Source organism: Enhydra lutris, unplaced genomic scaffold (genome assembly GCF_002288905.1).
Source record: "Enhydra lutris kenyoni isolate GAN:26980312 unplaced genomic scaffold, ASM228890v2 scaffoldscaffold19, whole genome shotgun sequence".
NCBI classification, from domain to species: Eukaryota; Metazoa; Chordata; class Mammalia; order Carnivora; family Mustelidae; genus Enhydra; species Enhydra lutris.
Genome location: NW_019154103.1, coordinates 25,472,485 through 25,616,663, shown reverse-complemented (window position 1 = coordinate 25,616,663; position 144,179 = coordinate 25,472,485). Strand labels below are relative to the sequence as shown.

The 144,179-nt window shown below is 35.4% G+C and overlaps 1 protein-coding gene across 1 annotated transcript; it reads left to right on the top strand.

Annotated features, from left to right (window-relative positions):
* The first annotated feature begins 24,657 nt into the window (after positions 1-24,657).
* Positions 24,658-134,367, top strand: LOC111148425 (solute carrier organic anion transporter family member 6A1). The gene is made up of 13 exons (XM_022504951.1): positions 24,658-24,973; positions 28,056-28,316; positions 28,585-28,773; positions 30,617-30,713; positions 39,544-39,665; positions 40,475-40,584; positions 51,213-51,357; positions 58,424-58,619; positions 75,465-75,618; positions 117,115-117,302; positions 128,960-129,024; positions 132,181-132,318; positions 134,231-134,367. Exons 1-13 carry the CDS (start codon positions 24,658-24,660, stop codon positions 134,365-134,367), a joined length of 2,118 nt encoding a protein of 705 aa, XP_022360659.1.
* The last annotated feature ends 9,812 nt before the right edge of the window (positions 134,368-144,179 follow it).

The window sequence follows — 144,179 nt, the reverse complement described above, 5'->3', positions numbered from 1 at the left end:
ACCACCCTCCCCCACAACAAGCAGACAAGCAACTTCTTATAGCTTTTGGTTAAAAGCCTATTTCTTTGTGGTGGTGCTAAAGGTTACGGGAACACATTTGAAACCATCCTATTCATCAAGATTATGTTTGATGCCCCCATCAGTTCTATATTTGCCCTTGTTCTTCTGCCAGAAACAGTTCATTTTGAGCTTGAAATTTTGTGAAATTTCTAATATATGAAACATCTACATTGATTAAGCATGTTGAGTAATCAGTATTTATTGATTTCTTTTTAATTTTTCTTATTTGGGTATAACTGACACACAATGCTACATTAGTTTCAGGTGTGCAACTTAGTGATTTGACAGTTTATATATTGTGCTGTGTTTACCACAAGTGTAGCTGCCATCTGTCCTGTTACATTGCTGTGATAGTATCATTGACTACTTTCCTTATGCTATGCCTTTATTCCCAGGACTTATTCATTCCAGAACTGGAAGCCTGTTTTCCCTTCATCCATTTCCCTTTCTTCAATTTTGCCAAACCTCCCACCACTCTCCTGTCTGGGAACCATCAGTTTGTTGTCTGTATTTATAGCTCTGTTTTTTTGTTTGTTCCTTCATTCTTTTTTTTTTTTTTTTTAGATTGCACTTATAAGTGAAATCAAATGGTATTTGTCTTTCTCAGTCTGACTTTTTTCACTTCATATAATACTGTCTAGGTTCATCTATGTTGACTCAAATGTCAAGAGCCCATCCTTTTTATGGCTGCATAATGTTCCATTGTGTGTATATGTATGTGTGTGTATGTATATATATATATCACATTTTCTTTATCCATTCATTTATAGACAGACAATTAGGTTTCCCACATCTTGGCTATTGCAAAGAATGCTACCATAAACACTGGGGTGCATGTATTTTTTCAAATTAGTGCTTTCTTTTTCTTTGGGTAAATACCCGATAGTGGAATTATTGAGTCATATGGTATTTCTATTTTTAATTTTTTTGAGGAACCTCGATTCTGTTTTTACAGTGGTTGTACCAGTTTACATTCCTACCAACAGTGCTTGTTCCTTTTTTTTCCACTTAATAATCAGTATTTATTAAATAACAGAACTTCTGGTTAATTTGACAGGATTTTCAGCTTATATTATTAGAATGCTCTTCTACTGGTTATCACAGAGTTACTTTAAATCAGATCTTGTGTTAAGTCTTTTTTTTTTTTAAGATTTTATTTATTTATTTGACACAGAGAGATCATAAGTAGACAGAGAGGCAGACAGGGGAAGAGGGGAGCAGGTCCCCCACCGAGCAGAGAGCCCGATGCGGGGCTTGATCCCAGGACCCTGGGATCATGACCTGAGCTGAAGGCAGAGGCTCAACCCATGAACCACCCAGGCGTCCCTCTGGTGTTAAGTCTTTAACCAACTAGTAATTTCGTGATATTTATAAGCATCCATTTGGTTAATAGCTTGGTTTTTTTGTGTTAGACCTTCTTGAATTCTGGCTAGATGTGTGTCCTTAGTAAATTAGGTACTTTTCTTGCCTCCTTTTCTCTATACCTGTAAAACTGGGATATGTGTGCCTAATTCATAGAGTATAGAATTAAATGGTAAAACACATGAAAAGTGCTTTGTGGAGTGCTTGACAAATAACAAGTAATAGCTATTGTTACTTAGTTTTAATAATACTATGCACATTGCTATAATCCAGAGTAACTAAAGGCTCTCCTTTCCCTATATCAAAGAGAGGACTGCATATTTATTACATATTTTCATTAACTAGAATATATCAAACCTTGGACCAAGAGGCTTGTATAGATTTCTCATTTAGTCTTCTTTGTGTGAAGTAGATCTTATCATCCCAGCTTTACAAATGGAACCCTGATGGCAAGGGAGATTAACAGTGCATCCTAATTTTATTCTACTGAGCACTTTTATTGATAATAGCAACCACCTTAATAATGAATCCCACAAACCCTTGCCGTCATAATAATTTAAACAATAGAAAATAGTCAGTACTGCATTGTGTGGACTATTTCTTATGGTTCTCTCTGTGATTATTGAACTTCGGATCCTAAGACAAAGAAAGTCCAGCAAATGTGGGATTATCTCCATGATCAACACTAAGGTGCTTTCTCCCTTCGGAAAACAGAGGAGAGAGTGATAAGGAGATGTTCAGAATTCTGAAAGAAAGACCTGAAGGAAGTAACACTGTGTTGGTCAGAATGACCTGATCAGAGAAACAGTTTGATTTCTAACTTTGGTCAACTTTTTTTCCTAAGGAAAACAATCCCAATGGGCCAATGGGATCTTAAATGAGCAAAGAGAAGCCCTAGTCCCTTTGCACCCTGGCTCCATTTCTCCCCACTGACTCTGCCTCTGAGGAGATGGATCCCAAGCAGGGGTATTTTAATTCCTAGGAGCTGGGAGACGGCGTATGTGCAGGGACAGCGTTAGGTGAGTCTAGATGTGGTGGAGCAGGTATAGAGAATATTTCGCTTGGATCTAATTATGCTTTGAGGGCCTGCTTGTATGCCAGGAGAGTATTCTCTGTACAAACAAGATAGATCATTAATATGGAAGCCCAGTAGAGACTGGGTTTTGCCTAGGAGGCTCATAAGCATAATATTCATCACTTTCCCATCCATCCATCCTAAGAATATCCAGATGGTGAAATGCATTCCCCTATGACCAGACCTGTGAGTACTGTCTGCCAATTCTTTCTATCTGCAGCACCTAAAATAATAAGGCTCTGTCTCTCTCTCTCTCTCTCTTTTTTTTTTTATTAGTGCCTGATATTAGTGTTCTTAATTTGGTTAGAACTTGATCTTCTATAATTCTTCAATTAATCCATATCTTAATCTGAGATCTTCTAAAAAGCATAGTGTAAAAAAAGGATCTGCGTGTCAGTGGTAGTTCGGGAAGCAGATAATAGCAGCGAGTGGGAGCTCAAACAGGGAGGCCCGGCAGCCGAGACAGAGCTAGGTTGCTGAGAAGGTCACTGCCATGGGTCGCAAGGGCTCCATCCTTCTGGGGAAGCGTAGAGTATCTCAGCACTGTCTACCCGAGGGCACCCAGGACAAAGCATTTGCCCTATGCTCTCCTACTGCACCTCTTGTGGGTTATCCGGTGTTTTTACTCCCCAGGGGCACGAGGGTGTGTGCTGAATGGAATCCTGCAGGACTCTCAGGGCACAGAATTGGAAGGCCCTGGGGCAGTTGCTTGAGGCAAGATGTTGTCAACACCAGTGAGTCAAAGCAAACCCTTACCTGATCCCCAGAGCCAAGGCTGCAGTTAGAGGTGAGGCCTGAGGATACTGAGAAAGGGCATCTGAGTTAGGCAAAAACCTTTTTATGGCAGTTCCAACTGGATTTGAATCTGAACCCCCTAACTTGCTCTCTGAGTCATTTTGGACCCATTGTTTATCATTACTATGTCTCAGTTTACTCACTGTAAAATGGAAATAGTTATGTGTTTCATAGCAAGGAGCTGCTTATTAGCACCACTATAGGGAGTGTTTGAAGAATATTGCCTGGAAAATTCTAAGTCATGTAGAAGAGGTGGTTTGCAATCACATCACATGTCTCTAAAAAGGCTGATCAAAATTATTTCTGTGGAACAATACAGGACTGGTTACTTTGAGTAGGGCAAGTGTTATATTTACTTTATAAGGACTTTGAAACAAAAAGAGGTTATATAATTTAACTAAAATCTCTTACCTAATAAAAGACAATGCTGATTTTTCTGCCCCGTCTTCTAAGTGTTTAGTTTTTTTTTTAAATTTTTAGTAAATATTAAAATTGCTGAGTTGATCTGCAGTGTGCAGATTATCATTTACTTGCAAATACAAGTTATGGATCAAGGCTTAATTGCAGTGGACTAATATCTGTTTACTTACTGAACTTGGTGAGTAGCTCCTTCCCTGTCATTGATTTTACTGTTGAGAATTGGGCAAGGCCTTGCCAAGTCATTTTTCCACGTCAGAGTTCACTATGGAAGGACCAGTGTAATTACCTCCACCGACTTCTGGCTCTTAATTAAATTAGTGGTTCCTATCGTCTGCCTTAGATTAAGTTCTTAGGAAGCAATTTAGTTGTCAAATGACTTAGATTAAGTATGCACATTTGGATGTTAATTTTTTGAATACCTCAGTAACTAAAAAGCATACACAAAACAGGTAATAATTGAAAGAGTCAGAAACAGAGTTACAGAAACTTCATTAATCCCAAATTCACCATTTAACAGAAATGTTAGTGAACACATTAATTTGATGAAGCTTATTCTTTCTATTCATATATTTAATGAAAAATGTATTGCAGTTCTATACCACAGCTTAAAAAGTAGCATCATCTTCTTTGTAAACATTATATGTTTACTATATGCCCAGCCCTGCTCTAAGACTCTTACGAATACTAACCTATTTAATCTTTATAATAGCCTTATGAGAAAGGAATGATTGTTTTTTATTTTTTTAGAGAGAGAAAGAGAAGGGGGAGAGGCAGAGGGAGAGGGAATCTCAATCAGACTCCCAACCGAGCATGGACCCACAGGGCTTGATCCCACAGCCCTGAGATCATGACCTGAGCTGAAATTGAGTTGGAGGCTTAACTGACTGAGCCACCCAGGTGCCCTGAGATAGGAAGAATTATACCCATTTATGAAAGGAAACTGAGGCACAAAGAGGTTAGGTGACTTGGTGAAGGTCACATAGCTAGGAAGTGGCAAAACTAAAGTTCCTATTGAGTTTACTAAGCACAGGTGATTCCAGTTAGGGATGGGGCTTTTTGTTTGTTGGATTCTCCCAAGACCCTCTTAAGTAAACATGTATAGTAGAACTTGTTATTGAAATGTTTAACAAGTTACATGATGTGGACTACTACAAATAAAATGCTGAGATGCCTGAGTTTCTTTTGTTTGTCTGTTTGGTTGTCCTGATCGAAATTTTCATATTCTAGATCATCTATGTCATCTTTGGGTTGCTAGGGTCAGAAGTTCCATTAAGTTGGTTTAACAAGAAAATGAAATTTATTGGCAACTTTAACTGATAATCCTGATGGTTAGTGCTGGTTTAGGACTTGATTCTGTGTAGGACATCTTTTTCTTTTCCTTTCTCCATCTCGTGGCTCTGTTCTTGTTTATTTTTCCCTCCAGTCAGGCTTTCTTTTTCTTCCTTCCTTCTTTTCTTTCTTTCTTTTTTTCTTTCTTTTTCTTTCTTTCTTTCTTTCTTTCTTTCTTTCTTTCTTTCTTTCTTTCTTTTAAAGATTTTATTTATTTATTTGAGAGAGAGACAGAAAGAGTGAGAGAGAGAGACTATACACTAGTAGGTGAGGGGTATAGGGAGAAGCAGACTCCCTGCTGACCAGGAAGGCTGATGCAGTGCTGGATCCTGGGACTCCAGGATCATGACCTGAGTTGAAGGCAAATGATTAACTGACTGAGCCACCCATATGCCCCAGGCAGGCTTTTTGTTTATATTTATTTTTAATTATTTTTTATTTTTTAAGATTTTATTTATTTATTTGACAGAGATCACAAGTAGGCAGAGAGGCAGGCAGAGAGAGGTGGGGAAGAAGGCTCCCTGCCAAGCAGAGAGCCCAATGTGGGGCTTTATCCCAGGACCCTAGGATAATGACCTGAGCTGAAGGCAGAGGCTTAACCCACTGAGCCACCCAGGTGCCCCCCAGGGCAGGCTTTTCATATGTTGTGTCAATGTTGATTCTGGAGACACCAAAGGTATATAATCAGAACAAGAGCTCCTACCATCCAGAGTTCATATTAATTTCCAGAAAAGCACTGATTGGCTCTGCTTGGGTTGAGTGTCTGCTCCTGCAATAATCATTACTTCCAGAGGCATGTGGCAATTACTTGACCAATCTGGGTTGGTTGGGATTGACACATTTTTGGAATCATATCAAATATGTGACATGCAATTCCCCAAAGAAACAGAGGATTTAGTTGCCAGAGGAGGAAAACTATCTGTGTAGCTCATAAGTCACAGCTGTTTGAGATTCCAAAATCTTCAGGTCCTTTCAAGATATTTAGTGACAATGATGACTGTAATGGACATTGTTGGACCCTGTTTTCTTATTTTCCCAGAAAGCAAGATAGTGAAGAGGAGCAATAGATACCCTGCTCATTATTTATCATCTTCATTAAACGGACAAAATAAAAACCTTTTTTAAAAAAATTATTTATGATGAGTCTTAATTTGCTTCAGGTGATCAATGAAAGTAAGCTACTTAAAGTTAAAATAGTATAAAGCTCTCGCTTTGTTTACTGGCATACGTTTATGTGCTGTTCTCTCACTGCAATGCCAGTCCTTATCTGCCAAACATACTCTTGATTCTCAGGAGATCTACCCAGGCCACAGCCTCTGGAGCCTTGCACTGACCTAACTCCTATTCTTAGCGCCCCCCCCCCAACTGCCCCAGCAATAGCTTTTTATTATTATTATTTTTTTTTTTTTTATTTTTTAAAGATTTTATTTATTTATTTGAGAGACAGAGATCACAAGTAGGCAGAGAAGCAGGCAGAGAGAGAGGAGGAAGCAGGCTCCTTGCTAAGCAGAGAGCCCAATGCGGGGCTCGATCCCAGGACCCTGAGATCATGACCTGAGCTGAAGGCAGAGGCTTAACCCACTGAGCCACCCAGGCGCCCCAGCAATAGCTTTTTAGACTAGGGAGAATGCGTGACTCTAATACAGCAACCTCTCTGTGAGGCAGAAGTGTTGTTATCCTTAATTTACATTTGAGGAAACCAAGGCCCTGAAACATTGCAGAGTTGGTTAATGATAGAGTCAAAATACAAATTCAGGGAGATTAGTGTCCAAACCCATATTTTTAATCACTATATTGCCTCTCATTCAGGATGCTTATTGAGTAAATGGATTAACGGTTATTGAAAACCAGCCCTAATACTATGCCATGAGTGACTAGAAAAATTAAGAGTCACAATTTTTTAAAAAGGGAAGAAAAACAAAACTGATATTAGGTTCACTTAAAAAGGAAACAGAGAATCCAATCCTCCTATATTTTGTGAATGCAGTGTTGATTGGTCAAAGCTTTTAGATTAATGTGAGGTATTTTTATAGAGTTCCTGGGAGAAAATTTTGATCTATAAGAACCAAAGCATTTGATTTAAAACACACACACACACACACACACACACACACACACACACAACGCCCTTCTAGTATGACCTATAAATTCAATATATACATTTAATATTTCATTTTTCCCTTGAGGGAAGAGTCAAGCTTATGGTAATGTACATATGTTTACTTTTTCTTTCACAAGATGTCAGTTAATGCTTGTCCTTTGACATTCTAGGAGCAAAGGCTTCTGACAGTGCTGCTGAATCAGGGACTGCTTTGGTTGGAAATTCTGTGTTCAGTGGGATGTGATACCTACCTAGATGCTGAAAACTGGCAGTGTGTGGTTACTTTTGGCTGGAGAGCAAAAGACAAATGATTTGAATGTATTGGAAAATAATAAGATAGGGAATAGAAGTAAAGAAGGGTTGATAGATTCGTGCAAAACCAAATTAAACCTATAAAACCAAACAATTATTAAAAGCAATCATATAGTCTCTGTAGGAGCAGAATACCTTTACAAAAAATTAATGAGTTTCAACCCCAAATAGCAGAATAGTCTCACCATATTCCATATCCAGGAGAACCTTTTTGGATACCCATTTAACAAGGATCTTTATAGAATTCCAAATTTAATCCCCTCATTTAAAAGATCATTATTCATCCTAATTTATTGGTCTCTCCCTAGATAATACTAAATGTTCCTATTTTTATCTGAACTCTGCCAACTACCTGATGAATCTTTGATTGTCACTTTAATTCTATTATTTACTGCCAAGAATTTCATTGCCTTTTCTTCATTCTTTAAGTAAATCACTTTTTTTGACTTTTCATAATATATATTTGGGGATCAATTGCAAATAAGTAGCCATGGAAAAATAATTTTACTTTATTTTAAAATTAGGTACTTTTTTAACCATCTACGTAAAATAGTTAGCATCAGGTCTTTAGAATCATGTTTCTAAATCCTTAACATGTTAAAACTCCTTAACCTTTAAACTCTCTTCCATTTGTTCACTTCATAGAAAATACAGAGTAATGAGAAAGACCCATGGAGAATTGTCTCCCAACCCTTGGGACTCTTTTCTCCAGGGAATCCCCTATTATTTTGACTAGTTCACTGCACTGAAAAAATAAACCAGTACGGGCAGTCTGCAGTATACTCACACACATATTCCTACTTTAGTGAACTTTCACTCCTTCTCTATAATGACATGGGTTTGTCTAGGAGACTATAGCAATAGGTGATAATTACAGGGATCCCATTAAGGGTTGAATTTTATGTCCTCAAAATTTATATGTTGAAGTCCTAATGCTTGGTGCCTTAGAATGTAACCTTAGAGGGAATAGAGTCATTGTGGCTGTAATTGGTTCTGATGAGGTCATATTGCCATAGTGTGGCCCCTAATTGAATATGATTGGAGCCATTATGAAAATGGGACATTTAGACACAGACATGCCTACAAGGACAATGCCGTGTTAAAATGAAGGTAGAGGTTGGGTGGAGGCTGCCGTACAAGGCAGAAAAAGCCAGAGATTGTCAGAAAACTACCAGAAGGTAAGGGAGAGTGGTAGGATAAATTCTTTCCTATAACCTTCAGAAGGAACCAAGTCCGCTGACAGACTTCTAGTCTTGGGTTTCTAGTCTCCAGCACTGTGAGACAATCATCTCTGTTGCTTAATCTATCCAGTTCGTGATACTTTGTTACAACAGCCCTAGAAAACTAGGTTTCTAGACTCACCCAGACTTGGAAGACCTGATCCTGATGAGCACTGACATTTGATCAGAATCTTCAAGTCTTTCTCCAACCTGAGCTCAGATCAACCCCCCCGAGTGACAGTATTACCATTTGGTAAATTCTCCAAACTCAGCAGAGCCTGTACTAGAAGCCAGTAGCCAGAAGGAATATCACTAATTTCAGATGGTATTTTTAATGCTAGGATTTTAGAGCCGAAGAAACCCTTTAGATCTGAAATGTTGATACTACTGATAAGCCTCTCCTGAACTCCCAACCAAGTTTCCTTTGCTTTTAGCTCTTGTAAAACTCAGTTACAATTCTTCCCTCTACCTCTATTCCTGGATTTTATTTACTGAAGTACTCCTAAACGTTGCCTTAATCGTACCATCATTCCGATCTTTATAGTCAGGGAGTTAGCCCCGGTTCTGAGGATCTGAGCATGCACAAGGAAGCATGTAGTGGAGAATTGGCAAGGTGGGAGAGTAGAACTACCTTTTTTCCCTTCACGAAAGAACAATGCTTACCTGCACATGGGCTTGTATGTGACATAGCTTATGAATAACTTGAACAAGAAGTACTCCGCCCCTGGGATAATAACACATTATGAATTCCAACTTTGTGTGTTATGGACTTCATGAGGTTCTTTGCCTGTAAATTCCAAGTTGACCTTAACAATGACCATCATTTTCATCATTGACCAAGCGTGTTTGCACCTACAGTGTGTTTGCACTGCAGTAGGTTTTAATACACTTAATTTTAGTTTATACCTAGGACATAATTAGGGATTATTCTCCACATTGTACAAATAAAGGAAGGGAGGTTCAGAGATGTTACATATTTAAGTTAGAAGGGCAGGAATTTTGACCGACAAGATTAATGCTGTAACAATCTAAGACAAAGTTATAAACATAAAAAGACCAAAAAAAAAAAAAAAAAAAGAAATGCAATAAATAGAAGTTTCTCTTTACATTATCTGCAGTCAGAGAGATTTATTGCTCTTTTGGACATGTTAGTGAGCAAAGGTACCTCAAATCTGAAAGTCACACAATAACGAGCCTAATTCTTCCTACATGTAACTCACTCAATTTTAACAACATTTCCCCACTTCCAGCTCAAAATGTTCTACTCTTTCCCACCTTCCTTCTTTCCCTCCCTTTATCCAAGCATGGACATGGCCTGAAATGTCATGAGAACAGGCAGAATGTACAGCAGTACCTCCTACTCTGTGGCTCATGCCATTACTGTACATTTTTTCCCCATCATTTCAGACAAGTGGGTCTTTACTGGAACTCCAAGTGAGAACTGATTTCTTACAAATTTTTGCAATAGCCTGTTGAATTACTATTGAAATGCAATAGACTGTGGCTAAATCAGCTGTCCTTGAGACTGTTGAAAATGGAGTTTTCTGAAGCTCAAGGTTAATATTACTTGCAGTAAGAAGATTTCCCCAGAGGATTTTTTTTTTTTTTTTTTTTTTTTTTGCTGTGGAATACTGTAGATTTATGGCATGGCTTCAGGCAAGGTTCTGGTTTCTTTCTATCAACACCCTCTTAAAAATTCATGAATCAAAACACAGATTCAGAAATTAATGGAAGCATGAACCTGAAGATCACAGTTCCAAAAGCCAGCTTGTCTTTTATTGTCATGCAGGAAAAAAAAAAAAACAAAACTCTCCCTGGGAACTTAGTTTAATTAACTACTGAAATATTCTATTCTAAGGATTATTGACACTTTAAATGGATTCTTTCTGAAGTAGCTAACAAAAACTTTTGTTGGGAGATTGTTAAGAAAAAGCAATAAATTAGAGCTGGTGAAATGTAAGTAAAATGGTTATTCCTTATTTGAGAGAAACAAATGGCAAGGAGCTGATCCATTCCTTTTCTTGTGAGCAGAAGAGAGAAAAAAAAAAAAATCTTCCAAGATCTGCAGTAACATTGATTCAGGGATTCATATCTCCCAAAGACACTAACTGCACCTTTTCTTTATTTCTGCTCTTGAGACAGTAGGACAAATAAGATTTTAGAACAAGAACTAGAATAGAGAAATGCTGATTTGTGTTTATGTTTTCCTTCCTGACTGCTTTTTCCTGGTGCCATGAAGATTTTAACAAGTGGATGAATTGTAAGATCTAAAAATTATTACCAAATGGTAACACTAGATAAACAGAGAAAATGAAACCAAATGATGTAATTCTTCCATTGGTTATAAATTTCTAGGAATTAAATAAATATTAAATACATAGTATTAAACATTTAGAACAAGTAATCTTTTTTAAAAATTAACATATAATGTATTATTAGCCCCAGGGGTACAGGTCTGTGAATAGTCAGGTTTACACACTTCACAGCACTCACCGTATCACATACCCTCCCCAGTGTCCATCACCCAACCACCCTCTCCCTACTCCCCTTCCCCCCCGCAACCCTCAGTTAGAACAAGTAATCTTTGAAGGTCATAAGTAATTTCCTTTATTCTCATTTAACATTTATTTTTACCTCCCTACTGTTTTTTTTCTAATACGGGACTTCAAAGCAAGATGGTGTATATATGTTTATATTTCAATTTACAGTATGTATAAGAGGTATACAAGATAGTGCCTATGAAAGTGGGCCTTAGAGATAACTTGAACATGAATTCTGATTGTGCTGGTTGGTAAGTCTAACCTTGGACAAGTGATACTACATCTCTTTGTCCAAATATTCTCCTGTATAAACAGGTTAATAGTAGCTACTTCATGGTGGTGTTCTAAGAATAAAATGAATTAATATGGTGGCCTAAGCCTGGTACATGAACACTTTAAAGGGTAGGGACAGTTTTAAGGGAATTCCTTTTTTGATCCCGAAGCCCACATGCATTCTGCCTGAGAACTTGTGGCTGGGAAAGGGTCATGTTGGAGAGGTCGTGCCTCTTTTCTTCTCTCTTTTCACAACTGTCCTTTCCCACACTTTAAAATAAGGTGCATCTCTCGCCCATCCAGAGTCTTACTCTGCTGCTTTCACTTAATGTAGAAATTCTTCAGTGCCAAGTAAAGGGACTATCTGAAATAGAGTTGTCAGTGTTGAGATGGTGAGTGACACTAATGAGTTGAATTATGTTTTTCTGCAAGTCTGGTGATTTTTAATTCTTTACTTTCAACAAAATTGAAGACAGACTTCATTGAATTTTCAGCTGATAGATCATTAGAAATATTAAGGATGATAAGAATAGAGGAGTCGGTCATTGCTATCTACCTCTGTATGTGAACAAGTTTTTTAGCTTGTTATGTATCCCTGGTCACAATGTATTTTTTTAATTTTTAAAGATTTTACTTATTTATTTGACAGAGAAAGACACAGCAAGAGAGGGAACACAAGCAAGGGGAGTGGGAGAAGGAGTAGCAGGCTTCAGGCAGAGTAGGGAACCCAATGAGGGGCTCCACCACAAGACCCATCCCAGGATCATGACCTGAGCTGAAGACAGATGCTTGGTGACTGAGCCACCCAGGCGCCCCCTCACTGGTCACAATTTAAAAATTGTTTTATATACATATACATATACATATATGTATATATTTACTGTTTGCTTTTTTTGTTGTTTTGGGGATGATAGGTATCAAATTATGACCTATACAAATTATGACTAGCTCATAATTTGTATAATACCAAGCATTATTCTGGTTGTATTTCAAAGCCCATTCATGTTCAAGGGAAAGACACAAAGATCCCACCTCTTGGTGGAGAGCTGCCAATGACATATTGTGAAAGAGTTTGTTGGGTGGGATGTATTATTGCAACAATCTTTGAAAAACAGAAAATACTACATATTATAAGAAGGGAAAACACTACAATTTCGAATTTGCAAGCAGTTTTTTGTTTCTATAAATGAGGAAGCTTGAATTTGCCTTCGAGATCAGCTGTTTCTTCTGTTTTTGGGAAGAAATCTAAACAGTTTATTAGGGCTTTTCCTGTGGTCAGTCAATATTATATTCTGAAATGAAGGGATATACAGTGAGGGATGAAATTACTCTGCATTGTAAAAAATTTTTTTCCTACTAAGAAATGGAGCCACATCTCTGAAATTTGTTCCCTTTCAAAACAAAAAACTCTCCACTTTCATTTCTAAGGGAGTCCTTGAGAGAGTTCTGGTCCTGAATTCTGAGCAGGACAGTCATGCTGAAGGACACTCATTTGTCTAGGAGCTAAATGTAACATGGCAGGATACTGGGAACTAAGGGTAGACATGTTCACAAGCAGGTATGTTGGAATGGTTTGGCCAGGGGGTTCTTGGAATGGCTGTGTGTAACGTCCAGTTTTGAGAGGTTTTTGTTTTTGTTTTGATAATTCTGTCTTCTAATATGCTGGAGACTTCAGTAGAATTTTGGTTTACATGACATTATACTGTCATTTTTTTTTTCTTTGTCAACTAAGGAATGGATTTTGTTAGGATAACCAACTTGTCCTGGTTTGCCCAGAATTTTCTGGTTCTACTACTAAAGGTCCTATATTCCAGGAAATCTCTCCAGGCTCAGGAGAACCTAGATGGTTGGTCACTATAGCTGAAATCAACACTGGAGGTGAACTTTTTGGGAGAAGGGGATGACAGCTTTGGGAAAGTTGGGTTCAGGTCAGTTAGTGGCAACCTTCAGAAGAGATGGGCCATCCTTGAATCAGGAATCAGTTCAGGTTTCAAAAAAATGTTAAGAAAAGGTATCCTAATCTTAGAAATAGGCACAAGAGATTACTGGGCATCATTTTAGGGTCATGCTGGGTACTGAAGTTCACAGAAATGTTATCTAATTCTCTAGTACCTTTGCTTGACTTACTGTTTTAGTAATGATTATGTATCTTATATCTCTGTAAATGTTGTTATTAACTTGTAGAAGCTGATGTGCATAATTATTTTTTGATAGCAGTGCAAATGAATTTTGTTCAAGAGATGAAATTATTTCTGTCCCATAAAAAGAAATGAACCCCTTGGGCGCCTGGGTGGCTTAGTGGGTTAAGCCTCTGCCTTCGGCTCAAGTCATGATCCCATGTTCCTGGGATCGAGCCCCGCATCGGGCTCTCTGCTCAGCAGGGAGCCTGCTTCCCCCTCTCTCTCTGCCTGCCTCTCTGCCTACTTGTGATTTCTGTCTGTCAAATAAATAAATAAAATCTTAAAAAAAAAAGAGAAAGAAATGAACCCCAGAGGTTATAGTTTTAGTGCCCTGAAGAATATTAACAGGTTTTATATTTTAATTAGTGTTCTTATTCTACTACCCTTTCTTTAAGCCACTATAAATACTTTGATTTTTGGAACATCTTGCTAGTTTCTCTCATTATTGAGGTAAATTTGATACTGCTAACTTTATTTGGGTGAGTGATATTTTCATCTTGTTGAAAATCATATTTTGACATTAGAGATTTATGGAATATACTAATATTCCTCAGAAACAGCCCAGAAATTCTTGGAGGGAGAGAACCTCCATGTAAAAAGTCAAAGTCTGGGTTCCCTACATCTTTTCTCTCTGACAGGGCTGGAGAGATGATGAACATGAGATTATAAATAAGAGATTAGGTCTTCCTAGAATGAGGAAGTGTTCTTGTTTCTCCTTCATTCTCAGTGTCAGTGCCCTCAGGACTTCATCTTTTTCTCTACCCGCAATTCCCTCCTCTTAGAGGATTCTATCAGTGATGCTATGGTGGGGTCTGGGGTGGGGCACGTTCTTCCCTGCACTCAAACCAAAGCAACTGTAAGTCAAAACTTTCTCTTATCAATATGGACCTCTTCGTAAAGCTTAATTGTACCACATAACATAATGATCCTAAAAGAGTCAGTGTTGCTTTCCTCAGTCTTGCCAAAAATGCTTTCCTTGGAACATATGGGAGATGGAATCAGAATAAAACTGTATGTACACATATAAGCATATGTGTGTGTTGTGTATCTTGTCAGGGTCCTAAGAGGAAAACAGGAACCAGAGACCACTCTACATATTTTTTAAAATGAAGTTAATACCAGGAATTGGTTAAACAGATAATGGAAAGACTGAAAAAACAATTAGGAAAGGGGAGGCACTCCAGAAATTAGCAAGAGCAGGAAACTGCTCCACCTCTCCTGCTGGTTGGACAGAGAAAGAGAAGGTAGTGTTCCTGGAGCTCACTGGCTCATGTCAAATGACAGGAATTGGATCCATAGGGAAGATGGAGCTATTGTTAGAGAAGCCTCCAGGGCAGGGAAAGGAGACAGATTTCTTCCTTCTTTCTACCTTCTCTGAAAGTTCCCACTGGATGGTCCAATAGGGAGCAGTTGATTACAAAGGTAGCCCCTTTGAGAGGAGAAAAGAATAGCAGAAGGGGAAAGAAGGAGAGTAAGAGGTACGCCAAGCACACATGCACTATTTAGGGGGACACAGAGTAGATCAATAAATGTTAAATTCCCATTTCTTCCAGTTTCTAATTTCATTGGCCATTTAGATTGTTTATCTGATTACTATGGATGTAAAAAAATCTTTTTTTCCAAAGATTTACTTATTTATTTAAGAAAGAGAGCGCATACTTGCCTGCATGCTGGATTGCAGGATTGCTTGTGTGCAGGGAGAGGCAGAGGGAGAGAATCTTTAGCAAACCGCCTGCTGAGCCCAAATCAACCAGGGCTTGACCTCACAACCCATGAGATCATGACCTGAGCTGAAGCCAAGACTAGGATGCTTAACCGACTGAGCCACCCAAGCGCCCCAAAAGTGCTTTCATAATATACCCCAGGACCTCGAATTAGGTAACAACTTCCTGAGAAGACGAAGGGCTGTCCTGCTTTGAATTTCTTGAAACTTACCCTGCTTTGAAGATAATCAACTTGGTCAGGCTAAATAAGCAGTCACTTTCTCAGTTCCTCTACTCACTTCAGTACTTTTTCAGGATCTCTCTCTTTTGCCTGGCCTCCTAAAAATCTTCTTTCCCTGTTTATGATGCATCCCTACATCCCACAAAACCCCCCAGATCTTTCACTGTTTATTTTTAATTCAATTGCTATCCTATTTCACACATGCACATGCAAAATACTGGGATTCGTGGTGAAACTAATTATACCCCCTTTTTGCTTTGAGTTCTGAAAACGTTTAAAAAGTAGATACAAAAGTGAGGTAAGGAGTAAAATGGTAGCTGTTCTGCTAGAAAAGCTAGATCAAAGAGCACAGCTGGCACTTGAAGGTGAATTACACATTTCCTCCCACTGAATCAAATTTACCACTTTGTCAGAGGTCAAGAGAACAGATAACTTGCAGGCCCCGGTCCTGCATGCTCAATCCTGACCTAATTTCACCAATTTGATAAATTAATACTTCTTCCTGGGGTCTTTTCAAATAACGAGGCAGACAGGGTGATGGGAAATAATCCCCATTGGGTAATATAGGGGAAGGCCTTTTTCCTTGAGGAATGAGAGAAGTAAATGTCTCCCTCCGTCAAACTACTACATACATCAAATGTCATTCAATCTGCTGAAACCTACCTATGGACCAGTTTAACCCCTTTCGTTACCAATTTGTGTATAATCAATCCTGGCCTCAAAAATTTGCAAATTAGACATTCCTGATTCCTAACTAAGAGAATTTAAAAATCTGATTAAATGTTTAAAATTTGAAAAGTTCTGTGTTGAAACTTGTTTTATAAATATATTATGCACTGTTATAAAAGTTAGTACAGCATGAAAAAATACACTATTGCACACCGAATATAGTCAGTAATTCCAACTCTTACAGAGTACTGGAAGCATGAATAATTCTGTAGTTTATAATAACTGAAAATATTTTCCTGCAAGAAAATGTAAGTAACAAATGTAACAGCATATGAATTCTACTTTAAAGTGTCTAAATCCATTTCTTTTAGATTTAATATAAAAATGAAAGTATATGCCCACTAGATGGCGGCAAACTAAATCTTTTAAAACTACCTCTGATGAAGCAGAGGCTGTCATTAAGTTGGTAGGCACTAGGAATTTAGACAGAAACCATGACTTGCAAAATACACTGGCAAATCGTAAAAGCTATCAACCAGGTTGTGGTTACAGACTATCTACATTGGCTTCCTAACGTCAAACTCTTTGAACATCAATTCCTTTGGACCCGTATGTTCGAAGATCACACCACAGATAAAACTGATTCAACAGTAACTCCTCACAGTCTGATGAGTTCTGAAAATATAATCATTCACTGTGACAGAGACTGACCTAATTTACAAATTCTGACCAGTCTTTGCCAAGCCCACCGTGTGACTCAGTCTAGAACCAAATCTTTTCAGTACCCATCCTTCCCTGACTCCCTCTTGTGGTGTTCACTCTGGCTTGCTAGAGGTGGTAGACTCATAGAGGTATTGGCCTTGTAGAAGTGTTCCTAGTTGTGTTGATTGGGAGCTTTAATACACCAATGAAACATGCTGTTTTCAAACTTATTAAGGGATTATCTTCAACATTCCCTATGATAATTAAAATAGATTTATTTTAGGGGCGCCTGAGTGGCTCTGTCAATTAAGTGTCCAATTCTTGAGGCTGAGGCTCAGGTCTTGATCTCAGGGTTTTGAGTTGGGCTATGTTGGGCTCCACACCTAGCATGGAGCCTACTTAGGAAAAAAAATAGATTTATTTTAGGTAGTGTAAGTTAAGTTCTATCAACAGTACAGAAGCAAAGCATCAAATATCCTGACAAAAACTTTCTCCTTGACCAAACTTTAGACAGACCTCCACCACCCTCTTTTCAACTAATCTAAAAAACAGTCTTGGCAAAGAATTCTGCTAAGACATCATCCCCCTACCCTCCATAATCGGATCACCCTTACTGTCTGATCAAATTCCTCGAACCCACCTTTGGTCTATAAGTCCTTGGCTTGCTTTTAGCAAGAGTCCTGTTAGCAAGAATCCCCTCATGCTTGATGTCTCCTCTTAGTAATTTTCTATCTACCGACCCCCTCGGTCTGCTCTTTAGCTGTAAATCCCCACTTGCTTTGCTGTATTTGGAGTTGAGCACAATTTCTCACCGTTATTGCAAAGTTTTTGTTTGTTTGTTTGTTTTAATTTTTAAGATTTCCTTACTTACTGGAGAGATACAGAGAGCATGAGTGGGAGGGGCAGAAGGAGAGGGCCAGAGAATCCCAAGCAGACTCTGTGGCAAGCATGGAGCCTGTTGCTGGACTCATTGTAACAACCTGAGCCAAAACCAAGAGAGGATGTCCAACCAGCTGTGTCATCCAGGTACTCACAAAGTTTTGAACAAAGTCATTTTAATAATTTCTGTTTTTTTAAATGTTTTACTTGTTTTCAAAACATTAACATGTAATCTAGCAATCATTCTGAATGGCTTTAAATTTGGAGTTATATATATATATGGCTATATATATATATATATATATATATATAGTTAAAGTGCATTATTTCTAACAGGAATTCTTTGCTAAAGGTCTTCTTCACCATCTATCTTTATATTCAGCAGCTTATAAGTTTATTGATTGACCTAAATAATCTTCTACTGTCTCCAACCTCAATCTACTCAACCATTTTGCACACTGAATTCCTAGACTTCACTAGCTAATGAGTAAAATTACTTTATGTTCATTTCAAAATTATACATTCTTTTTTTTTTAAGATAGTGGGGTTATGGCCCATTATTGTTTTCTTCTTCTTTTTAAAAAATGTTTTATTTATTTATTTGTCAGAGAGAGAGAGAGAAAGAGAAGGCACAAGCAGGGGGAAAGGGAGAGGAAGAAGCTGGCTCCCTAATGAGCAGGGAACCCGATGTGTGACTTGATTCCAGGACCCTGGGATCATGACCTGAGCTGAAAGCAGACACTTAATGAACTGAGCCACCCAGGAGTCCTCAACATCATACATTTTTCATTGTAGAACTCAGCTCTCCCAGATACTTCCATGTGCCCCCTATTTCCACAAAGATGTCAGTCAGGGGTCATTCCTGAGCATCTACATACATTTTTTTTTTTTCCCTAGCTCATTCCCTTCCAGAGTCATTTGTTAGTGGAAAGCTGCTTCAGGTAGCCTTAAAACTCTTTATTACAGTTTTTAACTTTATTTCTAAGTGTCTTCAGCTTTATCTCTAAAGTACCTCATGGTAGACATTGATTGTGGCTGTTATGTTTCTTATAAACCGTTACTTAATCAAGTTCATTAAGGATACTTTCAAGTGTTGTCCTCTCACTTTGGCCTTCTGTGAGAGCATATGCTGATATATTTCCTCCTCAGTTAAGTCAACTTCTACCCATTAATGGAGGCTCTAACTTATAGAGGGCTACTATGCATAGTAGGTACTTTTTAATATATAGGTTTATGATTATAATAATTTGATTAATAATTATCTTTGTTGAAGTACTATATATTGGGAACTGTGCTAGACACTTTTAGCATATTACTTCTAACCCACACAATAATCTTTCAAGTAAGTTACCATTATTTTAATTATACAGATGAAGAACTAAGGGTGAGAGTGTTTAAAAGAATTCTCCAAAATCATGTAATAACTAAGCAGAAGAGCTGGATCCAAAGTCTAGGTTGAATTCTCCATATACAGTGCTTCCTTCATGCCCCAATGTTTGTTTTTCTGTGGGTTTAAACATTATTTTGCATTTCAATTATCCAGCAGTTAGACTTTTCACCTCAATAAACTTGGGAGGTGAGGTATTAAAAACTGTCACTACATTAGATGAGCGAGGAATCAAACAGCATTTACCAGAGCAGCTAAGCAAACCAGGGCCATTTACTAAAGGCACAAATAGTTCTCTATCCCTCAATAAGGAAGTCATTCCTGTGTTAAACTACATTACGGTAATTTTTGCCATCATGTTGTTTTTCAGCTTTATTGATGCATTTGCCAAAAAGAGTTATATGAAATACACTCAGTAGGTTAATTTAGTGACTTGTTCTTCCTACATACATGTTTAGAGGTTTTAGCTAAAATAAATATTATATGGAGGATGTTTAATAGCACCTCATAAACATTCATTGTTTAATTCAAGCTTGTTTCTTGAAATGTCTTAAGCTCTTGAATTGCCTAATTTCTCAGGGATTGCCTTAGTTGGTAGCTATATTCACGGCCCACATTGAAATTTTACTTGTTTAAATTACAACAGTTACTTATTAACTTCTGGAAACCATGCAAAATTATTTTAATATCCATGTTTACAGATTCAAAGACAGTTTTTTCTATATTTAGTATTTCCAAAATTGGGTTCTGTTTTATAACTTTGTTTACATTTTATATGAAAAGTTGTTTTAAATCAGTGACTCATCTTTCAGAAGAATACTCTGCATATGAAGATGTCCATTTCAGTATTGTCAAAGCCAAAATCAGAAACAAGCCATACCATCAACACGGGATTGACTAAATTACAGCAAATTCATATATGGGATTTTATGCAAAGCTTGAGCCACCAAATAAGAATATCGAACATGGATTGTTCAGTGTGATGTTTACTAAGGTTAAACGTGCAGGGCAAACAAAGTTCTGTTATTTCTTCTTAAATACTTAGTCTACAGTCCTTGTGGTTGGATGGTAGTACCCTCTATTATATAATAAAAACCTCATGGTTAGACATTTCTCCACTCAAATAAATGCTATTATTTAAAAAAAAAGATACAATGAAATCATTTAGCTAGCTTTAAAAAATTTATTATAAAAATGGGAAAATATCAATTTAATATGAAATAGAGTAAAAGAATTGCTATTAATTCTGTGATTTGAACACATTTTGCACCCAAATAACTTACAACTTTTTCAAAATGAAAAGGAGCCTCTGTAATCACACTCTACATTATGGTAGCCACTGGACCCATATGGCTATCAAGCATTTGAAATGTAGCTAATCTGAACTGAGACGTCCTGTAAGTATAAAATACAAACTAAATACTAAAGACTTACTGGAAACAAATACAAAATAGTCCATTAATAATTGGTGATTTCAAAAATATTAATTACATGTTGAAATGCTAATGTTTAAGACATATTACTCAAATTAATTTACCTATTTCTTTTTAATTTTTTTGTGGTGGGGACTAAAAAATTTAAAATTATGTATTTGCTGACATTTTATTTCTATTGTACAGTACTGCTCTATAACTTGGGTTTCTTACAGACTCAGAAACTTCAAAGGTCTCGTTTTTGGCTAAAACTGAAAATAAATTAGTGAAGCACCACTTATTATTTCATTTTCACACTCCTTTGGACTTTAAAAAATTTTTTTCTGATCAAGACAACAACCATAAAAAAAGCCAAATTACATGGGCAGATCTTCCTCTAAGACCTCATCTTTCTATCAGTAGGCAATTATTTTAGTAAACAACACTACAGGTGTGGTTGCCCTGACCTTCTAGCTCATACTCTCTGTTACAGTAGAAAGGCCACATCTTTTTATGACTGTCACCTGCTGCTTCCAGTAGTGATTTTCAGACTTAACTTTCTTAAAGGGCTAAATCATCTTTTTCTCCATGGGTATTTTAAACATTGGCTACTGAAAATATGACTATACTTTCACACAGTTGTTTCTTGCATAAAGGATTACTCAAGTAACCCTGGAAGCAAGTCAAAGGTCAATAGGTATGATACCATTTATCAGTTTGGGGCACTTCCCTTGTATTCTTAATTTCTTGTGTGTTTTTATCATGAAAAGGTGATGAGTGTTTTCAAATGCTTTTTCTGCATCTACTAAAATGATCAGGTAAATTTTGCCTTTTGTTAATCTGGTATATTTCATTAAATGATCTTCAAATGTTAAACTAAATTTGTATTCTTAGAGTAAATTCCACTTGATCATGGACTATAGTTCTTTTCATATGTTGTTGGGTTTGACTTGCTAATATTTTGAGGTGATTTTTTTGTTTGTTTGCTTATTTTGTTTTATTTTTTACAGTCCTTGACATCTTTTTGAAAGATGTTTTGATGGATAAAGAATTTTTGGTTGGAGACTTTTCTTTTATATTTTAAAGATAGAGTCTGGACTGCATAGTTTTTGATGTTATAATTTACTATTATTTATTTAATTTTTAACAGTTTCATTACTTATATATTTATTTTAGCATAATTTACTTTTAAAATTTGTTTCTCTATAAACTATACTTCTCCTTTCTGTGACTTCCTTCAAACTGCTCTAATTAGGCTTGATTTTTAGCAACTTGACTGTGATATGTGTAAGTATATTTTTCTTTGTATTTATCTTGCTTGGGATTTTCTGAGATTAACGCTTACGTGGTTCTACATCTTTCACTAGTGTTATAAAATTTGTGACAATTGTATCCTCAAATAATTTTTCTACCTCATTTTCTGTCTCTGTCTCTCTCTTTCTCTCACTCGCTGGTACCTCAATTATACATGTGTTAGACCACTTACAACTTATTTTCAGACGCTGTATAAGAATGTGTATTTCAGACTAATGTATTTACACCTGGAAGTGATGATTCTTCTATCTGACTGTCAGTGTAGGTTTGTCAGTGTTGACAGGGGCGGAGACGGATTGGGCTTTTGTTTTTGCTCTATTTATCTTTAGCGTATCACAGGCTTCAAATTCTTCTGATGGGGATTGAAACTTCCTTACTTGGTCTGGAACCTGGAATGCTTGAGAGTGTTTTGTTAGTGTTACTAACACTAACCTACTCTCAGCCTTCAGTGGGTCTAATATGCCTGCACCACAGAGGGGGCCTCCCTCTGCTCCCTTACCCACCTATATTGGTATAGTGCCACTGATTTGTATTCATGCAAATCTCATAATGGAAGCAGGGGATAGGTTCCCCTGGACCAGCCACAATCTTAGTCCTGAGTGTCTGAGTCTCAAGGGTTGGACTTTGCTTGTTTTGGTGCCAGGTCTCGGGAAGGTATAATGTTCTTGCTCCTCCCTCTTTGTCAGATGATTTGTATTTCTACCCTTCCTTCTTGTGGTAGCCAACCTTTGGGTGAAACAGGATGTTTTCCTGCCTCTCTTTCAAGGACAAATGGCTTTTCCTCTGTTCCTCTTGCTTTGCAAGTGACTAGAGGACAGGAGAGTTTCCTGCCTCAATCCCAGAGACAGAACTGCTTTGGCTTTGCTTGATAAAAGGCTCAGGAACATGAAACTTCAGAGCAGGAAGGTAAGCAATGGCAGAGATCTGACATTTGGGTGTGGATTCCCCTTGTTTTTGAGGTTCCTGGGGTTTCTAAACCATTATGCTACCCCTCACTTGTTCTTTAAGAATTAAGATTTCAAATGTTTTCTTTTTATCTTCTTTTATGGTTGCTTACTTCCTCCTTCTGTGTTCTACCAAAGGTGAGTTCATGTATCTCATCCTTCTTCCTAGGAGTTTGCTTCCCTCTGGAAGCAATCCCCTGGTTGCTTTGCAAATGTAGCTCTCCAATGGGCTTAAAAGTGATAATTTTTTATGTTATCCAGGGTTTTTTTTTTTTTTCTTTTGGTTATTATTGTCGTTAGAGTCAGGTGACATTCTGTTTGGCTCTGTATTCTGAATAGAAGCAAAAAGTCTTAGAGTAATTTCTTTTGAACAGAGCCATCTTTTCCACTCTGCCCTCATGCAGTACCCAGTTGGGTACCAAAGCACAAGGATGAGTCCCCCTGCTTTCCACCTTCCTAGGCATCCTTTTTCCCTTATGCTTATTAATGTCGTGAAACAATGTGAGGGGATACTCTAGTTGAGAATGATGAATATGGAAAAACCAGGGCATTTTTTCTACTTATGTAGTGATTGTTTCTTTGACAAACTAGGTCTTGTACTAAAGGCAAAATAACATTTCCACCCACTGATCGACATATAGTAAGGCAAGCTGAGGATTCAGGTTGGAAGTAGTGTCTGTAGTACCCTTTTCCACAGCTTTTCTCAGTGATTTTTCTCCTAGCACTTGCCAGCTGCACAATATTTTGTTGAAGACCTGGATTGTTTTTAGTAACACGATGTCTAATCCATTGGAAGGAAGATCCTTTCATTTCTCCTGTTAAGTCAACCCACCTGTATATATGGCCTGAATAACTTACATATCTGTCTGAGAAAAGAAAGCTGATAAGAATGTGAATTTTTAACCATAAAAATATACAAGTTTCATATTCTACTACTGTTCTCCTATATTCTTTTTTTTTCAGTAAACTTTTTATACCTGAGACCTCCCTAAAGAGGGGTCCCATCCCCCTCTTTAGGGAGGAAAACAATGATGCTTTCTACTCTTGGTTAAGGATAGTTTCTAGGGCAAAAATGTCTATGTGTAAAACACTTAAGAGCATTCCTTGGGGGTATTTTATGATCTTTGCTGGTTTCTCTAAATGTGGTAGAAGTGTCTTTTTCATGTCTCTCATTTCTCCTGGTCCTTTAACAATTTTCAGGTTGTTCATAGTGAGATCATCCAGTTCAAAAAAAACATTACAATAATGTTATAACATTAGATAAGTCTGGAGAAATCGGAGGAGAGTTCCACTATTGCCTCACTGCACATTTCTCTTTCCTTGCTTTCTAAGAAAAAGTCTTAAATCTAGCATCTTTTGACTTCCATGAGAATTACTCTGGCACCCCCTGTTTGTGTTAGCAATGATCAGAATCTAGTAGTACTATCTTCCTTCCCTCCCCACCCCCACTCCTCTTCCCCACGTGGAAGCAGAGAAGGAAACAGCCTTGGAAGTTCTCTCTGGGCAACTGTCAGCCTTTCAGGGACGTTTGCTTTCTGCCCAAGGAGAAACGTTCCCCTCTGGAGGCTTGGGCTGCAGGCAGCTCTGGGGGCCACCAGTTTCCAGACGTCCAGGCCGGCTGGCCTTTCAGTAGAGCTGGTAGAGCAGGAAATCCCTGGAAGCAACAGGGCCCACCTCCTCTGGCCCAGTGCCGCCCTCTGTGAACCAAGGCCTCAGCCTCCGCAGGCCATCAAGCCGCCATGCCAGACGCCCTAGCGGAAGTGGAGCCGAAGGCTGCCCAGCCTCAGGTTGCTGAAAATCCTTTGGAGACGGAACAGGCAAAGCGCAAGAAAAAACCCAAGCTTATGAAGATTTTTCCCACTAGCTTGATCAAGTTCCACACTTTCCAAAACAAAGAAAAAGGTCAGGCTGGGGCCACATCCCCCATTACGAAGAAGCCAAAAGAAAATTTGGAGGGTCCCTGCGGCTTGGGCTGTATAGTTATTTCCAGATGTCAGCGTTTCAACAAGCTCCATTGCTTCCTGGTTTTCTACGGCCTCCTGATCACGTCTCAAGGTGAGCTTGAGTGGGTGTGGCGGGCATTCTGGGGAAGGCAGCCCCGGGGCGCCTTGGGACAGGCGTGAATGGGGGACCCCCTGTGGTGACCCAGCTTGAAGCAGCTGTAGTCTCTCAGGTTCTCAAGGTCAGTCTGGAATCACAGCAGGTTAATTGGGCCATTACCTTGGGTGTGTACGCCTGTCATAGCTTTACCTCGGAAGGTACGTGAGAGACAGTCCACTGTACACAGTGTAGGTGATAGGGGCCTGGCCTCCAAATAGGAAGGGGCTGTAGAGTCATTTAACGTTGTTTGGTCAGGGATCCTGGGAAGTACAGGGTTGAATTAACTGGGGAGATTAAAATAAAATTGAATATGGTGTTTGTGAGCACCAGTTTGTTTTCGGTTTCTCCTTACAATTTTGAGACTGGCTGGCCAAACTGCTTGCTGCCTGGATTTGGTATCCTCACATGTGAACTGAGGAGGTGAAGTGGGACCTCAAACAACCTATACCAGAGAACTCAGACTGGCAAGTGTTTTATCTTTGCCCACACAGTTAAACAAAGCATGTGAATTTGAATGCCTTTAGAGGGGGTATCTGTTCTTTATTTGGCCTCAGCCCTCACCACTCCCTTTATGCTCAAGATTCTTTACTATCCTGTTAACACTGATGGCATTGAAGTTTCCTGGACATGATCTCTCTTTTTGCCCTAAAATGTTATTTCTAAATAAGTACAATAAAAAGGCTGTGTGTGATAAGAACCACATGAAAGGGACACATAAATAGCGATAATTTTATCTTGATTTTATTAAAGAAGTTTCTTGGGGAAGAGGTGTTTGAATCATGCCCTGATAAATAGGGTACAGTTGTGATAATGGAATGTAGTTAAGGAGTATTGTATACGGAAATGAATGTATGAATGAATGAATGTTTGGATAAATAAAAACTCAGATACAGGAAAGCCTTGTTCCAGAATGGTGAGTGATGAGTTTAGCTTGGATGATGGTTTCGCTTAAGCATCCAAAGGCAATTATATTTGTTTTATTCATTGTGTCTCCTTAAGACCTAATTATAGTGACTAAGACAGAAAAGACACTCATTAAGTATGTATTAAATGCATAAATGAATTAAAAAAAAGGAAAAGACAATTTTATGAAGGTCTTTAAGTGACAGACTAGAGATTTTGAGAGGACACTGGAAGTTGTTCACTTCCTCCTAATGTGCTGGGTGACGAGTAAGGTGCTTTACAGGTATTCTCTCACTGATATAATCTCCTTCCTAGGTTGATAATGGGGAGCCATTGAAAGTCTTTGCAAAAGTAGTTCGCAGTGAAGTTTTTTAGCTCCACTACTTTTTAATTGACTTCATATAGATCATTAGCTCAGTTTGGGTATAACACTGGGTCTTCGATTTATAAAAATGATTTATCCATGTGTATTTACCAGTTGATCTATTTATTATTTGTTGTTACCTTTTAAACAATTTTGAAATAATTTCAAACATACGAAAAGGGTGCAAAGTTGATACAAAGGATTCCTGCGTCCCCTCACACACATTCTCTAGTTGTTTACATTTCATCACATTTGTTCCTTCACCTTTTCTTGAACATACAGACTTTTTCAGACATGGTGTCTATTATAGCTAAAGACTCCAGTGTGCATTCTCCCAAAATGAGGACACTCTTCTTCTTAACCACTATACACCTTTCTCAGTCAGGAATATCAGTGCCACACTACCATCAAATTTGGAATTGGTGGCCTCACTCAGATATTGCCAACTGCCTCAATACTGTCTCCTTTTCCTTTCTGGTCCCAAATTCTATCCAGGATCACACAGTGGATTTAGTTGTCATATTTTAGACTTCTTTAATCTGCAGCAGTTCCCTCACTTTGTCTCTGTTTCCTTTTTTTTTTTTTTTTTTTAAGATTTTATTTATTTATTTGCCAGAGAGAGAGCACAAACAGAGGAAATGACAGGCAGAGGGAGAGAAAGAAGCAGGCTCCCGTTGAGCAGAGAGCCCGATGTGTCCAACCTCTGTATGAATTTCTTGAAATTTCAAATATTTAGTACAATATATTTCAAATATTGAGGACAATGGTTTTTTTCCTAGTTGGATACTAGGGGATAGAAATGCACCTCTATGATAAAATTTACTTAATGTTTAGGAACATGACAAACAGTTCTCCACATTGTTCAAGGATGTACACATTCTGACTTTTAAAAGAGTCAGAAATTACAACCTTCAAATATAGGTTATGGGTTATGGAGAGAGAGAAGAATGCATTTTGTGGGGGGTACATGCTTGGCTTCAAATACTTTGATGTTTTATTTCCTATTTTGGATGATAGATAAGTATTCATTAGATTGTCATTTATTTATTTTTTAAAAAGATTTTATTTATGTATTTGAGAGCGAGAGAGAGCAAGAGCGAGAGAACATGAGCAGGGGGGAGATGCAGAGGAAGAGGGAGAAGCCGACTCCTCGATGAGCAAGGAGCCTGACACAGGGCTCGATACCAGGACCCTGGGACCATGACCTGAGCCAAAGGCAGATGCTTAACTGACTGAGCCACCCAGGTGCCCCTGTTATTTATTCATTTTTATAACTGAATCATAATACATTAAAATAAAGATCAGTACTAAGTAAGATGACTGAAAAAGATAAGTATTCTCCAGTAAATCAGTACAGAATAGGTAAAATTCAATTAGCAAATATTTCACAAAGGTTAAGGCCTGTTAGTATTTTTTTAAAAAGATTTTATTTATTTATTTGACAGAGATCACAAGTAGGCAGAGAGGCAGGCAGAGAGAGAGAGGAGGAAGCAGGATCCCTGCCGGGCAGAGAGCCCAATGTGGGGCTCGATCCCACAACCCTGGGATCATGATCTGAGCTGAAGGCAGAGGCTTTAACCCACTCTGCCACCCAGTGCCCCAGTATTTTAGAAAACGAATCATGTATTTATGGATCTTAAACAGTCAGAATAATGTAAAGTAAACTTAAATCAATGTAAATTGTTTTGGTTTGTAATGATTATAATGATGTTCTATTTTGTCTCTTAAAATGCATGTTACTGCTTTCTTTTTTTTCTTGTTACATTTTAGGTATTGTGTTTGGTCTCAAAGAACTGAGCATAGACACTTTTGAAGAAGGCAATCATCTGAAAGATGTGGAGGATTTATTGTTGCCTTTGCCTTATGATATTTCATCTTTTCTGGTAGCGGTGTTTATAGCATACTACGGAGGGAAAGGAAACATACCAAGATGGGTTACATTTGCCTCCTTTTTAGTGGGATTTGGATCACTTTTATTTGCTTACCCATACTTTACTGAAGGAGATTTTAAAGCAAATGTAGATATTGAAGGTAAGATTATAAAAGGTGTCAAATTATTATTTAAATATCCATCATTTCCAGTATTCCCACAAAATTCCTTTTATAATTGTGTTTTTTATGAGACTATAATGACTGATTTTAGAACTGCTACATTCAGTGTAAATGAAATGTTAACTTAAAAAAAAGGTGTATTGGTGGAAATAACTTTGTAAAAGGTGAAATATTTCATGAGAGATACTGCATATTTGTTGTATGTTTAATTTTTGACTCATTTAACAAAAATAATTGTCTTTTTCAGAAGATATTTGCCAAGAAATGAAGACTGTCCAGGCTTGCAGGAAAACTGTACCATCATTCCATGTGAAATATTTCGTTTCCTTCATCCTGGGGCAGACTGTGCAGGGAGTAGCAGCAATGATTCTTTATATCCTTGGAATAGTCTTTATTGACAACAGTGTTGCCATACACTCAGCTGGTATTTATATAGGCAAGTTTTTTTTTTTTTTTCCTCTCTAATATGGTTGACCCATTTTGAATTTTTATTGAGCTTTTACATCTTGGTGTACATATCTAAACTGATATGTAAGTGCTAATTATTGGCCCTTATAATAACATTGTAACAAATGATAAGTCGTGTGTTTGACTTCAAAATCACATTAGGTTGCCTAATTCTGAGGAATTGCTTGAGATTTTGAATTATAGACAAGTCATCTGAAAGTCATCAAAAAGATAAAGAGAAATAGGAAAAGGACATACTTTCTTAAGTAATAAAAACTGTACTCTTTCTATGTATTGTGTTTAATATATAATACATAGAACATTGATATATATATGTCATATCAAACTATATAGATTACATTTCATTTCTCTGGAAAAAGTCTCAAGTTATTAGATTGAATTGTCTGAATAATTGTATGTTTAAACTTTGGGGACATAGGTGAGAAGTTGCTGCCATCATGTTCATAAGGGGATAGAAATACTGTTTCATATTTCCTCAGTAGTTGATTCAATGTGGTGTTGAAATCATCATCATCATTTTACTAAGCTCTTTAATGCTTTAACTCAGTTCACCTTTTGGGGGGGCTCAGATATTTTGAAGTTAATGAAAATATAATCTTGTTCATTCTATCAAGGAGGGAAGTGATATGCTATTTAATTGACTACAATGTAGTACATTCTATTTCTAGTCTTTTGTGTCATGGTATCCTACAATAAGTAACCCAGGGGTATATCTCACAATAATCTGTATTTCTTCATGTTGCAGTAGCTCTGCTCTTGGTTGATCATCTATCTGTACAGTGTTATCATATTTTTAAAAAAATTTAAAAAAATTTAAAGTATTGGAAAGGTAACTTTAGAGAACATAGCATTTTGCACCAAAATAATTATGTTTTCCACGAGAAGTAAGGAAAGTTATGTCAATAAATTTAAATAGATGATATTCATATTTATGTTTGCTTTTAGAAAAAAATGCAGTGATTTATTAGTGTTGGCTGAGGATGGCAACAAATCTGTTTGTTTTACTTTTGGTTCTACTGATTAGTAATTAAAATGCACATCTACACACTGCAGACAGTTGCCACCTCTTGCCACCATGGCAGCTAAGGTGAAGTATACAAAGTTGCCACAAAGTGTAATCAGCTATATTGGATTTATATTTATATTAAATATAAATATATTTATATTATATTAAATATGTCGATTTTAAATAAGATACAGTGAATTATATAATTATCTAAGTTTCTTTAATATAGATACTAGAATATATGAAAATATGTATATATATATGATTAATTTTATATGTCAGTTTTGCTAGATTTGTTCGGTCAGACATCATTCTAGATGTTTCTGCTATATTTTTTAGATGTGAGTAACACAGTCAGTAGACTGAATAAAACAGATTACTCTCCATTATGTGGGTGAATCTTATCAGTTGAAGGCTTTCAGAGCAAAAATGTAGGTATCCCAAAAAAGAAGCAATTCTTTCTCTAGACTGCTAGATAAAAACTCTGCCTGAGTTTTTCTAGCTTTCTGACCTGCCCTGTGAGTTTTAAGCTTAAGTATGGACTCAATACTGTAATATTAACTCTTACCTGGATTACCAGCCTGCTGGCCTGCCCTACAAATTTGGACTTGACAGGCCTTGTAATTGTATAAGGCAATGCCTTAAAAAATCTCTCTCAATATCCTATGGGTTTTGTTTCTCAGGAGGACCCTGACTAATAAAGTAGGACGTGAGGATTTCAGAAGTAATCTATTTCAGTGATATAATTTTTATCATGACAAAGCTGGCTTATGTAGTTGTTTGATGTTCAGTATTCATTTTATAGGTATAATGGAAGCTTCCTTTGTATTTGGATATTCTCTGAGTTATGGGATAGCAGCACCCCTTTTGAAGGGCACTAAGAACAGAACTTCTGCAATTAGGTAAGCCATTTTATTTCCTTGTTTGTTGTTTACATTGTTTACAATATTTTGGGTAGATACTGTAACCTATAAACATATACGCTTAATTTGTAATAACCATATTTTTAGGAAAAACATATGTAAATGTGACTGATATGGATATATATGTATATATAAATCTAGAATATACACTTTTATCTTTAGTGTTTGATATGTAATTTTTAAAAACACTATTTATAATGACAACCTTATTACTATTCTACATAGTTTTTTGAAAAATTGTGGAGAAACCACATAACATAAAATTTACCATCTTAGCCATTTGTAAGTGTATGATACAGTTGTGTTAGCCATGTGTACTTTGTTGTGTAACAGACCACTAGAACTTTTTATCTTGCAAAGCTAAAACTCTATATCCATCACAAATAACTTCTATTTACCCACTTCTCCCCAGACCCTGAAAACCACCATTCTACTTTCTACAATTTTGACTACTTTTTATAACTCATGTAAGTGGGATCATGCAGTATTTGTCTTTTTAGTGACTGGCTTATTTCGCTTAGCATAATGTCCTCAAGGTTAATCCATGCTATAGCATATGCCAGTATTTTCTTCCTTTTTAAGGCTAAATAATATTCCATTGCATGTATATGCTATAGTTCTTTATTTTTTAAGCTTTCATTTCTTATTTATTTTTACTTATTTTATTTTTTCCCCACCCTATCCCTTCCCCCCACTCCCCTAGCAACCTCAGTTTTGTTTCCTGAGAGTAAGAGTCTCTTATGGTTTGTCTCCCTCCCCGGTCCCATTTTGTTTCATTTTTTTTCTTCCCTTCCCTCCACAACCCCCTGCTTTGCTTCTCAAATTCCTCATATCAGAGAGATCATATGAGAATTATCTTTCTCTGATTGGCTTATTTCACTTAGCGTAATACCCTCTAGTTCCATCCACGTTGTAGCAAATGGCAAGATTTCTTTTTTGATGACTGCATAGTATTCCATTGTATGTATATATACCACATCTTCTTTATTCATTCATCTGTCGATGGACATCTAGGCTCTTTCCATAGTTTGGCTATTGTGGACACCGCTGCTGTAAACATTTGGGTGCATGTGCCCCTTCGGATCACTGCATTTGTATCTTTAGAGTAAATACCTAGCAGTGCGATTGCTGGGTCATAAGATAGCTCTATTTTCAACTTTTTGAGGAACCTCCATGCTGTTTTCCAGAGTGGTTGCACCAGCTTGCATTCCCACCAACAGTGTAGGAGGGTTCCCCTTTCTCCACATCCTCACCAACATCTGTCATTTCCTGACTTGTTAATTTTATATACCATACTTCTTTATCCATGTATCTGTCTGTGGACATTTAGCTTATTTTTTTTTAAGATTTTATTTATTTATTTGACAGACAGAGATCACAAGCAGGCAGAGAGGCAGGCAGAGAGAGGAAAGGAAGCAGGCTCCCCGCTGAGCAGAGAACCTGACGTGGGGCTCGATCCCAGGACCCTGGGATCATGACCTGAGCCGAAGGCAGAGGCTTTAACCCACTGAGCCACCCAGGCACCCCAGACATTTAGCTTATTATGTCCACCCCTGGATTACTATGAATAATGCTTCAGTTAACATGGATAACATGGATAAGCAAATATCTCTTTGAAATTCTATTTTCAGTTCTTTTGGATATATACTCAGAAATGGGATTGGTAAATCATATGGTAATTCTATTTTTAATATTTTTGAGGAACTTCCATCTTATTTTCTGTAGAGGCTCTACTATTTACCTTCCCAGTAGTAGTATATAAGGGTTCCAATTTCTCAATGTCCTAGCTAGCACTTGCTATTTTCTTTCTTCTTCTGCATCCTCCTCCACCTTTTCTTTCTTCTTTCTTCTTCTCTTTATCCTTCTTCTAATAGTCATCCTGACAGTTATGAGGTGATAGCTCATTGCAGTTTTGATTTTCTTTTCCTAATGATTAGTGATATTGAGCACCTTTTCATTTACTTGTTGCCTATTTGTCTATTTTCTTTGGAGAAATGTCTAAACATTTAGTCTGTAACATGTACTTTGCTTCTTCTAACAATACCATTCAAAGACTCATAGATGCCATATTCATCACTGTGGTTTCTCACATCATACTACCTCTGACAAGGGACCATCTGAGAAGACAAGAAAAGTGTGACAGTATGACAACTACAGATTTCACTGGTCTTACTCTGTAATCCATTGTCCAGAAATAGCTGACTTGATAGAATGGTGTCATGGCTTGGTACCTTCACCAGTTTTTTGGTGGAATCTTTAAGTTTTCTATATTTAGGATCACGTCATCTTCAGAGACAGTTTTACTCATTCCTTTCTGATTTGAATATCTTTTTTTTTATTTTATTTATTTATTTGACAGACAGAGATCACAAGTAGGCAGAGAGACAGGCAGAGAGAGAGGGGAAGCAGGCTTCTTGCTGAGCAGAGAGCCCCATGTGGGGCTCGATCCCAGGACCCTGGGATCATGACCTGAGCCAAAGGCAGAGGCTTTAACCCACTGAGCCACCCAGGTGCCCCTGATTTGAATATCTTTATTTATCTTTCTTGACCAGTTGATTGGGTTAGTATGTCCAGTGCTGTGTTGACTGAAAGTGGGCATCCTTGTTTTGCTACTGATCTTACTTTGTCATATATGGTCTTTATTATGTTGATGTATGTTTCCTTAAACTCTATTTGTTGAGAGTTTTTATTATGAATGAATGATGAATTTTGTCAATGATTCTCTATATCAATTAACATGATCGTATGATTTTTATCTTTCATTTTGTTCATGTGGTGTATCACATTGGTTGATATGCAGTTATTGAACCATTCTTGCATGCCTGGAATAAATCCCACTTTGATTCTTTTAATGTATTGTTAAATTTGGTTTCCTAAGATTTTGTTGAGCATTTTTGAATCTGTGTGCATCAAGGATATTGGCTTGTAATTTTCTTTTCTTGTAGTGTCCTTGTCTGGTTTTAGTTATACATATGAATGTAACGTCCAATTTCAATTTATTTTTTTTATTTAATATGACAAATGGGTAAAGTTTCTCTTTCGCCCCTCAAAGGGATAGATATCTTATTGTACTGATGACATTTATGGATCATTCCTTTTTTTAATTTTAATTTTTATTTATTTATTTATTTTTTACATAAAACAGACTTCAATATTTATGACATAAAGGAGTACTAAATTAATACATTAAGAATCTTCTACAGATCAATAAGGGGAAAAAAACTCCTTCAAACACTTGTAAAGGTTAGCAGGAAGTTCACAAAGGAAGGAATACATATTCCCAATAAACATAAAAATATATAGAAATTGGTTCCATTTCACTACTAATTTGCAAAAAGAGTAACAGTGATATATATAATATACATATTATTATATTAGATATTATATTATATTACATTATATTATATGTAGTTAGCAAAGATTCTGAATATTTAGTGCTAGCTAATTTGTGGTAAAAAGACACAAACAACGTTTGAAGAATATAATTAGAATAATTTTTTTTCCTTTTTAATTTAAATTCAATTAACATGTAGTGTATTATTACTTTCTGAAGTAAAGTTCAGGGATTCATCAGTCTTACATAATACCCAGTGCTCATTACATCATGTGCCCTTCTTCACCCAGTAACCCCATCCCCTAACCTCCCCCAGCAACCTTCAGTTTGTTTCCTATGATTATGAGTCTCTTATGTTTTGTCTCCCTCTCTGATTTCATCTTATTTTATTTTTCCCTCCCTTCCCCTATTTGTTTTGTTTCTTAAGTCCCACATATGAGTGAGATCATATAATAATTGTGTTTCTCTGATTGACTCATTTCACTTAGCCTGATACCCTCTAGTCATAGCCAAATACCATCCATGTTATTGCAAATGGCAAGATGTCATTTTTTTGATGACTGAGTAGTATTCCATTGTGTGTGTCTGTATATATGTATGTACATGTGTATGTATGTTTGTGTGTGTGTGTGTGTGTGTGTGTGTGTATATATATATATATAAACAATATTTGTTCTGACAGTCCATAAGCTTGGAATGTTTTTCCATTTCTTTGTGTTCTTCAGTTTTTCATGAGTGTTCTATAGTTTTCTGAGTACAGATCATTTGCCTCTTTGGTTAGGCTTATTCCTAGGTATCTTAGGGATTTTGGTGCAATTGTGTGTGGGATCGACTCCTTAACTTCTCTTCTGTCTCATTGTTAGTGTATAAAAATGCAACTGATTTCTGTGTATTGATTTTATATCCTGCTACTTTGCTGATTTCCTGTATGAGTTCTAGAAATTTTTTGGTGGAGTCTTTTGGTTTTTCCACATAGAGTATCATGTCATCTGTGAAGACTGAGAGTTTGACTTCTTTGCTGATTTGGATGGATGCCTTTTATTTCTTTTTGTTGTCTGACTGCCGAGGCTAGGACTTCTAGTACTATGTTGAACAACAGTGGTGAGAGTGAACATCCCTGCCATGTTCCTGACCTTAGGGGAAAAGCTCTCAGTTTTTTCCCATTGAGAATGATATTCTCTGTAGGCTTTTTACATATGGCTTTTATGATATTGAGGTATGTACCCTCTATCCCTACACTTTAAAGAGTTTTAACCAAGAAAGGATGCTATACACGGTCAAATGCCTTTTCTGCATCTATTGAGAGGATCATAGGGTTCTTATCCTTTCTTTTATTAATGTATTGTATTACACTGGTTGATTTATAGATGTTAAACCACCTTTGCAGCCCAGGAATAAATCTCAGTTGGTTGTGGTGAATAAGGCTTTTAATGTACTGTTGGATCCTGTTGACTTGTATCTTGGTGAGAATTTTTGTATCCATGTTCATCAGGGATATTGGTCTGTAATTCTTTTTGGTGGGGTCTGTGTCTGATTTTATGATCCAGGTAATGCTGGCCTCATAGAAAGAGTTTTGAAGTTTTCCTTCCATTTCTATTTTTTGAAACAGCTTCAGAAGAATAGGTATTAATTCTTTAAATGCTTGGTAGAATTCTCCTGGGAGGCCATCCATCCCTGGACTCTGTTTTTGGGAGGGTTTTTTTTTTTTTTAAGATTTTATTTATTTGCCAAAGAGAGAGAGAGTGAAAGCACAAACTGGGGGAGCTGCAGGCAGAGGGAGAACCAGGCTCCCTGCTGAGCAAGGAGCCCAATTCAGGACTCAATCCCAGGACCCTGAGATCATGACCTGAGCCAAAGGTAGATGCTTAAATGACTGAGCCAGCCAGGCATTCCTGTTGGGAGATTTTTGATTACTGCTTCATTTTCCTTGCTGGTTATTGGTCTGTTTATTTTTTCTATTTATTTCTGTTTCAGTTTTGGTAGTTTATATGTTTCTAGGAATGTCTCCATTTCTTCCAGATTGCCTACTTTGTTGCCATATAGTTGCTCCACAATATGTTCTTATAATTTATATTTCTTCAGTGTTGGTTGTGATCTCTTTCATTCATTATTTTATTTATTTGTGTCCTTTCTCTTTTCTTATTGATAAGTCTGGCCAGGGGTTTATCAATCTTATCAATTCTTTCAAAGAACCAACTCCTAATTTCATTGATCTGTTCTACTATTTTTTTTTGTTTCTATTTCACTGATATCTGTTCTAATCTTTATTAATTCTCTTCTCCTGCTGGATTTAGTCTTATTTGTTATTATTTCTCCAGCTTCTTTAGGTATAAAGTTAGGTTGTGTATTTGAGCCCTTTTATTTTTTTTTGAGAAAAGCTTATATTGCTATACACTCTTAGGACCACCTTTGCTGCATTCCAAAGGATTTGAATAGTTGGGTTTTCATTTTCATTTGTTTCTATGAATTCTTTTAAATTCTTCTTTAATTTCCTGGTTGACCCCGTCATTCTTTAGTCAGATGCTCTTTAACCTCCTTGTATTTGACTTCTTTCCAAATTTCCTGTTGTGATTGAGCTGAAATTTCAAAGCATCATGGTCTGAAAATATGCAGGGAATGATCACAGACTTTTGGTACTGGTTGAGATCTGATTTGTAACCTAGTATGTGATCTATTCTGGAGAATATTCCATGTGCACTCCAGAAGAATGTATATTCTGTTGCTTTAGGATGGAATGCTCTGAAAATATCTGTGAAGTCCATCTGGTCCAATGTGTCATTCAAAGCCCTCTTTCCTTGTTGATTTTCTACTTAGATGATTTGTCCATTGCAGTGGATGGAGTGTTATAGTACCTTACTATTATTGTATTATCATCAATATGTATCTTTAATTTTGTTGATAATTCATTTTTATAATTGGCTGCTCCCATGTTAGGAGCATAAATATTTGCAATTGTTAGATCTACTTGGTGGATAGACCCTTTACTTATGATCTAGTGTCCTTCCTCATCTCTTATTACAGTCTTGGGTTTAAAATCTAATTTGTCTGATATAAGGATTACACCCCAGCTTTCTTTTGATGTCCATTAGCATGATAAATGGTTTTGCACCCCCTCACTTTCAATCTGGAGGTGTCTTTGTGTCTAAAATGAATCTCTTGCAAACAGCATATCTGTGGGTCTTGCTTTTTATCTAATCTGATACCCTGTGTCTTTTAATTGGGGCTTTTCCCCCATTTACATTTAGAGTAATGTATATCAGAGTATCTATTGAAAGATATAAATTTAGTGCCATTGTATTACTTGTACAGTCACTGTTTCTGTATATTGTCTCTGTTCCTTTCTGGTCCATGTTACTTTTGGACTCTCTCTTTGGTTAAAAGATCCCCCTTAATATTTCTTGCAAGGCTAGTTCAGTGATCACAAATTCTTTTAGTTTGTGTTTGTCCTGAAGCTTTTTACCCTCCTTCTATTTTGATTGGCAGCCTGGCTGAATAAAGTATTCTTGGCTGCATATTTTTCTCATTTAGCACCTTGAATGTATCATGTCAGTCCTTTCTGTCCTGCCAGGTCTCTTTGGATAGGTGTTCTGCCAATCTAATGTTTCTGCTTGTATATGTTAAGGACCTCTTGTCCTTAGCTGCTTTCACGACTTTTTCTTTGTCTCCAAGATTTGCAAGCTTCACTGTTATATGTTGAGATATTTATCTATATTTATTGGTTTTGAGGGGGTTCTCTGTGCCTCCTGAACTTGAATATTTGTTTCCTTCCTCAGATTAGGTATGTTCTCAGCTGTAACTTGCTCAAAGATACCTTCTGCCTGTACCCTTTACTCTTCTTCTAGGATCCTAATTATTCTAATATTGTTTATTGTTTTTAAACCTATTTTTTAAAAGATTTGATTTATTTATTTATTTATTTATTTCACAGACATAGATCACAAGTCAGATAGAGATCACAAGTAGGCAGAGAGGAAGGCAGAGAGGGGGTGAAGCAGGCTCCCTGCTGAGCAGAGAGCCTGATGTGGGGCTCGATCCCAGGACCATGGGATCATGACCTAAGCCAAAGACAGAGGCTTTAACCCACTGAGCCACCCAGGCGCCCCTCTAATATTGTTTATTTTTATAGTATCATTAATCTCTCAGATTCTCCCCTCATGACCCAGTAGTTGTGTATCTCTTTTTCTCAGCATTTATTCTCCATCATTTTGTCTTCTATATCACTAATTCTCTCTTTTGCTTCATTTATCCTAATAATTAGTGCCTCCATTTTTTATTGCATCTCATTAATACCCCTTTTTATTTCAACTGGATTAGATTTTAGTTCTTTTATTTCTCTAGAAAGGGATTCTCTTTATTGAAAATATTCCACTAAGCTTATTCCTAGTAATTTAAAGTGTTTTGTTAGCATTGTGCATGAAATCTTTATATTATTATGTTTCTTAATTATTTCTAGTAGGAGGAAAATCTATTGATATAGAGGGCACTGTATTCAATTCTTTGCTTATACTTTGCTTTTTCCTTTGTTCTTTGCTTAACTTTGCTTTTTCCTTTGTTCTTTGCTTACACTTTTAATTAATTTCCTCAGTCTTCTTGGTTATCAATTGTTTGCACATATGTAATAATCATATGTAGCATAATGCACATACTTATAATATATAACTGGATTCAAAAACAAAAGAGAAAAAGAGAAAATTTCTAAGCATTATAATCAGTGAGGAAACACATAGCCCTAGTGACAATCTTCTCCCTAAGTGATACAAAATAATTTCACAACTATGAAAATTTTTCCAAGATTGTGGCCTTAGCATAACTGAAGACAAAGAATGTTGAACCTGCAAAATGTACAATCAGTCAAAAGAGAAAATCAACAAATCCAGCATAGGATCCCTCACATTCCCATCCCACCCTGCTCACTGCAAAATCTGTAAAGGCAGACCAAGAAAAACTGCAGAAGATAAAGCCTATAAAAGGGTCCTTTGGGCGATTAGGTATGATCACTAGAAGGGTAATTAACATTCAATCTGAGTTGAGTCAGAGAAGGAACTGTATGAAAGAGATTTCCAAGTATTGGTGATTTAAAGGGCCAGATATCAGAAAAGTGTTAGTTATGTACCTTAAAGGGCCAGTGTTGTCCTAAAGGGTGTGCATGATTTAAAGGGGCAGGAGTTTAAAGGATAGGTGATATTTAAAGGGATAGTCTTCCAAACTCATGGTTTCAGCTGAAGAAAAAAAGTTAAAAAGAATAAAGAATTATTTTTGCCACCTGGGTGGACATGGGAAAAGAAAGAAAAGGGAAAAATTTAGACTCCTGCAGGATAAAAGAAAACTACATAATTGGAGGACTTCTCAATCAGCAAAACAAAACAATAGGGACAAATTAACAGAAAATGTTCCATCTCTCTCTCTCTGTTTGATTATGGCATTGTTGTAATGAAATACACGATGTTAAAATTTTTTATTTTTTCTCTGTTAAAGTGTTGAAGACAGTTATGATATTCAAAGCTGGCTGCAGCATTGGTGGATTTATTTTGGTATGGTTTCACTTATTGCATGGTCTACATTAATACCATTGTCATGCTTTCCACACAGTGTACAAGGTGACTATAAAACTATAATTCATTTAATTAAAAGACAATAGATTCCTTGTCCCCACCCCCATCTCCAATGTCAGAATATGGCTGAACTACATTTCTTTTTGTTATGGAGATATGGTGACATATGCTAGTGTTATTTGAGCAAATGAAGCTGGATTTGGCCAAATATTATTTTATTTATGTGCTAGACTTTAGTATGTATTTTTGCTTCTTGTCATTTTTTTAAATACTAGAGTTCATAATTTTTCTTTAAAAAGAAACATGTTTTAATCTATTTATCTAGTATTATTTAATACATGAAAGAATTATTGAAGATAAAATAAGTATTAACTTTTTTTTGAAAACACTGAAAGATAACGTGTAACATTAGAGAAATCATATACTTTCCTAACAGTAGTACAAAATATTTTTAGCAATGTCAAAGATTACTCTTTTACAATTTAGGGCTGTGCTGTCAAATGCTAAAGTCACTTGCCACATGTGGCTACTTAAATTTCAAATTAAAATTAGAAACCCATGTACTCATTCATAGGAGCTACATTTCTAGTATTAATAATAGCTTCATATAGCCCATGGCTACAGTATTGGACAGTACAGATATGGAAAATTTTCATTATTATAGAATATTCTTCATGACAACACTGTTTTAGGAGAATGTGCTTTTTACTTAATTAGATTGATCTTAGCTTGTTCACACATAGCTCACTTATCATTTCAAGAAAAACTGGGCTTATTAAGATGTGTGCATATATTTATATACTTTTTAAATTATTCAAACATGTCATAAGATTCTTTTACTTGTTATCATATAGGTACAGCAAAGATAAAAGCTGAGAAGCTTAAGCAGCCTCATCCATTTGGTGGACAGATTAAAGATAAGGAATTTGAAACTAGTATCAAGGATTTATTTGCTACTATTTGGGTAAAGTAAAATATTTTATGCACATAAGGCAAATAAGTTGACCTGTAGAAGATTTAAGAAAATAACCACAAAGTGTTCAACTAAAATCTGAGTAGGACTTTCAAAGTCTTAATTAACTTTTTCATTTTATAGATAATGGAAAATAGGACCCACCTTACATAAGTGGCATTTTCAGGAACATGGCTAGTGTCAGAGGATGGTACTAGTATTTTCCTTCTATTTCTTTTAATTTTACTTTTGCGTTAATTTGTTTTGTTCTTTCCCTGAAGAAATACATAAGACATTTAATGAGATGACTTACAGGTATGTTTTAGTATGTTTAAATGACTTAGCAGAGAACTCTAGAAGTTAGCAAATATTCTTACAAACATCATATTTTATGGAAAATATCTCAGTATCCAATGGAGAAGAAATCTTTGCTTCTCTAGGTGAGAAACAAGACCTACAATATAGACATAGAGAGATTGAAAAACCCAACTTCTTTTTAAAATTTTTTAGATTTTATTTATTTGAGAAAGAAAGAGAGAGGGAATATGTGAGTGCAAGCAGAGGAGGAGCAGAAGGGGGCGGAGAGGGAAAGAATCTCAAGCTGACTCCATGCTCAGCATGGAGTGGGCCATGGAGCTCGATCTCACGACCCTGCGATTATGATCTAAGCTGAAACTGAGAGTCCGATGCTCAACTGACTGAGCCCCCTTCACCCTGAAAAAAACCCAGCTTCTACATAGTGATCCTATATTCAATTTGCTTCCTCTTCTCCTTTTCATAACTTTATCCTTTATGTTGTGGGCAGAACAGCATTGAAGATATAAATCTAACACCCATGGCTCTATGGAGCCATGTTCTTGTGTGGGTCTTAGATCTTAAAAAAAATACAGATTAAAAGCAAGTGATTAACAATTATGTAGAGGAAATTCCATGTAAAATGGAATTGGGTCAAAGTAGGCTTCACCAAACAGGAGCTTTTAAATGGAAAACCAAATCAAATCAAATCCAACATCTCCTGATGTTGTAGGTGTAGGTTTTTTTTTTCTAAAAAAAGAGTTTTCTTGTCATAAATTTTTATTTAAAGGAGCCAGAGAACTATCTAGTTTTAGAATGTATTCTCTCTACTATTACCATATTTCTTGTTGGTCCTTACTTATATATTTTAGAAAATTCATCAATTAAGGAAAGAAAAGAGTTTTATTCAAATGTCAGTAAAGATAATTTTAATTTTAAAATAGATAAAATAGACATAAATAAAAGCTAAAAAGCCAGAAGAGAGACAAAATATTTAATATATTTATAAAGTTATAATATCCATTGCAAATCCTCAGTAATATATTAGCAAATCAAATCCAACATTAGAAGAATTATTCACCATGATCGAGTGGGATTTATTCCTGGGGTGTAGGATGGTTCAATATTTGCAAAACAATCAACATGATATATTACATTAATAAAAAGAGATAAGAATGATATGGTCCTCTCAATAGGTGCAGAAAAGCATTTGACAAAATACAGCATCCATTTTTGATAAAAAACCCTCAACAAAATGGGTTTATATGGAACACGCCTCAACACTATAAAGGCCATGTATGAAAGACCCACAACTAATATCATTGGGGAAAAACTGAGAGCTTTTCTTCTAAATTTAGGAACAAGACAGAGATGTCTATTCTCACCATTTCTATTTAACATACTATTAGAAGTCTTTAGCCTTTGGCAACCAGACAACAAAAAGAAATAAAAAGAATCTAAGTTGACAAGAAGTAAGCTTTCATTATTTGCAGAGGACAGGACACTTTATGTAGAAAATCCAAAAGATTCCACCAAAAAATTGCTAGAACTAATACATGAATTCAGCAGAGTTGCAGGATACAAATGTACAGATTTCAATGTACAGAAATTTGTTGCATTTCTATACACCAATAATGAAGCAGAAGAAAGAGAAATCAAGTAATTGATCCCATTTACAATTGCACCAAAACCATAAGATAGGAATAAACCTAACCAAAGAGGAGGTAAAAGATCTGTACTCCGAAAACTATAGAACACTTATAAAAGAAATTGAAGATGACACAAAGAAATAGAAAGGTCTTCCATGCTCATGAATTGGAAGAACAAATATTATTAAAATATCTATATTACCCAAAGCAATCTACATATTTAACACAACCCCTATCAAAATACCACCAACATTTTTCACAGCACTAGAACAAACAATCCTAAAATGTGTATGGAACCACAAAGCCACAGAAAAACCAAAGCAATCTTGAAAAACAAAAGTAAAGCTGGAGGCATCACGATTCTGGACTTCAAACTATATTACAAAGCTGTAGTTATCAAGACAGTATGGTACTGGCACAAACCCAGACACGGATCAATAGAACAGAACAGAAAACCCCAAAATGGATCCACAACTATAAGGTCAGCTAATCTTCAACAAAGCTGGAAAGAATATCCAATGGAAAAAAGACAGTCTCTTGAACAAATGGAATAGGAAAAACTGACAGCAATATGCAGAAGAATGAAATTGGATCACTTTGTACATTACACACAAAAGTAAATTAAAAAATGGATGAATGACCTAAATATGAGACAGGAATTCATCAAAATCCTAAAGGAGAACACAAGCAGCAACTTCTTTGACATCAATGGTAGCAACTTCTTACTGGACACATCACTGAAGGCAAAGGAAACAAAAACAGAAATAAATTATTGGTAGTTTGTAAAGATAAAAAGCTTCTGCACAGCAAAGGAAACAATCAACAAAACTAAAATGTAGCCTGTGGAATGGGAGAAGATATTTGCAAATGACATATCTGATAAAGGGTTAGTATCCAAAATCTATGAAGAACTTATCAAACTCAACACTCAAAACCCAAATAATCCAGTTAAGAAATGGGCAGAAGACATGAATAGATATTTTTTCTAAAGAAGACATACAGATGGCTAACAGACTCATGAAAATATGCTCAATATCACTCATCACTGGGAAATGCAAATCAAAACCATGACGAGATACTGCCTCACACCTGTCAGAATGGCTGAAACTAATGACACAGGAACTAAAAGATGTTGGTGAGCTGTAGAGAAGGGGGACCCCTCTTGCACTCTTGGTGGGAATGCAAACTGGTGCAGCTGCTCTGGAAAACAGTATGGAGGTTCCTCAAAAAGTTAAAAATAGTGGTGTCTGGGTGGCCCAGTCAGTTAAGTGTCCGACTCTTGATTTCAGCTCAGGTCATGATTTCAGAGTCCTGGGATTGATCTCCACATTGGGCTCTCTGCTTAGTGGGAAGTCTGTTGTCTCTCTCTCCTTCTGCTTGCTCTGTCTCTCTCTCTCAAATAAATAAAAAATCTTAAAAAAAAAAAAAGTTAAGAAAAGGACTATTCTATAACCCAGCAATTGCATTATAAGTATTACCCAAAGGATTAAAAAAAAAATACAGATTCAAACGGGCATATGCACTTTGATGTTTATACCAGCATTATCATCAATAGCCAAAATATTGAGAGAGACCAAATGTCCATCAGCTGATGAATGGTAAAGAAAATGTGGTGTGTTACACACACACACACACACACACACACACACACACACACACACACACACAGGAATATTACTCAGCCATCAAAAGAATGATATATTGCCATTTGCAATCATATGGATTGAGCTACAGTGTATTATGCTATGTGAAATAAGTCAGTCAGAGAAAGACTGTGCCATATGTGGTGGAATTTAAGAAACAAAATAGATGAACATATGGGAAGGGTAAAAAGGAGAGAGAGAGAGAGAGAGAGAGGGAAACAAATCGTTAGAGACTCTTAATGATAGAGAACAAACAAGATTGATGGAGGGAAGTGGGAAGGGGATGAGTTAAATGGGTGATGGGTGTTAAGGAGGGCAGTTGTTATGATGAGCACTGGATGTTGTATGTAAGTGATGAATCACTGAATTCTACTCCTGAAACAATGTTGTACTTTATGTTAATTAACTAGAATTTAAATAAAAATTTGAAGAAAAAAATAAACAAGCAAAAAAAAAAGTTATAATATCTGTGAGGTGAAAAGTTATAAATAAAAAGTCAGTGGGTCTAAGCTTAAGAATAGAAGGTGAACCCTCTTATGCTGTTGTGGGAATGCAAGTTGGTGCAGCCACTTTGGGAAACAGTATGGAGGTTCCTCAAAAATTTAAAAATAGGGCTACCCTATGACCCGACAATGGTACTACTGGGTATTTACCCCGAAAGATACAGATGTAGTGAAAAGAAGGGTCATATGCACCCCAATGTTCATAGCAGCAATGGCTGCAATAGCCAAACTGTGGAAAGAGCCAAGATGCCCTTCAATAGATGAATGGATAAAGAAGATATGGTCCATATATACAATGAAATGTTACTCAGCCATCAGAAAAGATGAATACCCAGCTTTTGCATCAGCATGGGTGAGACTAGAGGAGATTATGCTAAGTGAAATAAGTCAAGCAGAGAAAGTCAATTATCATATGGTTTCACTTATTTGTGGAACATAAGGAATATCATGGAGGACATTAGAAGAAGGAAGGGAAAAATGAAGGGGGAAATCAGAGGAGGAGAGGAACCACAAGAGACTGTGTACTCCAAGAAAGAAACTGAGGGTTTTAGAGGGGAAGAGGGTGGGGGGATGGGTGAGCCTGGTGATAGACATTAAGGAGAGCACATATTGCATAGAGCACTGGGTATTATATGCAAACTATGAATTATGGAACACTACATCAGAAACCCCTGTACACATATAGGAGTACTACTGTATGGTGACTAACATAACATAATAAAAAATAAATAGATTAAGCATGTGAATTAGTGAAATGTTAATGTGGAATTTTGAAAATGTTTCAAAAATATTTTGTTGTAGAATGCCAAAAAAAAGAGCAATAACTATCCATAGCTCTCAGAATATAATGGATTAAAAATATATTTCAAAAGAATAAAAATAGAAAGCTTAGTAATTAGGGAAATAAATCAGGGAAAAGAAAAAAATGAAATTAAGACAGGCTAGAAGCAGGTAAAGAATAAGATTTTATAGGAGAAAACTTTTTAAATGTATAGAGCAGAGAGATCAACACTTTACCTTCTTTTTCTTTATCTCATGCCTTAAGTCTCATACCTTATTAACAGAGAAGACATTTATATACTAGAACTCCAGTGAATGAAGACTTGTTAATGAATATTATGATATGAAAGAACTTTTTGAACTATAAAGGATGAATTGAATTTAAAGTGTTATTCATTAGTTTTGTGACTAGAAATGGTTGACAGAATACATCAAAGGCAACTTGTATCCAATTATTTAGATATTATGCTATTGGTAGTCAAAATATTGAATTTCCTTGGAAAACAGGTGAACTTCTATCATAGAAACTAGAATCAATATACATTTGACACAAGTAAGATTTTTAAAAATATAGTTATTACTTGTATTTCTATCAGGACATCATGTACTATTTTCAGTCTCTGATTCATCTACTACGTTTGATGAAATAAATTGTTGTTTGTAGAAGCAGAGTAAGTGAGATTTCAGGATAGAGGGCTGAAACATTTTTAAACTTGAAAAAACAGCCTTTTCTAGGTGAGTTATTTTACTCTTATTGACAGATTTAATAAAGATAACCATCATTGATTTTCTATGGCTAATTGTAGATGTTCTTCATGAGGAACCAACATGAGAGAAAAGGAGAAGTTAATTGATCAAGTAAAACACTTGAGTAATTCAAATAAGTTTATTGGTATCCTCTTCAACTTATGTTTTCCTTCTATTTGTTGACATGAAGGCCTTTTACTGGCAAGATCATTGTCTCCTGTCATGCTACCTTGATTAGGGTAGGAAATAGTTTAATGCTTCTATCACCTGAAAGAAGAAGTTCCGTAATTAATTGGGACACTGCATACCACATCTTCACTGAACCTTGGTTGGGTCTTTAGGAGCTCTTTCCTTCCTGCAGCATTCCTCTGCCTCAGTTTCCTCGTTAACATTTGTTTCCCACTGCTACTTGAACCCTGTCCTGTATCTCAGTCTACTTGTCTGTGTCTACTATACCATTTACATTATATTTTGCTGATCCTGTCCTTGTTTCCTACTCTTACTGAGTAAGTACATGCAGGAGTACTATTTTGGTTGGTTACCATTTGAAAGCATGCATCCCAGACCAACATGAACCTCCTCTGGTGTGGTAAAGACCTTGGTTTTAGATAAAACCATGATGGAGTAGGGCTGAGACCCACAGTGCTATAAGAAATGGCTGTTGCAGGAATTATCTGCTACTATGCAGATTTGATTTCTTCTTTTCTTTTTCAGTATATTAAGCCTGATTTTATTACATAACATCCCTTGAATACTGATTTTTATGTCTGGCCTTTTTCTTTGCCTCCCATATTTATATGTAAGAAAAAAATAGATTTTTTAAAAAAGATTTTATTTATTTATTTGAAAGACAGAGATCATAAGTAGGCAGAGAGGCAGACAGAGAGAGGGGGGGGGAAGCAGGCTCCCTGCTGAGTAGAGAGCCTGATGTGGGACTTGATTCCAGGACCCTGAGATCATGACCTGAGCCAAAGATAGAGGCTTAACCCACTGAGCCACCCAGGTGCCCCCCCCGCCTACCCAAAATAGACTTTTTTAAAAAGAGGAAAGCCTAGATACTTTTTCGGAAGGGTCTGTTGTAGTCTGAGTGTTTGCTATGCTCACAGTGTCTTTCTAAGTGCCCGTAGCCCTTTCTGAATAAAGGGCCCAGAAGTGTTTCCTTGTGCAGAGTTGCCATGCTCTATATAATGTAGTTCAAATGTCCTAGTTTAAAACTAGGCCTGGGATCAGAACTTAAACCTAAGATAGCAATCCTTAGATTTCTAGAAAACCTATTAAATAGCTTGAGAAAAATATCCAATAGGGAGACCTGCTATAAACCGACTAGTTAACATTCTATTTCTTGGGAGAGTATACGTAGGAGAAAGGCCAGGAAACTTACACGACACAACTCTAATAAACTGACATAGAGAAAATGAATGTGCAAAGGCCATTGAGATAGAGAAGCAAATGGAGAGACAATACAGTGAGCAGCTGTAATAGAAGTAGATATAAGCACAATCAGCTGACAGAAGGAAGCTGAATATCTGGGTCTTTGTAGCAATTAAGACAAAACAATGGAATGCCCACTAGAGAGCAGACCAGATAAACTGCCATTTGCTTCTGAATAATCTGTTTCTTTAGGAGTGCTGAATTATTCAGCTACTCCGTGTTTTTGGCTTTCTCACTTTACTGTGTAACATTATAGTAAGTCTCATCAACTGGATTAACCTAGGAGTCTGTTCATTTTAATTCTAAAAAGTTCAAACACAAAAATTATCTAGTGCAGTGGTTCTTAGTGTGGCTCCCAGGCCACCACCATCATCATCATTGCCTGGGAATCTGCTAAAACTGCAAATTCTTGGGCTGTGCTCCAAACCTACTGAATCAGAAACTCTAAAAGTAGGACCTGGTAATCTGTGTTTTACACCATCCCAATGATTCAAAGCACACTACAGTTTGTAAACAACAAATCTCATAGTCTAGTGTGACCCTCTTATTTTATAAATTATGAAAATGATATGTATTCTTTCCTGGGTAACTTCTAGCTGCCAGAAATTAAATTATTACATATATTCCATTTTCATGATCACCTGGAGAGATATATATTATCATTTCTAGTTTATAGATCATGAAGCAATAATTTAAAGAGGATGAGTAATTTTTCCAAAGGCATATATATCTTTGGATACACACACACACACACACACACACACACACACACATACAGGTAGCTGAACCGAGGTTAACAATATAAAAATATCTCATGTACCTGACTCTAACACCATTCCTGCATCTACTATTATATAATACTCCCTAAAAATGGGATATAGAGAGATGTGATTTGCTAATTGTTGTTCCAAAAATCAGTTGCAGAGCCAAGATAAAAGCGAGGTTTTCTGTTCCTTATTCTACCAGTTATACCTAATACAGATTGCCGTTTCCTATAAAATCATGGTATAGACCAGTGAAACAGAAGACAGAACTCAGCAACAGATTAATATATATAAAAACTTGCTATCTGATAGGGGAGGCACTACAACGATATAGTTCAGTAAATGTGATAATAAATTTGATTCTCTGTATGGTGAAATGAAGTCGGACCACTACCTCATGTGATACGCAAAGATGATTTAGAGGTTAAAACGTGACTAGGAAAAAGAAAAAAAAAAGAACAGCACAGTTAATGCTAAACCATGAAAGAAGTATCTTGTGACATAGAGGTAGGAAAGGTTAAGCAAGGTTGCAATAGTGTAAAATACAAAGTAAAAATTAGTGGATTAAAGTTATGACAAAGATTTCTGTTCTATGAAGGAAACTGCAGACAACGTTAAAAGATGGGTAACAGGGACGCTTGCGTGGCTCAGCGGGTTCAGCCTCTGCCTTCGGCTCAGGTCATGATCTCAGGGTCCTGGGATTGAGCCCTGCATAGGACTCTGCTCAGCAGGGAGTCTGCTTACCGCCCCATCTCTCTGCCTGCCTCTCTGCCTACTTGTGATTTCTGTCTGTTAATTAATAAGTAAAATCTTAAAAAAAAAAAAAAGAAAAGATGAGTAACATCTCTCAGTCTAACAAGAGATTAGTATTTAGAATAAGTAAGGAATTCCTGGAAGATCTATACAAAAATTTCAGGAAGCCTAATAAAAATATGAATAAGCTGCTCACACACAATAACCAAGTCTAAATAGCTATGAATTACATGAAGAAATGCTCAGTTGGATTTGAATTTAGGGAAGTATCATATAAAGCACTGTGGTATGACTTTATATCCATCAGCGTGGCAAAATTTTAAAAGCCTGCTGATAATACCAAGTGTTTGTGATTACGTGGAGTGTACTACTTATCTATTGCTCTGTGACAAACCACCCCAAAACTTAGTGGCTTAAATAATAGAACATGATTTTGCTCATTAATCTGCAGCTTTGTCAGGGCTTACTCCACTCAGCTCTACTTGTCAAAGTGAAGTCTGGGGGATAAAATCCTCTGATGGCTTGTTTACTTAACTGTGAGCTATCGATACTGGCTGTTTGCTGGAACACCCACACATGGCCTCTCCATCTGGCCTTGACTTTCTCACAACATGGCGAAAGAGTCCCAAAGCCAAAGTCCTGAGAGAGTGAGCATATACAGCAGAAGTCCTATTGTCATTTTATGATCCAACCTCAGAAGTCATGCAGCATCTCTTTGTTGAGACAGTCAATAAGGACTTTCCCAGTTCAATGCCTCCTGATGGGAGAATGGCAAAGTTCTGGAAGGGTATGTGGAACTGAAAATATTGCCGTGGTGAATTTTATAAGTTGCTACATGAAGAAAATAGAAAACTCTGCTACATTATGGTGGGATTATAAAGTGATACATTTTGGGGAAAAAATTTAAAGAAATAATGGAATGAAGTGTATAGTACATCTTAATGCCCAAGCAATCCTGTTCTGGAATATATACTTCCAAAGACATTCTACCCTAGTCCTTAAGTGTGCACGCACAGGCACATTTAATATAGTCTTGTTTGTGACAGTGGGAGTTGGAGTGAGCCTAACTTGTGGGAGTAGATGAATATGGTAGGATCACAGTATATAAATTTAGATAGCACTCAGAAGATGAATTAGATTAATATAGAGAATATGTTTAGATTTTTTAAAATGGTGTTTACGACTAGAAAAAAAATTAATTTAACAATATATAAACAAAATGCCACTGAAATTTTTCAAAGATAAGTATATATAAGAAATACAGAAATCAGTTTGAAAGTTTATATTTTAATGTTAATTATTATCATGTTAATTACTATGTATAGTATAATAGTACTATACATCCTCCTGAGGCTTCTGAGTAAGTTCAAAAAATGCAGAATTTGGGCACCTGGGTGGCTCAGTGGGTTAAAGCCTCTGCCTTCGGCTCGGGTCATGATCTCAGGGTCCTGGAATCGAGCCCCGCATCAGGCTCTCTGCTCAGCAAGGACCCTGCTTCCTCCTCTCTCTCTGCCTGCTTCTCTGCCTACTTGTGATCTGCCAAATAAATAAATAAAATCTTTAAAAACAAATGCAGAATTTACATGGCTTCACTGTATGTGGAATACCCAGGAGTAAAATGTTATAGAATCTTAATAGTAATACTAGTAATTTTCCTTGTGTGTTGCTTAAATTATCTTCATTTTGTTTTTTAGTTAGGTGAAAAGATTTCTTAAGGAAAGAAATAGATTAACTAAAGTAAAGGAACATTCTAGACACCTGGTTAATGATATCTATTTTTCCTTAATTTTTGTAGAAATTTCCTTATTTTTGTAGAAAACTGCCAGGATCTCAAATAAAAATTATAGGTGGTATGGAGGTCAAATGAATAAAAATGGTACAAATACTACATGTCTTTAATAGTATATTATTATATATTATATATTGGTGAACTGCAGATTTTGATTTATATATATGTTTAGTTTAGATTCGGAAAGGTAAAATTTTTGCTGATTGGTTATTAACATGTGAGTGAATAAATCTATTTTTGTTTACCTAACAAAATGAAATGATTTGTGTATAACATTTCTATTTTAGGTTCTGTTGAAGAATCCAATATTAATATGCCTAGCTCTGGCTAAAGCTTCTGGATCTTTTGTTTTTATTGGAGCTTCTGAATATTTGCCTTTGTATATAGAAAATCAGTTTTCATTAACACGCTCTATAGCAACTAAAATTGCAGGTAGACCTTTTCTGCTCATTATACTCATTTTGAAGTTTTTATATAAAATTTTCTTATATGTTTTTATGAAATATTTGAAATAAGCATAAAGTAGGAGTAATATCATTTGCTGAAGTTTCATTTATCTTAATTCATTTTATTATTTTTCCATGCTATATATTACTATATATCACTCAGTGCTCATCAATGCTCATCACAATGAGTGTACTCTTAATCTTCTTTATTTTAGCTACTCCCCAACCCACCTTCCCTGTGGCAACCACCAGCTTGTCATCTGTATTTAGAGTCTGGCTTTTTGTTTGTCCCCCTCTTTTTTTTTTCATTTGTTTTGTTTCTTAAATTCCACATATAAGTGGACTCATTCGGTATTTGTTTTCTCTGAATGACTTATTTTGCTCAGGATTATAACCTCTAGGACCATCCATACTGTTGTGAATGGCAAGACTGCATTCTTTTATTGCATTGTATATGTATTCCACGTTGTCTTTATCCATTCGTCCATCTATTAGTGGACACTTTGACTGCTTCTATAATTTGGCTTTGTAAATAATGCTGCAGTAAACATAGGGAGGCATATATCCCTCCAAATTAGTGCTTTTGTATTCTTTGGAAATAGTCCTGGTAGAGAAATTACTTGATCATAAAATAATTCTATTTTTAATTTTTTGAGGACTTCCCTACAGTTTTCCATGGTGGTTGTATCAGTTTGCATTCCCACCAACAGTGTACAAGGGTTCCTTTTCCTCCACATCTTTGTCAGCACTTATTTTGATTCTAGCCATTCTGACAGGTATGAGGTGATATCTGGTTGTGGTTTTAATTTACATTTCCTTGATGGTGAGTGATGGTGAACATCTTTAAATGTGTCTGAAATGTGTCTCTTGTAGGCAACATATAAATGCTTTTTTTTTTTTTTTGAAAGAGAGAGGTGGGGAGGGGGCAGAGGGAGAGAGAGAGAATCTTAATCTTTTTTGTGTTTTCTATCTCTTTTTTAAGGGTCTCATTGATATTCTCCACTCTTTTCTCAAGTCCAGTGAGTATCTTTATGATCACTACTTTGACTTCTCTATCAGGCATACTACTTATATCTGTTTCACTTAGATCTCTTGCTGTGGTTTTGTTTAGTCCTGTTATGTTATTTGGGACATATTCCTCTGTCTCCTCATTTTGTCTAACCCTCTGTGTCTATTTCTCTTTGTTAGGGAGCTATGTCTCCTTATGAAGAAGAGGTCCTGTAGTGCTCTGCAGTGCAGAGTCTTCTGTTCACCAGAAGCTGGCACTTCAGGGGTGTCTCCTATGTGTGTTGCTTGTGCCCAGCTCTTGTGTCCTGGTTGCTTTTTCCTTCAGTCCATCTAACTGAAGAGGCTCTCTTTACCTGTTGTGGGCAGTGTTAAGTCCCCAGCTGGGGTGGGGCACACAGTTTTAACAAGGTATACCTTGGGCTTCCACAGGGCCCACTCCTGCTGCTGCTGGGACTGAGGCCCTTAAAACATGTGTGTTGGGAGGTATGGTGTTGGCAAGGTTTGCACCAGTCTTCTGGGGGAAGACTTCTGCAGACACTGGGATAGAGGCAAATGTGGCTGGGAAGGGTGGATCCATCGAAATCTGGGAGTCCAGGGCACAGTGTAAATGAGTTAGTTAGTGAATGTGGGGACAACTCTGGAGGAACATAAATCTTATAATAGACAGTAATCATGCTTATCTTTTGATCCAGAAGAAGACATTTTCTTTACTGTACTTGACAGTAAATGTATCTTCTCTTATTTCCAGGAGGAACATAATCTCTGTTTTCTAGAACTATAAGCAAATTTGCCTTCTGTTATTGAGAACACTATCTCTATTACCCAAGGCTGTTTGTTCACTGTGCAAATATCTTTGAAGAGATAGGACAAAGATCGGTCAGCGATTCTGCTTGCTAGATATGCAGAAACCTGAGCTACATGGAGAATTGCTGCCCAGTATATATGACAGTAATTATCTAACATATAAATAATGATTGTCAGATTAACCAGACAATCTAGTATGTTACTTGTAAGAGGCACTCCTTAAATATGATGACATGAAAAGGTTGAAAGTCAAAGGGTAGGAAAAGTTCTACTATGTGAATGCTAGCCAGAAGAAAAGGTGGTATAACTATAGTAATTTTAAATTAGTATTCTCAAAGCAAGAGGCATTAGTTGTTGTGAAGAGATCATTTATAGTGACAGCAGTGAGGTAAATGAAACAATTATACATGGGCATGCCCTCAACAATGTAGCTTTAATTTTTTAAGAAAGATTTTATTTATTTGTATGAGAGAGAAAAAGAGCACAAGCAGGCAGGTAATTCAATAAAAATGGACAAGAGACTTGAAAAAGTATTCGATAGAAGATGCTATCCCTTGGCTAATATTCATATGAAAGTGGGTTCACCTCTACTGGTTTTTAGGGAAATGCATATGAAAACCACAACACAATACTACTATTCATTCACCACAATGGCTAAAATGAAAAAAGGGATATGCATGTTGGCATGGATGTGGAGTGGTAGCATTTCATTCACTACTAGTGAAAGTAAATTGGTTTAACCATTTTATATCTGTTTGGTAGTATCATGAAAAGCTGAACTTATACATATTCCCTCCTTCAGGAATTCTACTCCATGTTACATACCAAACATAAATTCCTCTCTTAAGGATATACCTAGAGGAAGTGCAAATATTTACAAAAAGACAAGTACACGAATTTTTAAAGTTGCACCATTATTCACAATATCACAGTGAATAAGTTGTGGTGTTTGAGTATTTTAGAATGCTGTTCAGCAATGAGAAGGCATCATCTGTTGTCATGTATAAAAACATGAGTGAATTTTTCAAACATCATACAAACAAAGAAGTCTTAATGTATACATACTTTATGATCCATATTTTATAAAATCCTGTAAGTGCATAAAAGAGCCTTTGATCTTCTGGCAGTGTTAGATTTTTGATCTGGGTGGTAGTTTCATAAGAACAGTCACTTTGAAAAGTCATTGGCATCTACAATTGTGATTTGTGTACTTTTCTGTACATCAATAAAATCTTTACAGAGTTGAAGTTCTGTGCATTGGTTGAATTTCCAATTGTCTTGTTTCCTTTTGGGGTAGACTTTAAAGAGCTAGCCATTTAATTGTTGAACTCCCTGTGCCCAGTATTTTCTTATCACCTAGGGCAATAGCCTGACAGGCAATGTTTTCCTAGCTGAGTGGAGTTCTCAGTTTTGTGCTCACAGATGTTTGTGGTTTTCCCAAATCTGTAGTTGTTGGGTTCAAGCTGGATAAACCAAGGGCCTTTTCCTGGGTTAGTTATATGGCTTGGGGATGGGGATAGGACTTGGAGCTCAAACATTTTATATAGACTGCCATCTGTTCCCCTTGTTTTTCCTTTATCTCATTCCTGCTTGTGGTGGTACCTATTGCCCTTCATTTCTGAGATTCTGGGGTAAAATGCGGCTTGCCTCTTTTTTACTTCCTTACTTTCAGGCTTACTTTTCACCCTTTGAAGTGTCCTGATTCAGTTCCATTTCTCACAATTTTCTTGATAAATATTGCCCCTCCTCTATTTATTTGTAGTTTTTTTTTTTGCTTTCTAATGAATTTATTTGTGAATGTCTACCTTTTATCAAACATTCATATGTTTACTTTGTGCCTGAACACTTTCCTAAGCGATTAAATATGGGCTCATGTAACTCTCCTAACAACCTTATCATGGTGATATAATTATTTATAGATTTTCCTTAATAGTATCTCATACATTTAGGTGTAATTTTCATTATTTTTCTGTTCTAAGTATTTTTAAAGTTATGATTCTCATCATATTTTTATTTAAGTCACATCTTACTTTTTTTGTTTTTTTAAGATTTTATTTTTTAATTTATTTGACAGAGAGAGAGAGAGCGAGATCACAAATAGGCAGAGAGGCAGGCAGAGAGAGAGGGGGAAGCAGGCTCCCTGCTGAGCAGAGAACCTGATGTGGGGCTTGATCCCAGGACCCTGAGATCATGACCTGAGCTGAAGGCAGAGGTTTAACCCACTGAGCCACTCAGGTGCCCCTTAAGTCATGTCTTATTGAGAAGAGATTTTTAGTTTTTAAATATATGGTTTGCTTTTCTTTTTAAATAACTATTCACATCGAGTAATAGTTTCCATATCTTTAGTAATGTTGTAAACTGAGTCTTTGTTTATGAGAAAGCTGAGTCCAAATACTTTGCTTATGGATTTTTAATTTTCTGGGCAATTTTAACAAAATTTATTTATGCAATGTTAAGTATATATAGGTTTATGAACTACATTTCATGGCATTTTTTTAAATATTTTATTTTCAGACTTTCCTTTGAAAATACCCAATTTAATTATCTGTCTTTTTAATAGTTAAGCTTTATCCATTTCCAACTTATTAACTTGGGTATTCTGACTTTTTTTTTTTTTAAGATTTTATTTATTTATTTGACAGAGAGAGAGATCACAAGTAGGCAGAGAGGGAGCCCGATGCAGGGCTCGATCCCAGGACCCTGAGATCATGACCTGAGCCAAAGACAGTGGCTTAACCCACTGAGCCACCCAGGCATCCCTGGATTCTGACATTTTTAAGTAACTTTTAACTTCTTACTTACATTTCCTTGTTTATTACCTTTCAATCTGCTTCTTTTCCCCCCTACTATCTTGTTCTCTCTCAATAGACTCATTTCTTTTTTTCATTTTATCCCTTTTGTTTTGGTTAGGAGATTTTTTTTTTTTTAAAGATTTTATTTATTTATTTGACAGAGAGAGATCACAAGTAGACAGAGAGGCAGGCAGAGAGAGAGAGAGAGGGAAGCAGGCTCCCTGCCGAGCAGAGAGCCCGATGCGGGACTCAATCCCAGGACCCTGAGATCATGACCTGAGCCGAAGGCAGCGGCTTAACCCACTGAGCCACCCAGGCGCCCTGTTCAGGAGATTTTAACAATCCACTGGTAGTCCACTAGCCCCACTCTTCAAGAGTGAGTGCATGTGTTCATGTCTAGTCTAGTTCAGGAGGTTTTAACTACCCACTGAGATAGTTAACTAGCCCCACTCTTCAAGAGTGAGTGCATATGCTCATATCATGTCTAGATAATTTTATCATTTATGAATTAGGTATAATTATTCTTTTGCAAGTAACATGCTGTTTGGCAGATTTTTACAATTTCTCTTTATTCTTGATGATATGAAGTTTTCTTACCTTACTTCTGTATACCTTAGGATAGATTCAATTATTTACTCTTAATCGTTCTCAGTAGTTGGAGTGTTCTTTTATTCCCAGAACTAATATCTTTTTTTAATGGTGGAAATTTCTTATTCTCAGTTTCAATTGTTCATGTATTATTTCTGGGGAAATAATTCCCCAGAATTTATTCCATTATACTTCTCACAAGTTCAGTAAAGCATTTTGTAGTGCCTCTTACTCTGTTGTCTTTTTTTTTTTTTTAAGTTACTTTCTTATTAAACTTACAAAAAAAATTTGGAGGTAGTACAGACAGCTCTCATACACTGCATACCTCATTTCCCCTTTTATTAACATCTTACATTAATATAGTAGTTTTGTTATAATTAATGAGCCAATGTCAATACTAACTGAAGTCAGTATCTCATTTTTATTTCCTTTGCTTTTACACAATGTCCTTTTTTCTATCCCAAGATTTCATTCAGGATACATCATATTTAGTTATCATATCTCTTAGGTTTCTATTGGGTTTGGCAGGTTCTAAGTCTTCCACTGTTTTTTATGATCTTGACAGTTTTGAGGAGTGCTGGTCAGGTATTTTTTAGAATGTTCCTTAACTGGGAATTGACTGATTTTTTTCCACCTGTGATTAGACAGAAGTTATGGGTTTTAGAGGGAGGATCACAGAAGTAAAGTGGCATTTTCATCAACTCATATCAAGGGTGCATACTGTCACCATGGTTTACTACTTTTGAATTTGATCTTGTTCAACTGGGTAATGTTTATCATATTTCTCTACTGTACTTATTGTCCTTTAACTGCTTATCTTGGTTATTCTCCTTTCACTCTTCTTTTTTTTAAATATTACATAGTGCATGAATTATACAATGTTCTCTTCCAACTTATTAACTTTTCAAATGTCTCTGGTCTGGGACTTTAGTTTTTATTTTAGGAATTAAAAGTTTTAAATATCCAGGTTTATTACTTTTTATTCATCTGCTCTTATTTCATTCCTTTATCTTTTTATTTCTTCTTTTTATGGAAGTTAAACTTTCATTTATCTTTTTGAACATTCTAAAATTACTTACTTACAAGTCTCCCGCAGACCTTCAAAGATAATAAATTTAATCTGATGTTGGTGGAACTTTTTCTTTTTTTTTTTTTGCCTTGTATTTCTCTTGCTATATTCTTATCTAAATCTACCACTTCTTTATGTTTGGAGCAAAGGAAATCACAGCAATGTTTGCATTTACTGTGCTACTTTCATATGACTATCTTCTAATTATATGTCTTCTTCTCCCTCTTTCTTTTTCCTCCTCCTGTTTGCCTCTATCTAATCCTTTATGCTTGATTGAAAAGAAAACTATTTCTCATAGTGACTATTCTGAAATCTCAGTTTATTGTGAGATTGTTAATATTGCACACCCATTCATAGAATCAGTGGGTGGCTTAGTTAAATTTCTGGTAGTAAGTTTCTGTTACTGAACTCTTGTCATGGGCGTGTCTCTTGCTGTAAAGTATAAATCCAGACAACTATCCAATAATAGCTCTGAATAAGACAGTTTTTATCTTCTGTTTTGCGTGGATTAAGTCCTGGGTTTACCTTAGATGCCGTTACCACATAGGAGCAAAATTTCTCCATCATTCCACTAGGCCTGTAGGTTTAGTCCTACTCCCAAATTTGTACTTCTCTTAAGGTTCAGGTTTGTTGAGATGTTTATCATGCCTTTAAGTTTTCATTGTCTTTTTATTTCAATCTATATTTGATGTATGTTTAGAGCAGGGGGATTGTATCAACGTATGAATGTTCTGTACTATTTTCAGCTAATTTTTTTTAAACTGTTTTCTTCTCCTCCTCCTTTTTTTTAGGATTTGTTTTACTTCCAGCAGGTGGGCTTGGCGAGCTTCTGGGAGGTATCATTGTTTCCACGTTACACATGTCTTGTAAAGCCCTTATGAGATTTATAATGGTTACATCTGCTGTATCACTTATGTTCTTTGGGTTTGTAATTTTTATAAACTGTGCTCCAGTACCGCTTGCTGGGATCAATGAAGATTATTCCGGGTAAATATTATTTTGCAGATTGGATATTTACATTCAAATCAACAATGTATTTCTCAGTTAGTTAATAATTATCTAGTAACCCTATAAGTTTATGCCATTCTTAGAATTATTCAACACGTAAAATAAATATAAAGCACACTTTTACCTTTCATATTAAGGGCAGAAATATCATGATGGTAGCTTGTGACATGGCTGTTTATGCATAAAGTACTAAAGAAAAAAAAGGCATTGAAATGATTCCGAACCAAGAAGTAATATTCTGTATTTAAGTGGCTGACAACTAAAAGACAATACTGTCTGTACAAAGCCTTACCTTGTGTTCCTGAATTGGTAGATATGCCTTTTTATAGATACCAAAGAATAGAACTGAAGTACAGCTGAAAGTATGTATAAGTAATATCTCCTTTAACCAAAAATTCAAAGAACTTGGCAGAGGTTGATATTAAACACAGCAGAACAGGATTTGAATAGAAAACCCAAGGACAGAGCAAGTAAAATAAGTTAAAAAAAAAATAAGAGTTTCATTGCTCCCCACAATGGAGTAATTTGTGGCAGACCAATGCTCCCACGGAGAACAACTATACAAAACTGAATCAAGTTTAAAAGATTTGTCTCAAGGTATCAGAGGATTGTTTAGGCAAATAGAAATTCAAAGGCCAAAATTTTGGACTAAGGCAGACCCTTAAGAAGAGAAGCAACTTCTTGCATTTGGATACTTTAGAGGTATTTGCTAACTCTCAACATTGAGAAGAAGCTAAGAATTTGGGCAAAGGTCTGGGCAAAAGCATCTAGTTAGATGACAAAAAATCAGCACACATTTGTGACAGATGCTTCAACCTAGAGACAGAAAAATAGAGCAGGATATCAGAGAGAAGAGAGAGAGAGAGAGAGACAAATGACACAACACTCTGTTGGGTTTTCATTCAGTACATGTGCTGAATTATGAATGTAAGAGGCTGAAATCAAGCAGGAATCTTAGAAAAAGTAGAGGAAAAATCTAGCAGTACTGTGATACTCTGTAGATGAGAGTGAGTTTAGCATACACTGGGAAGAGGAACTGTGATGAATACTATTTGTTCTCCGATATCTCTGTAAGGCTAAGACCAGAGAGTAAGGGCCTTCCAGAAGTACTACAGCCTATCCAGGAGTTAATTTGGTCTCTAATTGGATTAATTTGGTCATCTAGCACTCTTTAACTAGCTGCAGAAAAAACCAACACTCTAAAAAAAAAGATAATACCCAAAATTATCAGACAAAACAGACAATAGGACAGACCACAGGGGATCCAGAGATCATCATTATCAAATAAGAATGTTAAAACAATATTAAGAAACAAACTGAGGGTTTTGAAGGGAAGGTGGGGTTAGGTGAGCCTGGTGGTGGGTATTAAGGAGGGCACATATTGCATGGAGCACTGGGTGTGGTGCATAAACTATGAATCTTGGAACACGGAAAAAATAAAATTAAAAAAATAGACAAATGGATTAAAAAAATCAATATTGATATAAGCAATAATACAAATGACTATGAATATCTCTTCAGAAACCTTGGGTTCAGAAGAGAGTAAAATAGTAGCTTTAGAATGCTGAAAGACAACTCCCCGCCCCCCAAAATAAACATTGACTTATAAATCATTATCCAGTGAAAAGAGCCTTCAAGAATGAAAATGAAATAAAGATATTCTCAGGTGAAGGATAACTCATAAAATTTGTTATTAACTCTAAAAGAAATTATTAGGTATTTTTTCAGTCTGAAGCAAAATAATCCTAGAGGAGAACCTAGAGGATAGAGGAAGAATAAAACAAGTGATAAATATACTAGTAAGTAGACTAACTTTTCATCTTACGTTTAAAATATATATAACTACTGAAAGAGAAGTATAACATTGTCTGGTGTAGTTTTTCAAAGGTTGTAGATGTCATACATCTGACAACTATAAAGGGAGAGAAGAAAAGGACCTCTTATAACACTTACATATTTTAAGTATCATGGCAAAATGTCAGCTTGAAGTAGAAAAGTAAGTATATATACATATAGTTTAGATACCTATATCTTTATTTCCTGTCTTTGTATGGTCTGCACACTAAGATTGTTTTTATATTAGTAAGTGTTGTGAAAAACAATAAAGAACAAGAGGACTTATAGTTTCTACTCCAGTATGTAAAGAGCTTGTAAGTCATCGCTCCCATCCTCACAATAAGGATAAAACAACAAATAAAATAAAAAATCAAACAAATAAAAAAAATCAACAGTAGAGGACAGACTGGGCAAACTGCTGTGGCCCAAAGTGGAGAGATAGGCAAATAGGGAGAGTTATAGTTTGCTAGGAGCAGAAGCCATTGGAACTGAATATTAAACAGCACTTGATCATTTGCTGGAGGTAGAACATGGAGTAACTTGAGAGTTAAAATCTACTGGGGACTCAGTGGTAGGAGGACCCCACACACTCTCATGACTCTAAACATCCAGGTGCTTTACCAGGTTCTCAGAGTGGAAACTGAAAGAAAATCCTCTTGTGTTTGGGCAGGAGAAGAGGGAAAATAACCATTTGAAATATGCCCAAGAGAAGTCTACTGTCTGTAACAGAAGCCTTACCCTGTAAGAAACTACTTTACCAGAGTTTCCCCTGCCAAACTTTAAAAAGGAGGGTAATCAGACAAGTCAATCCTTCTCTAACCTTCCTGTCTAACATAAGGGAAGGGAGAAAAAGGGCTAAGAAAAACTGAAGGTCACAGCTTAGAGACTCAGGCACATTGGGGTGGAAAGAGACACAAAATCCAAGATTTTATTTTATTTTATTTTATTTTATTTATTTATTTGACAGAGAGATCACAAGTAGCAGAGAGGCAGGCAGAGAGAGAGGGGGATGCAGGCTGCCCGCTGAACAGAGAGTCCCATGCTGGGCTCGATCCCAGGACCCTGAGACCATGACCTGAGCTGAAAGCAGAGGCTTAACCTACTGAGCCACCCAGGTGCCCCCAAAATCCAAGATTTAAATGTAAGATTATAGAGCACTTTCCCTCAGCAATATCTTACCGCCACACCAGTAGATCCCCAGTATTATAACAGAGAAGCACAACTGAGAGAGCTGGAAGGCTCACTCTGTTTCATAAAAAGATTCTAGGGAAACGCAAAGACAACTAGGAAGACAGAATGAGAATACCATGGGAAACCAAGGCCTTTGCCACCTAGCTACAGCAAACTTTAAACAAAGCCTAACTCCTAGACAGAGAAACATAAAAACCTCTTATTAAAAGACCAGTTTACCTTTGTTTTTGTTAACATGATGCATAATGCCTGACTTTTAACAAACACATTACAAGGTATTCTAAGGGCAAGAAAACATACAAACTGAAAAAGCACAACATGCATCAGACCCAGACTCAGGTATGGCACAGGTTTGGGAATGATCGGACTGGGAACATAAAATAACTATGATTAATATGCCAAGGGTTCTAATGGGGAAAAGTGGGCAACATGAAAGCAAAAATAGATACTAAGAGAAATAGAAATTCAAGAAAAAATCAGAGGTAAATTTCAGAAAGCAAAAACCATAAGAGAAATGAAGAAACCCTTTCATGGGCCCATCAGTAGACTGGAGAAAACTGAGGAAAGTATCAGTGACTGTGAAGATATGTCAATAGAAACTTCTTAAACCGAAAAATACAGAGAAAAAGATGAAAAAAATAAAACCCCAAATGAACAGAATGTCCAAGAACTGTAGCAATTACAAAGGTTAAACCAATAACAAAACAAACACCAGAAAGAGAAGGACAAGAGAGGAACAGAAGAAGGGAGTAATAATGGCTGAGAATTGTCCAGAATTAACAAACACCAAACTACTGATCCAGGAAGCTCAGAGAACAACACCATGCAGGGAAAAAAAAATTACAACTAGGCATTTTATATTTAACCTGTAGAATCAGGAAACAATGACAAAATCCTGAAAGAAGCCAGAAGAAACAAAACCTCACTGATAGAGGATTGAGGATTATTTATTTCAGACTAATCTTACAAACCATACAAAAAAGAAGACAGTGAAATGAAATATTTAAAGGACTGAAAAAAAATCATTAACCTAGAATGCTATGTGCAATGAAATTGTCCTTCAAAAATAGCAAAATAAATATATTCTCAGATAAACAAAAACAAACAAAAAAACCACATGAATTGTAAACATGCTTTGCCAGAAATGTTTAAGGAAGTTCTTCAGAAAAAAGAAAGATGGTATGAGTCAGAAATTTGAATCCACCTAAAGGAACAAAGAAACATGCTTTGCAAGTAACTTACTTTGCAAGAAATGTTTAAAGGAGTTCTTCAGAAAAAAGAAAAATGATATGAGTCAGAAATTTGAGTTTGCATGAAGAAACAATACCAGAGAATGAATAAATGAAGGGATAATATTTCATTTTTTATTTTTAATTGGTATAATTGAAGACTTGTGTTCAAAATAACAATGGTGATAAGATGTTAAGTGTTTAAAGTCTATGGATAGTGAAATAGATGAGAGAAATCTTATAAAAGAGAAAGGAGGAATTGAGAATATTTTCTGACAAGGTACCTTCACTACCCATGAAGTGGTATTGTGTTATTTGAAAGTAAACGTAACCTGCTTATATACTGGGAATCCTATGGAAACTCCTAAAACATTTTTAAGAAATATAATTGTTGTGGCCCCTGGTGGCTCAGTTGGCTGAGCATCTGACTTGATTTCGGCTCAGGTCATGATCTTGGTGGGACTGAACCTCCTGTCAGGCTCTCTGTTTGCAAGGCAGTCAGCTTGAGGGCTCTCTCTTTCCCTCTGCCACTCCCCCTGCTCATGCACACACACACCCTCTCTCAAATAAATCTTTAAAAATAAAAATAAAAAGTATAATTCCATTCTAACATGAGAAAAAATAGAATCTCATAAAATAATAAAACCAGAGTAGGGCAAAAAAAAAAAAAAGAAAGAGAGAGAGAGAGAAAAAAAATGAAAAAGAAAGAAGAAAAAAGACAGAAGGATGAAAGCAAGAAAGAAAAATTTGTTGGCATGTAATTGTTCGTAGTCATCACTTAAGATCTTTTGTATTTGTGTTGTGTCATCTGTGATGTCTCCTTTTTCATTCATAATTTCATTTGTTTGAGTCCTCTTTTTTTTTCTTGGCAAGTCTAGCTGAAAGTTTGTCTATTTCATTTACCTTTTCAAAAACCATAGATCTTTTCTATTGCTTTTTTAGTCTTTATTTCATTTATTTCTGTTCTGATCTTTGTTGTTTCCTTCTGCTAACTTTGGGCTTAGTTTGTTGTTTTCGTAGTTCCTTGAAGTATAAAATTAGGTTGTTTATTTGAGATCTTTCTTTTTTCATAATGTAGGCATTTATTGGTGTGACCTTCACTCAGAATTTCTTTTGCTGCATCCCATAGATTTTGGTATGTTACACTTCTATTTTTATTTATCTCAAGGTATTTTTTAAATATCTCTTGATTTCTCCTTTAAACTATTGGTTGTTCAGTAGCATGTTTTTAAACCTCCACATATTTGTGAATTTTCCAATTTTCTTCTTGAAATCGATTTCTAGTTCCATACTATTGTTGAAAAAGATGCTTGATATGATTTCACTCTTCTTAAATGTAATAAGGCTTGTTTTGTGGGCTACTATGTGATCTATTCTGGACACTGTTCCACATGTACTTGAGAAGAATATGTACTCTCCTGCTGGGGATGCAGTGTTGTGTAAATGTTTGTAGGTCCATCAGATCCAATGTGTAGTTTAAGTCTAATGTTTCTTTACCAATTTTCTGTCTGGATGATCTATCCTTGTTGAAAGTAGGGTGTTTAAGTCCCCTACTATAATTGTATTGCTATCTGTTTTTCCCTCTAGGTCTGCTAAAATTTGCTTTACATATTTAGATGTTCCTCTGTTAGATAAATAAATATTTGCAAATGTTATATTCTCTCACTGGATTGGTTCTTTTTCATTATGAAATGATATTTGCCTCTCATTACAGTTTATTGTCTACCCCAGCTTTCTTTTGGCTTCTATTTGCATGGAATCCTTTTCATCTCTCTACTTTCAGTCTGTGTGTGTCCTTACATATGAAGTGAGTCCCTTGTAGGCAGTTTATAGATCACTATTGTTTTGTTTTGTTTTTATCTATTCAGTCATTCTATGTCTTTAGATTGGAGAATCTCATCCATTACATTTAAAGTAATTATTGATAGATATGTACTTGTTGCCATTTTGTTAATTGTTTTCTGGCTCTTTGTAGTTCCTATTTCCTTTTGTCTTCTCTTACTTTCCTCCTTGTGGTTTGATGATTTTCTGCAGTGGTACGCTCAGATTCCTTTCTCTATATCTTTTGTGTGTCTACTATAGATTTTGTGTTTCTGGTTACCATGATGTCTACATAAAATATATTTTTAATGGTCATTGTTGAGCTCAGCTTAACCTTGAACACATACTAAAGCTCTAATTTTTTTTTTAAAGATTTTGTTTATTTGACAGAGAGATCACAAGTAGGCAGAGAGGCAGGCAGAGAGAGTGGAGGCAGGGGGAAGCAGGCTTCCCACTGAGCAGAGAGCCCGATGCGGGGCTCCATCTCAGGACCCCGAGATCATGACCTGAGCCTAAGGCAGAGGCTTTAACCCACTGAGCCACCTAGGTGCCCCCAAAGCTCTAATTTTTTATTCCTTCCCTACATTTTATGTTTTTGATGTCACAATTTATATCTTTATACCTGTGTGTCCTTTAACAAATTCTTGTAGTTATGTTTATTTTTAATAACTATATTAACCAGATAAACCTTATCTATAACCAGATAACCCTTATCTATAATCTCACCTGTAATTATAATTACATGAAACTTTTCATTCAGCCAAGCCTGGACTCTTGGTTTTCTCTCAAACTTTTGTGATTGTCCAAATTACCTTCTTTGTTCTTTGTGGGTTCCATTAGTTGAGAATGTGCTAGACCTCTCAGTGTCCCAAAGGGGAGAATAACAGTCAGTACCTAGATTTAGGCTAATTGGAAGCTGGACCCTCAGCAGTGTTAAGAAAGAGTTAGTTTAGACTCTTCCAGGGAGAAACTAGGAGTTGTGCTTTTTTTTTTGCCCGTTCCCTCTTTGCTGGGTTTGAGTGTATAGCTGCAGGAGGGTAGTTCTGTGCACATTAATGACTGCTTCTTTGTCTGCTATGGTCCTGTGGGGACTCCTCAGTGCAACACCTTTTGGTTATGAGAGCCATACAATCCTGGGACACATCCTTTGGGTGGCAGCCACAAAAACGGGGATGCCAGTATAGGTAGAAGCTGCTTCTAGGGAGACACTGGCAATTTGGAGTGAGCTGAAATGAGAAGGCAAACGTTATGTCTAACTGTTTCCCTGATCTCTGGGGAGGATTGCAGTCAACCCCAACAGGCCTTCTAAATTAGAAACCTGACCCTCAGACAGCTCCTTTTAAAAATACTCAAATAGGCCTCTTTCAGGGAAAATGTGAAAGATGGGTATTTTTTCTTGCTCCCTCTGCACTGAGCCCTGTGGAAATAGCTGGTTAAGAACTGTTTCTTGGAAGGGCCTGGGTGTCTCAGTCCTTAGGCATCTGCCTTCGGCTCTGGTCATGATCCCGGGTCCTGGGATAGAGCCATCTCTCTCTCTCTCTCTGTGTCAAATAAACAAATAAAATCTTAAAAAAAAAAAAAAAAAGAAGAAGAAGAAAAAAAAAGGAAAAGAACTGTTTCTTTGTTTGCTACAGTACTGTGGAACTCTGCTAGGGGCATTGTGATCGGCCCCTGAATACATGTTAAATTAGAAGCCTGGCCCTCAAGTGGTGACTTTTAAATTATGCAGATAGACCTCTTTCAGGCAAAGATAGAGATGAGCATTTTTTTGCGTTCTCTTTCTGTGCTGAGCCCTGGGGGGTGGGGGGCGGGGATAGCCATGGTGAGTCTGCAGAGACCATTGAATGTTTCTTCTTTGCCACAATCTCATGGATCTGTGGATGCAAGCCCCATTGGCTTTTGGAGCTAAGTGTTTTGGGTGCCTACCACTTGGTGTGAGTCTTAAAAGTTGTCGCAATAGATGTGGGGTCCATACTCTTCACTCCTTAGGGAGAGGTTGCTAGTTGGGTGGTCCTTCCTGAATATCAGGCACTGTGCCTGGGGAAGGGATTATGGTAAAAGTATGTCTCAGGTTTTCCTCCCTGTTTCAGTGTGGGTGATGGAATTTTCTCACTTGCCCAATGGGTAGGAGGGATTCAGCTCGTTTTGGATTCTTTTCAGTGGAATTTCTCTGTGTGGCTATAGATTTTGTGTCCTTGGGAGGAGGTCAGTTCTGGAGGTCCCTATGTCATCATCTTGGACTGCAACCAAGAATAATAAAATAAATAAATAAAATAATAAAAAATAATAAAAAAGAATAATCTTTTCAGCAAATGATACTAGAAAAACTGAACATGTACATGCAAAAAAAAAAAAAAAAGAAGCAGAAGAAGAAGAAGAAAAGAAAAAAAAGAAAAAAATTCTAGAGACAGACTTACATGCTTCACAAAAATTAAATCCAAACTAACTAAAAATGGATGATAGACTTAGATATAAACACCAAACTATAAAACTTCTGGAAGATAAAATAGGATAAAATCTAGATAACCTTGGTTTTTGTGATGATATTTCAGATACAATACCAAAAAAGGAAGTATGAAAGAAAAAAAAAAAGATATGTTAAATGTCATTAAAATTAAAATCTTACTCTGTGAAAGACACTGTTAATAGAATTAAAAGACGCACAAATTGGGAGAAAAATACCTATTTGATACAGGACATATCTAAAATATTTAAAGAACTCTTAAAACTCATCAGTTTACAGAGAAACAACTCAATTGCAAATGGCCAAAAGGTCTGAACCTTCACCTCACTAAGGAAGATGTGCAGGTGCTGATAAGCACATGAACATACGTTCAGTATTATATGCCCTCAAGGACCTGCGACTTAAAACAACAATGAGATGCCACTACACATCTGTTGAAATGGCTGAAATCCAAGAAACTGACAAAACCAAATGCTAGCAAGGATGTGAAGTAAAAAAGACTCACATTTGCTGCTACTGGAAATATAAAATGGTAAGTCACTTTACCAGTTTGGCAGTTTCTCACATCGCTACACATAGCTTTTCCATACAATTCAGCAATTGTGCTTTCTGGTATTTACTCAAAGGAATTGGAAACTTACGTTCACACAAAAACCCGTCAGTGAATGTTAATAGCATCTTCATTCATAATCACTAAAATTGGAAACAATCAACGTACCTTTCGGCCGTTGAATAGATAAACTATAGTACACCATACACAGAATATTATTCAGTGATAAAATGAGCTATCAAGCCACAAAAAGACATGGAAGAACCTTAGATGTATATCTTGCTAAGTGAGAGAGACAGTATGGAGGTTACATATTATATGATTCCAACTATAAGACATTCTGGAAAAGGCAAAATTATCGGCAAAATTGCATATTTGATTTGGGCTTTTTAAAAAATATCTTCTGGGGGTGCCTGGATGGCTCAGTCAGTTAAGCATCTGTCTTCAGTTCAGTCATGATCCCAGGGTTCTGGGATCGAGTCCCACATTGGGCTTCTTGCTCTGCAGGAAGTCTGCTTCTCCCTTTTCCTCTGCCCCTCCCCCCGTTTCTGTTCTCTCTGTCAGATAAATAAATAAAACCTTAAAAATTTCTATTTAATCTTTTGAACATATAGAATACTGATGTAATAACTGATATAAGATCAATTGTGAAAAAATGTACCACACTAAGGCAACTTACTACTAATTGCTGAAACTGTGTGTTGAAGGAGAAAGAGGTATATGGTAACTCTATGCTCAATTATTCTGTAGACCTAAAATTGTTCAAATATATAGTTTATAAATCAGAATATAATAATCTAAAATTATTTTGAACTATAGGTACTTTTTCAAATGATTTATAATATAAAGTAAGACCCTTTGGCTTCATTCTAAATTTATATTTGGAAATTGTTCTGGGCTTTCACTTCCAGCCAGGATGGGATAACAGATTTCCTCTCCTACCAAAACAACCAAAAATTTGACAAAATTGAAACAGTGGTTTTCAAGATATTGGAATCAGTCACTGAAGGACAGTGGTACATGAGATGAGAAACATTCAAGATGAGCCCTGCAATTCCTCCAGCTTACTGCCTTAGCAGAGTTTTAAGGTCGTAGCACAGGGAATGCGAATGAGACAGATTCTGGCTGATTGCCTGAATTGAGGACATTGAACTGAGAGTTCAGAGAGACCAATAGAGCTAGGGTTCACAGGCTTGTATACTAGAGGACATACCTGTAGAAGACTCTCTTATGTATTCAGTAAAGTGGTAACTAGTAACTAGGCTATGTTTGAAGAAAGTTATTGAGTCTAAGTCCACCAAGAGAATGAGAATTACAGTGTACACCACTCATATAGAATTGTCAATAATATCTGTTCTCATCAGTCAAATTGAAAGTTCAAAAATCACAGTTGTAAAGTACACAGAAGAATCTTGTCTCAGCAGTGGGTGATAATTAATTCTAAACCGAGTACTACTCTCACTCTTCCTGTCAAATCTGCCTACCAGCTAAGAAAGATAAAAGTGTATCTGAGTAAATCAGCTGCATTTCAGAATAAAGTGTAAAAATAGTCACAAAAATACAAAAATAGTCAACATTCAACATTGAAATTTACAAGGTCCAATATCCAGTAAAATGTTGTAAGAAATTCAAAGCAGCAGGAAAATACAACCCATAAGAAGAAGCTAAATCAGTTGATCAAAACAGACCCATAGCTGACGGATGTTATTATCAGAGTTAACACAGTTACTATATTAGTATTCCATATGTTCAAAAAGTTAAGTAAAAGATATTTTTAAAAACCCAAATTGAGTATATAGAAACAAAAAACCAGGAACTCTGAGGAAAATACTATGTATGAGAACAATGACAGATTAGACATTGCAGAAGATTTAATAAATTTGAAATTAATAACAGCTAACATCCAATGGAAAACACAGAGAAAATACAATTAACAAAAATGAAGCATCAGTGAGTTGGACAAGTTCAGTGGCCAACCATATGTACAGCTGGAGTCTCCAAAGGAGGGGCCTTGGGGAAAAAAAAAATTGAAGAAATTATGTTCAAGTTTTAAAAATTTCATGTAAGCTGTAAACCTACAGAACAGACCCGGGAAACTGAGCAAACCCTCAGAACAAGAAACACGAAGAAAATTATATCATGCTACATAATAATCTAATTGCTCAAAATGAGTGTAAAGAAAAAATCTTAAAAGCAGTTAGGAGTGGGAAAAATACATTATATACAAACGACCAAAGATAAGAGTAACAGAGGGTTGTGGAAAGGGACGTGGGTGGGGGGTTGACATAACTGGGTGATGGGCATTAAAGAAGGCACATGATATGATGAGCACTGGGTGATACACTCAACTAATGAATCATTGAACATTATACGTCAAAAACTAATGATTGCTATACCTTGGCTAACTGAATTTAAGTTGAAAAAAAGAAACAATGCAGATAAGAAGACAGTAGGATAATATTTTAGAAGTACTGAAAGAAAAAAGTCAACTAATCATTCTATACCAAGTCAGAATGTCTATAAACAATGAAGGAAAAATAATTTACACATAAATAATGTAAGTAGTATTTGAACAACAGACTTACACTAAATGAAATATCTAAAAATGTCTTTCTGGATGAAATAAAATGATACCAGATAAGAATATGAACTACACAAAGCAAAGAAGAGGAAAAGAAATGGTAATTTATAGGTATTTTTTCTTATTTAAATCTCTTTTAAAATAATTATTTAAAATAGATAAACATAATATGGGTTTACTCGAAGTGCCATAAATCACATGTTGGTAGACTGTGTTAAGCTAAAGATGTATAATATACATGCTGAAGCATCGTAAAATAACAGAATCACAGCTAGTAAGCCAAGCTGACACATAAATTAAAATAGAATTTTATAAAAACATTGTTTAGTCTCAAATTAGGCAAAAAAAAAAAAAAAAGAAAAAAGAGAACAAAGAAAAGATAAGAAAGAAAACAAATAGAAAGGATAGATTCAAATCTAAAAGTAGTGCTAATTGCATATAATGTCAGTAAAAAGGCCGAAAATTTCCAAGTTGATAAAAAAAAAAGCAAGACCCATTTATATATGTTGTATAAAAGAAATGTGCTTCAAATCTACACAAGTAGATTATGAGTAAAAGGATGGGAAAGGATGTATCATATTAACAGTAATCTAAAGAAAGCTGGAGTATAATAGTAGACAAAGCAGATTTGGGAGAAAATAATATTAGCAGGAATAAAGAAGGTGATTATGTAATGATAGAGTGATCAATTCATCAAGAATTGAAACAATTCTTAATGTTATGAACAAAATAAAAGAGCTTTAAAATATGTGAAGCAAAAACTTAGACACTGCAAGTAGAAATATAAAAATCCACAAAAACAGTCAGATATTTTCATACTCTTCTCTAAATAATAGAAATAGGCAAAAGTGAGGATACAAAAGATTTGAATAACATTAACAACCAACTTCACATAATTGATGTTTGTAGACTATTTCGCCTATCAAAGAATACACATTCTTTTTAATAGTACAGGAAACCCAAAGTAAAGCATATTCTGTAAAGCAAGTCTCAGTAAATTTAAAGGATTAAATCATATAATGGAATTATATTTCTGACCATGATGAAATTAAATTAGAGGCATATTAATAAAAAAAGATTTCTGAAAAAGTCCTGAATATTTGGAAACTGAATAACAGACTTCTAAATAACTTGTGTTCAAATAATTTCTTCAGAAGAAAAATTGTAAAGTATTTTGAAGCGAATGAAAATGAAAACACAAGTAACAAAACTTATAGAATGTCGCTAAGGCACTAAAAAAATGTTTTATTTATTTGACAGAGAGAGAGAGATCACAAGTAGGCAGAGAGGCAGGCAGAGAGACAGGCTCATGCGGGGCTCGATCCCAGGACCCTGAGATCATGACCTGAGCCAAAGGCAGAGGCTTAACCCACTGAGCCACCCAGGTGCCCCTAATCAGGTCAAATTTTGAGGAGACTGATAAAATTGCTAAACCTCTAGACAGAGAAAACTACCACTATTAAGAGTTAGAGTTCTGATGTGATGTTTTTATAGATTCCACCAGTATTAAAAGGATAGTAAGGTGATGTTATAAACAACTTATGCACATAAATCTGACGGCTTCCATGAAATGGGTAAATCCTTCAAAGGACACAAACTCATATAAAAGAAAAAAACTATGTGTCTAGTAAGTAAATCAGATTTGTACTTAAATACTTTCTGACAAAGAAAATTCCAGGCCCAAATGGTTTTACTGAGAACTAAACCAAATATTTAAAGAATATCTGACTTTACACAAATTTTTTTCAGAAAATTGAAAAGGAGTGTATACTTTTCAACATATTCTATAAAACTTGCATTACCTTTATTTCAAAGGACAAAAGACATTGTAAGAAAAGAAAACTATAGACCTATTTCTCTCATGAACATAGATTCAAGAACTATTTAAAAATTCTGGCAAATTGAACCCAATAGTATAGAAAAAGGAAAATAAATTATGATCAAGCACAATTTATCAAGGGAATGTAAGGTTGCTTTAATATTTGAAAGCCAACTGATATCATCCACATATTAATAAACTAAAAATGAAAAAACCCATAATCACAATAGATGTCAAAAAGCTCCACAGTGAAGTGCAACATCTATTCCTTATAAACTAGGAAACTAGGAATGGAAGGGAAGTGTAAAAACATACAGTTAACACTATACTTCGTGATTATTGTGGAATGAATGTGTTTACCCTCCCACTAAATTCATGTGTTGAAGCCTTAATCTCCAATGTAATAGTGTCAGGAGGTGGAGCCTTAAGGAGATCATTAGGTTTAGATAAGTTCCTGAGGGTAGACCACCCTCCCCCTGATGATGGAGGTTAGTGTCCTTATAAGAAGGGGAATAAACCAAAGATTTCCCTCAATTTGCCATGTGAGGATACCTTGAGAAGGTGATGGTCTGTAATCTGGGAAGGGAGCCCACACCAGATACCGTGGGGAATAAATGTTTGTTGTTTAAACTACCCAATATATAGTATTTGTTACAGGAGTCTGAGCAGACTAAGACAATGATGAAACATTGAATAACCAGGAGTATAATAAGAATATCTACTTCCAGTACTTCTATATTAACATTATTGTGGATGTTCTAATCATTGCAATACTGTACGAAAAGGAAAGAAAAGGCATCCTGATAAGAAAAATAGAAGTAAAATTGTGTTTATTTGAAGGTGACAAAATTACTTCTGTATAAGAAGATCCAGAACCTACTATAATTTAAAAAATGAGTTTAGGGGCACTTGGGTGGCTCAGTGGGTTAAGCGTCTGCCTTAGGCTTGGGTCATGATCCCAGGGTTCTGGGATCCAGCCCAGCAACTGGCTCCCTGCTTAACAGGGAGCCTGCTTCCCCTTCTTGCTTTGCTGTTCCCCCTGCTTGTGCTCTCTCTGACTTGCTGTCTTTCTGTCAAATAAATTAAAAATCTTAAAAAAAAAATGACTTTGGCAAGTTTGCAGGACACAAGATCAACATGCAAGAACTTACAGTATTTCTACATACAACCTACAAATAAGCAGAAATTAGTGTAAAAAATAACACCGTTAACAGTATTAAGAAAAAAGAAATACTATAGAAGAAAAGATCATTATACAAGAAACTATGGCGTTTTTATATACTACGTACAAACAACTGGAAATTGATAATACACAAAAATGCCATTAGCATTAGTATCAAGAAGAAGAAATACTTAAGGGCAAATATAAGATGTGAAAGCCCTACTCATAATTACTACAAAATATTCCTGTACTAAATTAAAGACCTAAATTTTTAAATAGATATCCCATGTTCATGGGTTGGAAGACTCAATATATTAAGAAGTTAATCCTCCCCAAGCTGATGTGTGTATTCAGTGTGATCACAATCAAAATCCCAACAGGCTTTCTTTTTTAGATACCATACAATAACTCAAATTCATACAATATACAAAGGACCTAGAAAAATAAAAAAACGATTCTGATGAAAAATGGAGGACAAACACTATTTGATTTCAAGAGTTATTAGCTAATGTAATAAAGAAAATAGTATTGGTATAAATATAGACAGATATATCAGTGTAAAGAATAGAGAATCCAGAAATAGGCCCACATGTAAATGGATAATTTATTTTTGATAGGATGCATGGGCAATTTTTTCTTTTTAATTTGACAGACTGAGATCACAAGTAGGCAGAGAGGCTGTCGGGGGCGGGGGGGAAGAAGGCTCCTGCTGAGTAGAGAGCCTGATGCGGGGCTCGATTCCAGGACCCTGGGATCATGACCTGAGCCGAAGGCAGAGGCTTAACCCACTGAGACACCCAGGTGCCCTGGATACGTGGCCAATTTAGTGGAGAACATATAGTCATTTTAACAAATGATGATGGAACAAATAGATATCTATATGTAGACAAATGAACTTTGGTCCCTATCATGCAGCACATAAAATAGTTAAAATGGATTGTAGATGTGACTATAAAATACAAAATACCAAGAATATAGGAGAATATCTTGTAAACTGGGGCTCAGCAAAGTTTTCTTAGATAGGCACCAAATATATGATCCATAAAGAAATACATTGATTAATTGGTCTACATCAAAATAAAATATTTCTGCTCTTTGAAAGACCCTGTTAAGGGAATGAAAAAACAAGCCAGAGATTGTGAGAAGATATTTGAAAATCAGATATCTGATGAAGGACTTGTTTCCAGAATATATAAAGAAATTTCAATGCTTAATAATAAGAAAATAAAACACAAATGGGCAAAAGGTTTAAACAGACATTTAACCAAATATATACAGATGAGAAATAAGTATATGGAAAGATGGCCAACATCACTAACCATCAGGGAAAGGAATATTAAAAGCCACAATATGAATCTACTATATTTTTGTTAGAATGTCTAAAATTAAAAAGACTGTGGGCATCCGGGTGGCTCAGTTGGTTAGGCATCTGCCTTCGGCTCAGGTCTTGATTGAGCCCCACATTGGGCTCCCTGCTCAGAAGGTTCCTTCTGCCCCTCACCCCACTTGTTCTCTCAATCTCTCTCTCTCTCTCTCTCTTTCAAATGAATACACTAAAAAAAAATCTTAAAAAAAAGACTAATTATACTAAATGTTGGTGAGGAATGTAGAAAACAGCTAAAACTCTTATACACTGCTGATGAAAATATAAAATAGCACAACCAAATTGGAAAAGTGATGGTTTCTCAAAAAGTTACATGAACACCTACTGTATGATCCTACTCCTTAGTATTTACCCAGGAGACATGGAGACATATCATTATACAAAGACCATATAAAGAATAACTGCATGAAAGAAGGCAGACAAAGACAGTGTACATACTGTATGATTCCATTTCATAAAATGCTATAAAATTCAAATTAATGAATAACGGCAGAAAATACATCAGCAGATGCCAGGGGACAGAGGTATTTACAAAGGGGCACAATGAAATTTTGGAGGTGATGATTGTTTGTTAACATGATTGTGGTGATGATTTCACAAGTGTATACATATATTAAAAAAGTTCAGGTTGTAAACTTTATTGTATATGTTGAGTATGCTTCAATAAACTTGATAAAAAGAAATTAATTTAAATAACCATATGTTTATGGATTTCATTGATATCCTGATATCTACGTTAATAAGTATAATACTGTGGTATAATTACATTAAATCTCTTTTTTTACAGAACAGGACAGTTGGGAAACCTGACAGCTCCTTGTAATTCTCACTGTAGATGCTCATCTTCATTTTATTCTGTTATCTGTGGAAGAGATAATATTGGATATTTTTCTCCTTGCTTTGCAGGCTGTACACTATTTAAAACATTAAATGATGGCAAGGTAATTATTTTTTATTATGCTTCTCCCTCTGGCTGGTCTTTGTGAGGGGGAGAGAGCAAGAGAGATCTTTATTTATTGTGACCAATGGGCATCATGCTACCCCCATAGCAAGCAATAGTGTCTTTTTTTTTTAAATAATGTCTTTTGTTATTTATACACCTACATAAAAATATGTTTTTTCCTGTTATATACAGGTCACTTTTTTAAAATAGCATATTAGCATACCTGACCAACTCTGGTTCCTCATAGTCAGGTTTTCACCAGTGTATGACTTAATACTATATCTTCAATTGTTTTTAATGAATATCAATATAAAAAAGATTACATACACTTTAAAAATATCTCTTCTTAAATGTTACAGTATATGTTTTAAATGATAATTTAAGTCTTTAAAATATATTACTATGGAAAACGTTAAGTGAAATAGAATATAGGAAAGCATACTGAACTCCTATATGTCCATTACCTCTCTTCAGCAACTTATTAACTTAGGGAGAATCTTAACTTTATATTCCTTCCAACTTCCTCTCCTCCATTTCAGTTTGAAAAAAATAAATGACCTTTTTAAATGCTTATGTTTTCACTACAGTATAAAGCCTAATTGTTTGACCTCTGTGTTTTGATCCCATGTGATATTCAAGAGCTAAAACAGCCATCCACCATAGATTTCCTTCTTTCCTTTCTTGGGGGATTCTCTTTTAGGGAATCCTTAGGGATTTTTTTCTTTTTCATAAAAGTCTTTATAATCTTCTTGCATTTGTCTAAGGAGTAACTAACTCAATGAGTAGCAGTGATAGAAGTAATCCACAAAATTGTCACTCAATCTGTGTGGTAACATTTGATACTGAGTAAAATTGCAAGAAGAATAAAATATTTTTGACAAATATTAAAGCTGTTAGAAATTATCCAGAATTAGCCTTGATAGAATTAATGGTTCTGAAGGGAAGTGGAAAATAGCCGAAGCTATTAATAGAATTTGATTAATACAATTTGGTATGGATAGAATGATTAATAGATGATTAATGATTAATGCAATTTGATATGGATGGAACTGATGAATAGATAAAATGTGCTTTAATTTCAAATGGGAAATAATTGTTACCAATATAAATATTATAAATTATAAATAATTTTATTAAACAAATATTTAATAATTTCATTAAATAATTTAATTTTATTAAATTTTATTAAATGACAAATAAAAGAAATAGTATATATAAAAAGTAATTTTGTATATAAATGATGTAAATGGAATTCCCGCCATTGAAAATATTTTTTCAGTCAAAGTATGTCTACTTTGAAATAATTCTGATTAAGAGGCACCTGAGTGACTCAGTCGGTTAACTGTGTAGGTCTTAATCTCAAACTCAGGTCTCCCCCTCAGGGTTCAAGCCTTATGTTGCGCTCCTAGTTAAAAAAATTTTTTTTGCTCTGAAATAATTCTGATTAAATGTTTATATTTAAAACATCAGAGTAAAAGTGAATTAGAATTGGATGTTCTTCAAATACACTTATGAAAAAATATTGAGTGGTAGAAAATACTTTATCTCTAAAGATTTCTAATTTTCCTTAGAAAATTAGAGCCTTACTAAAACTGAAAATAGGTATCTGTTCTTCATACTGCTAATATTCCTGGGCAGTTTTGTATCATTGACATCCATATGCATTTTTCTCTATCTGTGCTACCAAAGATCTTCAAATTTCCTTAATATAGATACTAAAGAAATCTTGGACTTTACTTCATGCTCTTGTCACTCAGACTAGGTTTTTTTTCAGCTGATATAGCTTGCATTTTAAATATCAGGATCATGGTGCTTTTCCCAAAGATTGCTCTATTATAACAGGAGTGTCATTCTAATTATCTATGAAGGGGGTATTAATCTCGCCCAAAACATTAAGAATTATAAGAAGCCAGGCTTTAAAATCTCCTTCCATTGGCACATCCTTAGAATATTTTAACTTCATTTACTCACTTTCCACCTTAGTTTTATTTTTATCATCTACTGTATTTCTTCATGTATTTTAAATGATATGAACTATTATTACTGTTTTGTAAAGTCAGTATACACTTATATTTACCCATTTCCTTGCATTTCCATGTTTTCATATGAGATTACTTTCTTTCTTCCTGAAGAACCATATTTCACCTTCACTTCTGAAAAAACAGAACAGAACAAAACAAAACAAAAAACAAAAACTGTTTCACTGGGTCTGGAATTCTATATTGGCAGTGATCTGCCCACCCCCAATCTTGCCACCCTGGAATTTAAAAGATGCCATTTGATTGTCGTATATCTCTTACTGCTTGGTGGCTATTAAGATTTTCTTTTTGTTTTTGGTTCTCAGCAGTTTTACTTTGATAGTCCTAGATTGGATTTTCATTACACTTATTTTGCTTGGTTTTCGCAGAGCATCTTTGGTCAGTAGATTTATGTGGTTCTGTTTGAAAATTCTCAGCTTACTCTCTTCTCTTTTTTGTGGGCAGTGGGGAACCATAAGTTAATTTACTGTTGCTACCTGACAAATTACCACAGGCTTAGCGTCTTTAAATAATTCTGTTTATTTCACAGTTCTAAGGTCATATGTCCAGACGCCATGACCGGGTGCTTTGTTGAGTGTCACAGACTGAAATCTGGGTGTTGGTTGGGCTGTACTCCTTTCTGGAGGCTCTGGGGAAGATTCTGCTTCCAAGTTCATTCAGGTTATTGGCCATTCTGTTGTTTTGAGATGTAAAGAATGAGGTCTTTGTTTCCTTGCTAGCTGTCAACTGAAGACCAATTTTAGCTCTTATAGGCTACCCCCATTCTTTACTGCATGATTGCCTTTGTCTTCAAGGCTGAAACAGATGGTCACTCCTACGTCACATGCTTTGAATCTCTAATTTCAGAAAAATCCCAGTACTTTTCAAGGCTTACCTAGTTAGGTGAGGTTTATCCTCTCTCTTTTATAGTCATCTATACCACATAACATAATTTACTAAGGGGAGAAAATTTCAGCAATTCATAGTCCTCAGAATCATGCAGGCTTATGCAATGGGGGTGAGAATCTTAGGTGGCGTCTTAGAATTCTACCTCACACCCATTACAAATAGGCTTTCCGCTGTGTTTACTCACCATGTTTTTCAGTTCTAACATTTATGTTTTTGTAGGATGCAAAACCCTAGTGAAATTCCACATCATTTAAAATATTTTATCCATTTCCCCCTCTCTTTCCTGGAAATTATTAATCATTGCTATTTTAACTTTCTTACTGTTAGGTGCGTTATGTGGATCATCCATGAGTCTTACTTGTATTTGTTCTTCTCTTAATGATAAGCCAATTATTTTATCTCCCAATAAAATTTTACAATTGTCTATTTCTCTGTTTTAGCTTCATGCATTTTTAGACTCTTATATGTATACACATTGATAATTGTTACATCTCATTACTGAGTTACTTTCATCTTTATTAAGTGTCTTTTTCCATCCCTGGTAATTGTCTTTGTCTTTACATCTGTATTTTATTTTTAAAATTTTTAAAAATTTATTTATTTATTTATTTATTTATTTATTCATGAGAGACGGAGAAACAGGGGCAACAGGAGAAGCGGGCTTCTCATGGAGCAGGGAGCCCAATGTGGGGCTCAATCCCAGGACCCTGGGATCATGACCTGAGCCAAAGGCAGATACCTAACCAGTTCAGCCACCCAGGTGCCCATTAACATCTATATTTTAAATAGTCACTTTAGCTTTCTCTTGCTGACTGTTTCCATGTATATCTTATTTCATCATTTTATGTTCCAACTATTTGTGTCTACATTTAAAGTGTTTCTTATAGTCAGCATGTAATATGGTTTTGCTTTTTCTTCAATGCTGCTAATCTATTTTTTTTTAAGATTTACTTATTTATTTGAGATAGAGAAAAAGAGTGTGTGCAAGTGGGGGGAGGGGCTGAGAGGGAGGGAGAGAATCTCAGACTCCACACACACACACACACACACACACACACACACACACACACACACACACAGGAATATTACTCAGCCATCAAAAGAATGATATATTGCCATTTGCAATCATATGGATTGAGCTACAGTGTATTATGCTATGTGAAATAAGTCAGTCAGAGAAAGACTGTGCCATATGTGGTGGAATTTAAGAAACAAAATAGATGAACATATGGGAAGGGTAAAAAGGAGAGAGAGAGAGAGAGAGAGAGGGAAACAAATCGTTAGAGACTCTTAATGATAGAGAACAAACAAGATTGATGGAGGGAAGTGGGAAGGGGATGAGTTAAATGGGTGATGGGTGTTAAGGAGGGCAGTTGTTATGATGAGCACTGGATGTTGTATGTAAGTGATGAATCACTGAATTCTACTCCTGAAACAATGTTGTACTTTATGTTAATTAACTAGAATTTAAATAAAAATTTGAAGAAAAAAATAAACAAGCAAAAAAAAAAGTTATAATATCTGTGAGGTGAAAAGTTATAAATAAAAAGTCAGTGGGTCTAAGCTTAAGAATAGAAGGTGAACCCTCTTATGCTGTTGTGGGAATGCAAGTTGGTGCAGCCACTTTGGGAAACAGTATGGAGGTTCCTCAAAAATTTAAAAATAGGGCTACCCTATGACCCGACAATGGTACTACTGGGTATTTACCCCGAAAGATACAGATGTAGTGAAAAGAAGGGTCATATGCACCCCAATGTTCATAGCAGCAATGGCTGCAATAGCCAAACTGTGGAAAGAGCCAAGATGCCCTTCAATAGATGAATGGATAAAGAAGATATGGTCCATATATACAATGAAATGTTACTCAGCCATCAGAAAAGATGAATACCCAGCTTTTGCATCAGCATGGGTGAGACTAGAGGAGATTATGCTAAGTGAAATAAGTCAAGCAGAGAAAGTCAATTATCATATGGTTTCACTTATTTGTGGAACATAAGGAATATCATGGAGGACATTAGAAGAAGGAAGGGAAAAATGAAGGGGGAAATCAGAGGAGGAGAGGAACCACAAGAGACTGTGTACTCCAAGAAAGAAACTGAGGGTTTTAGAGGGGAAGAGGGTGGGGGGATGGGTGAGCCTGGTGATAGACATTAAGGAGAGCACATATTGCATAGAGCACTGGGTATTATATGCAAACTATGAATTATGGAACACTACATCAGAAACCCCTGTACACATATAGGAGTACTACTGTATGGTGACTAACATAACATAATAAAAAATAAATAGATTAAGCATGTGAATTAGTGAAATGTTAATGTGGAATTTTGAAAATGTTTCAAAAATATTTTGTTGTAGAATGCCAAAAAAAAGAGCAATAACTATCCATAGCTCTCAGAATATAATGGATTAAAAATATATTTCAAAAGAATAAAAATAGAAAGCTTAGTAATTAGGGAAATAAATCAGGGAAAAGAAAAAAATGAAATTAAGACAGGCTAGAAGCAGGTAAAGAATAAGATTTTATAGGAGAAAACTTTTTAAATGTATAGAGCAGAGAGATCAACACTTTACCTTCTTTTTCTTTATCTCATGCCTTAAGTCTCATACCTTATTAACAGAGAAGACATTTATATACTAGAACTCCAGTGAATGAAGACTTGTTAATGAATATTATGATATGAAAGAACTTTTTGAACTATAAAGGATGAATTGAATTTAAAGTGTTATTCATTAGTTTTGTGACTAGAAATGGTTGACAGAATACATCAAAGGCAACTTGTATCCAATTATTTAGATATTATGCTATTGGTAGTCAAAATATTGAATTTCCTTGGAAAACAGGTGAACTTCTATCATAGAAACTAGAATCAATATACATTTGACACAAGTAAGATTTTTAAAAATATAGTTATTACTTGTATTTCTATCAGGACATCATGTACTATTTTCAGTCTCTGATTCATCTACTACGTTTGATGAAATAAATTGTTGTTTGTAGAAGCAGAGTAAGTGAGATTTCAGGATAGAGGGCTGAAACATTTTTAAACTTGAAAAAACAGCCTTTTCTAGGTGAGTTATTTTACTCTTATTGACAGATTTAATAAAGATAACCATCATTGATTTTCTATGGCTAATTGTAGATGTTCTTCATGAGGAACCAACATGAGAGAAAAGGAGAAGTTAATTGATCAAGTAAAACACTTGAGTAATTCAAATAAGTTTATTGGTATCCTCTTCAACTTATGTTTTCCTTCTATTTGTTGACATGAAGGCCTTTTACTGGCAAGATCATTGTCTCCTGTCATGCTACCTTGATTAGGGTAGGAAATAGTTTAATGCTTCTATCACCTGAAAGAAGAAGTTCCGTAATTAATTGGGACACTGCATACCACATCTTCACTGAACCTTGGTTGGGTCTTTAGGAGCTCTTTCCTTCCTGCAGCATTCCTCTGCCTCAGTTTCCTCGTTAACATTTGTTTCCCACTGCTACTTGAACCCTGTCCTGTATCTCAGTCTACTTGTCTGTGTCTACTATACCATTTACATTATATTTTGCTGATCCTGTCCTTGTTTCCTACTCTTACTGAGTAAGTACATGCAGGAGTACTATTTTGGTTGGTTACCATTTGAAAGCATGCATCCCAGACCAACATGAACCTCCTCTGGTGTGGTAAAGACCTTGGTTTTAGATAAAACCATGATGGAGTAGGGCTGAGACCCACAGTGCTATAAGAAATGGCTGTTGCAGGAATTATCTGCTACTATGCAGATTTGATTTCTTCTTTTCTTTTTCAGTATATTAAGCCTGATTTTATTACATAACATCCCTTGAATACTGATTTTTATGTCTGGCCTTTTTCTTTGCCTCCCATATTTATATGTAAGAAAAAAATAGATTTTTTAAAAAAGATTTTATTTATTTATTTGAAAGACAGAGATCATAAGTAGGCAGAGAGGCAGACAGAGAGAGGGGGGGGGAAGCAGGCTCCCTGCTGAGTAGAGAGCCTGATGTGGGACTTGATTCCAGGACCCTGAGATCATGACCTGAGCCAAAGATAGAGGCTTAACCCACTGAGCCACCCAGGTGCCCCCCCGCCTACCCAAAATAGACTTTTTTAAAAAGAGGAAAGCCTAGATACTTTTTCGGAAGGGTCTGTTGTAGTCTGAGTGTTTGCTATGCTCACAGTGTCTTTCTAAGTGCCCGTAGCCCTTTCTGAATAAAGGGCCCAGAAGTGTTTCCTTGTGCAGAGTTGCCATGCTCTATATAATGTAGTTCAAATGTCCTAGTTTAAAACTAGGCCTGGGATCAGAACTTAAACCTAAGATAGCAATCCTTAGATTTCTAGAAAACCTATTAAATAGCTTGAGAAAAATATCCAATAGGGAGACCTGCTATAAACCGACTAGTTAACATTCTATTTCTTGGGAGAGTATACGTAGGAGAAAGGCCAGGAAACTTACACGACACAACTCTAATAAACTGACATAGAGAAAATGAATGTGCAAAGGCCATTGAGATAGAGAAGCAAATGGAGAGACAATACAGTGAGCAGCTGTAATAGAAGTAGATATAAGCACAATCAGCTGACAGAAGGAAGCTGAATATCTGGGTCTTTGTAGCAATTAAGACAAAACAATGGAATGCCCACTAGAGAGCAGACCAGATAAACTGCCATTTGCTTCTGAATAATCTGTTTCTTTAGGAGTGCTGAATTATTCAGCTACTCCGTGTTTTTGGCTTTCTCACTTTACTGTGTAACATTATAGTAAGTCTCATCAACTGGATTAACCTAGGAGTCTGTTCATTTTAATTCTAAAAAGTTCAAACACAAAAATTATCTAGTGCAGTGGTTCTTAGTGTGGCTCCCAGGCCACCACCATCATCATCATTGCCTGGGAATCTGCTAAAACTGCAAATTCTTGGGCTGTGCTCCAAACCTACTGAATCAGAAACTCTAAAAGTAGGACCTGGTAATCTGTGTTTTACACCATCCCAATGATTCAAAGCACACTACAGTTTGTAAACAACAAATCTCATAGTCTAGTGTGACCCTCTTATTTTATAAATTATGAAAATGATATGTATTCTTTCCTGGGTAACTTCTAGCTGCCAGAAATTAAATTATTACATATATTCCATTTTCATGATCACCTGGAGAGATATATATTATCATTTCTAGTTTATAGATCATGAAGCAATAATTTAAAGAGGATGAGTAATTTTTCCAAAGGCATATATATCTTTGGATACACACACACACACACACACACACACACACACACATACAGGTAGCTGAACCGAGGTTAACAATATAAAAATATCTCATGTACCTGACTCTAACACCATTCCTGCATCTACTATTATATAATACTCCCTAAAAATGGGATATAGAGAGATGTGATTTGCTAATTGTTGTTCCAAAAATCAGTTGCAGAGCCAAGATAAAAGCGAGGTTTTCTGTTCCTTATTCTACCAGTTATACCTAATACAGATTGCCGTTTCCTATAAAATCATGGTATAGACCAGTGAAACAGAAGACAGAACTCAGCAACAGATTAATATATATAAAAACTTGCTATCTGATAGGGGAGGCACTACAACGATATAGTTCAGTAAATGTGATAATAAATTTGATTCTCTGTATGGTGAAATGAAGTCGGACCACTACCTCATGTGATACGCAAAGATGATTTAGAGGTTAAAACGTGACTAGGAAAAAGAAAAAAAAAAGAACAGCACAGTTAATGCTAAACCATGAAAGAAGTATCTTGTGACATAGAGGTAGGAAAGGTTAAGCAAGGTTGCAATAGTGTAAAATACAAAGTAAAAATTAGTGGATTAAAGTTATGACAAAGATTTCTGTTCTATGAAGGAAACTGCAGACAACGTTAAAAGATGGGTAACAGGGACGCTTGCGTGGCTCAGCGGGTTCAGCCTCTGCCTTCGGCTCAGGTCATGATCTCAGGGTCCTGGGATTGAGCCCTGCATAGGACTCTGCTCAGCAGGGAGTCTGCTTACCGCCCCATCTCTCTGCCTGCCTCTCTGCCTACTTGTGATTTCTGTCTGTTAATTAATAAGTAAAATCTTAAAAAAAAAAAAAAGAAAAGATGAGTAACATCTCTCAGTCTAACAAGAGATTAGTATTTAGAATAAGTAAGGAATTCCTGGAAGATCTATACAAAAATTTCAGGAAGCCTAATAAAAATATGAATAAGCTGCTCACACACAATAACCAAGTCTAAATAGCTATGAATTACATGAAGAAATGCTCAGTTGGATTTGAATTTAGGGAAGTATCATATAAAGCACTGTGGTATGACTTTATATCCATCAGCGTGGCAAAATTTTAAAAGCCTGCTGATAATACCAAGTGTTTGTGATTACGTGGAGTGTACTACTTATCTATTGCTCTGTGACAAACCACCCCAAAACTTAGTGGCTTAAATAATAGAACATGATTTTGCTCATTAATCTGCAGCTTTGTCAGGGCTTACTCCACTCAGCTCTACTTGTCAAAGTGAAGTCTGGGGGATAAAATCCTCTGATGGCTTGTTTACTTAACTGTGAGCTATCGATACTGGCTGTTTGCTGGAACACCCACACATGGCCTCTCCATCTGGCCTTGACTTTCTCACAACATGGCGAAAGAGTCCCAAAGCCAAAGTCCTGAGAGAGTGAGCATATACAGCAGAAGTCCTATTGTCATTTTATGATCCAACCTCAGAAGTCATGCAGCATCTCTTTGTTGAGACAGTCAATAAGGACTTTCCCAGTTCAATGCCTCCTGATGGGAGAATGGCAAAGTTCTGGAAGGGTATGTGGAACTGAAAATATTGCCGTGGTGAATTTTATAAGTTGCTACATGAAGAAAATAGAAAACTCTGCTACATTATGGTGGGATTATAAAGTGATACATTTTGGGGAAAAAATTTAAAGAAATAATGGAATGAAGTGTATAGTACATCTTAATGCCCAAGCAATCCTGTTCTGGAATATATACTTCCAAAGACATTCTACCCTAGTCCTTAAGTGTGCACGCACAGGCACATTTAATATAGTCTTGTTTGTGACAGTGGGAGTTGGAGTGAGCCTAACTTGTGGGAGTAGATGAATATGGTAGGATCACAGTATATAAATTTAGATAGCACTCAGAAGATGAATTAGATTAATATAGAGAATATGTTTAGATTTTTTAAAATGGTGTTTACGACTAGAAAAAAAATTAATTTAACAATATATAAACAAAATGCCACTGAAATTTTTCAAAGATAAGTATATATAAGAAATACAGAAATCAGTTTGAAAGTTTATATTTTAATGTTAATTATTATCATGTTAATTACTATGTATAGTATAATAGTACTATACATCCTCCTGAGGCTTCTGAGTAAGTTCAAAAAATGCAGAATTTGGGCACCTGGGTGGCTCAGTGGGTTAAAGCCTCTGCCTTCGGCTCGGGTCATGATCTCAGGGTCCTGGAATCGAGCCCCGCATCAGGCTCTCTGCTCAGCAAGGACCCTGCTTCCTCCTCTCTCTCTGCCTGCTTCTCTGCCTACTTGTGATCTGCCAAATAAATAAATAAAATCTTTAAAAACAAATGCAGAATTTACATGGCTTCACTGTATGTGGAATACCCAGGAGTAAAATGTTATAGAATCTTAATAGTAATACTAGTAATTTTCCTTGTGTGTTGCTTAAATTATCTTCATTTTGTTTTTTAGTTAGGTGAAAAGATTTCTTAAGGAAAGAAATAGATTAACTAAAGTAAAGGAACATTCTAGACACCTGGTTAATGATATCTATTTTTCCTTAATTTTTGTAGAAATTTCCTTATTTTTGTAGAAAACTGCCAGGATCTCAAATAAAAATTATAGGTGGTATGGAGGTCAAATGAATAAAAATGGTACAAATACTACATGTCTTTAATAGTATATTATTATATATTATATATTGGTGAACTGCAGATTTTGATTTATATATATGTTTAGTTTAGATTCGGAAAGGTAAAATTTTTGCTGATTGGTTATTAACATGTGAGTGAATAAATCTATTTTTGTTTACCTAACAAAATGAAATGATTTGTGTATAACATTTCTATTTTAGGTTCTGTTGAAGAATCCAATATTAATATGCCTAGCTCTGGCTAAAGCTTCTGGATCTTTTGTTTTTATTGGAGCTTCTGAATATTTGCCTTTGTATATAGAAAATCAGTTTTCATTAACACGCTCTATAGCAACTAAAATTGCAGGTAGACCTTTTCTGCTCATTATACTCATTTTGAAGTTTTTATATAAAATTTTCTTATATGTTTTTATGAAATATTTGAAATAAGCATAAAGTAGGAGTAATATCATTTGCTGAAGTTTCATTTATCTTAATTCATTTTATTATTTTTCCATGCTATATATTACTATATATCACTCAGTGCTCATCAATGCTCATCACAATGAGTGTACTCTTAATCTTCTTTATTTTAGCTACTCCCCAACCCACCTTCCCTGTGGCAACCACCAGCTTGTCATCTGTATTTAGAGTCTGGCTTTTTGTTTGTCCCCCTCTTTTTTTTTTCATTTGTTTTGTTTCTTAAATTCCACATATAAGTGGACTCATTCGGTATTTGTTTTCTCTGAATGACTTATTTTGCTCAGGATTATAACCTCTAGGACCATCCATACTGTTGTGAATGGCAAGACTGCATTCTTTTATTGCATTGTATATGTATTCCACGTTGTCTTTATCCATTCGTCCATCTATTAGTGGACACTTTGACTGCTTCTATAATTTGGCTTTGTAAATAATGCTGCAGTAAACATAGGGAGGCATATATCCCTCCAAATTAGTGCTTTTGTATTCTTTGGAAATAGTCCTGGTAGAGAAATTACTTGATCATAAAATAATTCTATTTTTAATTTTTTGAGGACTTCCCTACAGTTTTCCATGGTGGTTGTATCAGTTTGCATTCCCACCAACAGTGTACAAGGGTTCCTTTTCCTCCACATCTTTGTCAGCACTTATTTTGATTCTAGCCATTCTGACAGGTATGAGGTGATATCTGGTTGTGGTTTTAATTTACATTTCCTTGATGGTGAGTGATGGTGAACATCTTTAAATGTGTCTGAAATGTGTCTCTTGTAGGCAACATATAAATGCTTTTTTTTTTTTTTTGAAAGAGAGAGGTGGGGAGGGGGCAGAGGGAGAGAGAGAGAATCTTAATCTTTTTTGTGTTTTCTATCTCTTTTTTAAGGGTCTCATTGATATTCTCCACTCTTTTCTCAAGTCCAGTGAGTATCTTTATGATCACTACTTTGACTTCTCTATCAGGCATACTACTTATATCTGTTTCACTTAGATCTCTTGCTGTGGTTTTGTTTAGTCCTGTTATGTTATTTGGGACATATTCCTCTGTCTCCTCATTTTGTCTAACCCTCTGTGTCTATTTCTCTTTGTTAGGGAGCTATGTCTCCTTATGAAGAAGAGGTCCTGTAGTGCTCTGCAGTGCAGAGTCTTCTGTTCACCAGAAGCTGGCACTTCAGGGGTGTCTCCTATGTGTGTTGCTTGTGCCCAGCTCTTGTGTCCTGGTTGCTTTTTCCTTCAGTCCATCTAACTGAAGAGGCTCTCTTTACCTGTTGTGGGCAGTGTTAAGTCCCCAGCTGGGGTGGGGCACACAGTTTTAACAAGGTATACCTTGGGCTTCCACAGGGCCCACTCCTGCTGCTGCTGGGACTGAGGCCCTTAAAACATGTGTGTTGGGAGGTATGGTGTTGGCAAGGTTTGCACCAGTCTTCTGGGGGAAGACTTCTGCAGACACTGGGATAGAGGCAAATGTGGCTGGGAAGGGTGGATCCATCGAAATCTGGGAGTCCAGGGCACAGTGTAAATGAGTTAGTTAGTGAATGTGGGGACAACTCTGGAGGAACATAAATCTTATAATAGACAGTAATCATGCTTATCTTTTGATCCAGAAGAAGACATTTTCTTTACTGTACTTGACAGTAAATGTATCTTCTCTTATTTCCAGGAGGAACATAATCTCTGTTTTCTAGAACTATAAGCAAATTTGCCTTCTGTTATTGAGAACACTATCTCTATTACCCAAGGCTGTTTGTTCACTGTGCAAATATCTTTGAAGAGATAGGACAAAGATCGGTCAGCGATTCTGCTTGCTAGATATGCAGAAACCTGAGCTACATGGAGAATTGCTGCCCAGTATATATGACAGTAATTATCTAACATATAAATAATGATTGTCAGATTAACCAGACAATCTAGTATGTTACTTGTAAGAGGCACTCCTTAAATATGATGACATGAAAAGGTTGAAAGTCAAAGGGTAGGAAAAGTTCTACTATGTGAATGCTAGCCAGAAGAAAAGGTGGTATAACTATAGTAATTTTAAATTAGTATTCTCAAAGCAAGAGGCATTAGTTGTTGTGAAGAGATCATTTATAGTGACAGCAGTGAGGTAAATGAAACAATTATACATGGGCATGCCCTCAACAATGTAGCTTTAATTTTTTAAGAAAGATTTTATTTATTTGTATGAGAGAGAAAAAGAGCACAAGCAGGCAGGTAATTCAATAAAAATGGACAAGAGACTTGAAAAAGTATTCGATAGAAGATGCTATCCCTTGGCTAATATTCATATGAAAGTGGGTTCACCTCTACTGGTTTTTAGGGAAATGCATATGAAAACCACAACACAATACTACTATTCATTCACCACAATGGCTAAAATGAAAAAAGGGATATGCATGTTGGCATGGATGTGGAGTGGTAGCATTTCATTCACTACTAGTGAAAGTAAATTGGTTTAACCATTTTATATCTGTTTGGTAGTATCATGAAAAGCTGAACTTATACATATTCCCTCCTTCAGGAATTCTACTCCATGTTACATACCAAACATAAATTCCTCTCTTAAGGATATACCTAGAGGAAGTGCAAATATTTACAAAAAGACAAGTACACGAATTTTTAAAGTTGCACCATTATTCACAATATCACAGTGAATAAGTTGTGGTGTTTGAGTATTTTAGAATGCTGTTCAGCAATGAGAAGGCATCATCTGTTGTCATGTATAAAAACATGAGTGAATTTTTCAAACATCATACAAACAAAGAAGTCTTAATGTATACATACTTTATGATCCATATTTTATAAAATCCTGTAAGTGCATAAAAGAGCCTTTGATCTTCTGGCAGTGTTAGATTTTTGATCTGGGTGGTAGTTTCATAAGAACAGTCACTTTGAAAAGTCATTGGCATCTACAATTGTGATTTGTGTACTTTTCTGTACATCAATAAAATCTTTACAGAGTTGAAGTTCTGTGCATTGGTTGAATTTCCAATTGTCTTGTTTCCTTTTGGGGTAGACTTTAAAGAGCTAGCCATTTAATTGTTGAACTCCCTGTGCCCAGTATTTTCTTATCACCTAGGGCAATAGCCTGACAGGCAATGTTTTCCTAGCTGAGTGGAGTTCTCAGTTTTGTGCTCACAGATGTTTGTGGTTTTCCCAAATCTGTAGTTGTTGGGTTCAAGCTGGATAAACCAAGGGCCTTTTCCTGGGTTAGTTATATGGCTTGGGGATGGGGATAGGACTTGGAGCTCAAACATTTTATATAGACTGCCATCTGTTCCCCTTGTTTTTCCTTTATCTCATTCCTGCTTGTGGTGGTACCTATTGCCCTTCATTTCTGAGATTCTGGGGTAAAATGCGGCTTGCCTCTTTTTTACTTCCTTACTTTCAGGCTTACTTTTCACCCTTTGAAGTGTCCTGATTCAGTTCCATTTCTCACAATTTTCTTGATAAATATTGCCCCTCCTCTATTTATTTGTAGTTTTTTTTTTTTGCTTTCTAATGAATTTATTTGTGAATGTCTACCTTTTATCAAACATTCATATGTTTACTTTGTGCCTGAACACTTTCCTAAGCGATTAAATATGGGCTCATGTAACTCTCCTAACAACCTTATCATGGTGATATAATTATTTATAGATTTTCCTTAATAGTATCTCATACATTTAGGTGTAATTTTCATTATTTTTCTGTTCTAAGTATTTTTAAAGTTATGATTCTCATCATATTTTTATTTAAGTCACATCTTACTTTTTTTGTTTTTTTAAGATTTTATTTTTTAATTTATTTGACAGAGAGAGAGAGAGCGAGATCACAAATAGGCAGAGAGGCAGGCAGAGAGAGAGGGGGAAGCAGGCTCCCTGCTGAGCAGAGAACCTGATGTGGGGCTTGATCCCAGGACCCTGAGATCATGACCTGAGCTGAAGGCAGAGGTTTAACCCACTGAGCCACTCAGGTGCCCCTTAAGTCATGTCTTATTGAGAAGAGATTTTTAGTTTTTAAATATATGGTTTGCTTTTCTTTTTAAATAACTATTCACATCGAGTAATAGTTTCCATATCTTTAGTAATGTTGTAAACTGAGTCTTTGTTTATGAGAAAGCTGAGTCCAAATACTTTGCTTATGGATTTTTAATTTTCTGGGCAATTTTAACAAAATTTATTTTATGCAATGTTAAGTATATATAGGTTTATGAACTACATTTCATGGCATTTTTTTAAATATTTTATTTTCAGACTTTCCTTTGAAAATACCCAATTTAATTATCTGTCTTTTTAATAGTTAAGCTTTATCCATTTCCAACTTATTAACTTGGGTATTCTGACTTTTTTTTTTTTTAAGATTTTATTTATTTATTTGACAGAGAGAGAGATCACAAGTAGGCAGAGAGGGAGCCCGATGCAGGGCTCGATCCCAGGACCCTGAGATCATGACCTGAGCCAAAGACAGTGGCTTAACCCACTGAGCCACCCAGGCATCCCTGGATTCTGACATTTTTAAGTAACTTTTAACTTCTTACTTACATTTCCTTGTTTATTACCTTTCAATCTGCTTCTTTTCCCCCCTACTATCTTGTTCTCTCTCAATAGACTCATTTCTTTTTTTCATTTTATCCCTTTTGTTTTGGTTAGGAGATTTTTTTTTTTTTAAAGATTTTATTTATTTATTTGACAGAGAGAGATCACAAGTAGACAGAGAGGCAGGCAGAGAGAGAGAGAGAGGGAAGCAGGCTCCCTGCTGAGCAGAGAGCCCGATGCGGGACTCAATCCCAGGACCCTGAGATCATGACCTGAGCCGAAGGCAGCGGCTTAACCCACTGAGCCACCCAGGCGCCCTGTTCAGGAGATTTTAACAATCCACTGGTAGTCCACTAGCCCCACTCTTCAAGAGTGAGTGCATGTGTTCATGTCTAGTCTAGTTCAGGAGGTTTTAACTACCCACTGAGATAGTTAACTAGCCCCACTCTTCAAGAGTGAGTGCATATGCTCATATCATGTCTAGATAATTTTATCATTTATGAATTAGGTATAATTATTCTTTTGCAAGTAACATGCTGTTTGGCAGATTTTTACAATTTCTCTTTATTCTTGATGATATGAAGTTTTCTTACCTTACTTCTGTATACCTTAGGATAGATTCAATTATTTACTCTTAATCGTTCTCAGTAGTTGGAGTGTTCTTTTATTCCCAGAACTAATATCTTTTTTTAATGGTGGAAATTTCTTATTCTCAGTTTCAATTGTTCATGTATTATTTCTGGGGAAATAATTCCCCAGAATTTATTCCATTATACTTCTCACAAGTTCAGTAAAGCATTTTGTAGTGCCTCTTACTCTGTTGTCTTTTTTTTTTTTTTAAGTTACTTTCTTATTAAACTTACAAAAAAAATTTGGAGGTAGTACAGACAGCTCTCATACACTGCATACCTCATTTCCCCTTTTATTAACATCTTACATTAATATAGTAGTTTTGTTATAATTAATGAGCCAATGTCAATACTAACTGAAGTCAGTATCTCATTTTTATTTCCTTTGCTTTTACACAATGTCCTTTTTTCTATCCCAAGATTTCATTCAGGATACATCATATTTAGTTATCATATCTCTTAGGTTTCTATTGGGTTTGGCAGGTTCTAAGTCTTCCACTGTTTTTTATGATCTTGACAGTTTTGAGGAGTGCTGGTCAGGTATTTTTTAGAATGTTCCTTAACTGGGAATTGACTGATTTTTTTCCACCTGTGATTAGACAGAAGTTATGGGTTTTAGAGGGAGGATCACAGAAGTAAAGTGGCATTTTCATCAACTCATATCAAGGGTGCATACTGTCACCATGGTTTACTACTTTTGAATTTGATCTTGTTCAACTGGGTAATGTTTATCATATTTCTCTACTGTACTTATTGTCCTTTAACTGCTTATCTTGGTTATTCTCCTTTCACTCTTCTTTTTTTTAAATATTACATAGTGCATGAATTATACAATGTTCTCTTCCAACTTATTAACTTTTCAAATGTCTCTGGTCTGGGACTTTAGTTTTTATTTTAGGAATTAAAAGTTTTAAATATCCAGGTTTATTACTTTTTATTCATCTGCTCTTATTTCATTCCTTTATCTTTTTATTTCTTCTTTTTATGGAAGTTAAACTTTCATTTATCTTTTTGAACATTCTAAAATTACTTACTTACAAGTCTCCCGCAGACCTTCAAAGATAATAAATTTAATCTGATGTTGGTGGAACTTTTTCTTTTTTTTTTTTTGCCTTGTATTTCTCTTGCTATATTCTTATCTAAATCTACCACTTCTTTATGTTTGGAGCAAAGGAAATCACAGCAATGTTTGCATTTACTGTGCTACTTTCATATGACTATCTTCTAATTATATGTCTTCTTCTCCCTCTTTCTTTTTCCTCCTCCTGTTTGCCTCTATCTAATCCTTTATGCTTGATTGAAAAGAAAACTATTTCTCATAGTGACTATTCTGAAATCTCAGTTTATTGTGAGATTGTTAATATTGCACACCCATTCATAGAATCAGTGGGTGGCTTAGTTAAATTTCTGGTAGTAAGTTTCTGTTACTGAACTCTTGTCATGGGCGTGTCTCTTGCTGTAAAGTATAAATCCAGACAACTATCCAATAATAGCTCTGAATAAGACAGTTTTTATCTTCTGTTTTGCGTGGATTAAGTCCTGGGTTTACCTTAGATGCCGTTACCACATAGGAGCAAAATTTCTCCATCATTCCACTAGGCCTGTAGGTTTAGTCCTACTCCCAAATTTGTACTTCTCTTAAGGTTCAGGTTTGTTGAGATGTTTATCATGCCTTTAAGTTTTCATTGTCTTTTTATTTCAATCTATATTTGATGTATGTTTAGAGCAGGGGGATTGTATCAACGTATGAATGTTCTGTACTATTTTCAGCTAATTTTTTTTAAACTGTTTTCTTCTCCTCCTCCTTTTTTTTAGGATTTGTTTTACTTCCAGCAGGTGGGCTTGGCGAGCTTCTGGGAGGTATCATTGTTTCCACGTTACACATGTCTTGTAAAGCCCTTATGAGATTTATAATGGTTACATCTGCTGTATCACTTATGTTCTTTGGGTTTGTAATTTTTATAAACTGTGCTCCAGTACCGCTTGCTGGGATCAATGAAGATTATTCCGGGTAAATATTATTTTGCAGATTGGATATTTACATTCAAATCAACAATGTATTTCTCAGTTAGTTAATAATTATCTAGTAACCCTATAAGTTTATGCCATTCTTAGAATTATTCAACACGTAAAATAAATATAAAGCACACTTTTACCTTTCATATTAAGGGCAGAAATATCATGATGGTAGCTTGTGACATGGCTGTTTATGCATAAAGTACTAAAGAAAAAAAAGGCATTGAAATGATTCCGAACCAAGAAGTAATATTCTGTATTTAAGTGGCTGACAACTAAAAGACAATACTGTCTGTACAAAGCCTTACCTTGTGTTCCTGAATTGGTAGATATGCCTTTTTATAGATACCAAAGAATAGAACTGAAGTACAGCTGAAAGTATGTATAAGTAATATCTCCTTTAACCAAAAATTCAAAGAACTTGGCAGAGGTTGATATTAAACACAGCAGAACAGGATTTGAATAGAAAACCCAAGGACAGAGCAAGTAAAATAAGTTAAAAAAAAAATAAGAGTTTCATTGCTCCCCACAATGGAGTAATTTGTGGCAGACCAATGCTCCCACGGAGAACAACTATACAAAACTGAATCAAGTTTAAAAGATTTGTCTCAAGGTATCAGAGGATTGTTTAGGCAAATAGAAATTCAAAGGCCAAAATTTTGGACTAAGGCAGACCCTTAAGAAGAGAAGCAACTTCTTGCATTTGGATACTTTAGAGGTATTTGCTAACTCTCAACATTGAGAAGAAGCTAAGAATTTGGGCAAAGGTCTGGGCAAAAGCATCTAGTTAGATGACAAAAAATCAGCACACATTTGTGACAGATGCTTCAACCTAGAGACAGAAAAATAGAGCAGGATATCAGAGAGAAGAGAGAGAGAGAGAGAGACAAATGACACAACACTCTGTTGGGTTTTCATTCAGTACATGTGCTGAATTATGAATGTAAGAGGCTGAAATCAAGCAGGAATCTTAGAAAAAGTAGAGGAAAAATCTAGCAGTACTGTGATACTCTGTAGATGAGAGTGAGTTTAGCATACACTGGGAAGAGGAACTGTGATGAATACTATTTGTTCTCCGATATCTCTGTAAGGCTAAGACCAGAGAGTAAGGGCCTTCCAGAAGTACTACAGCCTATCCAGGAGTTAATTTGGTCTCTAATTGGATTAATTTGGTCATCTAGCACTCTTTAACTAGCTGCAGAAAAAACCAACACTCTAAAAAAAAAGATAATACCCAAAATTATCAGACAAAACAGACAATAGGACAGACCACAGGGGATCCAGAGATCATCATTATCAAATAAGAATGTTAAAACAATATTAAGAAACAAACTGAGGGTTTTGAAGGGAAGGTGGGGTTAGGTGAGCCTGGTGGTGGGTATTAAGGAGGGCACATATTGCATGGAGCACTGGGTGTGGTGCATAAACTATGAATCTTGGAACACGGAAAAAATAAAATTAAAAAAATAGACAAATGGATTAAAAAAATCAATATTGATATAAGCAATAATACAAATGACTATGAATATCTCTTCAGAAACCTTGGGTTCAGAAGAGAGTAAAATAGTAGCTTTAGAATGCTGAAAGACAACTCCCCGCCCCCCAAAATAAACATTGACTTATAAATCATTATCCAGTGAAAAGAGCCTTCAAGAATGAAAATGAAATAAAGATATTCTCAGGTGAAGGATAACTCATAAAATTTGTTATTAACTCTAAAAGAAATTATTAGGTATTTTTTCAGTCTGAAGCAAAATAATCCTAGAGGAGAACCTAGAGGATAGAGGAAGAATAAAACAAGTGATAAATATACTAGTAAGTAGACTAACTTTTCATCTTACGTTTAAAATATATATAACTACTGAAAGAGAAGTATAACATTGTCTGGTGTAGTTTTTCAAAGGTTGTAGATGTCATACATCTGACAACTATAAAGGGAGAGAAGAAAAGGACCTCTTATAACACTTACATATTTTAAGTATCATGGCAAAATGTCAGCTTGAAGTAGAAAAGTAAGTATATATACATATAGTTTAGATACCTATATCTTTATTTCCTGTCTTTGTATGGTCTGCACACTAAGATTGTTTTTATATTAGTAAGTGTTGTGAAAAACAATAAAGAACAAGAGGACTTATAGTTTCTACTCCAGTATGTAAAGAGCTTGTAAGTCATCGCTCCCATCCTCACAATAAGGATAAAACAACAAATAAAATAAAAAATCAAACAAATAAAAAAAATCAACAGTAGAGGACAGACTGGGCAAACTGCTGTGGCCCAAAGTGGAGAGATAGGCAAATAGGGAGAGTTATAGTTTGCTAGGAGCAGAAGCCATTGGAACTGAATATTAAACAGCACTTGATCATTTGCTGGAGGTAGAACATGGAGTAACTTGAGAGTTAAAATCTACTGGGGACTCAGTGGTAGGAGGACCCCACACACTCTCATGACTCTAAACATCCAGGTGCTTTACCAGGTTCTCAGAGTGGAAACTGAAAGAAAATCCTCTTGTGTTTGGGCAGGAGAAGAGGGAAAATAACCATTTGAAATATGCCCAAGAGAAGTCTACTGTCTGTAACAGAAGCCTTACCCTGTAAGAAACTACTTTACCAGAGTTTCCCCTGCCAAACTTTAAAAAGGAGGGTAATCAGACAAGTCAATCCTTCTCTAACCTTCCTGTCTAACATAAGGGAAGGGAGAAAAAGGGCTAAGAAAAACTGAAGGTCACAGCTTAGAGACTCAGGCACATTGGGGTGGAAAGAGACACAAAATCCAAGATTTTATTTTATTTTATTTTATTTTATTTATTTATTTGACAGAGAGATCACAAGTAGCAGAGAGGCAGGCAGAGAGAGAGGGGGATGCAGGCTGCCCGCTGAACAGAGAGTCCCATGCTGGGCTCGATCCCAGGACCCTGAGACCATGACCTGAGCTGAAAGCAGAGGCTTAACCTACTGAGCCACCCAGGTGCCCCCAAAATCCAAGATTTAAATGTAAGATTATAGAGCACTTTCCCTCAGCAATATCTTACCGCCACACCAGTAGATCCCCAGTATTATAACAGAGAAGCACAACTGAGAGAGCTGGAAGGCTCACTCTGTTTCATAAAAAGATTCTAGGGAAACGCAAAGACAACTAGGAAGACAGAATGAGAATACCATGGGAAACCAAGGCCTTTGCCACCTAGCTACAGCAAACTTTAAACAAAGCCTAACTCCTAGACAGAGAAACATAAAAACCTCTTATTAAAAGACCAGTTTACCTTTGTTTTTGTTAACATGATGCATAATGCCTGACTTTTAACAAACACATTACAAGGTATTCTAAGGGCAAGAAAACATACAAACTGAAAAAGCACAACATGCATCAGACCCAGACTCAGGTATGGCACAGGTTTGGGAATGATCGGACTGGGAACATAAAATAACTATGATTAATATGCCAAGGGTTCTAATGGGGAAAAGTGGGCAACATGAAAGCAAAAATAGATACTAAGAGAAATAGAAATTCAAGAAAAAATCAGAGGTAAATTTCAGAAAGCAAAAACCATAAGAGAAATGAAGAAACCCTTTCATGGGCCCATCAGTAGACTGGAGAAAACTGAGGAAAGTATCAGTGACTGTGAAGATATGTCAATAGAAACTTCTTAAACCGAAAAATACAGAGAAAAAGATGAAAAAAATAAAACCCCAAATGAACAGAATGTCCAAGAACTGTAGCAATTACAAAGGTTAAACCAATAACAAAACAAACACCAGAAAGAGAAGGACAAGAGAGGAACAGAAGAAGGGAGTAATAATGGCTGAGAATTGTCCAGAATTAACAAACACCAAACTACTGATCCAGGAAGCTCAGAGAACAACACCATGCAGGGAAAAAAAAATTACAACTAGGCATTTTATATTTAACCTGTAGAATCAGGAAACAATGACAAAATCCTGAAAGAAGCCAGAAGAAACAAAACCTCACTGATAGAGGATTGAGGATTATTTATTTCAGACTAATCTTACAAACCATACAAAAAAGAAGACAGTGAAATGAAATATTTAAAGGACTGAAAAAAAATCATTAACCTAGAATGCTATGTGCAATGAAATTGTCCTTCAAAAATAGCAAAATAAATATATTCTCAGATAAACAAAAACAAACAAAAAAACCACATGAATTGTAAACATGCTTTGCCAGAAATGTTTAAGGAAGTTCTTCAGAAAAAAGAAAGATGGTATGAGTCAGAAATTTGAATCCACCTAAAGGAACAAAGAAACATGCTTTGCAAGTAACTTACTTTGCAAGAAATGTTTAAAGGAGTTCTTCAGAAAAAAGAAAAATGATATGAGTCAGAAATTTGAGTTTGCATGAAGAAACAATACCAGAGAATGAATAAATGAAGGGATAATATTTCATTTTTTATTTTTAATTGGTATAATTGAAGACTTGTGTTCAAAATAACAATGGTGATAAGATGTTAAGTGTTTAAAGTCTATGGATAGTGAAATAGATGAGAGAAATCTTATAAAAGAGAAAGGAGGAATTGAGAATATTTTCTGACAAGGTACCTTCACTACCCATGAAGTGGTATTGTGTTATTTGAAAGTAAACGTAACCTGCTTATATACTGGGAATCCTATGGAAACTCCTAAAACATTTTTAAGAAATATAATTGTTGTGGCCCCTGGTGGCTCAGTTGGCTGAGCATCTGACTTGATTTCGGCTCAGGTCATGATCTTGGTGGGACTGAACCTCCTGTCAGGCTCTCTGTTTGCAAGGCAGTCAGCTTGAGGGCTCTCTCTTTCCCTCTGCCACTCCCCCTGCTCATGCACACACACACCCTCTCTCAAATAAATCTTTAAAAATAAAAATAAAAAGTATAATTCCATTCTAACATGAGAAAAAATAGAATCTCATAAAATAATAAAACCAGAGTAGGGCAAAAAAAAAAAAAAGAAAGAGAGAGAGAGAGAAAAAAAATGAAAAAGAAAGAAGAAAAAAGACAGAAGGATGAAAGCAAGAAAGAAAAATTTGTTGGCATGTAATTGTTCGTAGTCATCACTTAAGATCTTTTGTATTTGTGTTGTGTCATCTGTGATGTCTCCTTTTTCATTCATAATTTCATTTGTTTGAGTCCTCTTTTTTTTTCTTGGCAAGTCTAGCTGAAAGTTTGTCTATTTCATTTACCTTTTCAAAAACCATAGATCTTTTCTATTGCTTTTTTAGTCTTTATTTCATTTATTTCTGTTCTGATCTTTGTTGTTTCCTTCTGCTAACTTTGGGCTTAGTTTGTTGTTTTCGTAGTTCCTTGAAGTATAAAATTAGGTTGTTTATTTGAGATCTTTCTTTTTTCATAATGTAGGCATTTATTGGTGTGACCTTCACTCAGAATTTCTTTTGCTGCATCCCATAGATTTTGGTATGTTACACTTCTATTTTTATTTATCTCAAGGTATTTTTTAAATATCTCTTGATTTCTCCTTTAAACTATTGGTTGTTCAGTAGCATGTTTTTAAACCTCCACATATTTGTGAATTTTCCAATTTTCTTCTTGAAATCGATTTCTAGTTCCATACTATTGTTGAAAAAGATGCTTGATATGATTTCACTCTTCTTAAATGTAATAAGGCTTGTTTTGTGGGCTACTATGTGATCTATTCTGGACACTGTTCCACATGTACTTGAGAAGAATATGTACTCTCCTGCTGGGGATGCAGTGTTGTGTAAATGTTTGTAGGTCCATCAGATCCAATGTGTAGTTTAAGTCTAATGTTTCTTTACCAATTTTCTGTCTGGATGATCTATCCTTGTTGAAAGTAGGGTGTTTAAGTCCCCTACTATAATTGTATTGCTATCTGTTTTTCCCTCTAGGTCTGCTAAAATTTGCTTTACATATTTAGATGTTCCTCTGTTAGATAAATAAATATTTGCAAATGTTATATTCTCTCACTGGATTGGTTCTTTTTCATTATGAAATGATATTTGCCTCTCATTACAGTTTATTGTCTACCCCAGCTTTCTTTTGGCTTCTATTTGCATGGAATCCTTTTCATCTCTCTACTTTCAGTCTGTGTGTGTCCTTACATATGAAGTGAGTCCCTTGTAGGCAGTTTATAGATCACTATTGTTTTGTTTTGTTTTTATCTATTCAGTCATTCTATGTCTTTAGATTGGAGAATCTCATCCATTACATTTAAAGTAATTATTGATAGATATGTACTTGTTGCCATTTTGTTAATTGTTTTCTGGCTCTTTGTAGTTCCTATTTCCTTTTGTCTTCTCTTACTTTCCTCCTTGTGGTTTGATGATTTTCTGCAGTGGTACGCTCAGATTCCTTTCTCTATATCTTTTGTGTGTCTACTATAGATTTTGTGTTTCTGGTTACCATGATGTCTACATAAAATATATTTTTAATGGTCATTGTTGAGCTCAGCTTAACCTTGAACACATACTAAAGCTCTAATTTTTTTTTTAAAGATTTTGTTTATTTGACAGAGAGATCACAAGTAGGCAGAGAGGCAGGCAGAGAGAGTGGAGGCAGGGGGAAGCAGGCTTCCCACTGAGCAGAGAGCCCGATGCGGGGCTCCATCTCAGGACCCCGAGATCATGACCTGAGCCTAAGGCAGAGGCTTTAACCCACTGAGCCACCTAGGTGCCCCCAAAGCTCTAATTTTTTATTCCTTCCCTACATTTTATGTTTTTGATGTCACAATTTATATCTTTATACCTGTGTGTCCTTTAACAAATTCTTGTAGTTATGTTTATTTTTAATAACTATATTAACCAGATAAACCTTATCTATAACCAGATAACCCTTATCTATAATCTCACCTGTAATTATAATTACATGAAACTTTTCATTCAGCCAAGCCTGGACTCTTGGTTTTCTCTCAAACTTTTGTGATTGTCCAAATTACCTTCTTTGTTCTTTGTGGGTTCCATTAGTTGAGAATGTGCTAGACCTCTCAGTGTCCCAAAGGGGAGAATAACAGTCAGTACCTAGATTTAGGCTAATTGGAAGCTGGACCCTCAGCAGTGTTAAGAAAGAGTTAGTTTAGACTCTTCCAGGGAGAAACTAGGAGTTGTGCTTTTTTTTTTGCCCGTTCCCTCTTTGCTGGGTTTGAGTGTATAGCTGCAGGAGGGTAGTTCTGTGCACATTAATGACTGCTTCTTTGTCTGCTATGGTCCTGTGGGGACTCCTCAGTGCAACACCTTTTGGTTATGAGAGCCATACAATCCTGGGACACATCCTTTGGGTGGCAGCCACAAAAACGGGGATGCCAGTATAGGTAGAAGCTGCTTCTAGGGAGACACTGGCAATTTGGAGTGAGCTGAAATGAGAAGGCAAACGTTATGTCTAACTGTTTCCCTGATCTCTGGGGAGGATTGCAGTCAACCCCAACAGGCCTTCTAAATTAGAAACCTGACCCTCAGACAGCTCCTTTTAAAAATACTCAAATAGGCCTCTTTCAGGGAAAATGTGAAAGATGGGTATTTTTTCTTGCTCCCTCTGCACTGAGCCCTGTGGAAATAGCTGGTTAAGAACTGTTTCTTGGAAGGGCCTGGGTGTCTCAGTCCTTAGGCATCTGCCTTCGGCTCTGGTCATGATCCCGGGTCCTGGGATAGAGCCATCTCTCTCTCTCTCTCTGTGTCAAATAAACAAATAAAATCTTAAAAAAAAAAAAAAAAAGAAGAAGAAGAAAAAAAAAGGAAAAGAACTGTTTCTTTGTTTGCTACAGTACTGTGGAACTCTGCTAGGGGCATTGTGATCGGCCCCTGAATACATGTTAAATTAGAAGCCTGGCCCTCAAGTGGTGACTTTTAAATTATGCAGATAGACCTCTTTCAGGCAAAGATAGAGATGAGCATTTTTTTGCGTTCTCTTTCTGTGCTGAGCCCTGGGGGGTGGGGGGCGGGGATAGCCATGGTGAGTCTGCAGAGACCATTGAATGTTTCTTCTTTGCCACAATCTCATGGATCTGTGGATGCAAGCCCCATTGGCTTTTGGAGCTAAGTGTTTTGGGTGCCTACCACTTGGTGTGAGTCTTAAAAGTTGTCGCAATAGATGTGGGGTCCATACTCTTCACTCCTTAGGGAGAGGTTGCTAGTTGGGTGGTCCTTCCTGAATATCAGGCACTGTGCCTGGGGAAGGGATTATGGTAAAAGTATGTCTCAGGTTTTCCTCCCTGTTTCAGTGTGGGTGATGGAATTTTCTCACTTGCCCAATGGGTAGGAGGGATTCAGCTCGTTTTGGATTCTTTTCAGTGGAATTTCTCTGTGTGGCTATAGATTTTGTGTCCTTGGGAGGAGGTCAGTTCTGGAGGTCCCTATGTCATCATCTTGGACTGCAACCAAGAATAATAAAATAAATAAATAAAATAATAAAAAATAATAAAAAAGAATAATCTTTTCAGCAAATGATACTAGAAAAACTGAACATGTACATGCAAAAAAAAAAAAAAAAGAAGCAGAAGAAGAAGAAGAAAAGAAAAAAAAGAAAAAAATTCTAGAGACAGACTTACATGCTTCACAAAAATTAAATCCAAACTAACTAAAAATGGATGATAGACTTAGATATAAACACCAAACTATAAAACTTCTGGAAGATAAAATAGGATAAAATCTAGATAACCTTGGTTTTTGTGATGATATTTCAGATACAATACCAAAAAAGGAAGTATGAAAGAAAAAAAAAAGATATGTTAAATGTCATTAAAATTAAAATCTTACTCTGTGAAAGACACTGTTAATAGAATTAAAAGACGCACAAATTGGGAGAAAAATACCTATTTGATACAGGACATATCCAAAATATTTAAAGAACTCTTAAAACTCATCAGTTTACAGAGAAACAACTCAATTGCAAATGGCCAAAAGGTCTGAACCTTCACCTCACTAAGGAAGATGTGCAGGTGCTGATAAGCACATGAACATACGTTCAGTATTATATGCCCTCAAGGACCTGCGACTTAAAACAACAATGAGATGCCACTACACATCTGTTGAAATGGCTGAAATCCAAGAAACTGACAAAACCAAATGCTAGCAAGGATGTGAAGTAAAAAAGACTCACATTTGCTGCTACTGGAAATATAAAATGGTAAGTCACTTTACCAGTTTGGCAGTTTCTCACATCGCTACACATAGCTTTTCCATACAATTCAGCAATTGTGCTTTCTGGTATTTACTCAAAGGAATTGGAAACTTACGTTCACACAAAAACCCGTCAGTGAATGTTAATAGCATCTTCATTCATAATCACTAAAATTGGAAACAATCAACGTACCTTTCGGCCGTTGAATAGATAAACTATAGTACACCATACACAGAATATTATTCAGTGATAAAATGAGCTATCAAGCCACAAAAAGACATGGAAGAACCTTAGATGTATATCTTGCTAAGTGAGAGAGACAGTATGGAGGTTACATATTATATGATTCCAACTATAAGACATTCTGGAAAAGGCAAAATTATCGGCAAAATTGCATATTTGATTTGGGCTTTTTAAAAAATATCTTCTGGGGGTGCCTGGATGGCTCAGTCAGTTAAGCATCTGTCTTCAGTTCAGTCATGATCCCAGGGTTCTGGGATCGAGTCCCACATTGGGCTTCTTGCTCTGCAGGAAGTCTGCTTCTCCCTTTTCCTCTGCCCCTCCCCCCGTTTCTGTTCTCTCTGTCAGATAAATAAATAAAACCTTAAAAATTTCTATTTAATCTTTTGAACATATAGAATACTGATGTAATAACTGATATAAGATCAATTGTGAAAAAATGTACCACACTAAGGCAACTTACTACTAATTGCTGAAACTGTGTGTTGAAGGAGAAAGAGGTATATGGTAACTCTATGCTCAATTATTCTGTAGACCTAAAATTGTTCAAATATATAGTTTATAAATCAGAATATAATAATCTAAAATTATTTTGAACTATAGGTACTTTTTCAAATGATTTATAATATAAAGTAAGACCCTTTGGCTTCATTCTAAATTTATATTTGGAAATTGTTCTGGGCTTTCACTTCCAGCCAGGATGGGATAACAGATTTCCTCTCCTACCAAAACAACCAAAAATTTGACAAAATTGAAACAGTGGTTTTCAAGATATTGGAATCAGTCACTGAAGGACAGTGGTACATGAGATGAGAAACATTCAAGATGAGCCCTGCAATTCCTCCAGCTTACTGCCTTAGCAGAGTTTTAAGGTCGTAGCACAGGGAATGCGAATGAGACAGATTCTGGCTGATTGCCTGAATTGAGGACATTGAACTGAGAGTTCAGAGAGACCAATAGAGCTAGGGTTCACAGGCTTGTATACTAGAGGACATACCTGTAGAAGACTCTCTTATGTATTCAGTAAAGTGGTAACTAGTAACTAGGCTATGTTTGAAGAAAGTTATTGAGTCTAAGTCCACCAAGAGAATGAGAATTACAGTGTACACCACTCATATAGAATTGTCAATAATATCTGTTCTCATCAGTCAAATTGAAAGTTCAAAAATCACAGTTGTAAAGTACACAGAAGAATCTTGTCTCAGCAGTGGGTGATAATTAATTCTAAACCGAGTACTACTCTCACTCTTCCTGTCAAATCTGCCTACCAGCTAAGAAAGATAAAAGTGTATCTGAGTAAATCAGCTGCATTTCAGAATAAAGTGTAAAAATAGTCACAAAAATACAAAAATAGTCAACATTCAACATTGAAATTTACAAGGTCCAATATCCAGTAAAATGTTGTAAGAAATTCAAAGCAGCAGGAAAATACAACCCATAAGAAGAAGCTAAATCAGTTGATCAAAACAGACCCATAGCTGACGGATGTTATTATCAGAGTTAACACAGTTACTATATTAGTATTCCATATGTTCAAAAAGTTAAGTAAAAGATATTTTTAAAAACCCAAATTGAGTATATAGAAACAAAAAACCAGGAACTCTGAGGAAAATACTATGTATGAGAACAATGACAGATTAGACATTGCAGAAGATTTAATAAATTTGAAATTAATAACAGCTAACATCCAATGGAAAACACAGAGAAAATACAATTAACAAAAATGAAGCATCAGTGAGTTGGACAAGTTCAGTGGCCAACCATATGTACAGCTGGAGTCTCCAAAGGAGGGGCCTTGGGGAAAAAAAAAATTGAAGAAATTATGTTCAAGTTTTAAAAATTTCATGTAAGCTGTAAACCTACAGAACAGACCCGGGAAACTGAGCAAACCCTCAGAACAAGAAACACGAAGAAAATTATATCATGCTACATAATAATCTAATTGCTCAAAATGAGTGTAAAGAAAAAATCTTAAAAGCAGTTAGGAGTGGGAAAAATACATTATATACAAACGACCAAAGATAAGAGTAACAGAGGGTTGTGGAAAGGGACGTGGGTGGGGGGTTGACATAACTGGGTGATGGGCATTAAAGAAGGCACATGATATGATGAGCACTGGGTGATACACTCAACTAATGAATCATTGAACATTATACGTCAAAAACTAATGATTGCTATACCTTGGCTAACTGAATTTAAGTTGAAAAAAAGAAACAATGCAGATAAGAAGACAGTAGGATAATATTTTAGAAGTACTGAAAGAAAAAAGTCAACTAATCATTCTATACCAAGTCAGAATGTCTATAAACAATGAAGGAAAAATAATTTACACATAAATAATGTAAGTAGTATTTGAACAACAGACTTACACTAAATGAAATATCTAAAAATGTCTTTCTGGATGAAATAAAATGATACCAGATAAGAATATGAACTACACAAAGCAAAGAAGAGGAAAAGAAATGGTAATTTATAGGTATTTTTTCTTATTTAAATCTCTTTTAAAATAATTATTTAAAATAGATAAACATAATATGGGTTTACTCGAAGTGCCATAAATCACATGTTGGTAGACTGTGTTAAGCTAAAGATGTATAATATACATGCTGAAGCATCGTAAAATAACAGAATCACAGCTAGTAAGCCAAGCTGACACATAAATTAAAATAGAATTTTATAAAAACATTGTTTAGTCTCAAATTAGGCAAAAAAAAAAAAAAAAGAAAAAAGAGAACAAAGAAAAGATAAGAAAGAAAACAAATAGAAAGGATAGATTCAAATCTAAAAGTAGTGCTAATTGCATATAATGTCAGTAAAAAGGCCGAAAATTTCCAAGTTGATAAAAAAAAAAGCAAGACCCATTTATATATGTTGTATAAAAGAAATGTGCTTCAAATCTACACAAGTAGATTATGAGTAAAAGGATGGGAAAGGATGTATCATATTAACAGTAATCTAAAGAAAGCTGGAGTATAATAGTAGACAAAGCAGATTTGGGAGAAAATAATATTAGCAGGAATAAAGAAGGTGATTATGTAATGATAGAGTGATCAATTCATCAAGAATTGAAACAATTCTTAATGTTATGAACAAAATAAAAGAGCTTTAAAATATGTGAAGCAAAAACTTAGACACTGCAAGTAGAAATATAAAAATCCACAAAAACAGTCAGATATTTTCATACTCTTCTCTAAATAATAGAAATAGGCAAAAGTGAGGATACAAAAGATTTGAATAACATTAACAACCAACTTCACATAATTGATGTTTGTAGACTATTTCGCCTATCAAAGAATACACATTCTTTTTAATAGTACAGGAAACCCAAAGTAAAGCATATTCTGTAAAGCAAGTCTCAGTAAATTTAAAGGATTAAATCATATAATGGAATTATATTTCTGACCATGATGAAATTAAATTAGAGGCATATTAATAAAAAAAGATTTCTGAAAAAGTCCTGAATATTTGGAAACTGAATAACAGACTTCTAAATAACTTGTGTTCAAATAATTTCTTCAGAAGAAAAATTGTAAAGTATTTTGAAGCGAATGAAAATGAAAACACAAGTAACAAAACTTATAGAATGTCGCTAAGGCACTAAAAAAATGTTTTATTTATTTGACAGAGAGAGAGAGATCACAAGTAGGCAGAGAGGCAGGCAGAGAGACAGGCTCATGCGGGGCTCGATCCCAGGACCCTGAGATCATGACCTGAGCCAAAGGCAGAGGCTTAACCCACTGAGCCACCCAGGTGCCCCTAATCAGGTCAAATTTTGAGGAGACTGATAAAATTGCTAAACCTCTAGACAGAGAAAACTACCACTATTAAGAGTTAGAGTTCTGATGTGATGTTTTTATAGATTCCACCAGTATTAAAAGGATAGTAAGGTGATGTTATAAACAACTTATGCACATAAATCTGACGGCTTCCATGAAATGGGTAAATCCTTCAAAGGACACAAACTCATATAAAAGAAAAAAACTATGTGTCTAGTAAGTAAATCAGATTTGTACTTAAATACTTTCTGACAAAGAAAATTCCAGGCCCAAATGGTTTTACTGAGAACTAAACCAAATATTTAAAGAATATCTGACTTTACACAAATTTTTTTCAGAAAATTGAAAAGGAGTGTATACTTTTCAACATATTCTATAAAACTTGCATTACCTTTATTTCAAAGGACAAAAGACATTGTAAGAAAAGAAAACTATAGACCTATTTCTCTCATGAACATAGATTCAAGAACTATTTAAAAATTCTGGCAAATTGAACCCAATAGTATAGAAAAAGGAAAATAAATTATGATCAAGCACAATTTATCAAGGGAATGTAAGGTTGCTTTAATATTTGAAAGCCAACTGATATCATCCACATATTAATAAACTAAAAATGAAAAAACCCATAATCACAATAGATGTCAAAAAGCTCCACAGTGAAGTGCAACATCTATTCCTTATAAACTAGGAAACTAGGAATGGAAGGGAAGTGTAAAAACATACAGTTAACACTATACTTCGTGATTATTGTGGAATGAATGTGTTTACCCTCCCACTAAATTCATGTGTTGAAGCCTTAATCTCCAATGTAATAGTGTCAGGAGGTGGAGCCTTAAGGAGATCATTAGGTTTAGATAAGTTCCTGAGGGTAGACCACCCTCCCCCTGATGATGGAGGTTAGTGTCCTTATAAGAAGGGGAATAAACCAAAGATTTCCCTCAATTTGCCATGTGAGGATACCTTGAGAAGGTGATGGTCTGTAATCTGGGAAGGGAGCCCACACCAGATACCGTGGGGAATAAATGTTTGTTGTTTAAACTACCCAATATATAGTATTTGTTACAGGAGTCTGAGCAGACTAAGACAATGATGAAACATTGAATAACCAGGAGTATAATAAGAATATCTACTTCCAGTACTTCTATATTAACATTATTGTGGATGTTCTAATCATTGCAATACTGTACGAAAAGGAAAGAAAAGGCATCCTGATAAGAAAAATAGAAGTAAAATTGTGTTTATTTGAAGGTGACAAAATTACTTCTGTATAAGAAGATCCAGAACCTACTATAATTTAAAAAATGAGTTTAGGGGCACTTGGGTGGCTCAGTGGGTTAAGCGTCTGCCTTAGGCTTGGGTCATGATCCCAGGGTTCTGGGATCCAGCCCAGCAACTGGCTCCCTGCTTAACAGGGAGCCTGCTTCCCCTTCTTGCTTTGCTGTTCCCCCTGCTTGTGCTCTCTCTGACTTGCTGTCTTTCTGTCAAATAAATTAAAAATCTTAAAAAAAAAATGACTTTGGCAAGTTTGCAGGACACAAGATCAACATGCAAGAACTTACAGTATTTCTACATACAACCTACAAATAAGCAGAAATTAGTGTAAAAAATAACACCGTTAACAGTATTAAGAAAAAAGAAATACTATAGAAGAAAAGATCATTATACAAGAAACTATGGCGTTTTTATATACTACGTACAAACAACTGGAAATTGATAATACACAAAAATGCCATTAGCATTAGTATCAAGAAGAAGAAATACTTAAGGGCAAATATAAGATGTGAAAGCCCTACTCATAATTACTACAAAATATTCCTGTACTAAATTAAAGACCTAAATTTTTAAATAGATATCCCATGTTCATGGGTTGGAAGACTCAATATATTAAGAAGTTAATCCTCCCCAAGCTGATGTGTGTATTCAGTGTGATCACAATCAAAATCCCAACAGGCTTTCTTTTTTAGATACCATACAATAACTCAAATTCATACAATATACAAAGGACCTAGAAAAATAAAAAAACGATTCTGATGAAAAATGGAGGACAAACACTATTTGATTTCAAGAGTTATTAGCTAATGTAATAAAGAAAATAGTATTGGTATAAATATAGACAGATATATCAGTGTAAAGAATAGAGAATCCAGAAATAGGCCCACATGTAAATGGATAATTTATTTTTGATAGGATGCATGGGCAATTTTTTCTTTTTAATTTGACAGACTGAGATCACAAGTAGGCAGAGAGGCTGTCGGGGGCGGGGGGGAAGAAGGCTCCTGCTGAGTAGAGAGCCTGATGCGGGGCTCGATTCCAGGACCCTGGGATCATGACCTGAGCCGAAGGCAGAGGCTTAACCCACTGAGACACCCAGGTGCCCTGGATACGTGGCCAATTTAGTGGAGAACATATAGTCATTTTAACAAATGATGATGGAACAAATAGATATCTATATGTAGACAAATGAACTTTGGTCCCTATCATGCAGCACATAAAATAGTTAAAATGGATTGTAGATGTGACTATAAAATACAAAATACCAAGAATATAGGAGAATATCTTGTAAACTGGGGCTCAGCAAAGTTTTCTTAGATAGGCACCAAATATATGATCCATAAAGAAATACATTGATTAATTGGTCTACATCAAAATAAAATATTTCTGCTCTTTGAAAGACCCTGTTAAGGGAATGAAAAAACAAGCCAGAGATTGTGAGAAGATATTTGAAAATCAGATATCTGATGAAGGACTTGTTTCCAGAATATATAAAGAAATTTCAATGCTTAATAATAAGAAAATAAAACACAAATGGGCAAAAGGTTTAAACAGACATTTAACCAAATATATACAGATGAGAAATAAGTATATGGAAAGATGGCCAACATCACTAACCATCAGGGAAAGGAATATTAAAAGCCACAATATGAATCTACTATATTTTTGTTAGAATGTCTAAAATTAAAAAGACTGTGGGCATCCGGGTGGCTCAGTTGGTTAGGCATCTGCCTTCGGCTCAGGTCTTGATTGAGCCCCACATTGGGCTCCCTGCTCAGAAGGTTCCTTCTGCCCCTCACCCCACTTGTTCTCTCAATCTCTCTCTCTCTCTCTCTCTTTCAAATGAATACACTAAAAAAAAATCTTAAAAAAAAGACTAATTATACTAAATGTTGGTGAGGAATGTAGAAAACAGCTAAAACTCTTATACACTGCTGATGAAAATATAAAATAGCACAACCAAATTGGAAAAGTGATGGTTTCTCAAAAAGTTACATGAACACCTACTGTATGATCCTACTCCTTAGTATTTACCCAGGAGACATGGAGACATATCATTATACAAAGACCATATAAAGAATAACTGCATGAAAGAAGGCAGACAAAGACAGTGTACATACTGTATGATTCCATTTCATAAAATGCTATAAAATTCAAATTAATGAATAACGGCAGAAAATACATCAGCAGATGCCAGGGGACAGAGGTATTTACAAAGGGGCACAATGAAATTTTGGAGGTGATGATTGTTTGTTAACATGATTGTGGTGATGATTTCACAAGTGTATACATATATTAAAAAAGTTCAGGTTGTAAACTTTATTGTATATGTTGAGTATGCTTCAATAAACTTGATAAAAAGAAATTAATTTAAATAACCATATGTTTATGGATTTCATTGATATCCTGATATCTACGTTAATAAGTATAATACTGTGGTATAATTACATTAAATCTCTTTTTTTACAGAACAGGACAGTTGGGAAACCTGACAGCTCCTTGTAATTCTCACTGTAGATGCTCATCTTCATTTTATTCTGTTATCTGTGGAAGAGATAATATTGGATATTTTTCTCCTTGCTTTGCAGGCTGTACACTATTTAAAACATTAAATGATGGCAAGGTAATTATTTTTTATTATGCTTCTCCCTCTGGCTGGTCTTTGTGAGGGGGAGAGAGCAAGAGAGATCTTTATTTATTGTGACCAATGGGCATCATGCTACCCCCATAGCAAGCAATAGTGTCTTTTTTTTTTAAATAATGTCTTTTGTTATTTATACACCTACATAAAAATATGTTTTTTCCTGTTATATACAGGTCACTTTTTTAAAATAGCATATTAGCATACCTGACCAACTCTGGTTCCTCATAGTCAGGTTTTCACCAGTGTATGACTTAATACTATATCTTCAATTGTTTTTAATGAATATCAATATAAAAAAGATTACATACACTTTAAAAATATCTCTTCTTAAATGTTACAGTATATGTTTTAAATGATAATTTAAGTCTTTAAAATATATTACTATGGAAAACGTTAAGTGAAATAGAATATAGGAAAGCATACTGAACTCCTATATGTCCATTACCTCTCTTCAGCAACTTATTAACTTAGGGAGAATCTTAACTTTATATTCCTTCCAACTTCCTCTCCTCCATTTCAGTTTGAAAAAAATAAATGACCTTTTTAAATGCTTATGTTTTCACTACAGTATAAAGCCTAATTGTTTGACCTCTGTGTTTTGATCCCATGTGATATTCAAGAGCTAAAACAGCCATCCACCATAGATTTCCTTCTTTCCTTTCTTGGGGGATTCTCTTTTAGGGAATCCTTAGGGATTTTTTTCTTTTTCATAAAAGTCTTTATAATCTTCTTGCATTTGTCTAAGGAGTAACTAACTCAATGAGTAGCAGTGATAGAAGTAATCCACAAAATTGTCACTCAATCTGTGTGGTAACATTTGATACTGAGTAAAATTGCAAGAAGAATAAAATATTTTTGACAAATATTAAAGCTGTTAGAAATTATCCAGAATTAGCCTTGATAGAATTAATGGTTCTGAAGGGAAGTGGAAAATAGCCGAAGCTATTAATAGAATTTGATTAATACAATTTGGTATGGATAGAATGATTAATAGATGATTAATGATTAATGCAATTTGATATGGATGGAACTGATGAATAGATAAAATGTGCTTTAATTTCAAATGGGAAATAATTGTTACCAATATAAATATTATAAATTATAAATAATTTTATTAAACAAATATTTAATAATTTCATTAAATAATTTAATTTTATTAAATTTTATTAAATGACAAATAAAAGAAATAGTATATATAAAAAGTAATTTTGTATATAAATGATGTAAATGGAATTCCCGCCATTGAAAATATTTTTTCAGTCAAAGTATGTCTACTTTGAAATAATTCTGATTAAGAGGCACCTGAGTGACTCAGTCGGTTAACTGTGTAGGTCTTAATCTCAAACTCAGGTCTCCCCCTCAGGGTTCAAGCCTTATGTTGCGCTCCTAGTTAAAAAAATTTTTTTTGCTCTGAAATAATTCTGATTAAATGTTTATATTTAAAACATCAGAGTAAAAGTGAATTAGAATTGGATGTTCTTCAAATACACTTATGAAAAAATATTGAGTGGTAGAAAATACTTTATCTCTAAAGATTTCTAATTTTCCTTAGAAAATTAGAGCCTTACTAAAACTGAAAATAGGTATCTGTTCTTCATACTGCTAATATTCCTGGGCAGTTTTGTATCATTGACATCCATATGCATTTTTCTCTATCTGTGCTACCAAAGATCTTCAAATTTCCTTAATATAGATACTAAAGAAATCTTGGACTTTACTTCATGCTCTTGTCACTCAGACTAGGTTTTTTTTCAGCTGATATAGCTTGCATTTTAAATATCAGGATCATGGTGCTTTTCCCAAAGATTGCTCTATTATAACAGGAGTGTCATTCTAATTATCTATGAAGGGGGTATTAATCTCGCCCAAAACATTAAGAATTATAAGAAGCCAGGCTTTAAAATCTCCTTCCATTGGCACATCCTTAGAATATTTTAACTTCATTTACTCACTTTCCACCTTAGTTTTATTTTTATCATCTACTGTATTTCTTCATGTATTTTAAATGATATGAACTATTATTACTGTTTTGTAAAGTCAGTATACACTTATATTTACCCATTTCCTTGCATTTCCATGTTTTCATATGAGATTACTTTCTTTCTTCCTGAAGAACCATATTTCACCTTCACTTCTGAAAAAACAGAACAGAACAAAACAAAACAAAAAACAAAAACTGTTTCACTGGGTCTGGAATTCTATATTGGCAGTGATCTGCCCACCCCCAATCTTGCCACCCTGGAATTTAAAAGATGCCATTTGATTGTCGTATATCTCTTACTGCTTGGTGGCTATTAAGATTTTCTTTTTGTTTTTGGTTCTCAGCAGTTTTACTTTGATAGTCCTAGATTGGATTTTCATTACACTTATTTTGCTTGGTTTTCGCAGAGCATCTTTGGTCAGTAGATTTATGTGGTTCTGTTTGAAAATTCTCAGCTTACTCTCTTCTCTTTTTTGTGGGCAGTGGGGAACCATAAGTTAATTTACTGTTGCTACCTGACAAATTACCACAGGCTTAGCGTCTTTAAATAATTCTGTTTATTTCACAGTTCTAAGGTCATATGTCCAGACGCCATGACCGGGTGCTTTGTTGAGTGTCACAGACTGAAATCTGGGTGTTGGTTGGGCTGTACTCCTTTCTGGAGGCTCTGGGGAAGATTCTGCTTCCAAGTTCATTCAGGTTATTGGCCATTCTGTTGTTTTGAGATGTAAAGAATGAGGTCTTTGTTTCCTTGCTAGCTGTCAACTGAAGACCAATTTTAGCTCTTATAGGCTACCCCCATTCTTTACTGCATGATTGCCTTTGTCTTCAAGGCTGAAACAGATGGTCACTCCTACGTCACATGCTTTGAATCTCTAATTTCAGAAAAATCCCAGTACTTTTCAAGGCTTACCTAGTTAGGTGAGGTTTATCCTCTCTCTTTTATAGTCATCTATACCACATAACATAATTTACTAAGGGGAGAAAATTTCAGCAATTCATAGTCCTCAGAATCATGCAGGCTTATGCAATGGGGGTGAGAATCTTAGGTGGCGTCTTAGAATTCTACCTCACACCCATTACAAATAGGCTTTCCGCTGTGTTTACTCACCATGTTTTTCAGTTCTAACATTTATGTTTTTGTAGGATGCAAAACCCTAGTGAAATTCCACATCATTTAAAATATTTTATCCATTTCCCCCTCTCTTTCCTGGAAATTATTAATCATTGCTATTTTAACTTTCTTACTGTTAGGTGCGTTATGTGGATCATCCATGAGTCTTACTTGTATTTGTTCTTCTCTTAATGATAAGCCAATTATTTTATCTCCCAATAAAATTTTACAATTGTCTATTTCTCTGTTTTAGCTTCATGCATTTTTAGACTCTTATATGTATACACATTGATAATTGTTACATCTCATTACTTAGTTACTTTCATCTTTATTAAGTGTCTTTTTCCATCCCTGGTAATTGTCTTTGTCTTTACATCTGTATTTTATTTTTAAAATTTTTAAAAATTTATTTATTTATTTATTTATTTATTTATTCATGAGAGACGGAGAAACAGGGGCAACAGGAGAAGCGGGCTTCTCATGGAGCAGGGAGCCCAATGTGGGGCTCAATCCCAGGACCCTGGGATCATGACCTGAGCCAAAGGCAGATACCTAACCAGTTCAGCCACCCAGGTGCCCATTAACATCTATATTTTAAATAGTCACTTTAGCTTTCTCTTGCTGACTGTTTCCATGTATATCTTATTTCATCATTTTATGTTCCAACTATTTGTGTCTACATTTAAAGTGTTTCTTATAGTCAGCATGTAATATGGTTTTGCTTTTTCTTCAATGCTGCTAATCTATTTTTTTTTAAGATTTACTTATTTATTTGAGATAGAGAAAAAGAGTGTGTGCAAGTGGGGGGAGGGGCTGAGAGGGAGGGAGAGAATCTCAGACTCCCCCCTAAGTGAGGAGCCTGACATAAGTCTGATCTCAACCCCCTGAGATCATGCATAACCTGAACTGAAATCAGAATTGGACGCTTAACCAACTGAGCCATGCAGGAGACCATCTGCTAAATCTCTTTTAATTGAAGTTTTCTTCTACTGGAATTTATTGCAATTATTGATATAGTGGATTTGGATCTACCTTCTTCTTTTTTTATTATTTGAATTGAATATATTTTACTATTTTATTTTAATGTAACTTTTGGCATTTTGATTATATTGCTTTGAATATGACTCCATGGTCCTTCAACCCTTCCAGGGCCAAATATCTTGTGGTTCTACCGTTTGCTCACTAAACCTTCTTCGTATTTTCATTTTGCCCTTTGTCAGCCTAGGTTCTATTGTCTGCAACCATTTATTATGCATTTATCTTTTGTCTAAATTTCAGGTCCACTTTTCATTGTTCTCTATATTCCTCATTGTTCAAGGAGAGAATGAACTACAGGATGAGAGCATCCTTGGCTTCTGACTGGGTTAAGTTAATAAAAAGTTCTAATAGAAAATCAGCTCAAGTCATGATCTCAGGGTTGTGAGATCAGACCCATGTCAAGCTTCTCACTCAGTGGGGAGTCTGAGATTCTCTCCCTCCTTCTCTACCCTCCCCACCACTTGCAAACACTCTTTTTCTCTCTCTCAAATAAATAAGTAAAAAAAAAATTTTTTTTTAACCTGGAATATACTTTTTTCAGACAACCACAAGGCTCACTTCCTTATCTTCTTCAAATCCCTGCTCAAATATTACTGCATCACTGAGACATTCCCTAATCATGCTAAATTCACTTCTATAATCTCTATATTTTTTCCTTGCTTTATTTTTTCCTCCAAAAGTATTTGTCACCGTGTGTTTCATTATAAAGTGGTTTTTTTAAAATTACCTGTCTTATCCAAGTTATCTACGTGATGGCAGGGATTTCTTTTGTATTGTTTACTGTGTTTTCCCAGCACCTAGAATGGTGTTTGGCACATGGGCACTAAAAAGAATATGGTGGAATAAATTAATTACAATTTGAATATTTGGATATTTCCAGTTGTTATCTAACAGATCTAGCAATCACATAACAACTGCCCCAAAGAATCCGACATGATTTTGAATCACAGTTTTATGAATCACTCAAATTCAAGTCATCTTTTTTCCTCTTATTCTTTAACTGGTAACCTAGTTCCATATTTCTGGTGAATTTATTGTTATTTTTTTAAAGTTAGAATATTTTCAGTAGACTAGTAAGTTGCTAACTAGTCTCTGTATCACCAAGCTCTGTTTAGTTCTTCTTAGAAAATATTACCTATTCATTTTCTTTGATTTATCAACACTACAACAACAACCCCAAATTGTCATTCGGGGCTACATTGTGACTTTAATAAACTCTAGACTCTTTTGCCTTTGTAAGCCCCTTCCCTCACTTAAAAAAAAAAAAATAGTGTAAAATTTCATGGTATGGAGACAAGTGTGATCCCAGCTGGATTCATTTATTTATTCATTATTATTATTATATTCATTTTTCCTTTAGTTTTAGGAGACACTAAAACTCAAACATCTGATTGGGCCCTTAAAGTATTGTGGACCTTAGCCATTGTGCCTACTACTTTGCCTAATAGATAACAGCCCTCATCATTACATACAAAAGTCTTATCTTTTTCTCACGGTTCCAAAACATTTACAGTTGGGTAACTGTCCATTTTTCAAGTCTCAGCTAAAAATCCACTTTATTCATTATCTTAATTGTCCTCATTTTATACAACTCTCCAAGAATTATTTGTGCAAATGAATGTAAATACCTTTGGTGAAATTTTTTTAGATTAATAGAATTTATCCAAAAAAAAACTCTAGTTACACACACATGCACACACATTTTGCTACATAAAATACCTAGGGCTTATCATTAACATTTTATTTCTAATAATGAATGGCAGAGTTAATGTAAGAATATTGACTCATAAAACTAGCTAGTGTCCCTGCAGTTGTTGATTTTATTTCATTTTGCAATAACAGGAGTATTGCTTTATGACTATATTTCTAAAAGATCCTTTCTTATTTTCATTTTCCTAGGCATACTACAATTGTTCTTGCATTCAAGAAGGATTAACAACCTCAGATGAGCAAGGTGATTTTATTGATGCTAGACCTGGGGCATGCAATACAAAGTGCTATAAATTGCCTTTGTTCATTGCTTTTATCTTCTCTACAATTTTATTTTCTGTTTTATCTAATACACCATGCACCCTGACCATCCTTCGGTATGTATATATTATTCAAAATCATTGTTCATTTAATGCACGAGAAAGCCAATTTTAGGAAGATTTTAGAATATTGCTATAAATGATTTACTCTTCTGTTTTGAGGTAGCAACTGTAAGAAAGGAAATTGCTATATTATCGAAATTCATATATTTGCTTATTTCTCTGTTTGAACTAATTTTATTTGCTTAAAGTTTATAACTATCACATTTAGGTTCAATTAAATTTAACTTACAATGTGGTAACTTCTTATATAGGAAAATTGTTACATTGTCAAAATTCATGTATATGTTCTAATTTTTTATTTTATCTAATTCATTTACATATAGCATATAGATAACACATTTAGCTTATCTTTAAAACTACTTGATTAACTTGATTCAATACACCTGGAAAACTCATAAATAGAAAATTCATAAATAGAAAATTCTTAATTATAACACAAATGTGATTTTAATGTTGATTCATTAGTTACAGGTATTTATTAAATATTTGTTTCTATATTAACCAATTTGATTATGAAAAAACATCAGTGTCATTAGCAAAGGAACATGACAACTTAAAAAATTGTGGAAAATCAGTACACAAGTTTTTCTAAATTAAAGCAACATTTGCTCTTATTTGTACTTTTTTTAAAAAATATTTTTAAAATTTATTTATTTGGCAGAGAGATCACAAGTAGGCAGAGAGGCATGCGCAGAGAGAGGAGGAAGCAGGCTCCCTGCCTAGCAGAGAGTCCTATGTGGGGCTCGATCCCAGGATCCTGAGATCATGACCCAAGCCGAAGGCAGAGGCTTAACCCACTGAGCCACCCATGTGCCCCTATTTGTACTTTCTGAATATGTGAAATACATTTAGTATTTCTTTTCATCATATTAGAAAAATAGTCATTTATTATTTTCAATTATTTTTTCAAGAGACTAGCATAAAACTTTAAGTCATGAGGATCAGTTTGTCCCTTGGGAAAACAGACTAGAAAACATAAATAAATGTATGCAAAAACGATTCTGAGAACTTGGGGACATGTGGTTTCTGCTTTCAATTAACTTGCAATTTAGATGGGAGACAAAAGTTGGACATACCGCTACAGTGAAGCAGCTTTTTTATCCATTCATCTGTGTTGGACTAAATTACAGGGGTCAGTAAGATATATGCCTTGCCTTCAAGTTGCTTAGAGTATAGGAGGAGAAAAAACACGTAAGTATAGTGGCCACTTAAAGGTGCCTTGATGGAAGCTTGGAGAGATTGACACGGGGAAATGTGGAAGAAATGGTCATTCTTATCTAGGATGATTGGGAAGTGCTTGTAGAAGGTATGGTGCTTGAACTGAGTTATGAAGATAAGTGCTTTGTTATAATGCAAGTAGATTAAGGGAAATTTCTTAATAGGAAAACTGAACAGTGAAAGTAGAGACAAAAATGTGTGAAATATCTTGGCAAGGAGTTTGTTATGACTGGAGTAGCATGATGGTAAATGAGACAGGGAGATTTGTATTCTATAAGGGTCTGATCATGGAAGGGTTTCCTTGCCATATTAACATGAATTATGGAAAGGAAATGAAATATGAAATATGAAGAGGATCTCAGGATTGACAGATCTCCTATATCTCTCCAGCATATATTTCTGCTCAGAAGGAGAAGGTCCCACCTTATAATGGAAGTTTTGGGATCACAACCTAAGTAGATAAGTCAAGGTAGACTCTCTCCAGAAAGAATGAAAGAAAAGGCCTGGAAAATGCCCAGGAGCTCCAGACATAGCAGATCTCAAAAAGTGCCAGCAAAATGTACCTTCTATAATTGAATGCATAACATTAGAAAGCAAGAAATATGAAGAGATCTCAGAAGCCCATGGCTTGCAGTAGAAGTTCTTTTGAGCTAGACCAGAATTGGAGAGGCACAGGAGGTAGAGCCATACATAGGAATCATAGTTTAGTCCTCCCCATGTCAACAGAGGAGATAACTTTAGTTTAGAAGCTTGGAAGCCCTGCTTTATGTTCCATTATCATAACCTGTCTCTAATTTAAGAAAGTTCATCTTATCATATTGTATAGCCTGGTTTCCACTTATTCAAGTGGAAAAGGAAAGGTTTCCGCCTTCATACAAAATAACCATAGTAAAAGAAATGAAACTTGTTAAACATTACTACACACAATGAAAACTCAATAGAATACTGTTACTGTGAATCAGATAAAAATATAAATGTAGCTATATGTAAGTTTAAGCTAAAAATAATTTAAAAAATATGGCCACAAAATGAGAAAATAGATAGATAAAAGTGGTTATGGAATGCAAACTAACAAAACTCAGGAAAGAAATTGAAAGGAAACAATTCAGAAATGTGAACAAAATTACAAAGCACACAGGGAAGTAAAGACAACATAGAAACCAACTGTGGTTGAGAAAGAGGGAGGGTGAGTCGGAGGGAAAAATGGAGAATATAGAATAAAAATAAGAAACAAGTATTAGAAAAAAAGGGACAAAAATAGAAGATAGGAAAAGAAGATCCAACATACACATAATTGAAGTTCCCAATGAAGAAAACCAAACAATCCAACAATAAATCTCAGGTTAAACTTTACTGAAATGATATTTAATAAATACTGAAAGAGTAAGCAATAATAATAAATAATGAATGTATACTGAAATATAAAATATTTACATATTAAAATGGCACATCAAGTTTCTAAGGAAACTGACTCAAAACAGTCAATGCTGAGATATATAATAGTAAAAATGTTGTATTTAGAGATGAAGAAATAGTTCTTTTGCCATCTAAAAAAAGAGGAAAGCAAAAAAATTTGGCACTGGATTTCTCAACAGCACATTCACCTCTACAAAACTAGAGAGACACTTAAAAGATTGCTGAGGAAAGAAAATATGAGTTAATTATTGTATCATCAACAAACTTCCTTACAATTATAAATAGTTTTGATGTGGCAGAACACAGGAAATGTTGTTATGAGATATTTCTTAAGAATTGACAGCAAGACAAGTTATAACTAGCCAAGACATGATTGGGAAAACTTTGATAAAAGGTCCATTGCAGATCATTAGCTATATTAAACTAACAGGTTTAACTGCTTATATTTAACTAATATATCTTCTAAATATAATTAATTTATGCTAGAACTAAGACAAATACTAAGCTGAGCATAAGGGTTACAAAACAGAATGTAATGTAATATGATTTGATAAGTAGAAATTATATAACAAAAATGGGTGAAGAAAACAGATCAAAAGAAGGACAAGCTTGTTGGATGCCTAATAGATAATAAATGAGGAGTCAAGGGAAATCAACTTTATAGACATTTTACTGAAACATAGTATATATTCAGAAGAGTGCATGTATCACTTGTATACAGTCTGGTGCATTTTTACAAAGTGAAGACACCAGTGCAACCACAATCCAGTTCAGGAAATCAATAATTATAAATATTCCAAAAATCCTTCCAGGAATAACTTCTTTCTTGTCACCAAGTCTTTCATTCCTTAAGGTTACCATTATCCTGACTTCTATGCTGAATAGATTAATTTGTTCTGTTTGTATTTTATGTGTATAGGAGATTATTGCACATAGTCATTTGTGTCTATATTGTGTTACTCAACAGTATATTTCTAAGAGTCAATATTGTTGCATGTGAAAGAAATTATCTTCATTGCCCTATAGAATTGCTGTCCCACTGTATATTCTAAAATAATGAAATGTTTTATATATCTGCAGTCCAAAATAGTGGTCTCTATCCACATGTATATGTTGAAGCACAATTAAGTTGAATGAGACACTGGACTTTAATTTTTATTTAGTTTTAGCTGACTTAAATTCAAGTAGGCATAAATAGTTAATAGTTACCATATTGTATAGCCTGGTTTATAGTAGTCCATTGTATGAATATACTAAAATTTGTCCTTTGTTCTATGGTTAATGTTTTCAGTTTTGGTCTGTTAGGATTGCTGTTTCCACGAACATTTTTGTACTTCGTTTTTGGGAAAAATATGAATACATTTCTATTGAATACATATTAAAAGAACAGAATTGCTGGGTTATAGGGTTTATGTATGTTAAGCCTTTTAATTTTAAAAGTATTTGCACAAATTCATTCTTCTAGCAGTCTGTTTTTGTTTTTTTAACTTGAGCAATTTTGATGGGTGTGTGTTAATATTTCAATGCGATTTAAAATTTCTTATTTAAAGGACTGATATGATTGAACACATTTTCTTGTACTTCTTAGCCATATGAAAGTGCAATTTTTTCAAGTATCTGTTTGGTTCCTTTTTCTTTTTTTACATTGGGTTGTCTGTTTATTATTGATTTGTAGGATTTCTTTCTATATTTTTTATATACCCCAGGTTGGAAATTACTTGTCATATATTCATAACAAATATTTTTTTCCAATTCAATGGCATGCCTTTTTGGCTGTAATGTCATTTTTTGAGGGAAATAAATTTTTGATTTTAATGTACTATTTAAGAAATATTTCCCTAAGCAGAATCATGAAAACACTTACTACATTATTTTAATAAAAGTTATGAAATAATTCAGCTGGAAATTTATAAAATATAATATAGGAATCTAGTTTCATTTTTTTATTTTATGCATACTAAGAGACTCTCCACCATTTACTAAAAGGCTATACTTACCCTGTAGCAGTGTACAAGAGATGCTATATATGTGGCTCTGTTTCTGTATCTATTCTGTTCCATTAGTTTATTTATGCATCGTTGCACTAGTATTCTACTGTCTTAATTGTTGTAGAGTTATTGTGAATATTTGTATCAGTTGTTGTTGTAAGTCCATCTTCGAGACTTTCTTGGCCATTATTGTATTTTGAGGTGATTGAAATCCAACTAGTCAATAATAACATGATAAGATTTTAAAAATAACATTTTATTTGATAGAGAGAGAGAGTGCGCAGGAGGGACGGGCAGAGAGAGAAAGAGAATCTTCAAGCAGACTGCCTGCAGAGCAGGGAGCCTGATGTGGTGATCGATCTCATGACCCATGAGAACATAACCTGAGCCAAAGCCAAGAATTGGATGCTTAACCAACTGAGCCACCCAGGCACACCAACATGATGAGATTTTAAACAGAATACCTTTAAAACTATTTGAGAGAATTGCTATACTTACCACACTGAGTTTTATGAGGCATAATTCCTTCTCTTATTTAAATCCTCATTTATTTCTTCCAATAATTTTTCAGGATTCATTCCTAGGTAATTAATGTTTTCATACCTAGTATAGCATAGGATAGTTGTTTGTTGTTGGTATGAAGAATGCAATTCACTCTTGTGCTTTGATCTTATATTGACTATGCTTATATTAATTTCTATTGGTTGGTTAGTAATTTAACTTGAGATTTTCTATGTATATAATGCTGATCTGCAAATAGTGATTTTTATTCTTTTCAACCCTTATACCTTTTTTTCTTGCCAGATTAAGCTATCCTATACAGTGTTGAATAGATGTAGTGATAGTTACTATCTTTGTTTTTTATGTGCATCATGATGACTTTTGATATTTCAGTCATGATGATGACTTTTGAGATATGAAATTTGCTATAAATTTTATCATTAGGTGTGGTATTGATAATGGTCTATCAGAATAAGCCAATTTTTCTTTCATTTCTTGTTCACTAAGACTTTTTTCTCTGTCTTTTTTAATGAATAAATTTTGAAATACATTTGATGCATATATTGAGATGATCACAATATCATATTTCTACTTTATTCTAGGAATAAATTGGACTTGGTCAGTTGCTTGTTTCATTTTGCTAATATTTTGTTTAGTATTTTTGCATCTTTCTTCATGACTAAGGTTACCTTATAATTTTTCTTCTTATTAATACGTTTGTCAGGTTTTGACCTTAATGTTCTGGTCTCATGAAATGAGTTGGGAAATATTTCCTCTTTTTTTTTTATCTGGGCTATTTTATGAAGGTGTGGTTAAATTTGTTGTTGTTGTTGTTGTTAAATCTTTGGAAGAAATCACTTGTGTTGTCACCTGGGCAGGGAAATTTCTTTGTGGGGTTTCAAATTAAAAATGGAATGCCTGTGTGTGTGTGTGTGTGTGTGTGTGTGTGTGTGTGTGTGTGTGTGTGAGAGAGAGAGAGAGAGAGAGAGAGAGAGAAGGAGAAAGAAGCTAATCAATCTTTTTGTTTTTTTTTTTAAAGGTTTTATTTATTTATTTGACAGAGATCACAAGTAGTTAGAGAGGCAGGCAGAGAGAGAGGGAGAGGGAAGCAGGCTCCCTGCTGAGCTGAGAACCCGATGTGGAACTTGATCCCAGGACCCTGAGATCATGACCTGAGCTGAAGGCAGTGGCTTAACCCACCGAGCCACCCAGGCGCCCCAATCTTTTTGTTTTTAATTTTTACTTTTCATCATTTCACTTTTATGCTTATTATATTTTTATTTTATTCACATATACCTTCTGTATATTGATATATATTCTTTTTCTGTCCAAATGTGAATATAGCTGTATCCCAAAAGTCTTAATATGTATTTTTTGCATTCTTTCAATTTAAATATGCCTTTCAATGTAATTTTTTATTTAAGCCATATCTTATCTAGAAGTGTATAGTTTAATTTCTAAACATTTGAATTTTTCTTATATATCTTATATTTGTATATAATATAAACATAATTAGTATTCTATTTATTTTTAGATGGAGCCCACTGTGTTCAGGGAACATAATTTTATGTTTTCTTCCTTGAAAACTTCTTTGGACTTACACATTATTTAAGACCTTTTTTTATTATGGTGCATTTGTCCATTTTTGCTGTATGTATTTTGAGGCTATATTAGTTGAAAAAAATTTGAATTGCTACAACTTGTTTTATTGACCCTTTAGATCCTTTAGAAATATTCTAATATTCTTTTTTATCTCTAATAACTTCTTTTTTTAGAATTACTTTTTCTCACTTTAATATTGTTTTATCTACTATATTTCTATTAGCATAATATACATTTTTCCATTCTATTACTTTCAATAATTCTCTGATTATACATATTTAAGGTATCTACTAAGCAGTCTATAGTTGCCTTTTAAAAAATCCAGTCTAATAACTTAGTTTTTAAACTAGACTATATAGACTATTAAATTAAGAATAATTGGTGATATGTTTGGATATTTGTCTCATTTTAGTATTTGCTTTACCATATTTTCTACTCATTCTTTTAGTTTTTTACTTCTTTTGCATTATTTTTAGCTTTCATTATTTTCCTTTTATTATTTTGCTAATTATGTATTATTCTTCTTATAGTGGTCAAGACATCATAAGAGTATATATGGTTTGTTAGAGTCAAATTAAATTAGTAGTTTTGCCACTTTCTGGATAATTCAAGGACCTAAGAATACTTTAACTCTATTAACTTTCTTCCAAACCTCTGTTATTGTTGTCATATATTCTGGTGCTACACAAATTTTACAATCTAATGGATGTAATTTTATGTATATATTTAATATCATATTATCAGAATCTCTTTGTATTTTCCTGCATTTTTTCTTTCTTCAGAGATCATTTCTTTCCTCAAAAGAATTCTTCTACTGTGAGTCTGATGGAAATGAATCTTGTTCTTTTTGTTTGTTTGTTTAAAAATGTCTTTAATTCACCTTTATTTAAAAAAATGAATAGGGAGGAGCTCTCTATTTTTATGCAGGAGAAGATCTTGAGAATATATTGTTACATGAAAAAAAATCAGGTACAGAACAGTGAACATAGTATGCTACCTTCTGTGAAGAAAGAAATACAGAGATATCCATTTACAATTAATTGTATTTGCATAAAGAACACTAGATATAAGCAAGAAAGAAATTAAAATGGTAGCCTAAAGGTAGCCCAAAGGAATGGGGTAGAAATAGATGTAGATGAAGGCAGGGGTAGAAGCAAGCAAGTTTCTCCAGCATATTCTCTTCATTTTGTTTTGCTTTCCAAATCATGTAATTACACCACAAATGCAACAAAGTTTAATTAAAAAAATACAGTAAGATTCAGAACCAAAGACATAAATTGTGAAATCTCTGACCAACAAATGATAATGAAAGTCAAGGAAGAGGGGGTAGCATGGAGTACTTTGTAGCAGGCCAATCATCCTATAGAGGGCAACTAGAAAAACTGGGTTAAAGGATAAAAACTATGTATTTAAAGGCAGAAAAAAAGACAGAGAACTAGAGGGATTAAAATTCTAGAGAGAGCAGAAGTTTTTAGAGGTGAGCTGGAGATCTAAAGCTGTCCCTGAGGTTCTTGCCAATTCTTGATGAAGGCCAGCAGCTGACAGTCTGGACTAGGTCCAGGTAGGGAGTCACTGCTGGGGACAAGCAAACTGGTAGAGTTTTTGGTGATCACGTGGACTAAGAGTGACAGAATTATTCTTTTCTCTGGAGAAATTAGTTAAAATCTGAGATGTGTGAGGCTGAAGTCTAAACAGAAAACTACCATGACTTATCTGTATCTCTCCATGAAGATGTTCATTAATAAAAATAATATAAAATAATATAAAATAAAATGGTAAAATACATCAGAAATTTTAAAATGTAAGTGGATTAAAATCAGATTTACAAGTTTAACCAAATAAATAAATAATAGTTGAAATAAAGGAAAACAAGAAAATAACTGAAAAGAAAAATTAGTTCTTCATTTCTTTCCCTTCCGTCCCACATTTAAAAAATAATGTTTATGTCTTCTCAGCTGTGATAGTTGCCAGAGATTCAAGCAAGAAGGTAGATGAGAACTTTAAAGAAAAATGTAGAATAAAAGAGAGATAAAAATATCCAGTTCCCTGCTGCACTGGTAGCCGTTGGAGGGTGGCAAGAAAAGCAGCAAAAAATAAAATAAAATAAATTTAAAAAGTGTGTTTTTACTAGTAAGCAGTTAGAATATTAAAACACATTGCAAAGAAAATGCAGGGAAATGAAATGAGAAAATTATACGACAATCTAACTCAGTCCAAGGATTCAGACAGGGTGTTCTGGAAGAACTGACCTTTAAGCTGAGCCTTAAGTGTTAGGGGCTGAGTATTTCACACAGTAGCAACATAGGCAAAGAGTCTTAAGTGGGGGAAGCAGCTTCATAAGATTGTTGTGTCATCAAATGTCATGAACAGGGAGGGTGATAAGGGCAAAAATGTGGTGTGAGGTGGTGTGTAATGAGACTGATGTGATCAAGCTGACTTTTGTAAAGTTTTCTGCAATTCTAGATGTTACCATAAGAACAAGGAGAAGCTGTTGAAAGATCCTAGTGGGGCAGTGAAATGATCAGAATTTCATAGTTAAAAAAAAAAAATCACTTTGGCTGTTCCATGTAAAGTAGACTGAAAGGATAAGGATGGTTGTTGGGAGATACATTAAGAAGTCATTTCTTTTTTTTAAGGGGTAAGATACAGCCTTGGAATAGGCCAGTAGTCTTAGAGATAATTTTTTTTTTATCAGAGAAAGATATGAAAAAGCTGTATTTTTTAAAAATCACAGTATTTGGTTATTGAATCTGGTCAGTGAGGAAAAGGGGTATCAAGAATGCCTCTTCAGGGGTGCCTGGGTGGCTCAGTGGGTTAAGCCGCTGCCTTCGGCTCGGGTCATGATCTCAGGGTCCTGGGATCGAGTCCCGCATCGGGCTCTCTGCTCGGCGGGAGGCCTGCTTCCTCCTCTCTCTCTCTCTCTCTGCCTGCCTCTCCATCTACTTGTGATCTCCCTCTGTCAAATAAATAAATAAAATCTTAAAAAAAAAAAAAAAAAAAAAAAAAAAAAAAGAATGCCTCTTCACATTTTAGGCTTGGACATTGCATGATGGTGGATGACAGTTCCACTTCTTGTGATAGGCAACACTAGGGGAAGAACAGCTTTTGTGCAAAACAGTAACTTAAGTCTAGAACTGATGTCTTTTAAGGAAGATATGGAGTGAAAATATAAATTTAGAAGTCATAAGAGATAATAGAAGTTGCTTTTTTACATTTTGGAAGAGTACTAATGAATGTTTTCTTTATTCCATGAAATTCTGAAATCATTTTATCCTAGCCTTACTTCATTAGATGATGTACAAAAAAATTCTCTTCATTGGTAAAAGATACTCATTTTCCATTAAATATTTTTAATACATATCTACTATTCATTTTGTGCTGTTCATTTAAGTGATTATGGAAAATCCTAGGGATCATTGCTCTTTTCATCTTGTTTTATATATATCAGAAAGATGGTTAATCAAACTGAAGATACATAAATACATCTTAATGATTATACTTGAGTTATGGTCAACTCTATCTATGCTTCTGAAAGCAACGATAAGCCACGTAAGAAAACTACCTATGCTAAATGAAGAAGAACACACAATTAAAGTTAGGGTTATTATTCATATTTCCACATTATACCAAGACCTATACAAAAGTGTGGTTCTAAAATGTAACACTTTCTTTTTCCTCCTTAAGAATCTGCTCATTATAGAAGTGTAAGTTATTTTTTTATTTAAAAATGTCATTCTCTTTTGAGGATTGGTTTATTTGTTTTCATTTTCCTAATAGTAAACATCTAAGGAAAGAATGTATATTTTCACCAGGTTGATATGGGTAGAATTACTCACTTTTAGTAAAATAGCCACAAAATATTGTATATATGCTACATTTTAGTAAATTGAGTCAGTTTGGATGAAAATACTGGTCCTACTAGTTTATTGTTCAAGTTCTAGAGCAAGGAAACAAAGGGGAAGAATAGAGTTTATTTAAAATAAAATGTAGCTCTTATTTTTTTTTACTCCCTAGTATGTTCAAAGGTTGATTTTTTTATTGTATTTTCATTTTCCAAACTAGCATGTGGCATTATGCATGTTTTAAAACAAAATGTTCATTTTTTTTATATTTGGGAAAGTTAGTTTTTGTTTATTTTAGCTTTTGAATAGGGAGGGTAATAGTCAGAGGTCCAGTAGGAGGACAAAGGCACCTTCCAATTAGGACAATTTAAGCAAGGCTGTAGAAAGTGACTATTTAAAATGTGGGTGGAGTATAAGAAATCACATGGTATAGTATAGTACCTCTAGTCTGTTACCACTTGGCTAGAGGAAAACAGGGATAGGAAGAAGAGAGACCTGTAGAGGGGACTGCTTTGCCTAGGGACCAAGTCAACCTATTATAACTCTGCAAGAGAGAGCCTGGCCAGGAACACCTTGACCTCACTTTCCTTCCTCACTCTGGAGCATCCAATTCGCAAACGCTAACTAGAAGACAGAAAACAAGAGAGCCTACTTATTTAGTACATTTAGGTCAGCCTTCGAAGACAGAGATAGAGGAAGAGGAATGTAGGGAGTGGATCTCACAGGGGCAAAAAGGAGAAATCGAAAACAGTGGGTATGCCCCTCAAAATGGAAAAGATAAGTGTGAGAGTTAGTGCTAAGTTTTTTTCAGCAAACGAAAAAGAGGCTGGGGCAGAAGGTTTGGTCCACAAATTCTTCCTCCTTGTGGAAAGCAAGAAGCTTTGGAATCAGTGGGCAAGGGGCAGGATATGAAGAAATTGAAGGAGTGGTGCTTCTTTGATTCACCTGAATGAACTCTGTCAACTGGCTAAAGATTCTTAGTTTAACTGACACACAGGAAAAAAAAATAATCTTGAACCTAGCAAACATTCTCTATAGCTAATAATAATGATGTTTTAGTAATATCATTACTATTTGCTTGCAGGATTGTATCAGACAATCAACGTTCTTTGGCCTTGGGTTTGACCTATGTGATTTTGAGAATATTTGGTATGGACTTTTGGCAATCTTTTATTACACTGAATTGTTAATTTTTTTTATGTGTGTCTACATGTATATTTGTAATTTCAAATTTATTTTTTATTATTATTTATATTATTTATAGTTATATTTATATTATATTATATTTTACAAATATTTACAAATATATTATTATATTTATATTATTATATTATATTATTATTATTATTTATAATAATGGTTAACTGACACAAAACAACTGACAGGGGGAGCTGCTTTGCAGAATTTAGGAGATGATATTTATGTTAAAAAGACAATACCTAATGCAAAGCCCATCCTGTCATATAAAATATGTATTAATATTATATTTGATTAGAACAATCTATTTGATTAGAGGTATACTCATCAAGCTCCTAAAAGTGGTTTGGTAAGCTGAAACCAAACATATAACCACAGGATTGCTTGCATGTTTGGAAAGTCACTAATCTAAACTAGTGCTTTTAAACATTTTCATGACCAAAGACTCTGACTCTGACATTTTCATGACCAAAGACTCTGACTCTGACTCTAAATCTTAAAGGATTTATAGCTAAAGAAAAAATTGGTTTTGCTGAGGGTAAAGCACTTTGTACTTCAGGCTTTCTTAATAGCAAAAACTAGCTTTCCAAATCTACATTATGACTATATCAGCACCCCCAGTTCAAAAGTTGATTAAAAATATTAATAGGAAAAAAATATTAATAGGACAAGGAAACAAGATTGAACTGGATTGAAGACTGAAAGATATATGATAAATGAAGTCAAGAATATAGAAAAATTGGGGTGCCTGGGTGGCTCAGTGGGTTAAGCCTCTGCCTTTGGCTCAGGTCATGATCTCAGGGTCCTGGGATCGAGTCCCGCATCGGGCTCTCTGCTCAGCAGGGAGCCTGCTTCCCTTCCTCTCTCTCTGCCTGCCTCTCTGCCTACTTGTGATCTCTGTCTGTCAAATAAATGAATAAAATCTTTTAAAAAAATGTAGAAAAAATTAAGTATGGTTTTGATGGAGATCAAAGAAATAGTTTTATAATTAGATCAGTATGTGAGGTTAAAATTGCTTTTTTAATCAGGAAAAATTAGAGCATATTCTTGTGTGAATAATGACCCATTAGATAAGGACAGCTTTTTTTTTTTTTAAGATTTTATGTATTTGTTTAAGAGAGAGAGAGAGCGAGCATGAGGCAGGGAGAGGGAGAAAGGGAGAGGGAAACGCAGGCTCTGCAATGAGCAGGGAGCCCAATGCGGGATCCTGTCCTGAGCCGAAGGCAGATGAAGGCAGACACTTATCCTTAACTGACTGAGTTACCCAGGTGCCCAAGGTCAACTTTTTTTTTTTTAAATTAACATATAATGTATAATTTATTTCAGGGGTACAGATCTGTGAATCATGTCTTACACAATTCACAGCACTCACCATAGCACATACCCTCCCCCATGTCCATAACCCAGCCACCCATCCCCCACCTGCCCCCACTCCCCTCGACCCCCCAGCAACCTTCAGTTTGTTTTCTGAGATTAAGAGTCTCATGGTTTGTCTTCTTCTCTGGTTTCATCTTGTTTCATTTTTCCTTCCCTTCCCCCCATGACCCTGCCACCCCAAAGACAACTTTGTAATGGGCGAAGGAACATGAGAAACACCAAGTATATAAATAGTTTCTGCCTCAGAAAGGAAGCCAGGGAGACTAATACATTTTTGATGGAAGAGGGTGGAATATGATATTTTAGATACAGACCGACTCTATATCTAATGATTTTGACAACAGAGAGTTTGAAGCAGAGGACAGAGATTATCTGATTTACATTTAAAAGATAACTCTGCTTCTGAGGGAGAAATACTTACAGAAGATAAATGTGGAGGAAAAAAAGGCTTCTGCTGAAGTCCAAGTCAGAATTATATTAAATTGGATTCTGGGGGTTGTAAAAGAGACATAGAAATCAAGATATGTCTAGAGTTAGTGTCACACAGATTTATTATCATGGATTGGAAAAATAATGATGAAAAGTAGAAAAAAATGAACAGGAGGCCTAAGTTTTTCATCTTGAGCAATTGTAAACAGAGTGTTAACGCTCAATGAGATTGGGAAAATTGGTGATGGATAGTGATCTTTGGCAGGAATCAAGAGTCATGAAGCATGAGGGCCTTGAAAGAAGGAAGATGGTTAAGACATGTTAGTTCTGAGATCCTTTTTCTAGTATCTTTGGGGTGGCTTTTTTCCCCCTAAGATTTTATTTTGAAGTCCTCTCTACATCAGACTGGGGCTCGAACTCATAACCCCAAGGTCAAAAGTCTTATGCTTCACCAACTGAGCCAGCCTGGCTCCCCACTGACTTTTTTAAAAAGTGACTTTTAATTCAATTTTAGCTGAAATTGTTGCTGAGCAGATTTGTCTCTGAGTATATAGAGATTTACCTCAGGCAGCACACAACTGTTCCTCTGGATTAGAGGTTCTCTGAATTTAGGGGGCGCTACAAACATACCAAAGCATTTACATTTTCAGTTATTTCTGTCAATATCTTGATAACAGATGTATATTGGATTATGAAACTAAGTTATCACTGAAAATTTCACAATTTGAAATATTTGGAGGTACACTGAGTTCACAAAAATAGTATTTAATATCCCTTTTAAACACTTTCTCCTAGGGGCGCCTGGGTGGCTCAGTGGTTTAAGCCTCTGCCTTCGGCTCAGGTCATGATCCCAGGGTCCTGGGATCGAGCCCCGCGTCGGGCTCTCTGCTCAGTAGGGAGCCTGCTTCCTCCTCTCTCTCTGCCTGCCTCTCTGCCTGCTTGTGATCTCTATCTGTCAAATAAATAAATAAAATCTTAAAAAAAAAAAAAAACACTTTCTCCTAAATTTTTAATTGAAAAATTAGAAGTTTTGAGATGTCCACTGCATAACAATATGTACACCATTCTAAAAATATTAAAGATACTAATTTTTTATACCTGCAGAAATAAGGATTTTTTAAAAATACAGTCATTGTTTCCTGTTATTAGTAATTCTATTTGTAAGTAAACTCTTAGCTAGTTTTAAATGCTATATTTAAATGTGATGATGACTAAATATATGTCTAATTTTAGAATAAAAGCATTCTTATCCCTACCTGTGGTATTTTCAAGGAGAATTTACAATTATTGCATTTTTCATAGCGACGATACCTGGACCAATACTTTTTAAACTGGCAAGAGACTCTTCTTGTCTATTTCGGGAGACTGAACACTGTAAAAGGAAAGGAAATTGTTGGAGCTATGATAAGAAAAAAATGGCCTACCTTATGGTAGGAATATGTAAGTAATACCTATTGAAGAAATATAGGAAAGTGTAATTGTTTTAAAAATGTATAGTTGTTTATAGTAATGTACAGTAATAAACGGAACAAATGGTTACTTTGGTGTAAGTATATAATAAGAAGACATATATAAGCCTTATTATATAGAAAATATTTTATACATTTTTTTTTAAAGATTTTATTTATTTATTTGTCAGAGAGAGAGAGGGAGAGAGCGAGCACAGGCAGACAGAATGGCAGGCAGAGGCAGAGGGAGAAGCAGGTTCCCTGACGAGCAAGGAGCCTGATGTGGGACTCGATCCCAGGACGCTGGGATCATGACCTGAGCCGAAGGCAGCTGCTTAACCAACTGAGCCACCCAGGCATCCCTAGAAAATATTTTAGAAACTAAAGTTTTATAGTATTTGTGTGAATATTTGAGTCACTCCACTGTACACAATAGTTTTATGTTACTCCTGAATAAAGGGTGGCAATTAGCAAAATTTCAATTTAGGAAACAATTTTGTCCATATACATATACAAACAAGTTGATTGACCTTGTGACTATTTCCATTTCCATAGTAAAGGGTTGATAATTAAAAATTATTTTTCACACTCTTAAAGAACATCAAGATATTTTATACTAATTACATGTAAGTTTCACTGTTTCTTTTGCTCAGTGTCATAACAATCCACATAGCAAGCATTCGTTATTTGTTGAATAAATAAGAGATATGGAGAATTGGGATGCTATGGTAGTATGGGCTATGGCCAGTGTTGAGAAAGTCCAAATATGCTTGTTTTACTTTGGAAAGCTCACTAGCTCTTCCTGGATCTCAATTTATTCATCTGTAAAATGAGGATGTTGGACTACATAATTTCTGAAATCTTGGTCACTGCTAACATTCAGTGATATTGTTGCATAGATGTCGTTGGTGTGATACTTAGAAGTGTTTATATGTTTTGTGATTTTAATGAGTGGGTTCATTAATTCAAAGAAATACGTAATAATAGACTCTACTATTTAACAGTAACAGATACCTCTGTGATAAAAGTATACAGTGTGCCTTGTAATTCAAAAGTCAATTATCCAACAAGCTTAGTCTACATTAAGCACTAAGTAAAATTTTAAAAAACAATTAAAAAATTAAAAAATGGGGCGCCTGGGAGGCTCAGTGGGTTAAAGCCTCTGCCTTCAGCTCAGGTCATGATCCCAGGGTCCTGGGATGGAGCCCGCATCGGGCTCTCTGCTCAGCAGGGAACCTGTTTTTTCCCCCCTACCCCCCCCACCACCTCCGGCTTCTCTGTCTACTTGTGATCTCTATCTGTCAAATAAACAAAAAACCTTTTAAAAAAAGATAAAAAGTGACATTTAAGTAGTTAAAATTTATCAGAGATAATTGTACAAAACTAGGCATTGTTCATAATTAAGTCCTCTTAAGACACTGCTGAGCCTTTTAATTTTTATTTAGATATAACTGTAGCACATTTATTATCAAACAGCACATAATTGAGAAAGCTGGTGAACTGCTAGAGAACCTGCCAAGGAGCTAGTAACAGGAGATGACAATAATAAAGAAATAGGGAATTAAGTCACCAAGGACAAACACAGGAAACTACAATAGGAATATGCTTTTGTGGCAATTTAGTGTCAACTAATCCATTTTGAGGAAATGAAATAATTAAAAGAAATAATTAAAAGATAGGGCTGTATCTTTAAGAAATCTAAAAGTTTTTATAAACATTAAAAAAGTCTCCTTTAAATAACTTGACATGTGTTTATGACATTAATTACATTTTACAATTGGAAAATTGATATTTTATGGAGATGAAATATACTTACTTTTTCTTTGGTATTTGGCATTTTTTCCACAAATATTTTCACTCTAAGTAGATTGATACATCTGATGCTTGTATTTTTTTTAATTTAGGTTCTGTTTGCAAAGTATTTGCTATCTTCTTCACTGCTATTGCATATTGCCTGTATAAATATATATCAAAGAGAGACGGTGACAGCCTGCATATACCTGTAAAGAGTCTAAAAGTAAAAAAAAAGGGAAAGAAGTGATTTATAATTGGATCATCAATGTGGAAGAATTATACACTGTCAGTCCATCAATGTAATGCTATATTAATAAAATTCAAAATAATTACAATATAGTTACATGTTTAATAAATGAATGTGATTCATGTGACCCCTTAAGTTTTATTATAATTTGAATACAAATATAATAACATAGTCTCTGTGTTTTAGATTTTTAAAAGATACTGTAAAATACACATTTAATGCTTTCAATAGAGAATACTTTGAAAGAAGATGAAGCAGAAGTGGGAAAATACATGTAAGTTAATTCTAACTACAGTGATATCCTTATGTATTAGTTATTAGACTTTGTTGATGTAGGACTACTTAGGTTTCATATAGTTTATTCTTATTAATTTTCATTTGGGCTGTGGATATTTGTTTTTCTATAATTTTTCAAAATAACATTAGATTTGTCAATCCAGTTAGTATAATAAAAATTTAAATTAGTGTCATGATTTTTTTTTTAAAGATTTTGTTTATTTATTTGTCAGAGAGAGAGAGAGAGCGAGCACAGGCAGACAGAGTGGCAGGCAGAGGCAGAGGGAGAAGCAGGCTCCCTACAGAACAAGGAGCCCGATGTGGGACTCGATCCCAGGACGCTGGGATCATGACCTGAGCCGAAGGCAGCGGCTTAACCAACTGAGCCACCCAGGCGTCCCAGTGTCATGATTTTTAACCAAAAGAAGCTCGTTTTAAACATTATAAAAAATGTCATTTTAGTTATCTTTTATTTCACCACAGAGAGTTTTCTTCAAAAACTTTCTGTGGTCAGTTGGCTAATTTGCAATATACATTTTTATGTTCCTTTAATTTTATTAGACAAAAAATTCAGTATGATCATATATTTTTACTTTGGCCTTAATTTTGTTGATAATGACTGTCTGATACCTGAACTGGTTTTCATTTTTGTGCTTTTATATTTCATTGTATGATAATTATAATTGTTCCATGTGAGATTATATTCAAATTTCAATGTAGGAAATGTGTCAACATTTGTGGAATTTTTCTTAACCTTAAATGTGTTCCTCTAGAGAGTTTTTCTTATAATTACTTCATATATCATTGTACATCCATCCAAATTATATAGCAATCTTCTAAATATTGGAGTAAAAATCAAATTTTTATAAAACAAAAACTTCTTTACATTGTTTCCATTGTTTTGTTGGAAGAAGAAACAACTGACAAAATTTCTCCTTTATTATACATATTAGCCAATGACCCTGTTTTAAGGGTAGACATTGTCCTATTCTTTACTTTGTTTCCCTGTCTCCAAATTTTAATTTAAATTCCAGATAGTTAACATACAGTGTAATATTGGTTTCAGGTGTAGAATTTAGCGATTTCTCACTTACATACAACACCCAGCGCTCATCACAAGTGTCCTCCTTAATCCCCATCACCTATTTAAACCGTTCCACCTGCACCCCACCCCCACCCCCAGCAACCCTTGGTTTGTTGTCCATAGTTAAGATTGTTTCTTGGTTTGCCTCTCTGCCCCCCACCCCGCCCATGCTCATTTGTTTTGTATCTTGAATTCCACATATGAGTGAAATCATTTGGTATTTGTCTTTCTCTAAGTTATTTAGCTTAGCATAATACTTTCCAGCTCCTTCTACATCACTGCACATGGCCTATTCATGGTATTGGCTGGCACAAGGAAATGTGAAGCGTAAGTATTCATATTTTATTATATATCATTCTTCCTTAACTTCAACATGCATTTATGAAAACCTATATACTAGTCTTTATGTGAAATTCTACTTGACTGCTTGACTCACTCTTCTCTTTGGACCAGTAGGATTGGAGAATATCTGTGGATCAGAGTGTGAAACAGGAGTTTCTCCTTTAAAGATTCTACAAGGTCTGTTGCTGTGCCCTATATTCAGAAAAGAAAAATCACACATGATGTTTACCTAAGTAGTAGAAATGTATCTATAGTGATCTGTATTTTCATAATAGAATACCTTCTTATGAAACATGTCTCATGTTTTTAAAGTACATGGGAATTGAAAGGCAAAATGGGGGGTTGTGGGGGGTAGGGAAGGAACAAATGAAACAAGATGGGATCTAGAGGGAGACAAACCATAAGAGACTCTTAATCTCACAAAACAAACTGAAGGTTTTTTGGGGGGGGTGGGAGGGTGGGGATAGGGTGGTTGGGTTATGGACATTGGGAAGGGTATGTGCTGTGGTGAGTGCTGTGAAATGTGTAAGCCTGATGATTCACAGACCTGTACCCCTGGGGCAAATAATACATTATATGTTAATAAAAAATAATTAAAAAAAAGTGCATAGGATTTTAGACATCAGTGTATAACATAGGTTTTTCTAGGAAAATTAAAGTTTTAATAGTTTTAGGTTATTCATTTCCTTAATATTTTTCTGTCTAAAGATATTATCTGAAAATTTATACAACCAGGAAATAAAGATAAAACAATAACACTTAGATCCATTTTGAAGGTGCTTGATGCCTGTGTGTGTGGATGTGTATATATTATCTATAGATCTGTCCTGTTTTCAAAAAAAAGAAATCAAATGTAAAACAAAATTACAGTAATTTGGGGAGTAGTGTGAAGGCTTTAAATTTGATGATAGCTTTGATACAAAAGACCATTTGTTTCTGTCACAAATTAGGGTGTAGTAGATGGCTAAAGAGGAAAATGATAGAAGTATAACCCCGAAGTTTCATTGGTTAACACCAAGTTAGCAGCTTTTGAAATAACCAGGGGAATCTTTCTTACTGTTACACAAGACCTCAACAAGAAATGAAATCTTAAGAAAAAAAATGGCTAAAAATCCTACAGTAGTACCTTCCTCTGGAATCAGTTTTGATTAGTCTGATGCTATGGAGAATCATTATGCTTTTTACAATGTTACCGTATCCAGTGAGGCTGCAAGTGCAGGTGAAGAAGCTGCAAAGATATTTCTAAATATTTTTATTTCTGATAAGACTGACTTCTGTTGGGAATAGGTGTCCTCAAGAAGATCTATCTCGGTGGAAGAAGGTGAGCCCCAGGGTTTAAACATATGAAAGATAACTCTGCTACTGGGTTAAAAACCCAGCTGGTACTGTAACGGTGAAAACCGAACCTGGATTTAGCTATATGAAAATGTACTAAGATTCTGGTTGTTTTTGTTGGAACTCGGTTACAAAGTTGCAGTGGTTTACCTCTACATTGTTTTCTCCAGAAGCCTAGTTATTTCTGGTGTTTGATTTTGCCCAAGGGGATGTTTTAAAGGAATGCACATGTTATTATAGCAGAAATGTTTATATTTTTATTATTTATTTATTTATTTATTTTTAAAGATTTTATTTATTTATTTGACACAGAGAGAGAGAGAGATCACAAGTAGGCAGAGAGGCAGACAGAGAGAGGAGGAAGCAGGCTCCCCGCTGAGCAGAGAGCCCAATGCAGGGCTTGATCCCAGGACCCTGAGGTCATGACCTGAGCCAAAGGCAGAGGCTTTAACCCACTGAGCCACTCAGGCGCCCCAGAAATGTTTATATTTTTAGCATTGAGAGTTTTGAATTGCATGTTCTCCAAAATCTTAGGATAATTGCCATGAAAATCCTAGTTCCTCAATGTTTTTGAAAATTAATTCTTATGAATATTGGATTAAAGATTTCCTGTTTTAACATGTGGCATTCAATTTTCCATACATAGTCTAGGAAAAATCAAGTTTTGATGTATTAGTGTCATATTTCCCTTCTCAGCACTAAGAGTTTATTCTCATTTTCCCCAAACTTTGTTAATATACAATTGTATATATAGTATATAATTCATTACAACACTATAGAAGTTTAAGGTATACAGCATGGGGCGCCTGGGTCGCTCATCGGGTTAAGTCTCTGCCTTCTGCTTCTGCTCAGGTCATGATCTCAGGGTCCTGGGATGAGCCCCTGCAATGGGCTCCCTGTTGAGCAGAGAACCTGCTTCCCCCACTCTCTGCCTGCCTCTCTGCCTACTTGTGATCTCTCTCTGTCAAATAAATAATAAATAAAATCTTGAAAAAAAAGCTATACAACATAATGACTTGATTTACATATGTTGTGAAATGATTATCAAAGTAAGTTAGGTAACATGCATCATATATAAATACAAAAAAGAAAGAAAGGAAACCAGTGTTTTTTGGCTCATGATGAGAACTCTTAGTATCACCCTCTTAACTTTCAAATATTCTGCAAGCAGTGTCAACTGCTGTCATCATGTTGCACATTATATCTCCAGTACTTATTTATCTTACAGCTGGAAGTTTGCATATTTGACCCACCTTTGTCAGATTCCACTCCCTCACCCAAACCTCTGCTTCTGGTAAGCACAAATCTAATCTCTCCTTCTATGTTTTGTTTGTTTGTATATTTGTTTGTTTTATATCCCACATGTAAGTGAGATCATAAAGAATTTGTCTTTCTCAGGGATGCCTGGGTAGCTCAGTTGGTTGAGTGGCCGACTCTTGGTTTCGGCTCAGATCATGATCTCAAGGTTCTGGGATCAAGCTCCATGTCAGGCTCTGTGCTGAATGTGGAATCAGCTTGAGATTCTTTCTCCCTCGCTCTCCCTCTCCTTCTGCCCCTGCTCTCTCTCTCTAATATGAATAAATGAAATCTTTTTAAAAAAAGCATTTGTCAAAAAATGGGCAGAAGACATGAACAGACACTTCTCCAATGAAGACATACAAATGGCTAACAGACACATGAAAAAATATTCATCATCACTAGCCATCAAGGAGATTCAAATCAAAACCACATTAAGATTCCATCTTATACCAGTCAGAATGGCCAAAATTAGCAAGACAGGAAACAACATGTGTTGGAGAGGATGTGGAGAAAGGGGAACCCTCTTATACTGTTGGTGGGAATGCAAGTTAGTGCAGCCACTTTGGAAAATAGTGTGGAGATTCCTTAAGAAATTAAAAATAGAGCTTCCCTGTGACCCTGCAATTGCCCTGCTGGGTATTTACCCCAAAGATACAGATGTAGTGAACAGAAGGGCCCTCTGTACCCCAATGTTCATAGCAGCAATGGCCACGGTCACCAAACTGTGGAAAGAACCAAGATGCCCTTCAACAGACGAATGGATAAGGAAGATATGGTCCATATACACTATGGAGTATTATGCCTCCATCAGAAAGGATGAATACCCAAATTTGTATCAACATGGACGGGACTGGAAGAGATTATGCTGAGTGAAATAAGTCAAGCAGAGAGAGTCAATTATCATATGGTTTCACCTATTTGTGGAGCATAAGAAATAACACGGAGGACATGGGGAGATGGAGAGGAGAAGGGAACCATGAGAGACTGTGGACTCTGAGAAACAATCTGAGGGTTTTGGAGGGGAGGGGAGTGGGAGGTTGGGTGAGCCTGGTGGTGGGTATTATAGAGGGCACGTATTGCATGGAGCACTGGGTGTGGTGCATAAACAATAATTCTGGTACACTGAAAAGAAATAAAAAAAAACATTTGTCTTTCTCTGTCTTAGTTATTTCACTTAACATAATGCTCTGTAGGTCTATCGATGTTATCACAAATGAAAGGATTTTTTTTTTTTTTATTTAAAGATTTTTATTTATTTCACAGACAGATCACAAGTAGGCAGAGAGGCAGGCAGAGAGAGAGAGGAGGAGGAGGCAGGCTCCCTGCTGAGCAGAGAGCCCGATGTGAGGCTCGATCCCAGGACCCTGGGATCATGACCTGAGCCGAAGGCAGAGGCTTTAACCACTGAGCCACCCAGGCGCCCCAGGATTTCTTTTTTATAGCTGAATAATATTCTGTTGTATATACATTCACCACAACTTCTTTATCATTGATGGATGCTTGGGTTGTTTCATGTCTTGACTATTATAAGTAATAATGCTGTGAACATGAGAATGCAGATATCTCTTGGACAGTGTATTTATTTATTTTGGATATATGTTTCTAGGAGTGAAATTGTGGATGATATAGTAGTTCTATTTTAAGTTTTGAACAACCTTCATACTATTTTCCATAGTTGGTGTACCAGTTTATAACTGTACCAACAGTGAACAAGGGTTTCTCTTCCCTACATCCTCATCAGCATTTGTTACCCTCTTGTCTTTTGGTGATAGCCATTCTAACAAGCATACGGTGATACTCCAGTGTGGTTTTGGTTTGCACTTCCCTGATGGTTAATGATATTGAGCATGTTTTCATGTACCTGTTTGCCATCGGTATATCTCCTTTGGAAAAAAATGTCTATTCAGATACTCTGCCCATTTTTTAATTGGATTGTTTGTTTGGCTATTGAGTTGTATGAATTCTGGTTATATTTTGAATGCTAACACCTTGTCAATTATACTATTTGCAAATATCTTTCCAAATGGTAAATCGTCTTTTCATTCCATTGATCATTTCTTTTGCTGTGCAAAAGGTTTTTAATTTGATGTAATCCCACTTACTTATTTTTGATTTTGTTGCTTATGCTCTAGGTTACATATCCAATAAAATCATTGCCAAGACCCATCCCAAAGTACTTCTTTTTAATGTCTTCTTCTACGTGTTTTATGGTTTCTGGATTTACACTGAAGTCTTTAACTCATTCTAAGTTAATTTTTGTAAGTGGTATAAAGTAGGGATATAGGTTCATTCTTTTACATGTGAATATCTAATTTTCTCAGCACCATTTATTGAAGACTCTTGTTTCTCCATTGAGTATTCTTGAATCCTTTGTCAAATATTAATTGATCATATATACATAGGTTTATTTCTCAGCACTTCATTATGTTCCATTAGTCTATGTGTTTGTATTTATAGCTGCACCAAAATGTATGGATTGTTCTCTTGACCTCGGTGTGCATCTTTATGACCATTATTTTGAACTTTTTATGAGGTAAATAACTCATCTTCATTTCATTAAGATCCATTTCTAATATTTTTAGCTTTTTAAAAAATATTTTATTTATTTACTTGACAGAGATCACAAGTAGGCAGAGAGAGGGGGGCAAGCAGGCTCCCCGAGGAGTACAGAGCCAGATGCGGGGCTTGATCCCAGGACCCTGGGATCATGACCTGAGCCAAACGCAGAGGCTTTAACCCACTGAGCCACCCAGGCGCACCAATTTCTAATATCTTTAAGTTTTATTTATTTTTTCAGGGTCCATTACAATGTTATGTTAGTTCCAAGCATATAACAGTGATTCAACAGTTCCAGTTATTACTTAATGCTCATCAAGATAAGTGTACTTTTCAATGGAATGCAGCCATCAAAAGAAATGAAATCTTGCCATTTGCGACGACGTGGATGGAACTAGAGGGTATCATGCTTAGCGAAATAAGTCAATCGGAGAAAGACAACTATCATATGATCTCCCTGATATGAGGGAGAGGAGATGCAACATGGGGGGTTAAGGGGGTACGAGAAGAGTAAATGAAACAAGATGGGATTGGGAGGGAGACAAACCATAAGTGACTCTTAATCTCACAAAACAAACTGAGGGTTAATGGGGGGAGGGGGGTTGGGGGGGGTGGGATTATGGACATTGGGGAGGGTATGTGCTATGGTGAGTGCTGTGAAGTGTGTAAACCTGGCGATTCACAGACCTGTACACCTGGGGATAAAAAGATATTATATGTTTATGAAAAATAAAATTAAAAAAAAAAATCAAAAAAAAAAAAAAAAGATAAGTGTACTTTTAATCCTCTTCACTTATTTCACCCATCCCCTAACCCACTTCTCCTCTGGTAACCATCTGTTTCTTTTCTATAGTTAAAAGTCTGTTTTTGGGGGCACCTGGGTGGCTCAGTCGGTTAAAGCCTCTGCCTTCGGCTCAGGTCATGATCCCAGTGTCCTGGGATCGAGCCCCGCATCGGGCTCTCTCCTCAGTGAGAGCCTGCTTCCTCCTCTCTCTCTGCCTGCCTCTCTGCCTATTTGTGATCTCTCTGTCAAATAAATAAAATTTAAAAAATCTTAAAAGTCTGTTTTTTGGTTTCTTTCCCTTTTCTTTTCCTTTGTTCATTTGTTTCTTTTTTTTTTTTTTTTCTTTTTTAAGATTTTATTTATTTTAAGAGAGAGAGAGAGCACACAAGCAAGGCGGGAGAGTGAGAGGGGTAGAAGGAGAGGGAAAAGCAGACTCTCCACTGAGTAGGGAGCCCAGTGTGGGGCTGGATCCCAGGACATCAAGATCACAACCTGAGCTAAAGGCAGATGCTTAAGTGACTGAGCCACCAAGGTATCCCTCATTTATTTTGTTTCTTAAATACACATATGAATGAAATAATATAGTATTTGTCTCTCTCTGACTTATTTTGCTTAAGATTATACCCTCTAGGTCCTCCATTCTGTTGTGAATGACAAGATTTCATTCTTTTTTATGGATGAGTAATATTCTATTGCATAGCTATATACCATGTCCTCTTTATCCATTCATCTATTTTTTTTTTAAGATTTTATTTATTTACCTGACAAACTGAGATCACAAGCAGGCAGAGAGAGAGGGGGAAGCAGGCTCCCCACTGAGCAGAGAGCCTAATGCAGGGCTCAATCCCAGGACCCTGAGATCATGACCTGAGCCGAAGCAGAGGCTCAACCCACTGAGCCACCCAGGCACCCCTCCATTCATCTATTGATGAACACTAGGGCTGCTCCATAATTTGGCTATTGTAAATAATTCTGCAATAAACATGGGGATGCCTATATCTCATCAAATTAGTATTCTTGTATTTTTTTGTTAAATACCCAGTAATCTGGATCATTGGGTATTTCTATGTTTAATTTTTTGAGGAGGCTCCATACTGCTTTCCACAGTGGTTGTACCAGTTCTCATTCCCACCAACCATGCAAAAGAGTTCCCTTTTCTCTACATCCTCGGTAGCACCTGTTGTTTTTTGAGTTTTTGATTTCAGCAATTCTGATGGGTGTGAAGTTGTATCTCATTGTGGTTTTGATTTGCATCTCCTTGTTGATTGGTTATGTTAAGGATCTTTTCATGTGTCTGTTGGCCATTTGTATGTCTTCTTTGGAGAAATGTCTGTTCACGCCTTCTGCCTATTTCTAAATTGGATTATTATTATTATTATTATTATTATTTGGTGTTGAGTTGTGTAAATTCCTTATATATTTTGGATGCTAACCCTTTAGAGAGGTCATTTGCAACTATCTTCTCTTATTCAGTAGGTTGTCTTTTAATTTTGTTGACTCTTTCCTTTGCTGAGCAGAAGCTTTTTCTTTTGATGAAGTTCCAATAATTTAATTTTGCTTGACTTCCTTGCCTCAGGAGACATACCTAGAAAAATGTTACTATGTCTGATGTCAGAGAAATTACTGCCTGTGCTCTCTTCTTGGATTTTTATGGTTTCAAGTCTCACATTTAGGTCCTTAATCCATTTTGAGGTTTTTTGTGTGTGTGGAAAGTGGCCCATTTTCTTTCTTTTGCATGTAGCTGTCCAGTTTCCCAATACCGTTTGTTGGAGAGACTATCTTTTTACCATTGCACATACTTGCCTTCCACACTGGAGATTAATTGACCATATAATTATGGGTTCATGTCTACATTTTATGTTTTGTTCTATTGAGTAGTATACATTTTGATTACTACAGTTTTGTAATGAAACTTGAAGTCTGGAATTGTGATACTTGCAGCTTTGTTTCTCATTTCCAAGATTCCTTTGGTTATTTGGGGGTCTTTTGTGGTTCCATAAAATTTTTAAGATTGTTTGTTCTACCTCTATGAAAAGTGCCATTGGAATTTTGATAGGGATTGTCTTGGATGTGTAGATTGCTTTAGATAGTATGGAGATTTTAACTGTATTAATTCTTCCAATAATGAAAATAGTG

Excerpts from the sequence above, each read along its gene's own strand:
- LOC111148425 (XM_022504951.1), top strand. The coding sequence starts at position 24,658 with ATGCCAGACGCCCTAGCGGAAGTGGAGCCGAAGGCTGCCCAGCCTCAG. Across the intron at positions 30,714-39,543 it reads AACAGAACTTCTGCAATTAG|TGTTGAAGACAGTTATGATA; the intron begins GTAAGCCATTTT and ends TCTCTGTTAAAG. Across the intron at positions 117,303-128,959 it reads TGCACCCTGACCATCCTTCG|GATTGTATCAGACAATCAAC; the intron begins GTATGTATATAT and ends ATTTGCTTGCAG.